The sequence below is a fragment of the Asterias amurensis genome, chromosome 8, assembly GCF_032118995.1.
Source record: "Asterias amurensis chromosome 8, ASM3211899v1".
Lineage (NCBI taxonomy): Eukaryota > Metazoa > Echinodermata > Asteroidea > Forcipulatida > Asteriidae > Asterias > Asterias amurensis.
Genome location: NC_092655.1, coordinates 9357984 through 9459014, shown reverse-complemented (window position 1 = coordinate 9459014; position 101031 = coordinate 9357984). Strand labels below are relative to the sequence as shown.

Here is a 101031-nt window from a genome sequence, read left to right as displayed (position 1 = left end):
CAAAACGCAAACAGCTGTTTCCAGTAAATCTAGAAGATTTATATAGATCTGATTTTCAAAATGAGTGTGTAAATTTCTCTGTTTTGAGCACATGGAGGCTTGATGTTTCACCCCTCAAAACGCAGAAAAAGCACAGAGCCCACTGAACGCGTGTGTACCGGTGTGGCGGTCTCAGAGCTCCGGCGTACTCAGAGCTCCAGATTACCAAATACGGTAGTATTACGTCATGCCGTGCCTGCGCACACCACCAAGCGAAAGTAGTCGATTCTAGCGCCGTGCCGGTGTGGCGGTTTCAGTCTTCCGCCGTGTTCAGTTTTCCGGGTGACGTAGTCGGTCATATCTGCACGTTGTTCGAACGGTTTTAGCTTTCCGGCGTGTTCAGTTTTCCGGGTGACCTCTCAGATACCGCCGCGAGTACCCTGGCGAGTAATGTAGTTTTCTCAGCAGTGACCCCACATTGTTTATATTACGATTCTTTTCTGTGTAGTCACATAATCTCTTGTCCTATCTTTACATGTATTCATGGGAACAACTTCAGGCAGGTCACACTCTGCTTGCATAAAAAACAACTCATACGATCCACGCGTTTGCCGCTAGTTGCACTCGACTCGTGGACGCCGCCATGACGGCTACCGGAGGGTAACGGATAACTCAATACGGCACTAAAAATGGACTACTTTCGCTTGCTGTGCGCAGGCATCGCATGACGTAATGCTACCGTGTTTGGTCATTCGGAAAACTGAACACAGCGGAAAGTTGAAACCGCCACACCTGCCGCCGAGTACACTCTCGTAGTAGACTTAGGGACAAGTCGTTTATTGTCCCACGCGGTGAGATAGCCGAGTTGCAGCGGTGCTCTCCGCGTGCGAACTGCTGGTTGCGCAACTACTGCGCTGCCCTACTCCAGGCAGCTCGTAGTGTAGTCGCGCAACCAGCAGTTCGCTGCAACTCGACTATCTCACCGCGTGGGATAATAAACGACTTGTCCACAAGTCTACTCTCGTAGCTGTCATTAGTCTGGTTCCCAGACCCAAAAATCTCCGACTAGGCTCTGTCGAATTTAGGGTCCTGTGTCACCCAAAATGACGTGACCAAAATGGAGGAATTTCTCCTTTTTCGAAGTTATCCGAAATGTTCCGAACGTGTTGTCGTCAACATTCGGACAGTATTGTTGATGTTTTTTTCAAACCCACCAATTACCAAAACTGTCCAGTGTCTTTAAGGGGGCTAATCTGTCAAAGAGTGTGAGGATGCGAGTGTGAAGCCTTTCACGGCGTGGTCAGGGAAATGTTTTGCATGAGTGTATGCTCTGTGGTCAGGGGCGTCAATCCGTCTTGAAAGGTGGGGGGGGGGACATAACATTTACGGCGTGGGGCAGGGTTTTTTTTTTGTCCGTAGATGCTCTCTGGTGCAATCTATGGAGTCTGAGGGGTGATGTTCCCCCCTCTCAGATTTAATGCCTATTTCAAGCTATGATGCACCTATTTTTGCTATCATGGTTGTTGTACCTAAAAAACAACTCACTGTATGGCTTCGTAATATCCATTTTGTTTCTGCATTATAATGCTCAGACGGCAGTTCATCCCTGGTGGGTATTAAAGATGGAGCCTGCTATAAAGCTGAACGCGAAGCCTTTTACGGCCTTGGGTCCGGGCCTAAGGGCTCGGGAAAATTTTGCATTCTAGATGCTCTGAGGTGCAATCTAAGGCCAATAAGAGGTATACAGAATGGCACAGAACATTGTAAAATGTGAGCAGCAGTAGAACCTTTTGAGTTAACAGCATCTTCAAGTTCGGATCTATGAACCAAGTTTTAGGGGGGAAATCTGTGAGAGACTGAGCACATGAGTGTGAAACCTTTACGGCATGGGTCCGGGCCCGCTTAAGGGCCCGGGAAAATTGTGCATCCTAGATGCTCTGTGGTGCAATATTTAGGCCAATAAGAGGCTTACAGAATGGAACAGAACATCTGTAAAATGTGAGCATTTTTGGGTTGACAGCATCTTCAAGTGCGTGTCTTTGAACCAAGTGTTAGGGGGAGGGAATACTGTCAAAGAGTGAGCACGTAAGTGCGAAACCTTACGGCATGGGTCCGGGCCGCTTAAGGGCCCGGGAAAATTTTGCATTCTAGATGTTCAGGTGTTGGTCTATGACACGAATTTTAGGGGACAAGTCTGCCAAAGAGTGAGCACGCACATGCGAAACCTTTACGGCATGGGTCCGGGCCCACTTAAGGGCCCGAGAAAATTTTGCATTTTTAGATGCTCTGTGGTGCAATCTTTAGGCCATTAAGCGGCCAAATGGCAAACGAAACAGAACAATGGGAATATTGTGTTCCAGTGCTCCACAGTTCCACAGTGCAAAACATGAGTTTCATGATAAAGGTGGTCAAAAGACACGGGGAACAGTTGATACTGTGTCCCCCACCCTTCGAAAATGGGATGGGGGTTCACGTTCCTTCCACTCTTTCAGGGGGGAGGTGCAAATCTGTCAACGATGGACCATGCGTGTGGGAAGCCTTTACGTCGTGAGGTGCGGGCCCGATTAAGGGCCCGGGGAAATTTTGCATTTTAGATGCTCTGTGATGCAATCTAGGGCCAATTTTGAGGGGGGACATTTGATATAGTGTCCCCCACCCTTCAAAAAATTGTGTCATCCTTTGCCAACAGGATTATAGCCCATATAGGGACACCGGGTTTCGTCTTACACAGGGCAAAACTTGGGCTTCATGATAAAGGTGGTCAAAAAGGTGGGGGGGGGGGGGGACATTTGATATTGTGTTCCCCACCCTCAAAAAGGTGGGGGGGGGGGGACATGTCCCCCTGTCCCACCCCTGATTGACGCCCATGTCTGTGGTGCAGTCTTAGGCCAATAAGAGGCATTACGAATGGAACAGAACACAAAGCCTTTAAATTGTGAGCAGTTGTAGAACCTTTTGGGTTAACAGCATCTTCAAGTGCGGGTCTATGACGCAGGTTTTAGGGAGCAAAATAAAAAAATGTGTCAAAGAGTGAGCATGCGAGTGATGTGAAGCCTAATTTACGGCGTAGGGTCCGGGCCCGGCCCGCGCGCTTTAAGGGCCCAGGTTGCATTCTAGATGCTCTGTGGTGCAATATCTTAGGCCCATAATAAAAGGCATAAAGACGGGAACAGAACATGAAGCCTTTAAAATGTAAGCAGCAGTAGAAGCTTTTTGGTTAAGGATCTATGACGCGAGTTTTAGGGAGTAAATCTGTCAAAGAGGGAGTGCGAGTGTGAAGCCTTTATATACGGGGTGGGGTCCGGGCCCGCGCGCTTAATTATAAAGCGCATGTAACCGTTTGTTATAGAATGCAAATGTTTAGAAAGATATTTTAAAAGTAGATATGATCCACGCAAGTATCACTCGAAATTGCGTGTTTTTTTTCCTTTTACCTCGTCGACAAACACGGTCGGCCATTTATTTATTTTGTGACTCCCATAAATGGCCGACCGTGTTAGTTCGCAAAGTAAAAGGAAAACCACGCAATTTCGAGGCAAATGTGTGTGGATCATTGTATTCTACTTTTAACACATCTTTCTAACCATATTATTCATTTTACAACAAACGTTTACAAACGCTTTTTAAAGACCAACTCGACCGATCCAAGGAAACGTGTTCCTTTAATGCCCATGGCGTGATACAGGGTTTGGTAGTTGGCTTCATGATAAAGGTGGTCAAAAAGATGGGGGGTACATTACTACATTTGATATCTTAAAGTTGGTGGGGGACATCTCCCCCCCCCCCCCCCCCCCACCACCACCGATTGACGCCCAAGCAAGGATGTAACGGTTCTCTCAGGGGGATAGCTAGCTGCCGCAGTTCGTGGTCGATAGCGCGGCGCGACGCGTCGGCGGGGTGATAGCTCGCCCGAGTACCGGTCACTTCGGCACCTTGCAAACTCGGCACCTGCAAACTCGGCACCTTGCAAACTCGGCACCCACAACCTCGGCACCTTGCAAACTCGGCACCCACAAACTCGGCACATGTACAAATACAAACTCGGCACTCAGTTGAAAAAGTTCGATTTTCACACTGTGTGGTGTTATATCAGTACCACCATCATAGTCCCATAAAAAGCTTGATTCTATTATAAAGTTATTAGTAAAAACATTGCAAATATTATTGGAATATGATTATCGTAAAAACAAACACACAAAAATTGCACTGGACGGAGTGTGCACACCACTAACGATCAGGCGTGTGCGTGCCGTCTGTATCACGCACAAAACGGAGCCCTCGGGAAATTATCCGGCCAGTGCCTTTCGGCAAATCACGCTCTGTTGTTAAGAAGCAAAAATCCAATGAAAATTATTAACCTAACTAAAACAATCCTAATTAAAATTGTTCAAGGCCAAAATCATAAGAAAATGGCACCGCACTTTCACCGACATGCAGCCTACGACTAAACCATGCACGGCACATGCGGGCCGGACGGTAAACTTCCGGGGGCCCAAACAAATGTTCTCGAAAGTTCGGAATTTTCATCACCCATAGAATTAGTGATTTAACACAGTTTACAAAGCTACTATTAAAACTACCAAACCATTGTTTATTGTGTAAGTATACGCACGTTACTTTACTGGTAACCACTTGACTCTCGAGGTGATATTAATTTTTCGCTTGGTGCCGAGTTTGTTAGTAAAAAAAAGGCCGGTGCCGAGTTTGTTTGGTACCGACATTCTTGGTGCCGAGTGGGTGCCGAGTGTGCAAGGTGCCGAGTTTGCAAGGTGCCGACTTTGCTGGTGCCGACTTTGCGAGGTGCCGAAGTGTCCGGTATTCGCTCGCCCTCTTGTGACAAATCCAGGAGACTCTTGAACCAAGACTAGTCAATTAATGGTTGTGTGCGCAATGCGCACACACGTGTGCCATCACAAAACATACAGTCAGTAGCGATATTTCTTCACTACTACTGCATGCAGCACTAGTTGAAAAGTGGCGTATCTTTCGGGAAAAGAAACACATCACACTTTTTTGTCGACAAAAGAGCAACATAATTATTATGAGTGGGTACATGGAGAACGTTGCTACATTAGATGGCCATTTAGATCGTGTCTGGCATGTTGCTTGGAATCCAAGTGGTTCACTTCTTGCTAGCTGTGGGGGTGATAAAACTGTCCGAATTTGGGGTAAAAAGCAACATGACCAAGAACATCACAGTGTCACTGGAGTTAGTGGTACTGGCACTGGTGGTAAGCAGAATTAATTATATACTAACACTAAAGTAAAAAATGGTCCCGATGTCTTTAAATTCAAGCCTGTATCTGTAACTTTGGTTATTTTAAGGATATAGGACTAGGTGCTTCTAGAAACTATAGTTAAGTTTCAGAAGTAGACCAGCCAGAGGACAGAACAGTGAGGCTCCTTCATGGACAGAAAAATCTTGCTAGGTAGGTAAGGTAGCACTGTTCCGTCCCAGCACCATTGGAGGATTTCTTGATAATCGTCCCAACTATAGTTGGTACTGGTCCATAGAGCTATATAAAAGAACTAGAGGGCGCACTGGCCATTGGCAGCAACGCTTTACCGCTGTGCGCACACGGAGCACCGTCGGGCATGGTGAGACCGGGCAAACAGCGCGGAAAGTACCCGGATGTTATAACGCTAGGTATACACAAAACGTAAACAAAACAAATTGACGGGCGAAGTTCCCGATCTGTGCGATTGATTCTGAACGGAAAATTAATAGTTTTTGACCAGGCTTTTACTGAAAGGATATTTACAATACCTTTGTGAAGAGGAATAGATAATCCACAGAACAGATTGAAGAGGTTGATCAGGGAAAGTCCAGTTACTGGCCTAAAAACAAGATGTTTTTTGTAAGTCGATGTCTCTAACCGCTCGGTAAACAGTATTCCATTGTCACGGTGATGCAGGACAGTTCTTATGAACAGCGGCAAGCCACTGATTTTCTTGACAAGTTGTGTGCCGTGATCGTCTTCCTCTGTCAGGTCTTGGAAATGCTCATCTACATTGTTTCGGCGTTTAGACTTTGTAGTGTCGTACCCATTTTGGAATTTTTAGGATCAAACTTGAAAGTTACAAACAGAAAACGTGTGGCAACAGGGTCACACGAGAGGGCTTAAGGATACGAAATCTAGGACTGAATGCATCCAATAACATTTTGCTCTACCACAATCCAAATGAACTTTGGCGACGAAAAAAATTTGGTTGTAGGGTTAGAAGAAAAAACTACATGTACGGGAATGTGATAACCACAACTCCATGTATACTTTTTGTTTAGGCCTACATGTAAAAGTCAAATTTTGTGAACTTTCTTGAAGAGACTTTCAATCTTACCCACCCGGTGGTAAACATGTACATCCTTTGGGCTTATCAATTAGCACCCTGACATTCGTTTGAAGGGACTTGATATTGCAAGAAAACGAAAGCATAACACAACAAACGCTATGGAATTTATATTTCCAATTATTTTATTAGGTTAAACAAAAAACCTTATTCAAACATAAACAAAATGTTATATGAAAGTTAATTAAAATAAAACTTGGTAAATCCAACAGAAAAAAACCTGTTCTTATATGTAAATCAACAACATGCAACACAAACTTTCCACTTTTTCAAATCTGAAGACTGGTCCCTGCATTCAACTAAAAATTTGAAATAATTCAATGTGTTTGCAGATAATATATTGTACAGATCTACATCAACCATTGAAAGCCTGACCCAAAGAAAAAAAAGAGTATTCCTGCCCCCCCCCCCAAAAAAAAAAAATAATAATAATTATGATAATAATGACAAACTACACACAATGTCATTTGTGCACAAATAGAGAATTTACAAGAACTTGCCATGTATCTAACATTCCACCAAGTTTCAAATTAATCGCATAATTTCTTCGGAAGATATACGTTTTCAAAAAATGCACCTTTAATGCCACGTCTTGTGACCTCTGGTAACGACATCACGTGACCTCTGGTGACGTCATCGATCTGAAACTTCACACATAATGACTGCCAGCAATCAACGTGTGTACATTTTGAGGTGATTACACAAAACTTCGCCACTGAGTTTTCAACCTGTCGCTAGAGTTGCACTTTGTGACGTCATTGATATTTGTTTTTGACTGCTCACCCTTGCCAGGCACTAACATCGTTGAAAGTCACTTCATAACTTTTGCCATTTTTAGATGAGAGGTCACGCACACGAAATAAAATGAAGACCTAATTTATCCCTACCCAATCCTGCAAACAAAAACCTACGGTCTCTTGTGGCTGATTTTATACAGATTTTCAAATATTTAAAATAAAACACCTTTAAGATGATGTCACAGGACAGGTGATGATGTCATAATGACATCCTTGTGGGAGATGTAAATACTGTCTAACAAAATCATACCCTGGGCACTATAGACATGTAGTGTGACGCGAACTGCTTGATTTCCTCAGAGAACATGTGACCATGTTTGTCTTTCTCCATTGACTTCAGCTCATTTTCAATCAGCGTGAAAGTATTCGGTCCGAAGTTCAGCTTCAACACCTTCAACTGTCCCTGGTTTATCATTTTTTGATCTTTGCATACATGTGCTCTTCTGCAACATTAACAGTTTTTAACGGAGGAGGTTGTGAGCCAGGATCAGCTGTCAGCATTTTTCTTTTAGGTGGAGGCCTCTTACTCACTTGCTTCTGTTGTTTATGTGGTGGGTAAGCTGGAAAGATGGAGGGTACAGCAGACTCATGATTCCATGTTGAATATTTTCTCGGTCATCTCTGGGATGATTACCTGTAAATGTAAACTTGGTTGTTTATAACATATTTTATAGGTTTTGAAAAAATATAGCAAATTCTTGCTTTCAATTGATTTATTTTTGTAAATCACAGTAGGTATGGCCAACAACACTTCTGTAGGGTCATTCCGAGTCAATTCAACCTTTGTAACATGACCGTCAAATCACGCTTTGTAACCTGATCAACATTCTGATGTGGATCTTGGACTCCCTAAAGAAACTCCAAGAACTTTTGACTAACCAGCATGACCTGCCGCATTCGAACATCCATATCTCCGAAAGCAAATCAGATATACATTTAAAGACACTGGACACTATAAAGACTAGTCTTCACACTTGGTGTATCTCAACGTATGCATAAAATAGCAACCTGTGAAAATTTGAGCTCAATCGGTCGACGAAGTTGCGAGATATTAATGAAAAGAAAAAAACACTCTTGTCGCACCCTGGTCACACAAAGTTGTGTGCTTAGACCTCAAATTCAAAATCTGAGGTCTCAAAATCAAATTCGTGGAATTGGTGGAAAATTACTTCTGTCTCGAAAACTACGTCACTTCAGGGGGAGCTGTTTCTCACAATGTTTTATACTATCAATTCTCCCCATTACTCGTAATCAAGAAAGGTTTTATGCTAATATATAATTTGAGTACTATTACCTATAGTGTACACTGCCTTTAAACATAATTTTAAAGCTCTTGAAATAGCCTTCATTTGTTAAAACAAAACCACAATTGTAACATGTGTTCTTTTTCATTGTAATATTTTAGTTTGGGGATAGTCAGATTCCAAAGCATGTTAAGTTGACAAGGAATGACCCTGTAAATTAAATAAGTACAAGTAAATACAAACCTCTCATGTAGTCATCCTTCTTGAAGTGCTCACTGCACAACCTGATTGCCGTCACCCACTTTAGTGAGTATAGCCTGCTTTCCAAGAGGAAATCTGAATTAAAAAGAAAATCCCATAATAAATTAACCATGTTTTAATGAAGGCATCTTATAATCCTGGGATAGATTGCATCTTACTGCAGGCATGAATTCCATAAACCCCTTTTGTGATTGGACATACAAATTTTGTGCTAAAAAACTAGTTGTCAATGATGAAATGGAATAATTTTACCCATTGTTGACGTCACATGTAATGTTGACGTCACGTGTATACCCACCTGGCAAGACCCAATATTACTTAACTTGGAAGTTGGAGACAACATTCACGAAAAGTAGCACCCAGTCAGATCCTGAGATTGCAGATAGGTTTTTGGTCTAGAAAACGCTATTCAATTAAATTTGACAAAATCCTTTTTCTTGTTTGATTTTATTTGTATGATGAGTATATGAACTCGGATAAATAAAAACGACCAACCAAGGCAGGATTTGTCAACATAATTTGTCTTTAGTCCTCCCCATATGCATGCATTGGCCATGATTTCCGTGCGAAGGATCTACAGTGTACATGTTTATCTGTTTCTGTAGCCTACAACATTGTTCAGCACTTCAGAATCGATTTGAATAGAACTTGCCACTGCTTGCCATCAACAGTTAAACTTAGCCCAAAACGTTAAGAATGTACCACATAGTTTATAACTCTAGTGAAAATATGTAATGTTTAACCATGGAGGAAGGACCCATCATCCGCGAACTTTCTCAACAAGAAAGTTACATATAGTCATGATAGGCCTAGTACATTTTCATTACGGCAATTCTGTCCAGTTTTCGGACACGGGAAAAAAAACGTTCATATGTTATTCTTATTAAAATAAATTAGTGTGAAAAGTACCTTGAAATACTCACTTATTAAATGAGAGAACACCTCCCATGACTCGACGGTTGGTGCAGTCATAAGCTGCACAACTTTCAGGCATTTTACTAACGATTTGTTAGACTGTGCGGAAAAAATGAGTGGCTTTCCTACGTTCAATCAATGGTTTACATGCACAACAGATACGGGCAAAACACACGCGATTGAATTTTATGCCCGGTTTCCAAATGTCGACACGACGTCCTTGTCGGCACAGCATACAGCCGAGTGCGCCCTCTAGGTCTTATTATATAGCTCTATGTACTGGTCCCAACTTGAGTGTTTAAGTTGGGGCGTCCCAACTGTAGTTGGGATTTGACGTAGAGCTCAACAGTACCGTGCGTGGATTACTGTACTGTCGGGACCAGACTGTGTAGACTTGATTTCAAGTCTGAGACTGCGGTTATTTCTCTGCATCAGCCACACAGAATTGACTGCTGTCCCAAACTGTCCAATGGGTTGACTGTCCCAACTTAGTGCAGTCTGTGGGATAGGCCCGGGTTGAGTGGTAGGGATGGTCTCCTCATAGAAGATGGGACAGTCGTTACTCTAGTTGGGACCCCCAGTCCCAACTGTAGTAATGACTGTCCCAACTTTAGTGGGGATAGACCAAATTTATTTTATAATATTTTATTTGGTAGAGATGGTCTCAACTATAGTTGGGACAGTCATTGGTACAGTTAGGACAGTCGTTACTCTAGTTGGGACCTCCAGTCCCAACTGTAGTAATGACAGTCCCAACTGTAGTGGGGATAGACCAAATTTATTTATCTGGTAGAGATTGTCTCAACTATAGTCCGGACAGTCATTGGTACAGTTAGGACAGTCGTTACTCTAGTTGGGACCCCCAGTCCCAACTGTAGTAATGACTGTCCCAACTGTAGTGGGATAGACCAAATTTATTTTATATTTTATTTGGTAGAGATGGTCTCAACTATAGTTGGGACAGTCATTGGCACAGATAGGACAGTCGTTACTGTAGTTGGGACCCCCAGTCCCAACTGTAGTAATGACTGTCCCAACTGTAGTGGGGATAGGCCAAATTTATTTTATAATATTTTAGCTGGTAGAGACTGTCTCAACTATAGTTGGAACTAAGCTTGGGCGATATCGATTTATTTTATTCACGATATATCGCTGACAATATATCGCGATATTCGATATAATCGCGATTAATGAAATTTGACATCAGTCTTCAAACTCCAAGTGAAAGTTGTAGAAGAGACAGTCATAGCTTAAGAGAGGTGTTCTAATGACCTATTCTTCTGGTTTTACTCCTATGGGGTGCAAGATGTCTCAGCTAGCAAATATAGTGCGATATTTTTTATTGCGATATATCGCGATTATCGCGATATATCGCGATATATCGATATTTCGATTAAAACCAAATCCATCCGATATCGAAATCGTTTCCAAATTAATATCGCGATATTCGATAATATCGTGATATCGCCCAAGCTTAGTTGGAACAGTCATTGGTACAGTTGGGACAGTCGTTACTCTAGTTGGGACCCCCAGTCCCAACTGTAGTAATTACTGTCCCAACTGTAGTGGGGATAGACCAAATTTATTTTATAATATTTTATTTGGTAGAGATGGTCTCAACTATAGTTGGGATAGTCAAATTACTTGACTTCGCTTGTTCAAGTTGTCTACACTGTAATTTTCAACATAAAACTATATTAAGAATTTCTTGAGAATAATTAGTTTACCCACTCAAACCCTTCTACTACGCACCGCCACGCTCCAGCCACAAAAGTACCATCCTTTAAACTACACTGCTAAACAATTACTGACTTGAATTCAAGACTAGCTCACACCATGAGGAGGCAGTCTACCATATTTTTGGACCATCCCCACACTGACCATCCCCACACAGCAGCAGAAAACAACCCTGGTACCCTGCAATGCGCTGGTACCCTGCATTACTGTCCCAACTATAGTTGAGACGCCCTAACTTTAACACTTAAGTTGGGACCAACTATAGTTGGGACGATTATCAAGTTGGGGCGGAACAGTTCGGTTCCAGCACCATTGGAGGATTTCTTCCTCCATGCTAATCAGGGGCGGATCCAGGGTACTTCTAGAAACTTTAAGGCTCCCTCATGGGGGAGCATAGTTTCTAGAAGTAAGGGGAGGGGCGTGATTTTTTTCCCCAGAATGAATGACCCCGCCATCCCCAGGCAGCAATTTTTTCTGTAATAGGCTTACTATGAAATTGCCAGTGTCGTAGTGCTTTCAATGGGAAAGTTGTTTCTTCTAAATCGGTTTAAAAAAACAGGAATCCTTAAAACGAATTGGAAAAAATTGCCGCCAGGCATGCGCAGGGCCAGATCATGGCTCTGCTTACCATACGTAAGCAAAGAACCTGGCGCTTGCGGAAGCAGTGAATTCAGCGCTACGTTAAGCATTATTCCACGAGTGAGCAGGGATTTTTGTTGCTGTATGCGCATGTAAGTACCCAATAAACCATTAGCCATGATTTAAAAAATAATAATAACTAGAAATTCAGAGTTTGTGAACAAACTCTAGGTGTTCGGTTTCCGGGAGTAAAAGCCTGCTGTAAAAAACAAATATTGCACCTTGCTTTGTTCTCAAGATTTGTAATAGATGATCCAAATTGCAAAAATTGTCAAAACAACATGATGACGTCATCATGACGTCATTTTGAGTTCAAGAAGTTAATGTTCTTAACTAACAATACACCAAGTTTCACCTCAGTCAAACTTTTGGTCATGTGTGTTCAGGTACATTATTCATCTACTCAACCGCTACTGTCGTTGTTTCTGAATCCACTCGAAACAGTCGGGGGCACCCTAAGTATCCGTTGCCGTCAGCGCGAACTTTCTCGGTAAAAAAATCCGCCATTACTCAATGGTATAATGTGAGCCCGAACGTGATTGGTCAGAATTTGCATCAAGCGTGCCAACTGACTAATCAGCTTTTACGTAACAAAACGCAAGGCACCTTTGGTTTGGCACGATTCCTTGCTCATGTCATGCAATCACGGGGGCTTGTTTTGACAACAAAGCGGTGCCCGACTATTATTCGTTAGTGTGGTGTTTGGCCGGGTTTTGCTTCAGTTATTATCTGATCTGTATCTTTACGTCTACGAAACCAAAACTAGCATAAACGCAACGGATAATTGCTATTCTGTGCCAAAATATGATGGCCTTCCAATCCAATCCTATGAATTGAGTTTTAAAAAGAAATCCTTCTTTGTATTAATTTATTATATTGATTAAAATAAAGTAAAAAAGTTTTTCAAAACTCATTTGTTGTTTTCTTGTAACCAATGAAATGTTCAATTCCTGACCCTGGCCTTCTCCCTATTTATTAACTGTGAAATCTCAACTAAAAGCTGGAAAGTTTGGTCAGCTTCAAACTAAATATATTCAATGTACAACACACAATAATAAACCAGATGACAAATCTTCTTTTAACTTCGTTAATTTTACAAAGCATTTATTTTAAAGTCCCTTTCAGCTGCTTACATACATGTAAAATAACAACGACAATATACATTTATTGCGTTTCTTCACACACAACAAGTTGAAAAAATTTGAGTGACCACTGCAAAATACAAATTAAAAATTACTGGGGAAAGTACCTTGGTATATTAAAATAAAATAAACAGAAATATCAGTTTTGTTCAGTTTACAAAAATATCTTGTGAGGGAGTCTCCTAGGTGACTAGTGAAATTTATTACTCGACTAGTCGGGCCTCGGAGTCGCAACTTTTACACTAGTTTTCGATACCCAAGATGCCTTTACGGCATATTGTTTGGCACAGGCGCAATGTATTAAAGTTAACGCTGAATGGATTGAAAGATTGTGTTATAACTGTGGTGAAAAACAATCAGATTGTGTTCCGTAAAGTAAATTAACACCCTTTTCAAAACCGCGGCTTCGGCATTGGATTCGGCTCCAGGCTCTGTCATGTCTGACACCCACCGAGGCATATGCGAAGCATGCGCAATTAGTAAAACAACCACGGGGCCAAGCTAGCCTGAGCCGAATCCAAATTCGAAGCCGTGGTCTCGCAAAGGGCCTTTGGCTGTTGTGAATGGTCACAAGCGATACAATAGCACTCTGCACTTATGACATCACTTTTGTTTAAAATACCCCGCTGTCAGACAAACATTCCACTAATTTAGCGATCACGCCAAACGTGCCATATGGCACTTGTATGTATAGTAGTAACGCAAGTAAACATAATGTGTGCATATGTTGTTAGTAAAATTTTGTACGTTTGTCTGAGATCCATGTACTAAACTTGGTTTTAGCATTTAGTGCGGAGTGCTATTGGTTCACAAGCAGGTACGTGTAGTTACGACTATGCGGTGGCACGAGTAGTTGAAAAATGTTAGTTGCAACTTGACTAATGTAGTCGTCCAGGCTTGAGTCTCCCCGTCACTTTAAACCGTAGAAGATTTTCAGAGAGCTGAGACTGTAAAAGGAATACAAAGAAAGCAAATAGAGTTAAAAACATGCTAAAGAAGACCAAAATGTTTCAGAAACACTTTACACAGAGCAGAAAACTGACATGTACTACAATAGTACCAATAAATTGCAATCCCCAGTGAAATATCTGTGTGAAATTAAAGGTAGACATGTTTGACCATTCCCTTTTTGATTAAGAATAAGAGTTAACCAAGACTGTCTTAAATCATTATGATTTAACTCAGTATGAACTAGCAAAAGGTATTGATCACCAGTCCTGATCAAATTGAAACTCAATCAATAATTATTGTTTTATTTATTTTCTCAACAACGTGTCAACAAATATTGAACATACTTTCAGGTAATTAAAAAAATATTATATTTTGAATTATTAGTAAAATACATGTAAAATAGAACTTAGATTCGAATCATAGAAATAGAAGACCTACTAGATCTTACTCTACACATTTCACAGAGTCTTAACAATACAGTACCACCACCAGCTGACCACCACAAAGAAAACCCATAACAATTCCATATTCCAATCCTGCATCAAACTACCATGTTTTGTTATTCTTTATGGAAATAATTTTTGATATTATCTTCTTCTTTTTTCATGAGAAAATTTTATTTCTTCATTATTTAATTTTGTTTGATTTTTTCACAACGATCGTCAACAAACATAAAAAGAGCGCTGTGTTGCGCCCGTGTACACAACACACGGCCTTTTTCTTACATGATGACGTCACGTAAGCTAAAACGAAGCGACACAAACAATGATTTTTGCACATTTTTGGCACTGAAAGAAATTATCAACGGCCAAACCTGCAGAAGTGTATGTGGTATCAAACGAAAGAACAATCCTTCGTCTATCAGAATATGGACTCGGTTTGTCTCAATCGTGCTCGAAACAGTCGGGGGCACTCTAAGTGTAAAGCTTATCAACAAAAAGTGTCAAACTTGAACCACATTTCAGACGAAGATTCACATGTATTTGGTCTCGAAAATCCGGTAAAAATGGGTTTGTTTTACGAGGAAAATGTTCAAGAAACTTACCACTCAATGCTTGACCCAACACTGCCCTCTTGCTTGGACCTGCAGCCAATTTTGCACATCGTCTCCGAGTTCTCGCGCTGTCACGCGAAATCTTGAAGGGTCCGAGTGCGCCGCGCGACTGCAAATGAAACCTGGAAAATATGCTAATTATCTCGCACTCTGAGCACGAACTGTACACCACGAACAAAAACTAGAAATTTAGAGTTTGTTTTAAAACAAACTCTAGGTGTTCGGTTTCCGGGAGTAAAAACCTGGTGTAAAAAAATATTCCACCTTGCTTTGTTCTCAAGATTTGTACTCAAGTTTCACCTCAGTCGAACATTGGTTTGGCATACACACAGCTTTGAAAAGTACACCTTTAAAGCAATACCACCTGACACATGATGACCTCATCAAGCTAAGACTGCACGGATACGTTGCCATTATGAAGGAGATTATGTATACCAATTTTGAAACAATTGTCATAAACTCTGACACAAACATCTAGTAAAGGGTTATTTTTAGATGTTTATAATCTGCCGCTAGAGGGCGCACTTAATTTTGGTGACGTCATCAGTAGTGTTTTTTTAAACCAGACCTTTGCCAGACTTGTTTGCTGTGATGGTAAAGCAAGAAAGGATGTATATTTCAACCTAAAAGCCCGTAAATAACGCCCTTTCAAATCATTTTTACAGTCATTTCCGGTTTGAAAAGGTCAAAAGGTCAAGAAAAATTTACCAACATGTCCATTTTTGTTAAGTACGTAAAGCCCTTTCATATGATGTAAATGTATAGATTGTCAAAATGGCTGATGTGGTTGAGGAAATATGAACAAACGAAAAATTTACGACTGTAGAATAGACTAACTAATCGAAAGGCAAATGTACCTGACATTATGTTGAAAACGCCTCGAATGCATACTAAAACGATCAACACGTGGCGTAGAGCGTGACTATGCTCCTCAATGCACCGCATACTTACACAGGGTGACCGCAATGCACCGCATAATTACACGTGGTGACAAAGTACAACATGTAATTGTAAAATCTTTACGCGTAATCCATGGGGGAATGTTGTAGTCCTTTATACATGAATTTTAGATTGTTCAACCTCGATTTTGAACCGGAAGACAAGATCAAAATGGGGTCATGTCTGCGAGGCGTTTACGGAGTTTTTAACGACCTTTCCGATGATGTGTCGATTGTAGGAATCCATCAGGTGGATCAAAAGTTATGATTTTTTGAAATAATAAACTTTGAATTTTCATAACTCAAGAATGGATGAAGTCATCATGACGTAACTACACATTTTTCTTCTCTTAATAAATATCTAACTATGTGCGAAGTTTCAAGTTTATACGAGTTTGGGAATTTTTTTTCTGTTAGCGGACAAGGGATGCTGAGAAGAAGAAGAAGAAGAAGAAGTGTGAAGAAAAAGAAGAAAAAAAACCTGAACAAAAATAAGAGGTGTTTCGGGCCGTTGCCCCGAACACCTAATAAGAGGTGTTCCGGGCTGTTGCCCCGAACACCTAATAAAGGATTGTAAACAGATGCAGAGAGAGAGATTATGAACATATTTTTTCATTGAGATGACCTACTGACTTCTGAATAAGGGAATCAATGTGTGGTGCAGAAGTTTTCAACTAGTGGTTTAAACCTGCCGAGGCGTGGTTCTTTATAATTTACCTCGACTTCGTCTCGGTAAAATGATCAAGAACCAGGCCTCGTTGGGATTAAACCACTAGTTGGAAACCTCTTCACCACACATTGATTCCCTTATTTAAAGTCAGGTTTACCAAAAGAAATTTTTTGAAAAAAATACAATCAAGGAGAAATTCACAGAAGCAAAAAATTAGCTTTCCCATCCGCGGCCGATCGATTTGTTTTAGTTGATATTTATTTTGCAACAGGCCTACATTATTTTCAGTGCACTGATCAATACAATTACCAATATGTTATAAAAATGTAAACTAACAGCCGTTGTTGCATTAGATCACGTGATCGTGTACAGATCGCCGGCCATTTTGATTTCGCTTTGGTGACAAATAGGCCTAATGTTAGTTTACAGTCAAATGAATGAGTGAACAATCGTGTGTGTTTGAATAAAGCCCCATAAATTGGTCCAATTCACTCCGTATCATTGGCCCCAGCACCTTTGATATTAACATTATTTCGCTTTTATTTGTCGGGTCCCCTTGACCACTTATCAATAGAGGTGCATGTCACATTCACACATGCATACATACATGTACAGGACTAGCGCCCTCTAGAGTCTAACCCCTCACTCATGTACCTTTCCCTGAACATGTATGCCAAGTGTTAACGTGAGTAAAACTACCAAAGTTCATGATACAAGCTGAGTCCCTCTGTCTAAATGCCAGCAGGAGGCATTACATGGTGGCAGCGGTAAACTGGAGACTTATGTGAGTAGCAAAACAAAGTCATGATATAAATGTGTGATTTTCTCGCCGTTTTCACTCACGTTAAATCAAAACGTTAAAAACAGAACTGAGAACTATAAATTATACTATACTGTGTAATACAACACATTATAATGGCGTTCAGCTCTGCAGTCTCAGCTCCCCAGATGGACTGGGAAGCGCCAGATGTTGTAGCAACGTTCTCCAGGTTAAAAAAAAAATGTGAACTCATGTTTTCCAGCGTACTAAAATCTGCAAATGATGAAGAGAGAGCAAGTTATCTCTTCCTATGGGTAGGAGAACAAGGTTTAGATAAATACAATAGCTGGACCTTTGAAGAAGAGGAAGACAGAAAAAAAGCCAGATAAGCTACTGTCCCGCTTCCAGCAACACTTGGAACCAAGGTCAAAAGAGCGAATCTACCGATACAAATTGCAAGACATGAGACAAAATGTCAATGAGGCAGCTGATGATTTTGTGACAAAGATGAAAGCCATAGCTGTCAAATGCAAATACAGAGACGACAAAAAAATGGAAGATCGTCTTGTTGACCAATTGATCTGGCAATGTCTGGGGTTCGTCACACAAAGACGTACAGAAACTGCTGATAGGAAGGGATGAGAAACTAACACTAAATGATGCCATCGATGTTGCTCAAAGCCATGAAGCAACTATCAATCAACTCAAGTCCCTACCAGAAACAAGCCGGCACGACTAAAAAGTCCATAAATGCATCACGCACAACCAGATCAAAACAGCCAGGAACAAACTGCCTACATGCTACAATTGCGGCCGAGTGCAGAAGCTACTAAAGAGCAACTGCCCCGCCTATGGCAGCACATGCCGAAACTGTGGGAAAGACAACCACTGGCAATCAGTATGCAGATGTAGGAAACCCCCAAAAGGCAAACCTCGCCACAAATCTCCACGCAGACGAGTGCATTACCTTAACGAGGATGAAATTGTTGATGAATACCTCACCATTGGCACCATAGAAGTCAGCAGTATTGGCTCGTCCGATGAGACGAGAGATGCAGTAAATGCAAAGTTACGCATAAACCAGAAAGGCAGAAAACCAATCATGCTCCGGTGCAAAGTAAACACTGGTGCACAGAGCAATCTTTTACCCGTCCATCTTTTCCGCATTATTTTTCCAGAGAAATTGGACAGTAACAGGAATCCAGAGCCCAGCACTCTGGAAACTATGTAGCAAGATGGCACTCGCTGCATACGGCGGATCCAAGATCAAGCAATTGGGCACAGTGAAAATTCCATGCATGTACAAAGACATGCCAAGCCCTTCACTTGATCACACTTCACTGTGCAGTGGAAACAACAACTGTGGTGGAGAATGGGCAGAAAAATAATCCTGTCCAACATCAACAGGAAAAGCTCATGACAGACACATGTAGCAATCAATGCGTCCACTTCGCTGACCCATTGGTGATGACATCGGAATCACCAACACTACGTTCTCCAAAATACATCCACAGAAAAACACCACTGCTCGAGAGGCCGAATATTTGGAGTAAATCTGACCTCAAAATGTATCCCGATTGCTTCGATGGCACTGTTGGCTGCTTTGAGAACTTTAAATACCACATCACTCTCGATCCGGAAGCTAGACAGGTTATACACCCACCACGTAGGGTCCCCTTGGAGATCAGAGATAAACTCATGGGAGAGTAAGATGAGACGGAATCCAAGACGATTATCATGAAAGTTTCCAAGCCAATAGACTGGGTTAACTCACTGGTGATACCAGGCCCGCGAGAGCGGGGGGTGCTGTGGGTGCTGCAGTACCCCTACCAAAAATGAAGGGGGTGCTGGAGTATGCCAAAGCACCCCTACTTTTCGAACGTTAATGGTTGTAACATAATAACTATTTTTAACTCGCCCCTAAAACCCCTGAGTGAAAAAAAGGGTAACAGTTTATAACAAATCAATTTTTAGCTCCCACTAGCCGGCGCAGCTACGCTAAAATCATGCAGCAAGGATAGGATAGAACTGCTTTTAAAAACACATTATATGTCTAATGCCATGCGTGAAGAGGGAGGGAGACGTCTAGCTGTGTGTATGTCGATCGCGATGTTGTGAAGTCTGTGCACTGCCGCCGGTTCTTAGTACGAATGGTAGACAACTCATACGAATGGTAGACAACTCGTCCATCGGACAAGTCGTCCGTTTGAACAACTCGATGGTTCCAACAGCTCGAACGTTCGGACAACTTGATGGTTCAGACAACTCGACTTTGAGACAACTCGACGGATGGCTAAGACAAGTCGACGGTTGAGCGGCCGACCTCCCTTAATGTCATATTTACACAAATTTTTCTGTATAGCCTAAATCCTGCTATTCTATAATTTTCATATTATTTATCTATTATATCACACGAAAGTGTGGTGTCCCAGTTAAGCCATACGTGGAAGAAACATCTGTTATGACTATTGTCCTGTGAGACTTGTGTATGACTCTTAGCCAGCTGCAGTTCTCTTCAACTTATTCAAGATAACAGGTTTAAAAAAACAATGTAAATTCTTTTAAAACATTAACTTCCAGGGCCCTTAAGCGGGCCCCGGACCCCACGCCGTTTTGGATTCGCATACCGCGAATCGATGGATTTGGAAAATCCAGCACCCCTTGGAAAAAAGTGCTCTCGCGGGCCTGGGTGATTAAAGCCAACGGCCGACTGCGCCTATGTCTAGATCCCAAGGACCTCAACCGGGCCATCAAAAGAGATCACTACCCTGTGCCTACTCTCGAAGAAATCATACTAAAGCTATCCGATGCCAAAATGTTTAGCAAGCTTGATGCCAGAAACCAGAAACGGCTATTGGAACGATGAGTTAGATGAACAATCTACGTATTTGACCACATTCAACACCCCTTTTGGCCGATACCAATTCTTGAGAATGCCTTTTGGTCTCAGGATGAGTCAGGATGTATTTCAACAAAAGATAGACGAAACCTATCGTGGCTGTGAAGGCACTGTGGGCATCGCTGACGATATCCAAGTATTCGGCAAAAGCGCAAGAGACCATGACTTTCACCTTCATGAAGCTATGGAAAGCACCAGACGTGCGGGGATCAAGTTGAATGCCGAAAAATGCATCATCAAAACGACTGAATGTAGTTTTTTTTCCATACTCACCCGATGGAGTTAGCCCAACCCAGATAAAGTAAAGGCGGTTGAAATGATGCAGCCCCCAGGTGACAGAAAACAACTGCGAACCTTCTCTGCATCACTGCGGACACTCCTTCGTGAGGATGTTGAGTACATCTGGTCTCCATCACACACAAAAGTGTTCAACTCCATCAAAGCTCTGATAGCATCAGACACCACTCTCGCTTACTACGACCAGAAGCAGCCTGTAATACTGCAAGTTGATGCATCAACCAGAGGACTAGGAGCAACCCTGGTACAAAAAGGTCGTCCGATAGCATTTGCATCAAAAGCTCTTACATCAGCAGAGACACGATATGCAAACATAGAGCGAGAATTACTAGCAGTCCTGTACGGATGTGAGAAGTTTCATACTTACCTGTACGGCAGACGATTCATTGTGGAAAGTGACCACCGCCCACTCCAGCATATCCACAAGAAAAACTTAATGCAATTGCAGGCCCCACCACGACTACAGTGCATGCTTCTGCGTCTACAGGCTTACGATATAGAACTACGCTACAAGCCTGGTAAAGAAATGGTCATTGCGGATGCACTCTCAACACTCCCCTGTGGAAAAGCATGAGATACCAGAGATGAAAGTCCGTATACACCATGTCGTGAGCGTGACACCAACAAAGTTGGAGCTGATACATGTAAGAAACAGCCACAGACATGACACTCCAGCTGCTGAAACAACAAGTCACAGACGGCTGGCCTGACAGCATCAAGAAAATCCAATGCTCCATCAGACCATACTGGTCAGTCGGAGATGACGTAGCCATAGAAGACGGCACAGTCCTTGGCCCAATTTCATAGAGCTTCTAAGCACGAAAATTTGCTTAGCATGAAATTTCTTTCTCGATAACAACAGGATTACCAACCAAATTTCCTTGTGATTTTCAGGATAAGCAAACAACAGCTGATTACTAGTAACAAGCAATATGCAACAAATAGAAATTTTGTTGGTAATCCTGTTTTTATCAAGAAAGAATTTTCATGCTAAGCAAATTTTTGTGCTTAGCAGCTCTATGAAATTGGGCCCTGGTTGGCAGTAGAATCGTGATTCCAAATTCTCTGCGACAGAACATTTTACAACAGAGCCACAGCGGTCACCAGGGTATCGACAAGTGCAAGCTTCGTGCACAATTTGTGTCTACTGGCCAGGTATATGCAAAGACATTGACAATATGGTGACAAATTGCCATGCATGCCAGAAATACCAGCGTTCTCAATAGCGTAAACCAATGATCAGTATGGAAGTCCCACCACTTCCAAGGCACACCCTGGGAGCAGACCTCTTCCACCACGACAAGGTCTGGTACCTGATCATCGCGAATTATTACTTCGAATTTCTGTTTTTCCGCAAACTTGAAACCTCACCGCAAGCACCATCACAAGAGTTTCACGTGTGCTTTTTGCCGAACAAGGCATCCCAGAGGTTATCGTATGTGACAATGGCACGCAGTTCACCTTTTCCCAATTCCGAGCCCTAGCACAGCAGTACGGATTTTGGATCCAAACTTCCTCACTGTTCTACCCCAGAGGTCATGGATTCATTGAAAGACATATCCAAACAGTGAAGAGAGTCCTCACCAAATGTCGAGAGTCGGGGGACGATCCCAACTTAGCCCTCCTAACTCTCCATGCAACTCCACTCAAGGCAAACCTTGCATCCCCTGCTGAGCTACTGAACAGAAGGAAATACAAGATGACACTACCTTCAGTACAGCACCCTCCACTAGATCGAGAAGATGTGCTAGATATACTGCAGGCAGACCAGTCTTCGCAAACGCAATACTACAACAGACGCTCTACCAGTACCCCTATCCAAGAATTTCTCAATGACCAACCCCTCTACATCCAAAATCCGATTAACAAAACATGGAGCCAAGGTTAGAGTTATGAGCAAATCAACTACTCCTCGATCCTACAATGTGGAAACGGAAAGTGGAAGTCAGCTCAGACGTTACAGGATTCATCTGTGACCAGCTCCTCTACCAAACCAACCCCTGTTCACAATGCTCCTTCACAACCCGAGAGCAAACCGCTTTCTAACCGCCCCTCAGGAACGCCGACAGTGACCCGATAGGCAGGCCAGTGAACAAGCCAAACAGATTTGATTTGTAACGACAAACCATCAGCTAGACGCAGTTCGAATCCTATGTTTTGGCAGCGGTATAAGAGATGTTAAATTTGCATCGGGGATAAAGAATATTAATTTTGGTTTTTACCCATACACCGATGTGTGTTAGCACTGTATACTCAGTACTTTCCCGAGTACTTTGACAGACAAACATGATACCAAGGAACACAAACAAAGACAAAGACAAGGGACAACATGGTCAGACGATAGGTGTAGGCCTACAAACAACACAAAGGCGAGTCACCATTAAATGAACTTGTACTATTAAAGTCATGAAATATAAGGTTATAAGGAATATGCATTTGAGTAGTAGTTATTGTAGTTTTTTTTCTTGAAAGGTAGAGTGATTGCCGATTAAATTGTACATAAATTTGCCTAATTTCAATGATGATAAAAATCAGAGAGCAAAATAATGCAACAGTATGACCAAAAAAAACTACATCATGCTTTCGTGAAGTAAGACACCGATTACTACCAAAAGTGTACCAAAGTATCCCTATTTGAGAGACAAAACAGACACACAGGTATACACAAGCTGACAGCCGAGACCAAACAAAGCAAACGATTAAAAAGAATAACATTAGATTTTAATGGCATTACAGATAAGTATCTAGCAAGTAGTGTTTAAGTTTTCTTGAAAATGTACTGATTGTAGAAGGTTGCTTAAAATGTATGGGAAGACTATTCCAATATTCTACTCCTCGTTGCACAACGCTATTTTTATGAATTGAAGTTCTATTGTGATTGACATACAGATCCCCCTTCAATGCTTTACGAGTACCATAGGAATGTATCGATGAAGCTAAAGTAAACATTTCATTAAAGCTATTAGGTAACAGGCGGTATTTGTTCTTGAACATGAATTTACCCAAGTTCAGACGATACAGGTCATTAAATTTGAGCACTTTAAGTTCGGCAAATATAGGAGCTGAATGAGACAGAGAATTGGCTTTTGTAATACTTCTAACGGCTTTCTTTTGCAATAGTACAAGTTTGTTACATAGTGCCTTTCCGTGACCCCAGGATAATATTGCGTTATTTAAAGCCATTGGACCCTTTCGGTACAGAAAAAAAAAAAAAAGTTCACAGATTTACAAATAATTTACAGGGTTTACAGAAGGTAATGGTGAAAGACTTCTCTTGAAATATTAGTCCATGAAATGCTTTACTTTTTGAGAAAACGGTAAAACAATATAAATTCTCGTTAACGAGAATTACGGATTTGTTATAAACACATGTCATGACACGGCGAAACGCGCGATAACAGGAGTGGGTTTTCCCGTTATTTTCTCCCGACTCCGATGTCCGATTGAGCCTAAATTTCCACAGGATTGTTATTTTATATATAAGTTGTGATACACGAAGTGTGGGACTTGGACAATACTGTTTACTGAAAGTGTATAATGGCTTTAAATATGAAAGAATGAATGCATTGTATAAAGTTAACAAAATCTTTTGCGGTAGAAAATATTTCAATCTAATCATAATACCAACATTTTTTGAGATTTTGGTGGTTAAAACATGTGTTTTTTCCAGGACAAGCTCTCATCAATATTAATACCTAAGAATTTACAACTCTTTGTTTTGCTGAGAGCACTGCCATTTAAACAGAGGGGTACATGGCACACATATTTTCTTTGCCTGGCACAAACAATTATATAGTTTGTTTTAAGAACATTAATTGACAGTTTATTTGCTAGAAGCCAGTTACTTATTTTAACAAGCTCTACGTTAAGGTTTTGTATAGCTACGTCAACATTATGGTGATTATATAAAAGGCTTGTGTCATCTGCAAACATACAGAATGAGATCAAACTAGATGAATCACAAATATCATTTATATAGATAATGAACAATAGAGGACCTAATACGGAACCTTGAGGAACTCCACAAGAAATATATTTATCGGATGATTGTCTAGAATTATACGAAACAAATTGCTTTCTGTGTGTTTAGTAGCTCTTAAACCATTCCAGGGCCAACCCACGAACACCAATATTCTCTAATTTACTAAAAAGAATGTCATGGTTAACAGTGTCGAAAGCCTTGGACAGGTACAAGAAAACACCAATTGAAAATTGTTTATTATTGATGACGTCACCAGAGGTCACGTGACGTGGCCTTAAAGGTGCACTTTTTGAACTCTAATAACTCCCGAAGTAATAATGCAATCATGTTGAAACATAGTAGGTTGTTAGATATTGGCAAGTTCTTGTGAATTGTGAAATGATGTCATGATTAACGTCCGTCGATATCGTTTTTTTCCCATAACCGATATATCAAAAATTTAATATCGAGTACACTCGATACATCGAGTATTTCCCGCGCGCAAGATGAAGCCTAAAAACAGCACTTGGTATACTCATGGAGAGTAGAAATATATATACCGTAGACGGACAGTTCAATAGGGTTACATTTAAACCTGTTTTTGTCTGATCCCCCGAACTTGTTTGTAGTTCAAAATTTTCAAATTGCGTAGTCCCGCGCCCCGATTATTTCTGGTTTTACAACAAAGTATGATCGCCGCTACCGCTGGCTTGGCCAATTGGTGAACGCTCACCACAATTCTCGATTCGTGATTGGCCATGATTGGCCGTCTCAAAATGACACAGAGCCTTTGTGAGTCCGCCGACATTAAGGTGTCAGTTGCCGATGCATTGACGTAGAAGTGTGTAATCAAGTTGTCCGACGGGCGCGCGGGCGGGCGGCTTTGAGTTGAGATCTTTGGTACGATGTGGAAAAAAAAAAATTGGTGCGACAGGCCCGCTGTTCTATAGTTACTAAACGTTTTCAGAGTCTAATGCCCTCCAAAATAACGACAACTCATGGCAATATTGTTAGATACATAATAAATGTCCGCTGGTATGTAACACTACCTTTACGGTTGAAAATGGTTGAGATAATCATCGAAAAAAAATCACTTGAAAGTCCCGCAAAACACGGACCTACCACTCCGCGATCACAGTATACAACGCAAGCAGCATGCAGTCACATAGTCTCCAATAAAGTAGCATTCTATAATAAAGGCATGAAACATTGAATGCTAGAACGCCCTTTATAGTTCGAAATAACGCAGTGCATCACGCGATACCGCCTTGACAAAAGACTGCACATGTCTGTGCATGCTCGGGCAAACGGGTTTTCCCCCCGAATTGCAATAACCACACACGCTTAAACCGTACAACAGCATAGTCTTCGCTGGTACGCACGCAATAGCCGCCGACAGCGTGGTTTGCGAAGCATATAGTTCCTCGGAAATGTTAGCTTGTTTACGAAAACAACACAATGTGTAGGCTTTATTTGACCAAAATGACGCCATTACGAAACCTTGGATTGATAGAAAGATTATTTTACTGTATAACGTTAGATTGTTTTCTTCCTTGTTTTGTTATGTCTTGTTGATTCGGGGAAGTTTTTGCGGGGTATTTTTGCAAAGCAGCGGTGGTTTCTTTTGAGGTTTTACCGTGCGCTCGCCGCGGGGTCGTGAACTTCTGCGGCGGGCCAGCGGCTGATGGCGAAAACACAAAGAACAAGCAGTCATACTTGGTTGTAAAACGTATTTTATTTAATAGGGCAACTCAAAATGATGAAACTACATAACGACGACGGCTTTTCTAATACTGAAACACAGATTTCTTTTAAATAATCGGACACTCTTTTGGTATTTTCGATATCATTTAGGAACATCGAATTTTTCAAAACATCAAAATTTTCGATATATCGAAAGTCCAATATTACGATATGATTATAAAAGTGATATCGGCGATTTCGATGTCAAAAAAATATCGAGTTTTTGAGTATTTTCGATATATCGACAGACGTTAGTGTCCACGGTAAAAAAGAGAGGAATATTTTACTTATACTTTGTGGATGGTAGGGACTCGGGGTCCAAATAAACAACATTTACATTTCAAATCATAATACAACACGTTGCCATGGTAACAGTTCATTTGTGTTTAGGCCACTTTAGGCCGATTTTGGGGTATGAAAAATTTTTGTTTTAGTTAATATTTACAACTCCACCCCACCAAAAAACACAAATATTTCATAAACCTTTTACATCACTACAAATTATCATCCTTGGCTTTACTTGAGACAAAAAAATATTGCTATAAATTTCACCCTTGTGCTATTTTTAAAACGTGCAGTAGAGTATGTTTTTAGAACCTGCATTTTTACCATATTTTTTGCCCTCAAAATTTCATTTTTTCAGGGGTCTCAGAATATTTTCCTTTCGGTTTTGATCAGGGCCAAAATTTGTCTTTCCATTTCTGGTAAGAAAAACTTGGGCAAGTGTATCCTGATGTTAACAGTACTGTCTCAAAAACAGACTTTTTTCCCCAAACAGAAAAATGCATTTTGAAATGTTTTTTTCTTCATATTGAATTTCTAACATTAAAAAGTAGTAATTCTATCAATCTTGCAGCTTTTCCTAAGCACTAGTGGATTACCCAACATTGATCAGGAACTGTTGATGACCTTTATTTTGGAATTTGCCCGGCCCAGCCCCAATCATATTTCTTGACATTGTATAAAACAATGTTTTGTGAATAGCGCCTCTTTTTTTGAAAGTGTTCCCTTTCGGTTGTTATTGGTGTTTTCATGTCTTCTGGGTAGAAACACTGTGTTTATTGTATCTTGTTGTGACTGATCATGCCTTAAGTATAGTAATTTTTCCCAAAACAATGCATGCTTGTTAAAAATCTGGCACTGTTTCCATGCCCTTTGAGTAATGAATACAAAGTTTTTATTTAAACATAATGGTATCCAACCAAACCATAACCAATGCTTTGCCACTGAGAGTTTTTGATTTGGCTACTTTACCTATTGTACAGGTATGATTCCCATTGCAAGTAGAGTGCGATGAGCATTCTTTACAAGTTGTCTTTAATACAGGGCCTACTCTCCTTGGTCCCTGCCTGCTACCAAATGTAAAACTTTTCATAGAGATAGAGATCATAAACAATGTAGTTTCTGTGCTTGAGGCAGATGGTTTGGAGCATCCAATCATGTCCAACACAAATGTGGGAAATTAAAAAGCCTGCTTAAAAGTGTTGGAAAAGTTTGCCAAGATCTTATTAAAAACAATGATACTAACGATTTGCAAGATGAGCGTAAGAGATCATTTAAAAGGAACACGTTGCCTGGGATCGGTCAAGTTGGTCTTTGAAATGCGTTTGTTATAAAATGCGTGGTTAGAAAGATGTTTTTGAGTGATACTTGTGTGGATCATTATATTCTACTTTTAAAATATCTTTCTAATCATATGCATTTTGTAGTAAACGTTTACAAACGCTTTTCAAAGACCAACTCGATCGATCCAAGGCAACGTGTTCCTTTAATGAAACAACATTGAAAGAAGTTGTAAATACTTGCACCTGCTCAACATAAATAAGTAAGATGCATTTGCAGTGACAAAAGTTTATTCGTTTGATTATTTTTTCCATTCACTATCTTACTAATTCATAATTATTATTTATGTCTCTGAGAACGATCAACAAAAAACATTGTCAAACATTACCTGCTGAATTGTTTATCACGTTAAATAAACCAACTCTTTTATTGTTTGCAACAGTACAATTGAAAGGAACCCCACCATGGATGGGGGAACTGCTTACAGAAGGCCAAAGCAGGTGAATTGCCATTTAGATACTTTGGACACAGTACTTGCTCACTTTTAGAGCCTCTTTGTTCTGAAAATGTTTAGTTTGGTAGCAGGCAGGGGACCAAGAAGACTGTTATAAGGCCATGTATAGACAAGAATAGTAAAGAATGCTCATCGCACTACTTCTCTTCTTGCAATGTGAATCATACCTGTACAACTAGGTAAAGTAGTCATGACAAAACAAGAACTCTCAGTGGCAAAGCATGGTTATAAACTTTTTATTTGTTACTTAAAGAGCATGGAAACAGTGCCATATTTTTTAAACAAGCATGCTGGTTTTTGTTTTTTATCAATTCAAACTAAGGGGGATAACTTCAAAATGCATTTTTATTGTTTTTGGAAAAATTACCATGTTTGAGGCAGAAGTGTCACAACAGGATGACAGGATACAATAAACCAAAGTGTTTCTCCCCAGCAGACATGCAAACCATAATGATAGCCCAAGCACAACCAAAAGGGAAATATTCTGAAAACCAATAAAAAATTAAGACGGTACAAACTTTCTTGATGTGCAAGGGGAATTAAAAAATGTGACTTTCAAAAAAGAGGGGCTGTTCACAAAACTTTTTTTTTTTTTATGCAATGTCAAGAAATATGATTGGCCGGGGCCGGGGCCGGGGCGGGGCAAATTCTAAGATTTAGGTCATCAAAAAGTCCTGATCAATGTTTGGTAATGCACTAAGCCTACAGAGTGCTTATGAAAAGCTGCCAGATTGATGGAATTATTACTAACTTCTTAATGTTATAAATTCAAAATGAAACAAATATTTCAAAATGCATTTCTCTATGTTTTCGGGGATAAGGGTCTGTTTTTGAGACAGTTCTGTTACATCAGGATACAACTGCCCGAGTTTTTCTTACCAGAAATAAAAAGACAAATTTTGGCCCTGATCAAAACCGAAAGGAAAATATTCTGAGCCCCCTGAAAAAATGAAATTTTGAGGGCAAAAATATGGTAAAAATGTTGATTTTGCAAGTTCTAAAAACATACTCTAATGCACGTTCTTAAAATAGCACAAGGGTGAGACTTATAGCAATATTTTTTTGTCTCAAGTAAAGCGAAGGATGATAATTTGTAGTGATGTAAAAGGTTTTATGAAATGTTTTTGTTTTTTGGTGGGGTGGAGTTGTAAATATTAACTGAAAAAACAGTTTTTCAGACCCCAAAATCGGCCCAAAGTGGCCTAAACACAAATGAACTGTTACCATGGCAACGTGTTATATTATGATTTGAAATGTAAATGTTGTTTATTTGGACCCCAAGTCCCTACCATCCACAAAGTATAAGAAAAATATTCCTTTATTTGTTTTACCGTGGACACGTATGTCGATATTATGTGGAAAGACCCTTAAAAAGGAATTTTTCACGTTTTTGGGAAAAAAGTCTAGTTTTGAGGCAGTACTGTCACAACAGGATACAATTGCCCAAGTTTTTGACACTAGATATGGAAAGACCAATGTTGGCCCTCATCACAGCCGAAAGGAAAATTTTCTGAGACCCCTGGCAAGTTGACATTTTGGGGTCCAAAAATAGGGTAAAAATGTCGATTTTGCAAGTTTTAAAAACATACTGTAATGCATGATGCAAAAATAGCACAAGGTTGATATTTAATGCAATTTTTTTTTTTCTCAATGAAGGCCAAAGATGATACTTTGTAGTGATTTAAAAAGTTTTTTGAAATAATGTTGCATTTTGGTGGGGTTGAGTTGTAAATATGAGCTAAAAACCAGTTTTTCAGACCCCAAAATCGGCCTAAAATTGCCAAAAAACAAAATGAGCCGTAACCATGGCAACGGGCTATATATAGAATTGAAAATGCAATTTTGTTTACTTGCACCCCAAGGCCCTTCCACCCACAAAGTATAAAAAAAATTAATTTTTTGACCGTGAGCATGTATGTCAATTATTTACCTGAACTGACTCTTAAGAATGAGTCACTATACTTTTATTCCCATTTATAAATGCCCTTTTGCTAAAAATGTAAAAAAAAAATAAACTTATAGACACTTTGACAATTGAAATCTCAAGGTTTTTAAAAAGTATTTTTTGCAAAAACTTTGTGAAGAATCTGTTTGATGTGCATGGGTTGTGTGTATGCTTAGAAATAGAGTACGCGCTCGCGCTTAGAAATAGATTAAGAGTGCGCTCTTAGAAATAGATTACGCACTGTTACTAATAGCTATGAATTGCGCATTCCGCGTGATGATATTGGCGTACGCGGCGCCCGACACACGTAAGCCAGTCGGTTATAAACAGCTCCAGCTGGTCATTAAGAACCATTTAAATACTCCCACGTGACGCGCTCTCCACCAATAGGAGTAGCGAAACTGTCTGGAGTATTTATGAATAGTTCTTTCAATAAAAAATACATGTATGTAGTTGATTTTGCACCCCTCCCCCTGGAACTGTGCCTGCTAATAATCCATCCATTCATGTCCAGCACAGCTGTGGTTTATTTTGCACCCCTCCCCCTGGAACTGTGCCTGCTAATAATCCATCCATTCATCTCGAGCACAGCTGTGGTTTTTCCGAACGAACGTCAAAACCATAGTTTTGGGGTCCTCGACTCGTGCAGACAACATTGGTGACGACTTGACGCATGCGCAAAACCTCAGCAAGATGTAGTCACGTGTCAGTCGACTTTGTGGATGCAAAATCTAAAGCTGCATGTTGTCTGCAAGTTGTGTTGTATGATGGGACGTATGTCGTATAAGTGTAAACTTATTATTTATCGATATTATTCACATATAAATCATTATTATTCCACTATTTTACTTTTATATACACTATGTACATTTGAAAGAACGCTTTCGTTGCCCTATATAATGAAAGTTGTCCAATAATTATATCCAAATAACTGCATGTACGAAAAAACACATTTCCTTTAATGAAATTTGGCTGCGCTAACCATGATTAAGGGGGGAAATGGATTAAGGGAAGGATCCATAAAAAAAACAGGAAAATTATAGCCAATTAAAGTTTCTATTTAAAAAACCACTGGGCCCAATTTCATAGAGCTGTTAGGCACAAAAATTTGCTTAGCATTAAATTTCTTCCTTGATAAAAAAAAGATTACCAACCGCAGTTGCATATTGCTTGTTACTGGTATTCAGCTGTTGCTTGCCTTTCTTGAGCACGACGTGGATATTTTGTTGGTAGGCCTAATCCTCTTTTATCAAGGAAGAAATTTTTTGCCAAGCAAAATTTTTGTGCTTAGCAGCTCTATGAAATTTTGCCCCGGTGGCTATGAACCAAAGATCATGTCTGTAGTAGGGGCAGGCACTATGCTACGAACCCCAATAGGAGTACAATGTATGAGGAACAGGATTGGTCATTATGAAAGAATGGATTACTGGACCATAAAAGTGGCGTGTAATGATGCATTGTATGTATAACAATGCAGGGTTGGATTAGAGAGCAATTTGCATGATGCAACTAATGGACAAATAAAGAACAAAAAGATCAAAGGTAGCATGTTTTAAAATAGGTAGGGGGGGCTGTGGAGAAAACGGGTAACCACATACCACTGCAAATGGAGACAGTTTTTGTAACCAATATAGGCCTAATATAAAAACTTATTGACCGAAAAATTTCGTCCTTTTACACTTTATTTACAGAATAAATATACAACAAATAAATTCTTCAGCTGTAGTAAAATGGAGGGTAATGGTAAGTTATTTAACACCAGTGTTTATGTTTGGTACGAAGGGTTGGACTGTCTTGAGGCCATTTCATTTAGACCACAGCGCTTTTAGACAAACAATAGCAATGCAAATAATACAACAAATGAGCAATAAAGCAATAAACAGAAACTAAGGAAAAAGATGTTTTTGAAGTGCTTTCTTGAAAATAGGCAGTGAATTGTAGGTGCATATGACTCTTGTTCAATATTACTAAATAAGCTAGGGCTGTGGTTTTGTGTGGTGTGTTGAAGTTTTCTGTTGTCAAAAAATACCCACAGATTTCTAGAGTTTGTCCCTGCAGTCTGGCTGAAAAATTCGCGCAGTGGGGTAAGGACGTTTACTCTGTCTTCTTTTAAAATTGCCGTTTCAGACGTTGAATTATTGTAAAAAATTTTGTTTAAATATCAAGAATGTCCGACCGTAGGGCTCATAGAAAAGAGGACGACTTTGTGGCAAGCATGTCAGTGGGGCATTGTGGGTAGGACGGTGGAGGGCGCTTTTGTGTATAAAGTCTTAGCAATATTGCCTGGCAGCATAGGGAATATGCAAATTACTAATTCCACTCTACCGGTAAGTATTCGTCTGCAGACCCCATCCACACAACTGGGGGGGGGGGGTATTTTCGGCCAATAAGCTGAACACCTAGTAATACTAATAATAATAATAATAATAATAATATTAATGGGTACTTTTAAAGGGCCAAGTAAATATATACAAAGATTTGGTTTACTTTTTATGCCCCGACGGCGAAGCTAGCCAAAGGGGCATAGTGCTTGCCTTGTCCTTCCGTGTGTGCATGGGTCTGTATCAACATTCCAACCGGGGACCTTAACAAAACAGACAATGGGTGCACGGTTGCTATCACAATGGAAACCATTGTGGTCCCGGGTTGCTATCACAAAGAGTTGAACAAAGGAGGGTCCCGATTGCAGGTGTTTACACACTTTGGTGTGTGTGTGGGTGTGTTGTCAGTTTTGTGTGCGTAATCATTGTCCGAATGATAACTCAAGAAGGACTTGGTATATCAACTCCAAACTTGGTTTGTGGATTGATCTAGGGATTCCCCAGAAGCCTTTTTTTTTAACCCCCTTAGGTAAACATTAAGGTCATGATGGCTAAAAAACAAGAAATGTTGTCTGAGCAATAACCCAAGAAAGGACTGGGTCTACCAACTTCAAAATTGTGAATTGGTCTAGGCATCCCCATGAAGCCTTTTGTTTCTGGACTGCCTCATTCTTGTTTAATTTTTTTTTTAAAAGTCAACCTTGTACAATATTATGTTAAGATCCCACCCACTTTATGACTTTGCACTTAAAATTGTTTTAAGTTCATGCGAACTTGTTTATTTGATGGGATCTTATATAGGCGCACTGAGTTACTTGTATGAGGTGTTGTATTGCTAGAGCAGATCTGTCTTACCACTAGACCACCGAATTAGCCCGATGGCTACATGTACATGTAGGTACAGTGTACTTTGTACGTAGTTCGAGTTCCATGTGTTTGCAGTAGACCTGCAACGATTTATAAGATCTTAGTTTTGCATCAAGGATAAAGAAAATATATTGTTTACCCTTGCAGTGTGTTTAGCATTATATAGGCCTACTCGGTACTTTTCCAAGTTTTGTGAACAAATCCAAAGTAAATCACTAATTGGTTGGGATTCGAACTCGTTTGTAAATGTAGCCTGATGGCTTGAGGCAGTTCAAATCATACATGTACATGTAGGCCAATGGGTAAGCAGTGGCTCCAGGGCCCAATTTCATAGAGTTGCTTAAGGGCAATTCCACGGTTACTCACGTTACGTTTTTGATGTACTTTTGAGTTTCCTTATGCTGTAATTGCTTTACTGAAAAGGCTCATTAACTGTTATCCCAATGGTAGTTAGAGTATACCTAGACCTACTTAAGAACCAAAGATGACTTCCAGAAAATGTTGTTAAGTATGATTTAAAAGACACACAAAATCGGTTACTCACGTTACATTTCCTGACATGCATAAAAAATAAACGTGCTTTAATCAAAAAGTCTCCTCATACAAGCAATGTGTGGAAATTTCTTTTAACTTGTTAAAAGACCTTGCCATGAGGCACAAATAGTAGGAGTAAAACAAATCTCAAAGAATCTTTAATTTTCTAGGAATCCATGAAAAACATGGTTACTCACGTTACGGTTACTCACGTTACACAGCATAAAACACTGAAAGGGCAAGAACCAGCAAAGTTATCTTACCAAATTTTGACAGTCTTGTGTTAACAATAGAGCAGATAATTAGTTCTGCTAACAATAACAAGATCCCTACTTCTTAATTTGTTCTTTCTTTTACTTTTCTCACAAAATTGAACTTTCGAGCCTGCTATGCCAATGCGATTTGTTTTATTGAGCACTACAACAAATCAAAAAGTTCTTCTATAGGATTGGGTACACACATCATTGAAAATGTTGCAGTTAATAATAAATAAAGGTACTGTACATGGCAAACTGACAGCTTTACTGAAAACTTGAAGTGGCCTCTGAACTACAGGCGCATCCAGTTTCGCAACTAGCTTTTATTGAAAGTAGATCTAATTTTGTGGGATTGGCCACGTGTAGTACAATTTCCAGCCGGTCGCATCTTCTCGCAGATCCTTTTGCTTCTTACAGGAAGCATAGCACAGGAAGCAAAGCTTCATTTGCCCTTTTTCTCTCTTCATATTTCTACATTATGTGCCATGTGTCTTTCCTTGTCGGCAACATATCTCCCAGTTTCTTTCAGTTTAGCTTCAAAGCACCTATGTTTCTCAGCATTTTAGAGTGGCATTTCTCTGAAAACAATAGTAATAATAATATTTTGTTAAATATAAATTATTTAATTACGCAGTGGAAGTTCAGTTCAGCTAATAGTATTATGGAACAGTCATTACTGGCTGTCTTTAAGGTTTAATGTCTTGTAGCCTAGATGTACATCAGAGTGTGAAATGCAGACCCAAACAAACATACCGTATGTTCCTGTACATGTCCATGTATAATGTTACAATAATGAAAAATGGTAGGTCCTATGAATGACTTAAAAATTGCTCTATTTCTTATTGAGAAATGAACAAAACAATCTTACTAATAAAACCTACAGTATTTGTAAATAAAAACATTTAATACTCACAACTTCACAACTTCTGCCAGGTCGAAGTTTGACAACAGTTAGTATGCGCGTGATAATTCCCATGTATTGCTCTTCAAACGGTGTGCAATGCATCATGGGTAATATTATGTTGCTCTCATCAGTTTTTAAAAGGGGTTATTTGCATACCCTTTTGTAAATAAGGCATATTTGTGCACTCATACATAATACTAGAGCCAACAGTCTCCTTAACTTGTTTATCATGGTTACTCACGTTACATTTGTGGTTACTCACGTTACATAGTTACTCACGTTACACTTTTCATCACCTCACCCTGTAGCGGTGTTAGTGGATACATCATAAAGAACCCTATTTTTACATTTGAGATCACCAAAAGAATTATTAAAAATTATTAAGTGGCAAGTTTTAAAACTAAGAAAAACATTCACTAGGAAAAAAAGATCATATTTTGGTTACTCACGTTACACTACCCACAAGTGCTTTCAATATTCATTCATAAATTCCGCATGAAAATTGTGAAACAATTTTTTCTTTCAAATCTGAATATTAGTGCCAGGATGAACTATAGGAAATAAATAATAAACCAGATTATCACTTAAAAGTCAATAAAATGGACAAAAAAGCAAAAGTACCATCTTAACAGAACTTTTTAGTTCAGAACCATTTATCCACTTCAGAGGACATTTTCTTCAAGTGTATCGAAGACAATATGATAAAGTAAAGTTGTTTCATAAACTTTGAACTATATGCTACAATATTTTATGGATGATGGCTTATAATTATTGATTTGAAATTTTAGGCCAATGTCAACTTTCCATGGAATTGCCCTTAACGGTAAGCACATTTTTTTGCTTAACGTAGCAAAAATAATTGCTTAAACCATGGAGGATTGTACACCTATTTCACGAGCTTAAGCATGTAAACAAACTGCGTGCACAAGATTTTAGATCGCTTGCTTAAGCAAAAAAAAAAGAATAAGGTATGCCCCCTACTGACAAAATGGCATGCGATATAAATGCAGAGTGGCGATAAAAAAAAATCATTGCCTTCTCTGTCTTACATGTGCTATTTGTAATGATTCAAAGCACCCCTTGAAAGATTTACACACTAACTAGAGAGTAAATAAGAAGATAATACATATCGTACAACATTACTGAGGCATTTTAGAGACTCGTTTACTTCGCTACACCTACCATACAAACACACGTAAAATACACACCGCTGCGCGCCACACTAACAACGTATTGCAGTTATGTCACACTGTGCACTGTGTGAAGGAGCCAATTGAATAGGGCTGCTTAACGGTAAGCACATTTGTTTGCTCAACGTAGCAACAAAAACTGCTTAAGCGTAAACCTATTTCACGAGCGGTTGCTAGCTTAAGCACGTAAACAAACTGCGCGCGCAACATTTTAGATCGTTTGCTGCAGCAAAAATGCAAAAAGGAAGAAGGTGGTGACAACATGGCGGGCGAAATAAATGCGGAGTGGCGATAAAAAAAAAGTCATATCCTTCTGTGTCTGATATGTATTATGTGTAATGGTTCAAAGTGCCCCTCGAAAGGTTTACACACTAACCTGACAGTAAACAAGAAGATAATACATTATTTGAACATTTCTGAAGCATTTTAGACACTCGTTTGCTTCGCTACACCTACCATACAAACACATGTCAATACACACGTACACCGCTGCACCGGCACACCAACAACATTATGCAATGATGTTGCACTATGCGCTGTGTGAATAGGTTGCTTAGCAAAATAGAGGCTTTAAGGACCTTTTTTGTTTGCTTACCGCTTTAAGCAAAACACCTTGCTTTTAAAGCAAGGCCATGAAATGAAAAATGTGCTACATGTAGGTGCGCCCAATAAGCACAAAATCGACCGTTACGGCAGCTCTATGTGGAAATTGGGCCCTGCGCTTAAACAGAAATGGGACTTTAAGGACCCTTTTTGCTTGCTTGCTTGCCGCTATAAGCAAATAACATTGCTTAACCAAGGCTATGAAATGACAAATTTGCTAGGTGCGCCAATTAAGCACGAAATCGACCGTTAAGCAGCTCTATGAAATTGGGCTCAGGTCTTTGACAACCACTGTGTGTGCTACCAAAAAAAAACAATGTGTAAGGTACAGTGTATGTAAGGAGGGTTAATATAATAAAAGATCAATGGGTTTGTTGGTTGGTTCGATCTGGATTGGTCAGTCATGCATTTCTACTTATTAGCCTGTAACTGTACATGAGTACACTTCACCAACTGTTTTATTGTCCTATTCATTTGCAGAAGATGTAGGCACTAATTGGGTGTGCAAGGCAGTGCTTCAAGACGGTCATTCCCGTACAGTTCGACGAGTCAGCTGGTCTCCATGTGGCAATTTGCTAGCATCAGCAAGTTTTGATGGCACTACAAGTATATGGAACCGAAAGAATGGAGACTTTGAATGTGTAACTACATTGGAAGGACATGAAAATGAAGTGAAAAGTGTTACATGGGCTCCATCAGGATCATTACTTGCAACATGCAGCAGAGACAAGAGTGTGTGGATATGGGAAGGTGTGTATACATGATTGTTCTTGATGAACTGCAAGTTCATTTGTTATGCCCCGCAGCGAAGCCGAAGGGGCATACGGCATACTCTATAATAATAGATAATAATAAAACGGACATTTATATTGCGCAGTTACCTATATAAATATACTGTACTGTGCATTACAAGGTACACAAAAAATGCAGAGAAAAAATGAAAAAAACAAATACACAAACAGAGCAAGAATGAATTAAACGGGTGAAGTAAACAAATGGGTTTTTAACTTAGATTTAAATAAATCAAGTGAAGAAGACTGTCTAATGCAAGAAGACTATACAGTGTTTGCCTTGTCCTTCCGTGTGTGTGCGTGTGTGTGAGGTCATGTCTACTATTGATAACCGAGGACTTTAACAAAAGGGATCCGGGAAAAAGTCAAGAGCGGGGACAGTCCTCAGTAGATTTTGTGTACAATACCAATGTCCAAACAAATGGAGAACAAATAAAATTCCTCGGTCTACACCATAAAAATACCTGCGTGTGTGTGTGTGTGCACATCATCTTTTTTCAACCTATATCTCAAGAAGGACTTGGTGTATTAACTCCAAACTTTTGTTTGTGGATTGGTCATGGGATCCCTCAGAAGCTTATTGTTTTTGGAGGGGGGTATGTACGAGGACCCAAAAGATGGCCAAAATTAGTAAAGATTGAGAAGTGTCATGATATCAGCCAAATAACAATAAAAACACGATTTAAAATGTTTGTTATATGTATGTTACCATCCCACTTCCATTTCTGGCATCCCATTTTTGCTATCCTGCTTCAAATCTAAGATGGTGGCTATTGGTGGCCAATTTGGCCGCCAAAAGTGTTAAAAATACAAAAAAATGTGTATACCAGCCCAAAACTGTGATACACGCATTTAAGTGAAATGAATAGATACATTTTTGTTTAACCCTCTAAAACTTTATTTTGCTACCTTGCATCGAAATCCAGAAGGCCAACAAATGGCTGCCAAAAATGACCACTAAGATGGCTGCCAAAATTTGTCAAATTTTAAGACAAAAAGTCAAAACTTAAGAAATATATGCTCTTCCTGTATTGTGTATTGTGGTAAACAATGCATTAAGTACTATCAATAAGCAGTTTGCATGTCTTCCACTTTGATCCATCAATCATTACTTGGTGTCGTAGTTGTCAAGATCGCAACAGTCCAATTCAATCTCCCATCAATGTCAGATTCTTGAGCTTGGTCATGTTATGTCGTACAGCTGCATCTATAACCAGCTAGAATGGGTGATATTTTCCATTGGCCATGACAGTTGCAGGGCTGTTACACACTGTCAAATGGAAGCTTCTGAAACACATCCTGCGGCTCATTATAACTCTTAGACATATCTTCCAAGGAAGACTGATTTACACTCCTTAACAGACTAGGTCATCTAGACAATCTGGCAATCTACAACTAAGATCGTCAAATTGTAAAATCACCAGGGATTTTGTTTTTGCATTCTAAGTTGTACAATTTTGAACATCCACCGTCACACTGGACTTCATTGGGCCTGCCTTCAGTGCTGCAGCTGGTATGAAGCTGACAAGAAGCTAACAAATCTGATGAAATCCTACTGATACAACACATCACTCTCACTCCAATCCCCAGAACCAAAGAATGGGCTGTCAAACTGAACACACCTCCTCGGTTGTCAGCTTACCACATTTTAACAGTAAAGCACTACAGGATGATACCATCAACAAGTACCCGGTCGACTTCAAATTGTGCCAAAAGTGCACGAGCGATATTACTCACTTGTAACTTACTCTACTTCATCTAGACAGCTGGGGTCTATTGTGATATCCTATGTCCACGCATCGTAGCTAGGTTCCAGAGTATGTCAACCTTGTTTGGTGGACCAGTTCATCAATCAAAGATGTTTTTGGCGGCTTCTAGGTTTTGGGAGACCAGGTGCCGGTTGGATTCTGCATCTAGACAGCTGGGATCCGTTGTGCTGATCTCCCCTGTCCATGCTTTGTAGCTACAACCCCAGCCAAAATGCTTGGGCCACCTGTTCCCGGTTACAATAAACATTCCCTGTCCACTTCCCCCGACAATAAACATTCTCTCCCCATCCCTCTCCCCCCGTTTAATGTTGATGGGAACATAAAATACCATGCTATGAGTGCCAACATTGAAAGGGGGCAGTGGGGCCCAACGAGATGGCCGAAATTGTAGGATACAGGATGTCAACCTTGCTTGGTGGTACCAGTTGCTCAATCCAAGATGTCCTCGGGCAGCCTCTCTAGGTCTTGACAAACCAGGTGCCGGTGGGATTCTGCCTCTGCATTTTACGGCCGTGTTTAGTGCCTTCTTTGCTGAGATGTTGTCAATATTAGGCAGGCAATGTAGCAGAAAAGAGAGTTTACTTCTTAATTTCCCTACTGCATAGAATGGCGTCAGCCAGTAGTGCTTCTTCAAGATATCTTGCATTGCTTATAGTCTTACGAGAGCAACAACAGCGGGGAGTTTGTTGTGCTGCGAGTAGATTAGGCTCTATGAGCAATGGCTGCAAGAAGTGGCCATTCTCATGCTTCACCTACTACTTGTATATTGAGGCACTGGAGAGAATTGCTGTTGGCTTTTTCATTGAGAACTCCTTTCAGACACCAGGAGGTAGTGACGTTGGCCTTAATGATGAGTTCAGAATGACAAGAAACCTGCATCATTCCTCCTCTTCTGTATGGTTCTGACACATGGACACTCCTCCAGATTTACCAGAGAAGACTAGAACCCTTCCACCACCGTTGCCAAAGGACCATACTGGCCATCCATTGGTACGACCACAATACGAATGCAGAGGTTGCACAATAAACCAAGCTTGCCACCATTGACCTCGTAGTTCATTACCGGCCTTAATGACAACATCCCAACAAAGAAGGCACTAAGCATGGCCATAAAGTGCAGAGGAGTGTATTGAGCTGTCTTCTTTGGAAGACATATTGGAGAGTGAAGCTTCCATTTTACATTTTGTAACAGCCCTGCAACTGTCCTGGCCAATGGAAAGTATCACCCATTCTGGATCGTTATCAGCTGGGTATGACATAAAAGTGACCAAGCTCAAGAATCTGCAGTGATGAATTGAATTGGGCTGTTGCGGTCTTGATGGATCTAAGTGGAAGACATACAAACTGCTTACTGGTTATACTTGAAGCATTATTTACCACAATACACAATACGAGCAGAACATAAAACAAATCTTAAGTTTTGACTTTTTTCTTAAAATTTGACAAATTTTGGCAGCCATTTTAGAAGCCATTATGGTGGCCATTTGTTGGCTGTCTGGATTTTGGTGCAAGGTAGCAAAACAAAGTGTTAGATGGTTAAACAAAAATGTATCTATTCATTTCACTTAAATGGCTGTTCCACAATTTTGGGCTGATATACAACTTTTTGGTAAATTTTACCACTTTTGGCGGCCAAATTGGCCACCATTAGCCGCCATTTTAGATTTGAAGCACAATAGCAAAATTGGGATGCCAGAAATGGAAGTGGGATGGTAAAAAACATAACAAACATTGTTTTTATTCTGTTATTTGGCTGATATATTACATTTCTCAATCTTTACTAATTTTGGCAGCCAAAATGGCCGCCATTGGCTGCCATTGGCCGCCATTGGCCGCCATCTTGGATTTGAAGCATAATAGCAAAAATTTGATACCAGAAATGGAAGTGGGATGGTAAAAAACATACAGAAAACACTGTTAACATCCCAATTGTGATTAATGACCCTAAAAGGCACCCAAAAAACATTGGTGTGGTTAAGTTCTGGGGGTATGTATGGGGGGTCCCGTATATACCAGACTATTATGGCTAAAACAAACTTAAAAAGGACTTGAAACAAACTCAAAAAAGACTTGGCATATCAACTACAAACTTGGTTTGTGGATTAGTCATGGGATCCCCCAAAAGCCTTTTGTTTTTGGCCCCTCAGATAATAGTAGGCCAGCCAAAGTGTGAAATTACACTTTGGATGGCATAGTTTGTTAATGGCTGGCATCCATGCTAGATGTATGGATCATGGGCTCGGGAAGACGTTTAGGGTGGATGCCCAGCTTGATTTTGAATTGTAAGGTAATTTTGGGGTAAAAAGGTCAAAAAAAAGTTGTTTGAAACATATATATGCACCAATGAGCTGGGGAGTGCAAAAAATGCTGGTATACTAAAAATGTACACTTTTCAAGATAATCACACTTTTACGTTTTGCTTTTCTATACGTTTGTGTACAAGGTCAAAGTTTATCCGTTCATTACATACATTTGTCATATCAACATTAACGTAAAAATACATTTTATTGATAGATCAATCACTTGGGGTCAAATTTTGTGAAAATTTCAAAAATTGCCTTATTTGAAATTTTGACCTTAAAATGAGTCGTTAAGACCCCCACTTGAAGGTGGTATTTGAATTTATTTTTTTTCTCAAAAACTGCCTGGGTATATTTACCTTTCAAAAAAAGTTGTTTGAAACCAATATATGCACCAATGAGGAAGGGGAGTGCAAAAACATTTGGTGTACTCAAAATGTACCCTTTTCAAGATAATCACACTTTTACACTTTGTTTTGCTATACATTTGTGCACAAGGTCAAAGTTTATACGTTAATTACATAGGTTTGTAGTATCAACATAAAGTTAAAAATACATTTTATGGATAGATCTATCAAATGTGAATAAATTTGACACAAATTTTGAAAATATTGATTTTTGACCTTTTTTGACCTTTTTACCCCAAAATGACCTTAAAATTCAAAATCAAGCTGGGCATCCACCCTAATCGTCTTCCCGAGCCCATGATCCACACATCTAGCATGGATGCCAGCCATTAACAAACTATGCCGTGGTTATTTTTTCTACAGCACTTTTTAAAGTTTGGCTGGTCTACTATAAATATTAAGCTCAATATGGCTAAAACTAAAGAAATGTTGTCCGGGCAATAACTCGAAAAGGACTTGGTGTATTACTTCCAAACTTGGTTTGTGGAATATTTTAGGGATTCCCCAGAAGCCTTTTGTTTCGTGACCGGCAGGTAATATCGCTAAGAATTAAATAGCGCCCTCTATTGGCCGCCCCATAGCTCCCGGCGGCGCCTCACGTGATCTTCCTCTTTTCTCTTAGCGGCAGGAACTTAAGCCTAAGAAGGGTCGAGTTGGTAAGCAAGACGTTGTACCGGGTCTGATGCTTGCCACTGACCAAACCCAGAGTACCGGGCAGCCCATTGTGGCTAGCTGTCATTGCTCAATGGGTTCTGGCTGCTCGGACTCCCCTGGCACAGTGCAATACAGCACGGGTGACTAACCGGGTTCTCGGACCGCGCAGCGCCCGCCAACCAGATGGGTGTTGGGGCGCCGCGGGCCGGGGGAGGGCTAGGCGGGCTGTTGCCCCTGAGCGGGTCATGCTCTGACGGGCGCTCCACGGCATCGGTTTTCCGGTGTTCGGGGGTGCCCGTTCCTCAGCCATCTGACGTGTCTTTGGTTACTCAAGACAATACGTCACTCAGGGGCGGAAAGAATAAGAAGTCGCGGTGTGCGCGCCGCTCTTCCTCGAGTAGCTCGAGTTCGGATCAATCTACCCACGGCAAACGCCGTAAGGGGGAAGATTTGATGACAAGGGCTGATCTCTTCCAAGCATTTCAGTCCTTTACGGCTTCCCTGACTGGCCTCCCTGCCCCCGGCAGATGCCAGTCGGGTTTGGGCCGCCGATTGAGATTACTCAACCCCCCCAACCATCGGTCATTGGCCATAGTTGGTTGGGGGCGGTACCACACACGGTTAGCCGTGCTCCGGTCTCCCAGCCGGCGTTGAGCATCCACCCATCGTCGGCTTTTTCGACCTAGGGGGGGGCCTCATGTGCAGGGCCGGGACGCCGCTCCAACGAGTTCACACGGCTCCCGATCCCCGGTGTCGACCCACGCGTCTCGCTCCAGCGATTCGGCTGGGGAGGACGAGGTGGCACAGCTGCAACGGTTATCCATAACGGAGACAGAGTTGCGCTTGGTACAGCGGGATATGGTACTACAGCACCAGCCGCAAGTAATTCCAAGCCCCCGAGGGTAACCCGTGAGGGGCAACGAGTACGTGGCGGGGATCCCCGCAAAATACCCGCGGGGTTGAGGGGGCCCACGAGAAAATTAACGGGGACCACGCAAGAGATTTGCGGGGCCTCGCAAATGGCTCCCGCAACCCGCAAACGGCTTTGTGGGCTCCACGGGGGCCTTTGTTTGGCAATCACTGATGCATAAAGCTGTTGTGTTGAACAACAGCGAGTGCTGTATACCCATGAAACATAATGCTGCCATTCGTTTGGAGGTTTATTCCATGGAGTACACACCTCACTAAAAAAAATTCAACGGTATATTTCACTATTAAGACTAAATAAAATACCACACCTGTGTCTTGTGTCTTTATTTCCACTCTTACAAATCCATATTTTCTTTACAAAAATGACGTTTGGCACAGCACAGCACATGTTGAGACGATTTTCTCAGCACCTTCCCAGCTTTTCTTATTCTGGAGATTTACAGTTAATGTTGTCCTTGCAATTGTCCCCGCTACCCCGGGGGCTGGCGGAAGTGACTGTCAGGCTCGCGGCGGCCTCCCATCGTCAGACCCGTGGGGGGCCGCCTCCGCGACTTTGCAAGGGTCCTGGGCTCAGGTGACCTCCAACCGATGGGTGCTCAGTACAGTCGATCGCGGCTATGCGATCGACTTCACTAGTGCCCCTCCGTCGGAAATGTTGGTTCGGCCGATGTCGATCCCGACCAACCCGAAACAACGCCTTTCTCTTGAAGGGGAGATAACATCCCTCATCAAGAAAAGGGCGGTTCATGTTCCATCGGGCGAAATAGGGTTGGGGTTTATGTTGACTTTCTTCTTGGTCCCAAAGAAGGAGGCCGGCACTTGGCGTCCAATCCTAAACCTCAAGCCTCTGATAAGATTTATTCGCCCCAGCGGTTTCGGATGGATACTCTCAAAATTACATTAGAGTCCATCCGAACGCCAGCGTGGGCGGCAAGTCTGGACTTGAAGGACGCTTACCTTCACGTTCCTGTCTGCCTAGAGCACTTGAAACTCCTTTGGTTTCAATACAAAAATGTCCCATATGAATTCTCAGTGCTCCCGTTCGGCCTCTCCACCTCCCCTCGGGTCTTCACCCGATTAGTGAAGGTGGTAGGGGCGGCCCTGCGCAGGCGGGGCATGTCGGTGTTTACCTACCTCGACGACTGGTTGATCGTGGGTCAATCCTGGGCCTCCACGGAAGCGGCTCTCACGCTAACGTGGCGTCTGGTAGCCGAGCTGGGGTTTCTCCTAAACACCGAGAAATCCCAGTGCTCGACTTTTCTAGGGGCGTCACTCGACCTTCGGGCCAGTCTTTGTGAACCTCAATCAATGCGTTTCCCTCTTTTTGGCAACTTGGGGGGGCCCCGGCTCCGGCTTGGCTCCGGCTGTTGGGGCTAATGGCCAGCATGGTGGACGTCATAAACTTTTGTAGGCTTCGTATGAGGCCGATACAACTCCTTTCCTTTTACCGACCCAGTCGCAACACCATTAGTCATTTGGTGCCGACTTCGGCATGGCTGGACCCACACCTCCGGTGGTGGCTCGATGACGCAAACCTCTTGGGGTGTCAAGCTTTCCGCAAGCCTCGACTGTCATTGACTGTCACAACGGATGCGTCTCTGTCGGGCGGGGGGGCTACCCTGGGCCAACGCCAGGTGGCCGGGTGTTGGGGCCCCGAGCACGGCTCGGCCCACATCAATGTACTCGAGCTGCTAGCAGTGACCTACGCTCTCGAGTGTTTCCGGAGGGTGGTAGTTGGCCAGGCGGTGTTGGTTCAAGTGAAGTATGAGTGAAGTAGACTCCCCCCCACAGAAGTGTGGGCGGGGTCTACGAGGGAATACTTACCTGTAGAGCATCCCTCCCTCCCTCCCTCCGTCCCCACGGTTCTCAATGTCTCGGGGTTCCTTGATTGGTGCACGAGAAAAGAGGAAGATCACGTGAGGCCCCGCCGGGCGCTATGGGGCGGCCAATAGAGGGCGCTATTTAATTCTTAGCGATATGATCTGCTGGTATAGGGAAATATGCAAAAATAGTATTGTGCTCTACAGGTAAGTATTCCCTCGTAGACCCCGCCCACACCTCTGTGGGGGGGGGGGGATTTTGAGCCAAAAAGTTAAAGGAACATTACAGAATTGGTAAGAAAAAAAATCATCTAAGATCACAGATTTACATAAAACTGGTCTAATGGTGATGATAGTAGAAAATCAACCCTTGAAATAATTATGTCATATCTGATGAGAACTTAAAACTAATTTCTCGTTTAATAATAATAATATCAATGTATATTTGGTTTGCGGTAACACCATGTGCGTATCTACTTGCCAGGTAGAGTTTGTTCTTAAGAACTGTCTTGCTTTATTCTACTACCGCGGAGTAGATGTTCGGGGGTTCGGGAGACTTCTCATTTCTGAAAAGAACTGAGGAGCAAATTACGGTGGTTCTAGGAACAAAGGTGTCTCGAGGAGGCATTTAAACACAGCCAATGAAGCAGCTTCTCATAGACTTGTTGGTAGCGAGTTCCAAGCATGGTGCAGCAGTTGCGAAGGCTGTGACTCAAACAATTCACCTTGAGACAATTAATAATAATAATAATAATATATATGTATTCGGGCAAATGCATTAACAAGAACATGTACACATTCAAAATATTTAAGAAGACAAAGTAAAACAACTGTTGGGTGCCCAGGAGAGCATAAAAATTGAAAAAAATAATTATCGCCAAAAAGTCACCTGGAAATAGAATTTCTTTTTTCAAACATTAGAGTATATGTTTCTGAACAATAAAATAATTGTTTTGAGTAACTGTTTTTGACGATTTATATGTTTAAAAAAATAAATAAAGTTGTGTGGGGGGTGACTCCGCCTTCCCCTTTTGTGACGTCAATCGATCGAACATCGAACACACGTTCGTGCAAGTACATGCTAGTTGTGAGTTTGTACGTTTCGAAGAAGGTTTTTGTTCTTGCATTTTTCCGGCAATGTCGACCAGGTGTATTGCTGCTGGATGCAACAACTTAAGATGGGGTCAGTTTGCAAAGTGGTCCGGTCCGACGTCTTTTCCAGCGCTGTGCCGCAAACACTTTGAGAATCCGGAATACACTACACTTTTTGACATGAAGAGAAAAGTTCTTTTCTTAAACATGACTCCATCCCAACAACTTTTCCAGCTAGTGGGGAAGTTGAAGAAGGTACCTGAAAGACGTAACGAACCTAAAGGAGCATTTGCCTAACATGAAAAAATATTTACAAGTATTATTTCACTATCTTGTGTTGGCACTGCATGCAGTTCATCGCACCTCGATTGACGTCACTAACAAATTGCCCTGCTGTCGCCCAGCAGCCGTCAACTGCTGTTGTTGTGGCTGACGAGCTACAGCTACTGCGCCGCTATGAGCTGCTGGTACCCACCGATTGGTGCTCTGACTCGCTGCCTGCGCGCGGTCACCAGCCAACCACGGCGCATGCTCATAACCAGCCTGCTGTGACTGCCACCACAGCAAGATGGGGCGCTACGCCCAAAGCGCGAGCAAGCGTTGCACTTATGTAAAAATTTGCAGTGCGGAAAGTGGCACCCCTGTGGCTTATTGAACAAAAAACAAGTTTCGACAGGAGAGCGGTTACCCGTAGAATTAACCACGTTAACCTGGCCATTCCCACTCCTATAACTACCATGACTACCCCTATAGTAATTCGTATTATATCCCGAGATAGGCTGACAAGAACCAGGACCCATAAGGGCAGTGGCGGCAACCGTGACCCACAGCTCAACATCCACCTGCCCCCAACTACTAGTCGGGTCGGCAACTCGACGTAGCCTGAACTGCTCGTCATAAGCCACTAACCAAACCCTGAGAATTGCACAGATGCCAACCGGATGGTTTCGGCATACTTGAGCAGTTCTGCTGCCCTACCATTGTGTTTGGCCAGGTAAATTGCCATAAAAACATGAAAGGCAGACTGCCACTTATCAATGCTGTCTATCCGCCGATTATGCTGGGTTGCAGTTACTGTTACGGATCACCTACAGGGGATGCGACTTTTTGTTTCAGATATCAATATAAACCACAAGGGAAACTGACTGGGCAAATTTGTAAATGGAGGTCGTTGGTTCGAATCCCACTCTAGTCAATTCTTTGTTCAACCCCAAAATTCATTTACAAATTTACCCAGTGAGTTTCCCTTGTGGTTTATATTGATACATTTTTGAAGTGGCGGGTGTAGACAAAAGTTAAATACCCGCAGTAGGCCAAATGTGATAATGTGGTATTATTAGTCCAAGTTCAGCGAAACGAAGTAGGCTTAACAAATGTGCAGACGAAAACAATAAAAACAACGTAAAAGTTTAGACGAAGACGAAGCAAGAAAAGTTCAAGTGACGAAACACTGTTCAAAGAAAAAACCCGCCGACTTGACACGGTCTCCCTTTAGACAATGTTGGTCTCTCTCCTGCTAGTACTAGCCGTCCGCCGGCGTCCCATTCATTCAGCCACAAGCTATAAAGCAAAGTAGTGGCGTCTCGATCTCCAGAGGCCAAACACAAAGTCGCATCAATAAAACTCCCAAAATCAGCCAAGAAACTGGGCAAAAAGCCGAAATTATACAGCGACAGATGAAATGCAGAAAACAACGTCCTTCGATATTAAATTTTGCCGATTTGTTTGACAATTCTTTGGAAAAACTCAGAAATCGAGAGAACAAAAATTTTTGAACCAGTGTTTCAAACAAAAGCTATGAGTATGACACAAGTGATTACCATTAGTGTCCACTGCCTTTAAAGGCAGTGGACACTATTGGTAATTACTCAAAGTAATTATTCAGGCCTGGAATTACACGGCGGCCACGACGGCCATGGCCGTCGATGCCCTTCCAACTGGCCGTGATGCCCCTCGAAAAAATACCATTTTCACGGCCAAAACTGCCGTACTCTTTTTTCCCGTTGGCCGTCGTGCCCTTTTTTTACCCAAGCCCAAGATTTTATTATTGACACAAACATTTGTTTTCGGCCGACTACTTACCGCCGACAATATTAATCCAGGGAACTCTATAGCAGTCATGGTATTCAACGTTACAAGCGCAACTGAGATTCCACTCCCGAGTCATCGCACACGCTAGCGCTAACCTGCATCGCATATAATCCACACGCTCGTTTATCTGACGTCCCGATTTCACAAGGAACCAGTCTAACACAATCCATTGATCAACAGAGGGCGCTGTTGTTAAAATGCCCATATATGGTATCCTCCGTTTGTGAACGGGCGAAATAATTGTTGGTGAATGAAATGACTCTTGGAAATGTTTACGAAGGAATTTGCCAAAATAAAGACGCAAAAAGAGCGTTTGGAGGAAGATGTAAAAGATGAATTTGAGAACGATGCCCCCAAATGCAAGAAATTTAACTTTGGCCTTGGTGCCCTTCAAAATTTGCCTATATCCAAGGCCAAAGTGGCCTTGCCCTAAAAAAGTTGTAATTCCAGGCCTGATTATTAGCATAAAACCTTTCTTGATAACGAGTAATTTGGAGAGGTTGATGGTATAAAACATTGTAAGTAACGGCTCCCTCTGAAGTGCCATAGTTTTCGAGAAAGTAGTAATTTTCCCACAAATTTGATTTCGAGACCTCAGATTTAGAACTTGAGGTCTCGAAATCAACCATCTATACAGACACAACTTTGTGTGACAAGGGTGTTTTTTTCTTTAATTAATATCTCGCAAGTTCGATGACTGATTGAGCTCAAACTTTCACAGGTTTGTTATTTTATGCGTACATGTATGTTAAGATACACCAACTTTGAAGGCTAGTCTTTGACAATTACCAATAGTGTTCACTGCCTGTAAGTTTCAAGTCAGAACATTGTTGCAATCAGGAGTTATGACCATTTATGTTTCTCATTGTTTCAACTCATTCAACTGGAACCAGTGACAGAGAGTTTGATTTCTATTTCAACAAATTATTTTAAAACTTTAAGATTTTAATTTGAGCTTGTTTCTTTTAAATCCAGATGTCAATGTTTGAACCTGAAAAAAACAACTACATTTTTTTTTATTCCAAAAAACTTGAACATTTTTTTTATTAAAAAAACTTCAACAATGTTTGAAAACATAGCTGAATATTAATGAAAATTACTGGCAAATGTGTATAACAATCTCCCTTTGGCTTGTATATACAAAAAACAACTCAACTCAAAGACTTAAACTTAAACCAAAAACTTAAACATTTCCAAAAACATTAACCCAGACGGACATACGCCGGACCGAAATTGGTATTACATCGGCTCACACTGCTCTGCAGCTCGCCAAAAATTATAAGACGAGTTTCATTTCTTCTGTTAGAATAAAATATTTTTTTCTCTTTTTAAGCTGGTCTAATGAAATTAGACATAGAAATCTGACTGGCTTGACCAGCCAAGACGTTCTGCTGATACATTGTATGATCAAGCCTACATTTGTAAGAAAGTGTTTGTTATAACTTTATCCTCAACAGTTGATCATGAAGATGATGATTACCAGTGCGTTGGTGTTGTGAGCGTTCACACTCAGGATGTAAAGAATGTAAGTTGGCATCCACATAAAGAGGTAAGCATTGTGTCATAATGTTGTCTGACACATACATTTGTGTAACATGTGTGATGGTGTTAATACAGTATTTATTGAGGCCACACATAGCAACGTTCATTGGGTGCACATCTGTACTAACAACAAAATATTATTTGTTGGTGAAGAAAAAATAACTTTTACTAGTGAAACTAGTCAAAACATAAACAAAACTATGTAATTTGTCTGTGTTTTATAGAAAATTCATTTACCAGCCTGACGAACTCTTTCATGATAAAGAGAAAAAATATTGTTACATGCAGTTAGGTTAATTCTCATGGTGAGTACTGACTTTTGGCGCTACAGTATGGGAGTCAGAGTGTAGTGTCTTGTGCATACAGTAGGGATGAGAAATTTGTAACTGTAGCATCTTTTATTTCACCCTTAACTTTTATCAACACATGAGGGTGCTGCTTGTTTACAACTTTTTATGCTACGCCATCTTTTTGTCACAATCTATGGAGTGTGAGTGAACTATTACTATAAAGATCTTTTGGATCAAAGAACACCATCGTTCCAGATCGGCCATCCAGAATGAGCATTCAGCTGTACTGATAACAGTGAGTGTAACAATCAATTATACATGTGTATTCAGCCTACATTGGTGACCCAGACCTGATCGAAGCAGGGATTTTTGTGTATGTAAAACATCGATGCTCAGTGAGAGTACCATTCTTCTACGTCAGACACTATTGACGATATTGGGGCAATCATTTTTGTATCGTTAGTTCATTGTGTTCCATTGTCTTTTACTTCACTTCTTGACGCACAACTATGGCCGTAGCGAGGATACGCCAGTACTGGTGGAGGATATATCACACATTGGCGTCGTTACGATCAAACTTGCCCTGCAGATCCTATTGTCTGGTTCGCCCAGGCCGAGGCGAATTTTTGGTAGACACTGGTGCTGCCGTTGGTGTGTTTCCCCCTCGCTAGCAGAAAGGAAACATGTAAGCACTTTTTCATTGCAGGCTGCCAACGGCACAGGGATCCCTACCTGCAGATGCAGTCAGTGACTTTCAACATCAGACTGCGGCGAACTTGTCGATGGATTTTCTTTATGGCTGACACGCCTACTCTAATTCTCGGTGCAGATTTTTTACATCACTACAAATACCTTGTTGATGTGGCTAGGCATCGGTTCATCGATACCACAACTCATCTCTCCATCTCGGGGGTTGAGGCACCAGGCTTACCGGTTAGTCCAGTCTTACTCATCCCTACACAATCCACCAAGTATGACACACTCCTTGGTGAGTTTTCTCAAATAACGCAGCCACTGTATAAGAAAGCTCTAGTCACCCATGATGTTACTCACTGCATTGTCCCGACGGTGCAACCTGTTTTTGCACAGTCGCTCCCACGGTCGCCTCCCGACCGCCTGTTCATCGTAAAGGAAGAGTTCAACCAAATGATGGATTTGGGAATCATTCAACCCTCGGACAGTAATTGGTCCTCACCACTTCATCTAGTGCCAAAGAAGACACCTGGGGATTGGCGCCCCTGCGGGGATTATACATATAGAGCTCTTAACGGCATCACTGTACATAATGTACCTGACCGCTACCCAATAGCATCTCTTCATGATTTTGCTTCCAACCTCACCGGGTTTTTAGTAAGATGGACCTCGTATGCGCATATCATTAGATCCCAAAGAAACCTATGGATATTGACAAGTCTGGCATATAACAACACCTTTTGGGCTATATGTATTTGTCCGAATGTCTTTTGGACTGCAAAATTCTGCACAGACATTCGAGCGGTTTGTGGACCAAATAATCCTTGGTTTACCATTTGTCTATGCCTACATCAACGACATTCTCATTGGCAGTGAATCACCGGAGCAACATGAAGAACACAACCCAAGTAAAATGTGTGTTCGGTGTACCTGAGTTACCGTTCTTGGGACACCACTTCAACCATACTGGTATCAGCCCACTCTGAAAGAACGTCACTGTGATTCAGGACTACCCACAGCCTAACTCACTCAAGAAGTTAAGAGGTTTCCTTGGGCTTGTTAAATTCTGCAGGAGTTTCACCCCTGGGCTGTGCAGAAATTCTCTACCAGCTCAATGACCTCCTTGCTTCACAGGGAAAAAACGTCACGTCAGCCCATTGTTTGGACTCCAGAGTGTGACAAAGGCCTTCTCCATCATCATGACAGCCCTATCCAATGCCACGCTGTTAGTCCATCCAGATGTCAATGCCCCGCTCAGTATCATGGTGGATGCATCCGACCATGCTGTCGGGGGGTGTTTTACAACATTGCACTGCACTAGAGTGGCAACCGATCGCCTTCTTCTCGAAGAAACTTGTGCCAGCCGAGACACGACACAGTAAGTTTGGCTAGAACTGTTGCCGATATACCTCACTATTCGACATTACGGACATGCTTGAAGGACGACTGTTAATTGCATCTAAACAGACCACAAGCCACAAGTCTATGGCCCTGTACACTACATCTCGATACCTGATTGGTACGATGCCTACGAACAGAACTGTGGTCACGGAGCAGTCTGCACGCACTGTATGGCTGCTGTGCGGACGGTCCACTCGGATTACCCAGCGCAGTTAATCGCCACATGCAGTGCAACACAAGATAGTGATGCTTGGTGCAAGCTAAAAACATGCCCTCAAAGTTGAAATAATACATGATTATTTTCACATTAGGCAAATGTTCCTTCAGGTTCGTCACGTCTTTCAGGTATCTTTTTCGACTTCCCACTAGCTGGAAAAGTTGTTGGGATGGTGTCTTTTTGATGGAACTTTTTTCTTCATCTGTTCATGTCAAAAAGAGTAGTGTATTCCGGATTCTCAAAGTGTTTGCGGCACAGCGCTGGAAAAGACGTCGGACCGGACCACTTTGCAAACTGACCCCATCTTAAGTTGTTGCATCCAGCAGCAATACACCTGGTCAACATTGCCGGAAAAATGCAAGAACAAAAACCTTCTTTTTTTTAAACGTACAAACTCACGACTAGGACCCTTATGTACCTGCACGTACGTGTGTTCGATGTTTGATCGAGGCAAAGTCTGCCTCAATTAGTCACAAGGGGTAGGCGGAGTCACCCCCCAAACAAATTTATCTATTTTTTTTTAAGATATAAATTGTTACAAACAGTTACTCAATAAATTATTTTATTGTTCATAAACATATACTCTAATGTTTCAAGAAAACAATTTCTCCTTCCAGGTGACTTTAGGATGAAGTCTACGAACTTTATAGGCTCTTTGGCCATAAAAACCAAAAAACTTGTTACTCTTAAACACAAACTTAAATTTGTACAAATAGTAATTTCTATAAACCAATTCACTTTGTGACATCCAATAACATGTCTTGGTATTCGTGCCACTACAAAACCAGACATTGGTTGTTCCCCTGCTGATATGGTAAACATGTATGGCACTACTGTACGACTACCAGGTCAGTTTGTGGAGCCCATTGACAATGCCAACACCGTTGACCCCAGCAACTGCGTATAGTGACTTTAGCAACACATGTCACAACTTTCACTTGAAGTATGAGTATGTATGGACTCAAATAGAGATGCAGACTACGAATATTCTGGATTCTTCTGACAACACGAAGGCTGCTTTTATTATTCTCACATCAGCCACAAGCAAGAGTGGAGGTTAAACAACATATACATGTACCTCCGCCCATAAAGTAGACCCATATACATATTACAACATCCCTCCCCTTTTAAAAATTACAATTACAAACTTGACTGATGAGCAACGTGTAGGCAATGTGGAATTTACTGTAAAGATATGAACTTTGTGGGAAAACTGTTAATTGTAGTAGAGAGTATATTGTTCAACTGACAAAACTTTTCAACTTGCTAACTTTTCAACTGGCAAAACGTTTGTAACTCAGCAAAACAGTTGTAACACTAGACAATTCTCAAAACATTAATAAAAAAATGATTAAAGCAAACTTTCTCTACACTTCAACTTGAAATACTCAACTGATTAGCAATTTACGTAATCATAACAACTTTAACAACTTCACATTGGTAATAATCAATAAAATCAGAATTTTATATTCTAAACAGGAGAGGAGATAATTATGATTCAGTGGTTATATCTGTCTGGTCTTCTTATTATGCGACCTGATCGTGTTTTGTTTGTCATGTTCTGCTGTGTACAGTGTATCTGTTTGTTTGTTGTTTTCCACATTCTGACTGGTTTGAGCTTTCTGATCATGTTTCTTCTGTGTCTTTGTTTGTTCATTTGACTGTGTTTTGGTAGGTGTAACAGAAGGTAGATCATCGTAAAATCTGACATGTTTTGGTGTAACTATTTGAAGTGTCGGGAGCGGCATCTCTCTAAGATGTGATTGATTGCGTCGCAGTTTTGACTTCGTATGATCTTGGTTCCTTGAAGACATTTGTGATTTCTCCTGGAATCCAGGTGTTACTGGGGTTGTCAAGGATTCTCACTTTTTGACCAATGTAGAGTGGAGGAAGCTCCTTTCAAGTGTGTTTGGTATCATGATCGTTTTTCATCTTCAGACGTCTTGTCTCCAGCTGTTCTCTGATGTCTTCGGATTTCTGGATGTTGACGTGTGGTTGGTTAAGATCAAGATCATTGTGCTTCCTGGCTTGTATATTACGTCAAAGTTGTAACCTTGCACTTTGATAAGCAGACATTGCAGTCGGGTGGTGCACTTGCCAGTGGTTTCCTCCAAATCATCTCAAGCGGCTTGTGGTCAGTGTGGACGGTGAACTCCTTTCCAAAAAGGTAGCTGTGGAACCTCAGTATTCCGAATACTAGGGCCAGGGTCTCTCTTTCTATGTTGGAGTAGTTTTTCTGTGCAGGGGATAGACTTTTTGAGGCAAACGCAACCGGCTTGTTGTTTTGTAGCAGACATGCTCCTAGACCCTTCTGAGACACATCAACTTCAAGCACGGTGTGTATCTCAGGATTATAGTATTGCAGGCTTGCCTCTATAGTGATAGAATGTTTCAAGGCATCAAATTCTGCTTGATGGTCATCCTGCCAGATGAAGGGTACATTCTTCTTGAGGAGGGCTCTGATGTTATCTGCTTCGTCGGCCAAGCGTCGGTATTTTGTGGGGGCATCTCTTCAGGCTTTGGTTGAGGCGCTTTGGGTCTAGGCACACCCTTAGTGATCCATTTTGTTTCTCGCTAGTCGTCAGTGAACTGCACCAATCAGTATGATATGTGACCTTTCTGATTACCCCTTGCTGTTCCATCTGGTCCAGCTCAGCCTTTAGCTTCGGCTTCAGATGTACACTGCATTTTCTCGGCGCATCAATGCTTGGTTCAGCACCCTCTTTCAGAAGAATTTTGGCTTTGGCTTTGAAATTTCTGATGGTGTCAAACTGGTCAGGGTAGAGTCTCTTGAGGTCATCAACGGATGCAATTTGACTCGTGACGAGATATGGTGGTCATCTGTGCTCGTTCAATTTGTTGGTTTACTGTTTTGGGTTGGTCCAATCCTTGACGGGATGTTTCAGCTGAGTGGATGGTAACCACTTCGAGGTCACAGCACACTATGAAAACCTCCTCTGTTAAAATTACCCTTTTACCGTTGTTTCAATTTAATGGAGTTGGCTCCGTTGATTTAACCTCAGCTAAAATGCACGAAGTGCTCACCGTGGTTTCAACGGAGGCTTCAATCCCTTTGTCATGTGTAATGTATACCCATTGTTCAGACCAACAATAGCAGTTTTAGCAGGTCGTGGATTCAACGGAGTGCTCTAGAACTAACGGTCTCCAAACGGCTAAAGGGATTATGGTTTTATAGATTGTTAGTGAAAAGAACTTGCCGAGTGTTCTTTACGAGTTTAATAAGATTAACTGTGATTGACAGATTACTACACTCTGGCACGTTTGCAACAGCAATCAACATGGATCAACCAAGTACTTACGAATGTACGCAGGCCATCAACGACACGTTTATTAAAAATATAAAGAAAGTGCTTACTATTTTGGCCTTTCTGATTTCAGATTCATGTTAAGAAAGGTTTATTTATACTATCTGCCATGTTTGATTGTGGTAGGTGCTCAAAAACTGTCCCAGAATAGATTGTAGGAAAGTTGTGAAATTCCCATTTTCCATGCTCGGCGTCAATGGTCCAACAGTCTCCTCCGTATCCTTGGCCCCAGCACGTTTTGTATCACAATCTTTCGCTTTTTTGACAAATCTGCGACGATATGCAGCAGATCTAATGCTTCTGAAGTTGTAGATAGCCCTACGGCTGGATTTGTTAAAACCAACATCACACGTTTTGGGTTAAAATCAAGTGAGTTTTGAGTTTGAATTTCTCTGATTGATCGTTTTCGAATCGCGCCTGCCTTTACGCGATCTCATAATTATTCGGGTTCCTTCAATTGTAGCAATTGATCGCACCATTATTGTTAAGTGGGTAGGGGAACCCGACTCACAAATCGAATGATTTTTATAACGACACCTGGAGACGGAGTGGATTGGACCAACACGCAAGAGTGTTTGTCTGACCGTATTGCACAGTACCATCCTGGTCTCCAGTCAGCAGAGAGCGAGGCTTGCCAACTATGAACTACCAGGTTTATATTTTGGCCGTTACACTTAAGTATTTTTTGAAGATATAATGTTAAAATTAATTCTCAACCCGTTTAAAATTGTGATTTTCTTGACAAAACATCTTTTTTCTGGGCGATCTGAGCGTGCCCCGTTTAGCGTATTTTGCAGCACGTAGTTTGTAACACCATGGAGGAAGAAATAATTTTAATATTGTTTGCAGACCTAAACAAGTCTAGCCATAATATAATAGTAGGCCTATTAAGTTTTGATGTAGCGCTTTTTCATAATATGCTAGACACTCAAGCACACCCATACAAAACATAATGGGGTATGTCTCGCGTCGTCCAATGGGGCCTATCTAGTTATTATATAATATAGTCTCATTTACTTCTTCTCGCCTCATGCGCACCGCAACTATTTTCCACGCATTGTTGGGGCACGACAGTAAAAAAAGGGGAATAAATCATAACGAATTTCCCCAGGTTGAATATCGACTAATGCATTGGGGCGATTGCAAGCAAACATGGACATGACACCAAAAAATAAAAATTGTGTAACAACTTTCTTTCCACGTATAGGTTATAGCTAACATATGAAAGGAAACAGACATTAACTTTTTTTACACACTCTGTACCATTTTGTACAAATTCAGCTCATGTTTGCACAAGCTGTGAACAGACCCTAAAAAGTGAGCACATTAAGGTGATTTCTTCAAAGTTAAATATTGTCCCCCACAAAGGTTATTCCAGCAAAACTTTAATAGTTGTGATTAGCAGCAGGTACAACTATTTAAAATCCAGAATGAATTTTAATTTGTGTTTCTCATTTAAGCAATATGTGAGTGTACTTGTGGGAGCTTCAACAGGGCGTAATGCGACTAACCGAGAGATGAAGTTATTTCAATTGCACGAAAAATCCACTGACTATCTTCATGGCAATTCAAAATATGCTTCTACCCTTATTACCAAGTCTGAAATGAGTAAAGAAATCAACACTCTAGTTGGTGTATATTAATAGCGAGTCATCAAAAAGTGTAATGCGACTAACCGGTAATGCGACTAACCATGCAATGTAATGCGAGTAACCAAATCTTTTTTCAAGAGGAGGACGCTAAAAGGTCAGCAAAGCTGGATATCTACATGAATTAAGAGATCTGGGGCTCTGCAGATGCCACTCATGCCCTACCCACAATGTATTTTTCCATGCCGAAAACTATAACATGTGTTGTACATGTGCCACTCCAATCTAAACTGCGCCAATAAAGTATCTAAACACTTACAAATGGTCAGATTTATCGGAACCTGAAATAGTATAAACAAAAATAATTATTCATTTCTATTCACCGTTAACTTCTGCACATTTTGACACATCTTGTGTTGCGCTACGATGTTGTTGGGTGGATCTATGGGCACTTGAGTGGCTTAAGGTCGAATTTCAAAAGTTGCAAAAGCCCCTATTCACCCCAATTCCAGAAGGGAACTCGCACAAGCACCACACACAGACAAAATCAAAAGACACAAACTCGTTTCGTTTACTTGACCATGAAATTTATTGCCGTATCTTTAACTTTAAAACTGCTGATATCCTGTCCTCAGTTCTTAGTGTGTCCTCCATCACTGTCCTGAACGCCAAGGAGTCGTCTTCTCATACTCCCAATGAAAACTCTGATCTGTACCTGGTCAATCCCCTGCCATTTCCTGATCAGGATGCGTCGCAATCCCTCGAGAGTGGTGTCAGGCTTTATGGACTTGTTCACTTTCTTCTGCTGCAGAAGTCGCCCTCGGACGGCCACTCCTTGACAGGTCGTCCCCATTTCCCTGAGCTTGGTACACTGTAGCCATTTCATCATTTACTGACCGTCGCTGGTGACGTTGTAACCATGAGCTGCAGCTCGCATCGACGTACCGGCTTCTATCAAACCAACGATCTGTCCTCTTTCCTGTTTGGTCATTTGAGCCATCTTTCCTGTTATCTTGAACCACCTTTACCGATCTCACCTTTACCCTATCTCATCATAATCAGGGATTCTGGCTCTTAACCCATATTGTTGTATGCCTCCCATCTTTGACCCCTTTGCTTGGTTACTGACAATTATTGCTGATGTTCATCACAACCGATTTATCAAACAAGCGACCAAAAAAATCGTTTATAAAAGGTGGGCAAAAGAAACGCTGATCTTACTCGTCACAATACAACGATTTAGCTTGAATAGGGGCTTTTACAACTTTTGAAATTCGACCTTAAGCCACTCAAGTGTCCATAAATCCACTAAACAACATCGTAGCGCAACACAAGATGTGTCAAAATGTGCAGAAATTAACGGTGACTCGAAATGAATAGTTATTTTTTGGCATACTATTTCAGGTTCCGATATATCTGACAAAAATCGTTTATAAAAGGTGGGCAAAAGAAACGCTGATCTTACTCGTCACAATACAACGATTTAGCTTGAATAGGGGCTTTTACAACTTTTGAAATTCGACCTTAAGCCACTCAAGTGTCCATAAATCCACTAAACAACATCGTAGCGCAACACAAGATGTGTCAAAATGTGCAGAAATTAACGGTGACTCGAAATGAATAGTTATTTTTTGGCATACTATTTCAGGTTCCGATATATCTGACAATTTGCGAGTGTTTAGATACTTTATTGGCGCAGTTTAGTTTCATCATTAACATATGAAACAAAATAAAGAAAAGCAACATTTCTGAGAATTTTTAGTAGAAAAGTGAAGTAATGGAACTAATTTACTCCACAAATTGTGGACATATGTACATGTTGTACCATTGCCTAGGCTGAAAAAGCAGAATGATGTTAAAATACAAGGAATTCAAGGAGAGCACAGAAAAATCTCCCAAAAGAGCAAACAAAAGCAAAAAGCTGATGTCCTCTTGCCACCATTTTCCTCCAGAAAGAAGAAGCATGATAACTACAAAATGCTGCCTTACAAACCAGGGTAGTGATGCAAGGGTAGCAATGCATGGTCAGTGGTGTGTGGTGTAACATGCAGTGAAATGTATCCAGGTAAAGTCGAGGAGATGGGGTGATCAAGAAGGTTTTTTGTTTTGTTTTATACACTTTTTCGACACAAAACAAATTGTTTGTTGCATTGAGGAACCTGTGATAACCAACAAGGCCATTTTAAATTCACAGTCCACTTTTAAACAATAACCCAAACTTTGATTTTTCAGGGACATGGTTACATGTATGTTAGTCACTTTAAATCTGCGATTTTATTTTTGTTCAATTCCTACATACTCGGCAAGATATTTAACATTTTATGTTGAATGCACAACTCTGAAAATAAAGGTGGTCAGTAAAATGGGAAATAATAACATTTCCGAAAAATGTAAGTTTGCCTTTCTAAAAATACACATTTCAGCCTTGTTTCTATGATTTTTAAGAGAAAAGGCGTTATTATTTTAGTAAAAACAAGTGAAATTAATTTATTTTGTTTGTTGATAAGGAATAAACCCAATTTTGCCAAACAAGAACTCAGTTTGGGCTCCATTGGGCTTGGCTTAAGTGGCCGGACAAACTGTAATGCGACTAACCGTAATGCGACTAACCATGGTTTTGCCACGTAAACCTAAAAGTTCAAGTTGCTGACTGTTTATAAGTATCCTGTTGGACACTAATGTATTAGAGATGTGTGCTAAATGTAGTAAAACCTTTGCGAGTTTTTTAATTTGAGGAAACTTTTGAATTGAGACAAGTGTATTTTTTATCATTTCCTTTTTGTGTAATGCGACTAACCGCTTTTTACAAAGCTATAACATCCAGAGTACAACGCCCACAACATTTTTAATATTATCACTTCAAAGCCTTGGGTGTCAAGTACAAATCAGTCTATAAACTTAGTGGAAATAACATCTCACATAAAACTACTAGCACCAAGATCAAGAAATGACACTAAAAAGTGTAATGCGACTAACCATGGAACCGCCCATTGCCATATCGCGCACGTGTATACAACAGTCTGCAATCTGCAGTGATGCGACATCTAACTTCACACGGAAAATACATTATGGGTGCGTTCGTTTAGCTTCCCTGTGTCGACCCCGGTGTGTGGCATTTGCTTTTTTCCAGGACGAACGTGTGCAGATAATTACCCACGTTCGTCCTAGAAAAAAACCCGCCATATACCGGGGTCGACCCAGGGAGGCTAAACGAACGCACCCATTGAATCGTAAGACCATGTATTAAAAAGACGGCAGTGTGTACGTTCTCATTTTTCGTCCAGTAGGCCTACCATTTTTTTAACTGAACGTAAACGCAAGATTTTCCTCTAAGATATTTAAGAAGTAGATTTTAACCTGGAATTTATGAACGGACTGCAGTGCCAGCTTTATAAATCTGGTAAATTTGGTGAAAACAGCTCGGTGTTTTTTTTTGTTACTGTAGTTTTGTTTGCACTAATTTATTGTTGAGGAAGGGAGCTCCATTTTATACCCAAGACGTCACTCAGTGCCAAAGAGCTAATATAACGGTACATGTCTAGCAATAGCAACCTATAAAATCATAATCCCTTTAGCTGCTTTGGAGACCGTGGGCTGGGGTGCTCCGTTGAATCCACGACCTGCTATAACTGCAATTGTTGGTCTGAACAACGGGTATGACAAAAGAAACCTGTGCCGGGGAACGGCTCCGTTGAAACACAGATCGGCTCCGTTAAAACACCCAATGAGAAATTCAACGGAGAGGCAAGTCGTTAAATTAACGGAGGCGATTTGGCCTGAATTTTCCGGACGGTGAAACAACGGAGAAAGTGCAACTTTAACGGAGAAGGTTGTCATAGTGGCATATGGGAAGTCCAGCTAAGATTGGTCCAGATACATCTACGACGTAGAATCTATTCTTGCTCCATCGTGGAGTCTTGTATCGGCACATTAGATCAATACAACCAAGACATGGTATTTCTGTGTTGTTGTATGCTGTCAGCTTTACTTTGACTGGCGTAACAAAAGACTTCCATCGGTTGCCGTAGATTTGCTTGATGATCCGCAGTGGAAGTATGTTTTCACCAGCCCCAGCGTCAACTTTCATCCGCAATTTATGTGTGTCGTTGAGATTGGACAGATGATGTCAATCGTTGTGTACACCTCATTTTTATTGTTGTAGGTGACTGAATTCATGCAGAGGTTAGACATTGTGACTCCATGGAATACTGTCTCAACTTCCTCTTCCTCTTCTTCGGCGTAATCTGTTGAATGGATCGGCCTTTGCCCATCCGCTGTGTCATTATTAGGGTGCTGACGACCCTTAGATCTCCATTGCCGGGGCTCTTTGTTTTTCGTGGAGTTGCGTCTAGGCCTGTATCTGTTTGGGGATTCGTTGCGACGGCCATTGTTTTTTTCTCTCGACTTTCTGCAGCATTTGGCCCAGTGGCCCTTCGACCCGCAAGATTTGCATACATGCAAATCGGGGTGTCTTGGTATGCTGGGCATCGTTTCGGTTGGTGGGATAGTCCGCAGTTGCCACATGTTCTTTGGCCTCTGAGTGCGTTGAAGGATGCACTTGTGTCCATTGTCTGCAGGCACCTTCTCCCAGCTGTAATGGCCTCATATTTTCGGCCTTCCTGCAGCATGCCTTCTAAGCTGTATCCAACAGCCTTGTCGAGGAGGTCCTTCTGGAAGGAGTCTAAAGTAGTTGACGCGATACAAGCTCGGTGATTCGCTCAGTGCATTCTTCGGCGCTTAAGTTACACTCATGTGCTTTTGTTCTACACCTGTTGAAGAAATCATCGAGGGCTTCATCTTCCTGTTGGCGATATCGCATCAACTCCAGTCTGTGGATCCTGAAGTTGACCTGGATGTTTTTTTTTCTCGAAAAGATCACAAAGTTTGGCTGGGTCCAGTTGTTCTTCTGGGGTTAGGCTAGAGAAATTGATTTTCTTTAACCCCTCCCTGCCGACAGCAATCTGAATCTTGATGGCAGATTTTTGAGGATCTGTTATGCCCTTATCCATCAAGCATAACTTCATCCTCTGCCTGAAAATTTTAAACTCATCAGAAATATCACTAGCAGTCCAATTTACTTCTGGAAATTTAGCCATGGTAAACTTCAACAAAATGCAGTACAATTTGATAAAGATATGTTATATCATATGCAGTATTAATTGTGATAATATGTGACTTAGTTTTAAATTATAATACAACTAGACAATGCAATATATGTATTGTTAAACAGAGTTCAATACATGTTCAGTTCTGAGATCAGATTGTTGAGTTATAATGGTTTCAGCTTTTCCGTTCGGTTTGCGTGCGTCCAATGTGGGCGGTTATTTATTCTTGACGAGTGATGCGTTGTTGCTTTCCAAATTCCCAGGTCAGTCCACATACGCCTTGAACACCCAGCAGGGTGGATATGTGCGCATTACAAGTCTTATTATTATTATTATTATTATTATTATTATTATTATTATTATACGTGACGTTCTTTTAAGTTTCGGCTCTCTTTCCCATGGCGGAGTGTTACGGTCAAAGGTCAACTTGGAGAAAAACAGTCGTGGATTGTATATTTATAGTGCACAGTCATTAGATGAAAAGTAGTGCGGACAGGATTAAATATAAACCATTCGGCTCCTACACAAAATAATAATCGTGAAAATGATAATTATTTTTATGACAAAATGCATAGCATAATTTTCAAATTTATCTGTACAGTTAATATCCGCACTGTGTATACTATTTTGTCAGTTCCACTTTCCGAGGTTGGATGGCAAATTGACGAACTCTGGACGTGGTCCCTGGGTTGTCTCTGGGCAGCTTTCGGTCGGATGGTCGGGGGAAGGGGGTAGGCTTTCGCAGTCGTCGTAGTTTGGGTCGGCTCAAAGAATCACTGTTGCTCACAAGGGGGGAAATCTCAGTCCTTGTCAGCAATGTTGGGGGCTGTCGGGCTCCGGGAGGATGGATTCTGAGGCACTTTATCGGCAGTCCACACTTTGATTTTATTGGTGTGTGGTTCTTGAAGTTTTATCTCGGACTGACTGGCTGTGCTACTGCTACTCCGTTCCGTGGTGATACACAAACGCTAGCTTTTCGTTAGGATGCTATGTCGCAGAAAACTTTCGTCTGCATGGGATACATGGACTTTTGGTTTTTAATGTCCGAGGTTGCAGGGGCAATACTGTTCGATACGTGGGGGTTGTTAGGCTCACTGGCTCCACGGTTACCCCACTTGAATTTCTTCGGCTGTTGTTGGGTAGCTGCTGCCGCTTTCTTCTGTTTGATTTTCCTTCCAGCCCGGTTCTCTGCTCTGGTAATCTTGTTGTCATCATTCTCGTCATCCGCCAACTGATGTGCCTCATATTCGCTGACGGTTGCCCAACCGTAGGAACTGGAGTCGGCGAGGCGTATCAGCTTCTGCCGCTTGTCAATAGTTTCCAATGCCTTCTTTAAGCTGTCCTTTAACTCTTGTTGGGCCGCTTCGGTGCAGTCTTCTGCCTTCCCCAATGCAGCTTTTATCAGGTCTCTTACTTCCCTAGAAAAAAATAATTGAAGATGTACAATTGTAAGATTTTTTTTATTTTTTATTTTTTTTTAAATAAATAGTAGCTGTGAACACTTTGCCGAACCAACGTGAAGTGACCTTTTTAACGCCACACCCTTAACACAATGCCTCGCATTCCATAGTGTGCCCTCAGCCTTAATGCGTGCCCATGCACCGTGAAGAAAACCAATATGTTCTAATTCACACATGGTTGTTCAACCGAACATACTTGAATTTCTTCCCTATTAGGACACCATTAATAACATACATATACACCATACTTGGGTTTGTGTTGGTTTATTGTGGCACTGCGGCTGCCTGTCTAAAACCAGGCGCCCTCTGAAGGCACTTCTGAAAGCCCACTTGTTTCAGGAGGCCTACCATCAATGACTTTTTATTTCTTCTGTGCCTCAGCGCCTTTGTGCAAACTTTTCATTTAGGCGCTATACAAATTACGTTTGATTGATTGATTGATTGAGTAATCTTACCGGTGCTTTGAATTATTGAGCAATTATTGTTAAGCACAAAAAAAAAAATAGTAACATAATTTTGTAAAAACTTAGCTGTCACTTGCAAGTTGAACTCGAACTGCCTCTGATTGCCTTCTCAACGCCACTTTGTTGTCTTTGCGTCCTTAAGCTTCTGAGCCAGTGATGAAGTGGTCTTAGAATGTAGTTCCAAAACCTCTGCTTTTGTATTATTTAGCTTCTGCTCGAAAGCATGGGAAAACTCTGCTAGCATGGCCTTTATGTCATCCTTCGTGGCCGGGTGCTCATCAGATTTTAAATAGTAGCTGTGAACACTTTGCCGAACCAACGTGAAGTGACCTTTTTAATGCCACACCCTTAACACAATGCCTCGCATTCCATAGTGCGCCCTCAGCCTTAATGCGTGCCCATGCACCGTGAAAAAAACCAATATGTTCTAATTCACACATGGTTGTTCAACCGAACATATTTGAATTTGTTTTACGTCCTAAACTGAATCAAAATGAACATCTAACATCACTGTTAACATCACCTTTTAATAATAATTGCCATTGTGGCACATTAGCATATTGGACAATTGTGTAATGGTAAAAAGGTCCATCTCAATAAAATTTCTGTTTTGTGTCTTCGGAGTAGTGGAGAAGAAAATGTCAGTCCCAGCTCGATGTTTTCAGCCGTTGCGGGAAAATATTTTTTTTATCTCAAATACTTGAATGTTTAATGTCCCAACGGCAATAACAGACGGAGTTCCTGACATTCTAACCATTATAAAATAATGTTTTCCAATAATTGAAGTTAACAGTGATTAATTATTTAAACAGGCGGAGTTTGGACAATATTACCATTTAAACTTATTCCCAAAAACTCGGCAACTTTTCCATAAAACTTGTTTTCCCCAAACAACGGCAATTTTCCCCCAAAACTCGAATGTTACACAAGGGCAATTTATTAGACATCGGACGTCAGACATTCTTATATTAAACAAATTTTTTTTCCAATACTCGAATGTTACAAAACGGCAATCTATTATGCAGATGGAGTTTGGACAACCTTAACATTTAAACAAAAATGTTTTCCAATACTCGAACGTCAATTTATTCAACAGACAGAGTTTGGACAATCTTACCAAATAAACATTTTTCCCCAATACTCCAACTGATACACAACGGCAATTTATTTAACAGACGGGTCGGACATTCTTAATATTTAAACAATAATGTTTTACAATACTGGAACTTTACAAACCGGCAATTTACTAAACAGACGGAGTTTTGGCAATCTTGCCGTTTAAAACAAGTTTTTTTCCAGAAATAAAACGTCTCAAAATGGCACTTTATTAAACAGACCGGTCGGGACATTCTTACATTTAAACAATTTGTTTTCCAATACTCGATTGTTACAAAACGTCAATTTATTAAACAGAGACAGAGTTTGGACAATCTTACCATTTAAAAAAAAAAACTTTTTCAATACTCGAACGTCCGGGCATTCTTTTCCTATACTCGAAGTTACAAAACGGCAATTTACCAAACAAACGGAGTTTGGACAATCTTACCATTTAAACATTTTTCCCCCCAATAGGCCTACTCGAACGTTACACAACGGCAATTTGATACAGACGGGTTGGACATTTTTTACATTTCAGAAACGTTTTGTTTTCTCCAATACTCCCAACGTCTCAAAATGGCAATTTATTTAACAGACGGGGCGGAAACTCTTGATTGATTTCCAATACTCCCATGTCAAAATGGGAATTTAAGTTCAACAGGTGGGTCGGACATTCTTATCATTAATAAGTGAACACAAATATTGAACGGCAATTTATTAAACAGACGGAGTTTGGACAATCTTCGGCTACCATGAAAAAAAAAAGTTTTCCACTACTACAACGTCTCCAACGGCAATTTTGAAAGAAGATGGCGTTTCATTGGACGACAAAATCTGTCAGCCAGACTGCAGGGACAAACTCTAGAAATCTGTGGGTATTTTTTGACAACAGAACAACTTCAACACCACACAAAACCACATCCATGGGTTTATTTAATTTTGAAAGAGAGTCAGGCGTGGAATTTTGTTGATACACACAAGAAAAAAAAACGGAAAAACAAATCAAATAAATATTGTCAGACTCTGACTTTACAAGTTTCTAAATGAAGAGTTTTAGTCTTCTATTTCTTATCCCTTCCCATGGTTTACAACTTTGCAACGTCATTCCCCTAAGAGTTTAACTCCTCCATTATGAATGAAATTCATGACGACACCGACACCAATGGAAGCGGGCGGTCTGAATTTTTGGTTGCATTCTTTAATATCATGTCCGTCTGTCCAAGTGTTTTTTTGTTATATCCCTATCTGAGATCATCCCAGAAACAGCCTCGCGTGGCTTAATCTTTGTTCTGTGTGTAACAAGGGCTTATTGATCTGCTTCAGCAAACACGAAGACCTCGTCTCGAAAAGATGGTCCTAACGAGCCCCTTTTCACTCGCTCGCTACGAGGCGTGTGCACTCGATAGGGGTAATGACACCCTCGTTACAGCCCTCATTTCCCCTGCGTGCCTCGATGGCAATTATGGGGCTGTACTGTAAAATAATTCTACATGCTCGCTTTTGTGTGCCTTCAAATACTTGGCACTAATGTTGAGTAAAACCTCCTGACATCACAGGAACAGCGTACTCTGACAGGTCTTACAAAAGAGACGTGCCATGATAGGGCCGGAAACGGAAATGCTGTGATATTAATTGTGCGTAGAAAATACAGGTTACTAGTTGCACTCCCACTTTTATTTAGGGCACTTCCAATTTCTCAAATCCTGGCTAAGAACTTTGGACAGGACATTGAGGTGGATGACAGGACTCATACTTGAGAATGGGGTGCTGAAGTGTTACAAATAATGGTTTTTAAATGTGCACAAGCTGCTCCGTGAGAAACTGCACTCCATGGAACTAGACAATGTTGTGACACAGTTACTTGTGTAGCTGGTTTTTTTTAAGTGGCAAATTACTTTTGAGGCTATTTAATTTTCCAGATTTTGGCGTCTTGCAGTTATGACAACACCATAAAGTTATTCCAAGAGGATGATGATGATTGGAGCTGTATGTGTACCTTAAGTGGACATGAGTCTACAGTCTGGGGAATAACCTTTGACAAAACAGGAACCAGACTAGCATCATGTAGTGATGATAACACTGTGAAGATCTGGCAGGAATTCAACAATAAACAAGGTAGTATAAAATGAATTTGTTATTTTAATAGATAACTAAATCTATAAAAGTAGGTTCTGTTCTTTCAGCCTGCTTATAATTCTTTTCCAGCTATTCATCATCTAATGAATGTAGGGTCCCAGTGATCTGAAGGTGGTTTAGGGTTACAGAAAACTGCTCCATTAATCCATGAACTCCGTAATAAGTGAACAAGACCTGACACGTACATGTATGCAGTTAAATGGGTTTTTACGATTTCTAAAAAATATATACATGGTCATGATGGTAGGCCAACAATTTACATGCCTTATTAGAGACCACGTCAAAATAAGTTTAGGACAACCAGCGGATACATGTAAGTACTGTTCAAGACAAGGTTTTTACCCGCTGTCACCAGTTTCAACAATTATTATGTATATAAAATTAATGCAGTGGTGACCCCAAGTAAAACTAATTAATAGTTGACTGAAGAAAGGATGATGCATGAGACCATGTTGAACTTAGATAACTTATGTTTACAATCAAAATTATTTACAATTATGTACAACATTCAGTGGGTATATTGGAATTATCACTACTTACACCCACAGTCAATAGAATCACTTAATCAGTTGACTAAAGCAATCTTAAAACTAGAGATTGAGAGTTTGTGAACAAACTCAAGGTGTTCATTTCTGGGAGTAAAAGCCTGGATAAAAAAACAAATATTACACAACTCATAAGATTTGTAATAAATGATTCAAATTGCAAAAACTGTCAAAACAACATGATTACGTCATCTAGTAAAAGTGTATGTTTGGTGACGTAATCTGTAATGTTTGTTTTAAACCAGACCTTTGCCAGACTTGTGTGCTGTGATGGTAAAGCATCAAAGGATGTATATTTCAACCTAAAGGCAATAAACAACGCCCTTTCAAATCATTTCACAGTCACATCCGGTTTAAACAGGTCAAATGGTCAACGAAAGTTCACCAACATATCCATTTATGTAAAGTAAGTAACGCCCTTTCATATGATGTATAGATTGTCAAAATAGCTTATGTAGTTTAGGTTATATGAACTTAGGAAATATTGACGACTGTAGAAAAGACTGTTAGGGGCATGTATGTTTTAACCGCCTTGAACGAAGACTATTCTTCATGAAGCTTTTTCGCGCTCTATGGATGATCACTGGAGCGTGACTCTGCTGCACCGCTAATACACTACACGTTGTGTGTATGCCTACGTGCAATGTTTATGCACATACCAATGGGGATTTACGTTGTTCTTTAGACGTGAATTTTGAAATTTTCAACCTCTCTTTTGAGCCGGAAGACAACATCAAAATGGGGTCATTTCAATGACGATTCCGATGATGTTTCGATTGTAAGAATCCCTTATGTAGATCAAAAGTTATGATTTTTTGAATTAATAAACTTTGAATATTCATAACTCAAGAATTGATGACATCATCATGGCGTAACTCACACGGTTTCTTCTCCTAATAAATCGCTAACTATGTGTGAAGTTTCAAGTTCATACGAGTTTGGGAAAGGGGCTTTTGTTAGCGGACAAGGGACGGTCAGAAGAAGAAGAAGAAGTAAGAAGAACTAGAGATTGAGAGTTTGTGAACAAACTCAAGGTGTTCGGTTTCCGGGAGTAAAAGCCTGGATTCAAAAACAAATATTACACCTTGCTTTGTTCTCAAGATTTGTAATAAATGGTTCAAATTACAAAAACTGTCAAAACCACATGATTACGTCATCTAGTAAAAGTGTATGTTTGGTGACGTCATCGGTAATATTTGTTTTAAACCAGACCTTTGCCAGACTTGTATGGTGTGATGGTAAAGCATCAAAGGATGTTTATTTCGACCTAAAAGACAATAAACCACGCCCTTTCAAATCATTTCACAGTCACTTCCCGTTTAAACAGGTCAAAAGGTCAACGAAAGTTCACCAACATATCCATCTCTGTCAAGTACGTAAAGCCCTTTCATATGATGTACAGATTGTCAAAATAGCTTATGTAGTTTAGGAAATATGAACTTAGGAAATATTAACTGACGACTGAAGAAAAGACTGTAAGGGGCATGTATGTTTTAACCGCCTTGAACGAAGACTATTCTTCATGAAGCTTTTTCGCGCTCTATTGATAATATTTTTAAAAAGAAGTAAAAAAAAAAAAACGTGGATCAAAAATAATGATTTTTTGAAATAATAATTTGAATTTTTATTACTCAAGAATGGATGACGTCATCATGACCTAACTAACACATTATTCCACTCCTAATGCATATCTACCTATGTGCGAAGTTTCAAGTACATACGAGTGTGCTTTTGTTCGAGGACAAGGGACGAAGAGAAGAAGAAGATGAAAATCTGGATTGTTTTATTGATTTGTTTGTACTAAAGTTTTGTTTAATCCGGCAGTTTATTTTAGCAAGACCACTCCTAATTGCTTGGGCCTTATGCTTTAACCATTCTGTTTTCTTTGAATGTTTTGTATTGTAACATCCATGTCTGTGCATGGAGGTAGAAATAGATTAGGTTACGTAACGTCCTTTCCTACTAGAGAAAGTTTGAAAGGGCTTATGTTATTTCAGAGATTTTTTTTCTTCAAAATATTTAACTCAAAATAACTTGGATAGTTGTTTTAACAAATAATCAAAACAATTGATGATTATGCTAAGTTCAAGAAGTAATAGATATCGTAATACTGACGTGAATTCCGTGGGCCCAAAACGCCCTTCACCCGGGGGGGAGTGGTCGATCGATGTAACGTATCTATTCTTCTCGGTGTTTAACCAAAACATGACCAATGTTCGTCATTTTGTACTGTTGTTTTCTCACATAATTAAAAGTCCCATGAATCACTGAAGTAGGTGGCCATCTCAGCGAAACTTCGTCTTCAATTCCACATTGACCACTAAGCCATCAGAAGGGTAACATTTGAACAATTTGACGCTGAAGATTGAAATGACATCGTTTTCGCAGCGTTCTGCATAGCTATATAGCTCTATGCATATCACGCTATGGCACAGAATACAACAAACTTGGCAGCATGCCACCAAATAAATTTTGCCTAATACACTACACGTGTACGCCACAAGTGTTACGCACAACCAATGGGGAAATTTCGTAGTTCTTTATACAAGAAATTGTGAATTTTCAAACTCGATTTTGAACCAGAAGACGAGATCAAAATGGGATCACGTCTGCGAGGCATTTACGGAGTTTTTAACGAACTTTCCGATGATGTGTCGATTGTAACAACCCATCATGTAGATCAAAAGTTATGATTTTTTGAAATAATAAACTTTGAAAATTCGTAACTCAAGAATTGATGACGTCATCGTGACATAACTCAAACGGTTTCTTCTCCTTATACATATCTAACTATGTGTGAAGTTTCAACTTTATATGTGCTTGGGAAGTGCGATTTTTTTAGCGGACAATCGCCGCTAATAAGCAGAATGGATGATCACTGGAGCGTGCTCTGCTGCACCGCTAATACACTACACGTTGTGTGTATGCCTATGTGCAATGTTTATGCACATACCAATGGGGATTTACGTTGTTCTTTAGACGTGAATTTTGAAATTTTCAACCTCTCTTTTGAGCTGGAAGACAACATCAAAATGGGGTCATGTCTGTGGGGCGTTTACGGAGTTTTCAATGACGATTCAGATGATGTTTCGATTGTAAGAATCCCTCATGTAGATCAAAAGTTATGATTTTTTGAATTAATAAACTTTGAATATTCATAACTCAAGAATTGATGACGTCATCATGACGTAACTCACACGGTTTCTTCTCCTAATAAATCGCTAACTATGTGTGAAGTTTCAAGTTCATACGAATTTGGGAAAGGCGCTTTTGTTAGCGGACAAGGGACGCTGAGAAGAAGAAGAAGAATTTTAAAAAACCGAACAAAAATAAGAGGTGTTCGGGTTCAATACCCGAACACCTAAAAAGAAAAAACTAGATATAGTGTTTGTAGAAACAAACACTAGGTGTTCGGCTATTGTTGGGTCAGTGTTTGAATAAATGAAACAAGTATTGTTAATAGCTCGTCAAATTACAAAGAAATCAAAACCAAACAGTTTTCTCGATGTGTAATAATTTTATGGAAAAAGCATCAAAAAGTGTACATTTCAACCTAAAAGCCTTTAAATACTGCCTTTTCAAAGCATTTTACAGGCTCTTCCAGTTTAAAAAGGTCAAAAAGTCAAGAGAAGGTCACCAACATACCCATTTTTGTGGAATACGTGAGGCCTTTCATATGATGTATAGATTGTCAAAATAGCTTTTGTATTTGAGGAAACGTGAACTGATGAATAATGGCGACTGGAGAAGAGACTAACTAACCAGAAGGGAAGTGTTTGTTGAAAACGCCTTGAAAACAGACTAGGTACGTAAAGCCCTTTCATATGATGTATAGATTGTCAAAATAGCTTTTGTGGTTGAGGAAATGTGAACTGATGAGTAATGACGACTGGAGAAGAGACTAACTAACCGGAAGGGAAATGTTTGTTAAAAAGCCTTGAAAACAGACTACGTACGTAGAGCCCTTTCATTTCATGTACAGATTGTCAAAATAGCTTTTGTGGTTTAGGACATAGGAACTATGCATAATGACGACTGGAGAAGAGACTAACCGGAAGGGAAATGTTTGTTGAAAACACCTTGAAAACAGACTACATACGTAAAGCCCTTTTATATGATGTATAGATTGTCAAATTAGCTTTTGTGGTTGAGGATATAGGAGCTTAATGCATAATGACGACTGGAGAAGAGCCTAACTAACAGGAAGGGAAATGTATGTTGAAAACGCCTTGAAAACAGACTTAAATCGAGGCTATTTATAGGAGAAAAAAAAAATTAAATACAAAATAAATAGTACAAATTTTGGTCACCACGTGGTCTCCTATCGAAATACTGACTGGGCCCGATTTTGCTTAACCTCAGTGACCGGACGAGAACTGGTGTTATCAACGCAGTATAGTCGTAGATAAAACCAAGTAATTACTTTTGAAGAAAATTGACATTGTGTTGAGAACGCCTCGAACGCAGACTAAAACGATCAACACGTGGTGCAGAGCGTGGTTATGCTCCTCAATGCACCGCATACTTACACGTGGTGACCGCAATGCACCGCATGCTTACACGTGGTGACAAAGTACGTGTACATGTAATCGTAAAATCTTTACGCGCAATCAATGGGGAATTTTGTAGTTCTTTATACATGAATTTTGAAATTTTCAACCTCTCTTTTGAGCCGGAAGACAAAATCAAAATGGGGTCATGTCTGTGAGACGTTTACGGAGTTTTTAATGCCCTTTCCGATGATGTATTGATTGTAAAAATCCCTCATGTAGATCTAAAGTTATGATTTTTTGAAATAATAAACTTTGAATGAGTGTATCTCATCAACTGATGACGTCATCGTGACGTAACAACTTTGTATCATCTACTGGTTATCGTCTACCTGTGTGCAAAGTTTCAACTTAATGCAAGCTTCGCATCTATGCTTTTTCTTGCGGACAATCGACGAGAAGAAGAAGAAGAAAAACCAAAAAAAAAAACAAAAAAAAACCAAAAAAAAACGAACAAAATCAAAGAGTTGTTCGGGCTGTTGCCCGAACACCTAAAAACCGAACAAAAATTAGAGGTGTTCCGGGCTGTTGGCCCGAACACCTAATTAGATAACAAAATAAACACACCAGGACTGTATTATAGTTTAGAGAATAACACAATAAGTGTCAATGGTTTTATTTTTTGACATCATGAGTGCAACAGCTCAAAATGTTTTAGTTTTTACCTTCACACTACCTGTGTGTGGTATTCACTGACTATACAGTCAAGATAGAGTGGTACAAGTAATACACCATAGATAATACTCAAACGGCATCACAGTTGAAAGCAGTACTGGCCATTGAGTGATGGATTTTTTGGGGTGTGAAAATCAGCCCTGATGGTAACGAGACAATTGGAAAGCTAATTGGCTAGGTGTAGTTTGGGAACATCAACATTTTGAGATTAACAAAAATAAAAAATGGAAGAGTAGTACTGACTGTTTAATCAAAAACGAACACTTGATAAGCGTCCGATGGCATCATGCATTTAAATGCCTCAAAGCTCACACTGGTTCTGTACAGCATCCACGAGAACCTGTCTTTCTACCAATTCTACCAATTCTACAGCATTATTTTGCACATCAGTCCAGCTCTTTGATGGCAGTTCCCAGATTTTTGTAGGAGAGCAAGACGTGAAAAATAGCTGGCTATCTGTTGGGTAGTCAACCAGTCATCTCTGTGAAAGTGACTTTTCAATCGCCGCGACACAGTTTCTGGGTTTTCCTTTTTTCCTGTATTGGCGCCAATCATGAACTGAGCAAGCAAAAAGTCCTTCACTTGCTGTGAAAACCTCTTCCTTGCCTTGGAAATCTTGCGAGCCCAGCCAGGAAGGATTGCCTGGGCCATAGAGGCCGAAGCTGCTCCCGAACTGACAGTCTCAACACCTGTACTGGAACAAGAAGGGCCAGCTTGCATCTCGCCAATCTTTTCAGCCCACTGACGTGCAATCTTGTCAAGACGAGATTCCTTAAGGGGACGAAACATATGTCGTCCAGCTGCCAAATGATGTGTGAGGAGCTCATCGGTGGGGAAAGTTTTGACACAGTTTGATTCTGTACAGGAAAACTGAACATCATCCCTTTGTTGACGAATTGCTCCCGTCAAGACTTTGGGCTCAGTATAATGTCCAACAGTGTAAGTGGTGATCAGTGGTCCAGGTGGTTGCTTGACCAATTTTGCGTAGGGATGGAATTGGTTGCCAATGCTGTAAGCGAGCCAGGAGCGCACACCACCTTCCTCAAAGGAGAAATTGGTAAAGTTGGCGACACCTGGCCATTTCAGAGTTTCACCAGAAGTGGGCATGTCTCCAATCTTAAGAACAGATGCATAGCATCCTCTCACACCATTGTATGACTCTAAGGCAGTGTGCATGTCATCAGCAGTGAGTACGTGGTTGCCTTCATTGACGTACCGCTCGATATGGGCCTTCATCGGTGCTATCTTACGATCACATATGTCTTTACCTGCCTTAGCCCTGGCGGCCTTACACTTTCGTTTTGTACTACAGTGACGTCCTGGACATCAGGGTACATTTCTGGGGCGGAAAATTTTCACAGCTTCATAACTCAAATCTTACCTGCAAGAAAGCACCAATTTCAACAGATTCACATTCCATGGCAGCATATGTTTTTCTGCGGTGGGTTTTGATCGTCATATATTCTTCACAAATCCGTAATTTTCATGAAACAATGCAGCTCCCAACGTTAAGGAATTCCCATTTTAGTTCGTACTCTCACAGTCTGCCGTGTGTACGCAAGACGCACGACGCGCAAATTTTGAATTGTGTTGTTAACGCTGTGCAGTCAAGATACGGTGAGCAAGAATTCATGCGTCTAAGCTTGCATTATGCGTCTTGCACGCGAATGTATACGCGTACGCACGACAACAGACAACACTGTGAGAAAACGATCGAAACGGGAATTTTTTAACGTTGGAAGCTGCATTATTTCACAAAAATGACGGATTTGTGAGGAAAATATGAGGACCAAAACCCACCGCAGAAAAATGTATGCCGCCATGGAATGTGAATCTGTTGAAATTAGTGGCTTGTTGCTGGTAAGATTTAAGTTATGAAGCTGTGAAATTTTTCCGCCCCAGAAACGGGCCTCAATAGTTAGGACTCTGTTCCTGTGTACAGAGAAAGAGTCCTACATGTATATAGGGCTATACCTGCCTGTACCTGGGAGATATCATACCTTGAAATGATGATGTCCACTTTTTTAGCAAGGATAAGAGGTGCACAGTGGTAACATCATGTATTATCAGACCTAAGAGAGACTTCGGTGATGTTTGGACGCCTTCGTTTCAGCTCAAGCAACGAGGCTTCTAGTACTAACAGTACGCTCCACCAATTCTCGACACATGGCTGGATTAGATGGACGAAGCACAAAATCTGAAGATAACAAGAAAGACATGAATCTTATTTTAATGATGTAAGATTTGCATCAAGATAAAGTATTTCTAATTTTTGTTGTACCCCGTTAAATACATGTATACCGATGTGTGAAAAATAAATGCAGTCAAGTGGGTGGTTTTTGAACAATATGAGTCCCATGTGACACGCATGTGTTGTTGCTTTTTTCTTTTTCTTTTTCAACTCATAAAAAACACCAAGTATATGTGTTGCTTACCACACATCTGTTTAAGGGTAAAAATGAGTAAATCTCAAATATAAAAGTATCATTCCCTGCAAGTGATGAACCAAGGATAACACATGGTTATACAAAGTTATTATTCACAATTCATCATGAGTGCTTGAAAAGTTCTTATTGCTTCTTTCACACAGGTCTTTGTGTATTTTATTTGTTAAATCTGCTGATTCATTAAACAAATAAAATGAAAATGTGAATGACAAATTATGGCTTTTCAGTGATTTGTATCATGAGCAAACTTTTTACCTCAAATTCACTGCCAGATTTCATCACAGCAACCGTCACATGCCAGGATATCCCTTTCTTGCCACACCAGTCTTGTTGAGCTTCTCTAAATCGTCTCGGCAAATACTTCATTGCCCAATCCATAGTCAAAAGTGCTTGGGAAGAGGTAAGGTTTGAAAGAATATCCTCTTTGCACTTTTCCTGAGCCATTGTACGCACAAGATGATTTTTTAGACCAATGATACGGTCCTTGGCGGACTCAAAATCATAAGCTACTTCGTCCTTCTGTGATGGGTACCTGGAATAAAACATATATCATCACAATAAAATCAATGTCATGAATATGAACCATTGTGCACACAAATTGTACTCTCTAAGAATTGATGTTGGAGAGGTTCCATAACCCATTCTAAGAAACTTACTTGTACTTTGTGTTGACACTTGATATGGAGAACTCAACTTCATTTAGCAGAAGACGTAGGTCGTCACATATCTCACAGTGGACGTCATGAGGATGGTTGCAAGAATCTTTAGAACTCAGTGCATAAGTCCAACAGTGATCAGGACAGGAATTGTTTTCCTTAACATGGAGTTTGAGGTACTGGCGAACTGTTCGGAACCTAGTTTTGAGCTCATCTACCCACAAAGCTGAAAAGCCTGCAACAATCAAAAGCAAAGGTGAACAGTTACATTTTATATCCGAATAAATAGTGAGAATTAACTGTGATCCAGGGCTGTCTCAACTTAACTGCAATCAGCAGTACAATGTATTATAATAACCCTTTCAGACAATATGAAATATAAATGATACCAAGTCGACTGATGTTAATAGACCGGCAGCCCAGAGCACTTTGGTTAAAGGAACGAGGTACCTATATTTGAGTACATGAACATTTAGTGGATAACCTGACATAGTCAGATATGGATGTCTGCCGGGGACCCCCCGTTGCGTGTAGGACATGGACCCCCAACAAAGAGGCAAAATAATGGGCTGGATCAAACATTCTAAGTACCACATGAAACCAAGTGGAAATGGTCATCACCATGATACTAAGTAAAAAATATCAACCGCCAGACAAATTTTCTGCTGCATTAGGCCTGCCAGACACCCCTCCCCCAAATATTTAGTGTATAAACCTATGGATTGAAATTGACCAGTTGTCAAATTAGCTCAGATTTACATGAAACTTTGTCTAACTGTTCCACTATGGCTAAAATGAACACAAACCAAAAATTAAATCCATACTCCGTACCGTTTTCGAGATACAGCCTCTTAAAATATGCTAAATTAATCTCCCCCTTTTGGAGCTCCGCCCCCGGCCGACACCGCACGTCGTGGTGGTATTCTTTCAAAAATTAAGAGCCCGTAATTTAATAACGACCCCAGCTGTTTGGCTGAAAGGTGTATGCTATTTAAGATGTGGCCCTTGATTCATAATTTGGCTGCACTGGGCCTGCCAAACACCCCCACCCCGGGGTTAAACATCGGAGGAACGACCTAAAACCAAGTTGAAATTACCAATAGGCCTAATGCACTATTCTTAACACAAGACAATATCAGCCGCCAGACAAATGTTTTGCTGCATTGGGCGCGGCCCGACAGACACCTACCCCACATGAAACCAAGTTGAAATGATCAATAACACTATTCTTAATACCAGTATCAATCATCAGACGGAAGTTGCTGCATTGGGCCTGGCAGACACCTCCCCTCCCCCGGGGTTTCAGAGGAACCACCTGAAACCAACCAAGTTGAAATGACCAATGACAATGTTTTTAATACAGTTAGTATCAACTGCCAGACAAAAGTTTTGCTGCATTGGGCCCGGCAGACACCTCCCCTCCCCGGGTTAAACATCAGAGGAACCACCTGAAACCAAGTTGAAGCGACCAATAACAATATTCTTGATACAATTACAAGTATCAACTGCTAGACAAAAGTTTTGCTGCATTGGGCCCGGCAGACACCTCCCCTGCCCTGGGTTTCAGAGGAACCACCTGAAACCCAGTTGAAATGACCAATAACAATATTCTTAAACCCAGGGGGTGGGGTGTCTGGCGTGCCCAATGCAGCAATTTTTTGTCTGGCATGTGATACTTGTATTAAGAATAGTGTAAATTGTTCATTTTAACTTGATTTCAGGGGATTCCTCTGTTGTTTAACCCGGGAGAGGGGAGGTGTCTGCCAGGCCTCTTACAGCATAACTTTCGTCTGGCAGTTGAAGAACAGTGTTGTTGGTCATTTCAACTTGGTTCCAGGTGGTTCCTCTGTGTTTAACCCGGGGGGCATGGGGGGGGGGGGGGGGGGGCTGGTATCTGCCGGGCCCAATGCAGCAAAACTTGTGTCTACCTAGCGGCTGATCTGGTATAAAGAATAGTGTATTATAGGCATATTGGCCATTTCAACTTGGTTTTAGGTCTTTCATACTAAGTTTAACCCCGGGGTTGGGGAGGTGTCTGCCGGTCCCTATGCAGCAAAACTTTTGTCTGGCGGTTGGTACTGGTATTACGAATAGTGTTATTGGTCATTTCAACTTGGTTTCAGGTGGTTCCTCTGATGTTTAACCTGGGGGAGGGGAGGTGTCTGTCGGGCCCAATGCAGCAAAACTTTTGTCTGGCAGTTGAAACTGGTATTAAGAATATTGTTATTGGTTATTTCAACTTGGTTTCAGGTGGTTCCTTTGATGTTTAACCCGGGGAGGGATGGTGTCTGTCAGGCCGCGCCCAATGAAGCAAAACATTTTTTGTCTGGCCACATCTTAAATAGCATACACCTTTCAGCCAAACAGCTGGGGTCGTTATTAAATTACGGGCTCTTAACGTTTGAAAGAATACCACCACGACGCGCGGTGTCGACCGGGGGCGGAGCTCCAAAAGGGGGAGATTTTAGCATATTTTAAGAGGCTGTATCTCGGAAACAGTACGGAGTATGGATTTAATTTTTGGTTTGTGTTCATTTTAGCCATAGTGGAACAGTTAGACAAAGTTTCATGTACATGTAAATCTGAGCTAATTTGACAACTGGTCAATTTCAACCCATAGGTTTGTACACTAAATATTTGGGGGAGGGGGTGTCTGGCAGGCCTAATGCAGCAGAAAATTTGTCTGGCAGAATATTTTTTACTTAGTATCATGGTGATGACCATTTCCACTTGGTTTCATGTGGTACCTAGAATGTTTGATCCAGCCCATTATTTTGCCTCTTTGCTGGGGGTCCATGCGCTACACGCAGAGGGGGGTCCCTGGCAGACATCCATATCTGACTATGTCAGGTTATCCACTAAATGTTCCTGTACTCAAATATTGGTACCTCGTTCCTTTAACCAAAGTGCTCTGGGCTGCCGGTCTATAAGGGATGTAATCAATGTTCAACGTTCAAGTACATAAATTACCCAGAAAGGAATAAAAAAGGCTGATCAGATCTAACTTTATGCATACAGAATAACAGAAATGCAAAGGAAAGCATTGGGTTTGATTTATTTAATTAATTTTTTTTCTTACCTGTTCCGACTGGTATCAGTTCAGGGTACCCCATCGAACAAACACCTCACGACTAGTTGTTTTATTCGCACCATGATATGGTTTGCCTTTCCCTTCATGGAGTGGATGACATGGACATTATTTCCTTGTTGATGTCCAACTCAACCCTAACTTGTACCGATGTGCCGGGCATATCCTCTTATCACTGTTGTAAGCATCAACGTCGAATAACCCACATCGCAGGAGGATCAACTTCCACTCGACATTCACATCATGTGCAGCAACTTTCCACTTCTGCAAATGGCTCCGTATGTTTTTTGTGCATTGACGAAGATGCACGGTATTGCTCTCTCGCGGATAAGAGGGATATACACCACACTCGATGTCTTTGCAATACTCAAGATTATAAAAATCACACTGCAGCGATACAGCCGCCATATCCATGGCTGACATGTGGACATCGCTCGCGACTGGGGAGGGGGGGGGGTTGCAATGCAATGTGGGGCGCCCTCTTGCGGTACGTCGCGCTAACTGGTGGGCGGTTCTGGACGTTCCACTTCCATTATCACTTCCATTATCATCATCTTTGTTGATGTATTTGTTTAATGTTATAATAACATCCTATTCCAGACGTGAATTAAAGGCAAGCAATACTTTACTCAGGACTGTATGTAGGTTTGATACAGATACTTATGAACTTTTCCATCTTTGTTGACCCTTGGCAATCAAAATCAAGAAGAGCTGGCAATGTTTTTATTTTTTATTATTGTAGTTGGATATCTGAACTATATTTTCACCAAATTTGTTGACACTCAGCCCTGCACTAATTAAGTTATGGTTAACTGCGTAGATGGCTTATTTCCTTAGTAGAACTGTCAAGTGTTTTCCTAATGCCTAGATATCTAAAGTTAAAATTTTCACACATTTTTTTTATTATTTCATCGTGAAGAGGACGATGAGCTCTTTCTTATGATGTATAAGTCAACAAAAATTGATACAGTTTAATGGAATTAACGGGGCTCTAACAGTACGCCAGAAACACTACAAATAAACTCCCCGAAAGTGTCAATTTTGCGCTGAAACTAGTTGCAGTTGGTGCCCGTACTCGGCCACTGTAAGATTTTTGAGCGAGCTGCTCCACCAGGTGTTATGGTCCCAGGTGGGGATCAAATAGCCAAGATTTGAGTTTAAATCGCTGACCCCCCACCTTGTCGATTTTTCAAGATTTTGCATGGTCTTCTCGTAAACGAACACTTAAAAAGTTTGCGTCCGTATTTTCTGTGAGTATGATTGACACTCTTATCGAGATCCAATCATGTCTTATCTTAACCCCCCCCCCCCCACCACCAGTTTGTTATACATTTTGTTTCTCTCAAAAGACAAGCCGCTGGGTTGCGCGGTGTCTCTGTGGTTTTCTTTGGGTTCGGTGGTCCCCTGCCAGTTGAAATGACATTGGGAATTTAACAGCCAATTGGAAAGTTGTGTTTTACAATATGACCAGTCTTGATTTGTGTATAGATATCGCCTCCAATAATGACTTAGACTACTTTGTTGACGATAAAACTATTCTAGTGATGGTACCCAACCCTTCCTCTTCGGTACGGTAGATTAATATGGTAGACTAATACAATATTAATAATGTTATCAATATTATCAATATTATCAATATTAACAATTTTTTTAAGAGTCGGCTTTAAAAGTACCTGTTTCAACAGTCGATGTTTATTTTGAGCATAACAAAATGTACTTTTCACAAAGGAAATTATTTGACGCTTTAAATGTTGTTTGTCTTTTGTTACTGAAATCATAGACTAAAACTATCCAAAGATTGTTGCCAATTTGCTTCTGAAATTACTCTGGTGATCATACTAACTCTCCATCATCGGTACCATAGATAAACACATTAACACTTGACAAATTCATTTTTTGTTATTCAAAGTAACGCCTTAAAAGTTACTTGTGTTGTAATTAATCACGGGCAGTTATATATTTATGTTTTTTAGTTTTTTACTGTTTCCTTTGGTTTTGGGTGATTTTTTTATATATTTTTTTTTAAGAGGGAGGAAGGATTTACCCCACCCAACCCCAACACAAGGCTTGGGGGGGGGGGGGGGAGGGGGACGACGACGACTAGTTTCCATTATTGGATTATAGTTGCACATGTAAAACATTTTAAAACCGCACCGTACCGAGCCATTAGCCATTAGCCTTTAGCCATTAGCCACAAATTGTTTTACTCATTTCTCAGAAACTACAGCACCTCAGTAAGTAAGGTTTGAAGTGAAGCTTTCCACTATCATTATCTTCAAACCCTGTAAGTTTAATGTAAATCTATGGACATTTTGAAAAAGTACCCAAATCCTTTAAAGTCACCTGGAAATAGAATTTTTTTTCTTTCAAACATAGTATATGCTTACGAACAATAAAACAATTTTTTTAGTAATTGTTTGTCACGATTTATATGTTTAAAAAATATATAAAGTTGTTTGGGGGGCTGACTCCGCCTACCCCTTTTGTGACGTCAATCGAGGCAGACTTTGCCTGCAATGCGTATAGTAAACACACGTGCAAAGTACATGTACGTCCAAGTCGTGAGTTGGTACATTTCAAAAAGTGTTTTTCTGCATTCAGCAGCAATACACCTGGTCGGCATTGCCGGAAAAAAACCAAACAAAATTGTTTTGAAACGTACAAACTCACGACTTGGTCCGTACATGTACTTTGCAATTTTGTTTACTCTACGCATTACAGGCAAATTCTGCCTCGATATACGTCACGAACAGCGCCCTCTCGGGTCGGGGTCTACTCTTAAATTTGTAAATAACATAAGAACTGATTTTTTAAAACCTTAGTTAACTGTGTATTCACATTCCACTCATCAAAACACATATATTAGTGACAAAAGCTTTATTTTGAAAAAATACCACTTCCAGGTGACTTTAAGCTTACGAAGCTTGCGGAAAATGCACTTGGTGTCAGGGCAAGTGCCATAATGGATAAGGGGAAATACAGTCAAGGGGAAATATGTTTAATCATACCTATGGAGAGAACGTGTTATAAATCCTGTACAAAATTGATTATTAATTTACAGACCTGAAAGGAAAAAGTTATAACAAACCTGGGAATAAATGGGGTTAATAAGACCCTGTAAAAGAGCGGGTTAAACCTGCAAGAAATAAATTATGTACACACCTGAAAGAAAAAAAATGGATTAACACAAACCTGTTGAAAAAATGGGGGTTAACACAATCCTGTAAAAAGAACGTGGTTAAAAATAGGAACCTGTAAACACAGTAAATTATTTACAAACCTGTAAAGGAAAACTTATATATATGTATATAAATATGAAATTAAAACTAATTGCAAGAAGAACCAAAACGCACATTAAATGCTTGAATCGACACTGGTGACCAGGCAGTCCATTAGAACGTATTACAAGTAAAACTGGTACATATTGAACAAAATTATACATATATAAAAATACATTAAAATTACATGAAAAACCACAAGATTACAAACCACAATAAAACCACAAAAGCAATTACAAAAAGCTTGAAAGCTACGGAAGAAAGGCACTAAAAAGATTAAATACAAAAAACATTAATGCACAGCATAAGTATGGTACTCATCTGGAACAAATCAAACTATGGCAAACTACGAATTTATGGCAAACTACGAATGATGTAAGGAATGGTGGACATTTTGTATCTATCTGTTCGACACTTGGGCATGAGAAGACCAGACAGGGTACTAGACCTTAATTGTCTCCTAGAGATACTCTCTCGATATGGTGGTAGGAAGTCCCTGAATCTAGCTGAGTGAAGTAACTTCACACCAAACTTGTACACTAGGTCTTCACGCCTGGCTTTAAGGGATTGGATACCAAGTGTAGCTAGTGTTGAAGTGTACGTTTCTGAATACTCTCAATGGAATTCGCTTGTTGGACTGTAATTGAACTGTGCCGGACCTGGCAAGCATACTCCAAGATAGGCCTAATGTAACATGTGAATATAATAATCATATCTGAAATAAGCACATTGGATTTTTTGAGAATGCATAATGTATATGTCGTCTTCGACATTCAACTACTAATATATACATGTTCAAAGCTCAAAATGGTTTCCTATGTTGCCAAAAATTGTTGACACACTCTACCAAATACACTTACTGACTGGCCAAGACTTGAAGTGTATCTAAAGAGTCACACGAAAATATTCAACGTAGTATAATACCAACACTCTGTTTGATTTTTTGAAAAAACATTATTAATAGTGTCCCAACTGAGTAACTCTGTTTCCATCAACCTTCTGTACACTTGAACAGTATTCTGTGTTTACACACGTACCTTCAATCTTTCCCACAGCCGCCTCCCAACTTCAAGTTTCTATTCGTATGAAGTGTGATGAGCCTGTTGACACTTAGTTTGGCCAAGGAAATCTTATGATAGCCGATCAACTGGTTTACGAGCTCGCTTGGGTCTGGGGCTGAACTGAGGAACTTCTTCCAGAGTCTCAGTGACACGGACCAGGAAACCATAGTGTTGAATGATGTGTTCCCAGAGTATCTTCAATGCAAGACCCGTGACGCCATAATTCTGTTCCAGACGATTGAGCATGACATTGTGATCGATAGTGTCAAACGCTGCGGAATAGTCGAGGAGTATCAGAGTTGACTCCTCGCCGTTATCGGCGGCGAGAAGCAAGTTGATGTAGAATCGAAGAAGTGCAGTCTCTACACTCCTACCTTTGCGATAGGCCGATTGAAGTTTGGTAGTCAGAGAATGTGTGGCCATGTTACTCCGAACCTGTGCAGCCACTGCCCGTTCGATGGTTTTCGCTAAGAACTTCAAGTTAGCGATAGGCCTGTAATTGCTGAGGACGTCGGGGTCAGCAGACTTTCTTTTTTGATCAGGGGCGTAATATGAGCAGATTTAAGTGCATCAGGGAAAACACCCATTTGGAAACTCATGTTGATGATCTTGGTTATAGTTGGAGTGAGTTCATTTATACTGGATTTAAGCAGCCAAGTTGGTATTGGATCGGGTTTACAGGATTTGGGTTGCGACTCCATGACGAGTTTCTTGACGGAGAACTCAGACAAGGGATGAAACTGGTCTGGATCAGTAACAATGTTTACAGGTGAGCTGTCAAGTTCGTCTCTTAGAGCCTGGATCTTTGAGGCAAAAGAGTCAGCAAATTGACAACATAACTCTGCCGAGTTCGAACCGGAAGGCAAGATTTTCGATGAAGATGAGTTCATCCTATTCACCATTTGAAACAGCTGTTGTGAATCTCCAGTTTGGAAGACTTCCAGCGTCGCTCATGACGCCCTAGCTCCCGTTTAAAACTATGAACATCGTCGTTGAACCAGGGTGCATGAGGGCAAGCTGTTACAGTACACTGAAGTAACGGTGCATGGCGATCGAGAATGTCCTTCAGGGTCTGCTCATATTGCCCAACTAAACCCTCCAGGCTGGACGAGGGGGATGCAAACAGTTCTGCAAACATGTCATTACGGAAAGCTTCAATGTCAATGTCACAGAAATTACGCTTCTGGACATTCACTTTAACCGTGCCAGGTCGCCCAATATTTAACTGGCAGGTAACAGCGGCATGATCAGAGGGCAAGTATTGAGTAGTACAAACCGTGGATACAAAATTGGCAGTTAGTCTTTTGATAAGAAGGTCGAGAGTGTGCCGGGCACAATGTGTTGAACCAGATACTAATTGTTTCAGTCCGGCAGAGTCCAAACAAAAAATGATTAGGGTCACATGTAACATTTTCTAGCAAAGTGGAGAATTCTTGCATGAAGAGCAGATATGTGGATTTCTTGTCGAATGACCTTTGGGGTCTGTACACTACCAATAGCAATGTCTAATAATAGCAAAAAATTACTAGAAAATACAGAATACCAAGCATTAATAAAATACTCAACTGTTGAATGATGTCAGGCCTTACACTGAGCAAGTGATCCCCAAAAAATGATGCAATCAACCCAAAATAATATTTTCCCAACAGGCAATAAAAATTTACCACAAAGTCTAACACAAAAATAGCCTACTGTTGAGAGCAAGATAATTCAAGAGCAGAAGATGAATGCAAATATAAAACAAATTGCAATTCTCAGAAATACAATTATCAAAAATGCAACATCATAAATGCAATATCGAAAATGCAATACCGAAAATGCAATTATCGAAAATGCAGTTTTCAAAAATGCAATTCTCAAAAATGCAATCATCAAAAATGCAGTTTTCTCAAGTGCAATTCTCAAAAATGCAAGTATCAGAAATGCAAACCTCCTCAAAAAATGACGTTTCGAAAATGCAATATGAAAAATGCATTATAGAAACTGCAATTCTCAAAAATGCAACTCTCAAAAATGCAACTCTCAAAAAATCATTTAGCACACCAGAAATTGTATCAAAACACCCTCGTTAATTGATGTGACGTGAAGAGTTTGACTCAACTATCAAATTGACTTTAGCACATGTAGCAGAATTCTCAAAATTCAACCAAAACTTAAGCACTTGTTGAGCAGGTTTGCAAAGAAAATTCAAACACATCTGTGACTTTTATGCAATATGGCACAATTAAGTAATAGCACTGTTATTAACACAATGTTACCTTTTGAAAATGCCATAACAGTTTTAAGGATTGTTCTTCCCGTCGATCGACATGGTAGTTCTGTGCCGTGTGTGTGCACAGCAGTGCGTTGAAAACGATGTATGCACCACACACAATATATACTGTTCACTGTTCAGTTAAAAACAGGGACAAGTCGACCTGTCTTTACCCGATTTCTTTACGTTAAAATTGGCATCAATAGTTCACATAATTACCGCTCAGTTCTTCCAAGGCCACTCCTAGTCTTTTCTGGAGATTTCAGGGCTCACAAGATGAAAGTTAAGTAGAAAACACAGACGAAATGCAACAACAAAACCGAACGAAAACAGCGTGAGTCTTGAAACTGTAAACAAGGTTCGATCCCCCACTCAAGTTGAACGATATGGCGCCTCACAATGTTATATAATAACTTTCGATTTATATAGGGCCTAACACTTAAATCTCTAAGTGCTTTACATTAGTGCCCTGGTCATAGGGCCAATAACATCCCCTTTTTTAATGTTTCTCAGCTCCCTTGGGAGTATACAACCTGGGCAACAGTTTATATCGCTCCAAAGGCTTTTTCATTTACAATATCAACCTCTACCCTCGCAAGTACCCATTTATTCCCCTGGGTGAAGAGAAGCAATTATAGTAAAGTATCTTGCTCAAGGACACAAGTGTTACGACCGGGGTTCGAACCCACACTCCGGTGAAAACGCACCAGAACTTGAATTCGATGCTCTACAATGTTCAATCCGTCTAAGTGGTTCATCACGGAACCCGACTTCTCTTCGGGATAGTACGGTGTCTCTACGGAGCCAATCAGCGGTGTGGTGACGTCTCCGTTGAACATCGGGGGGCACGTCCAGAGCGTCCTTCGGCGGGTTGAATTGGTCCGGCAGGCAAGGCAGGGCCCGGGCCGGGGCTGACCATCGAGTTCGTCTTACAGGGGCTATTCTTTGGTTTCCTCAGTACCCAGATTCTCCACCAAATGTGACCAGGATGTTATTAGAGTCGATAAGAAGGGATACTGAGGAGAATAGCTTTGTCGTTAAAATAGGAAAATAGGAAATTAGGAGAGGAGAGAGTCCGTTATAATGTGGTGTTGTCTCTCGTGAACATGATTTGAAAGTGAGTCTTAATTTATACATTCTCGGACTCGTAATTATTTAATATAAAACATACAATTCTGACATTAATTATTAAAGAAAATCTTACAATGAAAATGAATAGTTGACTGTACAATAAAAGAACTACGGGTACGCACTATTGAATGTCGGCTTGAACAATTGCTTTCCTGCCAAAATAATGACAATGGCAGCAACAATGCTGCCACACCTTAAACCATAAATCCTTCCAAAAATACACAGTAATAGCAGCAAACCTTTAATAATAACTGCAACTTCTGTTAACTTTAAAAAAATATAACTAAATGAAACAAATATAATATAAAAACGGTGTGAATAAAAAGAGGAGAGAGTCCGTTATAATGTGGTGCTGTCTCTCGTGAACATGATTTGAAAGTGAGTGAAAAGTGAACGTGAAGCTTATGAGGGCGCAAATGTTAACAGGTTAATTTGTATAAATAAACGTTTCTAAGACGAGCTGAATTGGCGGAAGGATAAAAAGTAAGGTAAGTAATACGTTTAGAAATAAAAGAAAATAGTGCATTTTAAAGGAAAAGTAAGAAAACTCTGTGGGGTGTCTTTATAACCGTCACATATACAGTCTACGGGAAGCCTTAGAGACAATATCCTTAATGTGAATGTCCCTCTCAAGTTGTTCTGAACAGTAACACCCAGTAATTTCATGGATGTAACACAATCAAGCTCTACTGCATCTAGGGTATTTAAAGACAATGGAATGTCCATGTCCCGCTCTATGAAGCAAATTGACATGGTATGGCATTGTGAGGAATTTGGCTTAACGTCATTGTTCTTACACCAATCTGATAGTTCATCAAGGTGATTTTGCATGTTAGACTGTTCACCATGCTGAGCGACTTCACTGAGAGCAAACCAGGACAATTGGTGAATGTTTTGTCTAATGTTGAGGCACTGCGAGTTGGGAATGAGATCAGCTTTGTCATGCCCAAATCATCAACAAAGGGGTGCAGTTGAGGTTGTTAAAGTCTCCCATGATCATAATGATAGTCCGAGGCACGAATGTTATCAACAGTGTGACAAACGTGTTCGATGATCTTGTTCTGGTATGGTGAGCTCGGAGGGTAATAGATAGCTCCAACGTACAAGTTCATTGAAGAGCGTTTTGGCGTATTTCTCGTAATCTTGAATTTTAGCCACAAACATTCATAGCAACACCTTTGGTTGGCATGGTTGGTGAGTTCACAGGTTACAATATGCTTCTTGACGAAGATTGCTACACCACCGCCACGTTTTTCATGGCGAGATATGCTAAAAGTCTTAAAATCTGAGATGTTAAATGCAGACTCACTTGCTTCAGTGAACCAAGTTTCTGTGACGACAGCCAAGTCCACCTCATTCAAGTTCCTCTGCTTTGGAGAGGAGAATTCATGGTAGTAAAGGAGGTTCACTGTTCGTGGGCTTTGTTTCACAAATTTTACTCAAATCACGGCGTGAGGATCTATATTGGACATCGTTTTCTCTTTCAGTTCCAATTAAAATAACGGGAATTTTGCGATTGATGTGGCTCCCTCCACGACGTTGCTTTAAAAGTCCCTATTTGGAGATCGATGTATACATTGATTTGTCCATAGATAAGTTTGAAGGTTTGACGAAGTATTTCTGCCTTGTTATAACAAACTCTGCCGTTAACTTCCATTTTCAGTACTCACAAATTGTCAACACAGAATGGCTAAATCACAAGTGTCAAAAATACACGCCTCGGTGCATGCTCACATGTATCGGCAAGTAGAAGTTAAAAAAACCAGGATTTATTTCAGATTTTTTCTACTTTTTCAGCTTACCAAAGTCCATTTCTCCAGTCCAGAGAGAGTTGGGATGTTACCATACTTATAAAAAACATATACAGCAAAGGCATGACGACACACAAAGTGTAAAATCTTGATTAAAAAGACAAGAGCCAATATTAACAAGAGGTGGCAGCAGCTGAACAGCGCCCTTTAATGACATGTATGTATGCATTTCATATATGGTCTGCTGAAACTTCACTTCCCCTCAAAATTAATTTTGTTTAATGGCATTTCTTTTTCCTTTTTTTCTAACTCAGGTGATTCTTTTGTGAGCGATTTTCAATGGAAATGTGTTTGTACTTTGTCTGGTTATCACACAAGAACTATTTATGATGTTGACTGGTAAGTATTCCTTCCTAGAAAAAAGCAGACTTTAGGTCAACTGGTTGGTCAGCTATATGGGCAGCTAATTCTAGCAATGAAAAACCACCAAAACAAAATACAAGTCCCCCACAACAAAGGTTAAATAGGATGCGCAGCAAAGAGGGCAAAACTCACCAAAACTCGTTTTTTTTACACTAGCTGTATGGGTATTTTGTTGTGCAATATGATAAATGGATACTGCTTTTACATTATACTGAGTGAACCAATGACAGTTGGAAATTTTTAACATTTTGAAAACAAAGAACTTTGCTTTACAGTTTAGCACAATCAGGCAATGCCTGCTAAAAATGGCATGTTTTAAAGGCAGTGGACACTATTTGTAAATACTCAAAATAATTATCAGCATAAAACCTCACTTGGTTACGAGTAATAGGGAGAGGTTGATAGTATAAAACATTGTGAGAAACTGCTCCTCTGAAGTGACATATTTTTCAAGAAATAAGTAATTTTCCACGTATTTGATTTCAAGACCTCAGATTTAGAATTTGAGGTCGCGAAATCAAGCATCTGAAAGCACACAACTTCGTGTCACAGGGGTGTTTTTCCTTTCATAGGTTTGTTAGTTTATGCATATGTTGAGATACACCAAGTGAGAAGACTGGGCTTTGACAATTACCAATAGTGTCCAGTGGCTTTAATTCAATCTTAAAAACTCACCAACACACTAATTTAAAAAGTAATATATATGTTTTCTTAACTTTCTATTCACTCATTTTCAGAATAGTTATGGTAAAATTTGTATCGTTGATGACTTATTATTTCTATGTTCTCCAATGTACTTGGCTTCTCAACAAAGCATCAAGCTTGGTTTGGATTTGACCTGATGTGAAGCTTGATGTTCTTTGAGAATGATCTATTTTTGTTGACCATCCCAGGTGCAAGCAAAGTGGGATGCTAGCTACATGTTCAGGAGATGAAAGTATTCATATCTTTCAAGAAGGCAATAACGAGGAGTTCATTTCAACTTGTTGTACAAACTGTGCTCATGCTGGTGATGTCAATGCAGTCAGATGGAATCCAGATGGAAGTAACACATTAGCATCTGCTGGAGATGATAATGTTGTCAAGCTTTGGAAATACATCCCAAACTGATAAAAATGAGCAATGCAAAGTTATTTTAAAGGCACTGGACAAGTTACATTAGTTGTTTTTTCCCACTCAAACAATAAAAGACTTCAGCTGAAGCCTTTATTATGCATCTGAAAGCAGACAATATTGTGCAACAATGGTGTTTTTTCTGTCATAATTCTCTTGCAACTTTGATAACTAATTGAGCCTGAATTTTTACAAGTTTGTTATTTTATGCATATTAGATACAGAAGGTGAGAATACTGGTCTTTGACAATTACCAAACGTTTCCAATACCTGTAAAGTACTTCCAACCATTAGGAAATTGTCAAGTACAGTGTACTCTCTAAAACCTATGCTCTGTGTAAATTTATACATGTTTAAAGGTTCCCGTGTACAATTAAAATAATACAATTTTTTTTCATAAATACCTGTTCGCTATTCCTATTAGTGGAGAGTGCGTCTCGTGGGTGTGTATAAACCTTTGTTTATGACCGGTAAAAAGTGTTAATTCATGGGCGTACCACGCTACCTTGCACCTGTTCTTATAAGACAGTTTCTTCATTCCTATTGGTCGAGAGCAACGGCTGAAACAGTTGTGCCACATCATGCGATACGTGCTACGCGCACAGCATTCCCTTATAAGGAGTTGTTTACCCAAGGACGGTGGAGGGCTTTATCATTTCATAGCTGGAGGGGTGTTGTGTTGAAAGAAATCATTGAACAATTATAATTTTTGCATTTATTTTACTTTTTGACCAAAAAGTGATGATGTTTTTGACCCAAATGGTATTTATGAATGGGAATCAAAGTGCGTTGAATCGGTTTTCAACTAGTGGTTTGAACCTGCCGAGGCCTGGTTCTTTATAATTTACCTCGACTTCGTCTCTGTAAAATTATCAAGAACCAGGCCTTGTTGTGATTAAACTACTAGTTGAAAACCTCTTCAACACACATTGATTCCCTTAGTTAAGGTAGTATGAAGCCTACATGTTTTTAATTCCTGTTGAAATAATGTATAAGTAAGTATGCCTTACATATGCATGGTATTGGTAGACCGCCATCATTCTAACTAAATTCAATTCAATGCGATTCATCTTTGGTTGATTCCAAAAAAATGAAATATAAAAGGACATGTTGCCTTGGATCAGTGGAGTTGGTCCATGAAAAGGGTTTAAAACCATTTGCTATAAAATCTATATGATTAGAAAGATGTTTTAATAGTACATGTAGAATATAATTATTAAAAACTTGGCCCCACAAAATGACGTGCCGTGATAGTTCACAACGTAAGGAAAACCATGCAATTCGAGGCATATTTGTGCAGATTGTTACATTTTACTTTTTAAAGAAAAACATCTTTCTAACCATAGGCATTTTATAACAACTAGTTTCAAGTGTCTTTTATAGACCAACTCGCCTGATCCAAGGCAACGTGACCCTTCAAACACAGTTGTAGAGCTTTATACAATAATGGACGTCAATCATGGGGGGGGGGGCAAGGGGACCTGCCCCCATGCCCCCCTCACCCCCAAACAAAAAACTGCTCGAGTGTGGGGGACACAATATCAAATTTCCACAGTCTACCCGCAGGTCACCCAATTTCTTTTTCTTTTGTCTGTGAATATGCATATCGTTTTTTGTGGGTGATGTAATTAGTCAAAAGGGATAATTAGTCAAAAGGGCTTCTGGAATTCGGTCATTTTCGGCCTTTTCTGAAAAGTCTCAACCAAAACATAGTACCAGTAAATTGAAACGACCATACCTGTTGTTATAAATGTATGAAAAACTCAAATTTCAAAAAGAGAAAATTGTGTGTAAAAAATGGCTTCAAGAAAAAAGAAAACAAGTCACAAAAACAAGGCAAATTTTCCCATTATGAATGTCAGCAACAGTCCCCAATTAGTGTATGGATAGATTATTTCATATTCTTCCCGAAAATGTTAAAAGCAAGACCAGATTGTAGCTAGTCCAGATCCAAAACTCCCATTACGAAAAAATCAACTATTAGACAGCATAGTTTTCCTGCATGGTGCTTGGCTGACGATGACATCATCGACTGATATGGCAGCATGCTGTTTTTCGTGAGTATTGTGCACCAACCAATACCGACAGTTAACACTCCCCCACGTGACCGGGTTTTGACCAATACGAGACTTGAAACTTTCCTCCAGTCGTCCAAAACTTCCCGTTACATTAAACCTCATGGTTTTCCTGCCTGGTGATTGGCTGACGATGACATCATCCATTATTAAGACAGCTTGCTGTATGTCGTGGGTATGGTTCCCCGACCACCAAGCCAACGTTAGTCAATAACAAAAGAGCCTGTCTACTATATATGATGATAATAATAATAATAATATATGAGCTGAATGAGGGTCAGCTCATTCAGCTTATGGTAGACAGGCTCTTTTATTATTGACTAATGCTGGCTTAGTGGTCGGGGCACAATACTCACAAAAACAGCATGCTGCCATATCAGTCGATGATGTCATCGTCAGCCAATCACCGTGCAGGAAAACCATGCTGTCTAATAGTTGATTTTTTCGTAATGGGAGTTTTGGATTAATGGTGGAAATCGCTGTATCCTGACTGGACTAGCTACAATCCGTTCTCGCTTATAACATTTTCGGGACGAATATGAAATAGACTATCCATACATATTAATTGGGGACTGCTGCCGACATTCATGACGGGAAAATTTGCCGTGTTTTTGTGACTTGTTTTCTTCTTTTTTTTGAAGCCATTTTTTCGTACAAATTTCTCAATTCAAAATTTGAGTTGCACCGATTTTGTTCATACAAAACGACAGATATGCTCTTCATTTCAATGTACTGCTACATTATTTCTGTCAATACTTTTCAGATAAGGCCGAAAAGACTGAATTTCAGGAGCCCTTTGGACTAATTATATATTCAAACCGAGGTCACGCATGAAAAACCACACCAAACACTGCAGATAAAACCGGGCAAATAGGCTTATTAATGCATGGGTTGCGGGTAGATTGTCCAAGCCCCATGTTCCACCTACTTTACTGCACTGTGTGAGACCAAAATCCTGGGGTTTTTGAAGGGTGGGGAAACGGTACCAAATGTACCCCCCTCCCAGATTTGTTTTTGAACTTGTGTATGTTATAAAGGCATGTGCCATCTCCAGCCTTTTTTATTTCTTAACTGGTTATCACACATTGATGTGGACATCAGCACCGATTTATTTTCGCAATCATTAAAAACTATGACATTCAGGAAGATCAGAATAAAGGTTCTTCACTTACCCTTGTTATACTGTGTCAGGTTTTGTTATTGCTCAAGGTTTCCATACACTTCGACCTAAAGACTCTTTTCCCTCATTTTCCCCCAGTTTCGACATATTTATGAAAATGCTTGCATAAATGCACAGTAGATACTGCACTAAAGACAAAAATATCACACACAAAATATATTCCAAACGGACCAACTCTTCATTGTTATGAAACTCAACACTTTTTTCCTGTAGTGTAATAAATTAGATTAATGCTGACCACTGTGTTGCATATTCTTGAACTGATACTGTACTACGAATTTAAAAGTACTACCAAAGTCCAAAAATCTTAAGCTCAAATAGGGCTTTTTGTTCTGTTCCTCCATCATTTTTGCCTCTGATTGGCCTTAGATTGCACCACAGAGCATCTAGAATGTGAATTTCCCCTTAGCGGGCCCCAGACCCCTAGCCATATGCTTCAGGTTCTGCGCTCACAAGTGCTTCATCATTCACCTATTTTGCCCCCCCCCCCCCTCCTTAAAATGTTGGTCTGGATCTGCCCTTGGGAAGAGTAAACAGGGCACAAGTCACACAACAGGTATGCCTACCGCTGGCAGAATATGGCAGAAGTCTAAACCAAATCTGCAATGTGGCTATGTTGTTAAACGGTATTAAAGCCATTGGACACTTTCGGTAAATAGTAGTGTCCAAGGCCCACACTTTGTGTATCACAACTTCTATATAAAATGAGTAGGCTGTGGTGCATTTGCGATAGGTAGAACGATTGGTGACATGGAACCGGGTAGCTTGGAGTTACCTGGCATACCCCGCTCACAGGGCCTGCCCTCCTCTTCAGGTTTTACCCGTTGCTCGGGCGTCCCGGTCACTCAGATTTCCTCCGAGAGGGCCTCAGATTCGACCCGGGACCGATCTTCGCACAAGAGACAGAAGACCAAGAAAGACCGTCTTGCCCGACATTCAGAATTCTGCTCCACTGGGCCCGTTCATCCAGCCCGACAATTCCGGTCACGACTGGGTGCACTCGGGTCATGGGCTGTGGGGGGCTTGCAATGTGATGGGTTGAAGGATTGTTTACATGGAGCCGAGTGGGAGTCCCCCGGCAAACCCTGCTTAGAGGGCCCGCCCTCATCTTCGGGTTTACCCGTTACCCGTCACGCTCAACCTTTCTCATCAAGCTCTGGCATATTGTGTTTCAAAGACGACAGGTCGCGCCGCCGTCATTGTCGCTGTCGCCTCCGGACTCTTGAGGGCGCTGTTTCACTGACCTGCACAGAGCCGTCACATTTTGTCATCTATATTTAGTTATATTTTTCTAAAATATGATTAAGTGGATAAATAAATGAATGGGTGGATAGATAGATAACATGAGTGCATGTAAAAAAAAAAAATTAAATTTAATTCATTTAAAGGAACGTTACAGAATTGGTTAGAAAAAAAAATCGTGAAGATCACAGATTTACATAAAACTTCAACGATCTGATGATGATGATAGTAGAAAACATCCCTTGAAATATTTCTGTCTGAAATTTCTTATTTGATGAGAAATAAATAATCTAATTTCACGTTTGGAGTTTATCGCTCAGTGAGCGTTTTATTCATTTTTGTTAGGGTATCGATGCAATGCAAAATTTGTTATCGGTTTTTCACTATTCTCTCGTGACCCAGATGGTCGATCAATCTCAAACTTCTACAGGTTTGTCAGTTTATGTATACTAGCGGGAAACCAACTCTACGCGCCGGTCCTGCTAGATTTCCGCACTTTTTCAAACTCACAAAGCACTTAGATTGATCTTAACTTTGTATCAATCTTAATTGCTAAGCAAGGAGTGACGTCACAATACCAATTACCCTGTCCTTGGTTGTACTCGTTTCGGGTTTTTTTCCGTTCAGTTTATTTTTGTTCCTGTCCCGTATCATTTATTAGTCCCTTTTCTGTTTTCCTTTCCCATATTATTTCCCCAGGCCCATAATTTTGTTTTCGTCCTTTGCCTGATCATTATTTTATCGTCCTGTTTTTCCCGTTTTTTGTTATTTGTCAGTCGAATTAATTTTGTAATAACCAACCTTAAAAATAATTTGTCATGTGCAATGAATGTCCAAAACGCGTAAACTTTTAAGGCATGTTTTACTACCCAAAAAGTCGTGTGTTTGTGGAGGGGGGAGGGGTAACTAAAGAGGTGTAGATGTCGCGAGTTTTAAAATAAAAATTAATGTCCCCATGTGTAAACTTTTAATGTAAAGCGTGTTCTATTCAGTTTGCTTGAGGACGGATGCATGTGTCCTGAAAAAATGGAGCTGCGTGATAATAACAAGAATAACTAGAGATAGTGATTGTCAACAATCACAAAGCTGTTCCTGAATGTTTTGTAACTAAATTTTTTCTATGCTACAATAAAACATACGCATTATGACTTTATGACATGTGATTACCTGGTGTTGTATGTGATACTGAATCGAAAGCTTTAAAACAATAAATAAAGGTCAACATAGCGTAATGGTCATTATTTTGATTAAATTTAACCCAAGTTCAAAAATCGGTTGTGTAGTTCTTGAGATATGGTCCCACTTCCGGGCAACCGGAAGTGGGAAAATGTCAATACTGGGTCACAGTAACGCAAGCTCGATTTTGAGGAGTCTATAACTGAAAAAGTTTGAAAAATTGGTTGTGCAGTTCTTGAGATATGGTCCCACTTCTGGTTGACCCGGAAGTAAAGGTTAACATGGGGTCACGGTTTTCAAAGTTAACATTTAATGCCTAAGGAGTCTATAACTAAAAAAAGTTTGAAAATCGGTTGTGTAGTTCTTGAGAAATGGTCCTACTTCCGGTGGCCCGGAAGAAGTGGTCAAAATGAGGTCACAGTTTTTCCCCCAACAATTTTTAAGACCCTAAGGAGTTTATAACTAAAAAAAAATGTTTAATCGGTTGTATAACTCTTGGGATATGGTCCCACTTCCGGTTGACCCGGAAGTAGAGGTCAAATTGGGGTCACGATTACCCAATGCAAATCTCCTATGCCTAAGGAGTCTATTACTGAAAAATAAATTGAAATGGGCCGTATACTTCTTGAGATATATGAAGTATCACGTTGTACCCATGATGCCAAGATTTTAAATCAATCGTTAATTAAAAACGTACCTTGATTGCTTTATGGACTGAAACCACTCTTATTAGAATTAGTTCATTTTTCAACACAAATAATGAAAAATTGAAAACGAACAGACAAATTATTTTGAAGTTATTGTCAGTTATTGTGTTTTTGACTTGTAAATTGTTTCCACTTTTAGCTCAATATGTTTTGTACACAGAAAACAAAACGTGCAAACGTATTACGTCATGATGACGTGACTGAAATTGTTAGGCTGGAAGTCTTATCTACACTTCAAGACAAGTCCATAACCGAACAAAAATTTGGATTGGATGTTTAATTATTGAGATATGATGGGAACAATATTGCCTAATTAAATATTCACACGGCTGTCACATGAATAATTAATTAAAAATTTTAATCTAAATAAATTTTAAATTTAAGTTAGGCCATAATCTTTAATATGGTATATGTTTTGTCTCATTCTGATAATTTTAATTTGACATTTTAATAATTTGAAAAGTCAAGTGTTAAGTCAATATGGTTTTGAGGAAAGAAAGAAGAATAATAATAATAAAAAATATAAAAAATCCGCTCTAAAAACACACTTATTTAAATCCATCTAGTCTGTTCAGTTTCTGCTATTTCATCCCACTTTTAATTGTCTTTTTTTGTTATCATACACTTCTTGTTCAGTGTTAGAAACCTGGTATTAAGCGCTATAAAAATGCATGTTATTATTATTTTATTAAATAAAAGGCGCAGTCCCCTCGCCCCACCCCCCCCCTCGTTCCCTCTCCCCGTCCCACGTGCTCTAAAGCCTGCCTCCGTTCTCCATGATCCCGTCCCTTACGCCTATCTTAATATTTATGCATGAGGTACGTCACAATGCTAACTCAAAACGAGGCAATGGGCCCAGCCACTGCAAGTGATGGGGAACGTGCGCCCATAGCCTCATTTTGGGTAAGAATTATAACGTCATGCATAAGTATTATGGTTATTGTACCTAAAAAGCAACTCAATTATAGCTTCGTTATATCCATATTGTTTCTGTATTCTAATGCTCAGACGGCAATTCATCCCTATCATCACCAGACCCAAGACACCAGTTTTATGGGGCAAATCTGTCAGAATGGAACAGAACATCTGTAAAATGTGAGCAGCAGTACATGTAGAACCTTTTGGGTTGACAGTATCTTCAAGTGCAGATCTATGAACCAAGTTTTAGAGGGGAAAATCTGTCGAAGAGTGAGCTCACGAGTCCGAAACCTTTACGGCATGGGTCAGGGCCCGCTTAAGAGCCCGGGAAATTTTGCATTCTAGATGCTCTGTGGTGCAATCTTAGGCCAATAAGAGGCATACAGAACGGAACAGAACATCTGTAAAATGTGAGCAGCAGTAGAACCTTTTGGGTTGACAGCATCTTCAAGTGCAGATCTATGAACCAAGTTTTTGGGGGAAATACTGTCAAAGAGTGAGCACGTGAGTGTGAAACCTTTACGACATGGGTCCGGGCCCGCTTAAGGGCCCGAATTTTTTTGTATTTTTAGATGCTCTGTGGTGCAATCTTTAGGCCATTTAGCGGCCAAATGGCAAACGAAACAGAACAATGAGCTGTGTGAATATCGTCTTCCAGTGTTCCACAGTTTCACAGTGCAAAACTGATTTTCTTGATAAAGGTGGTCAAACGACACTGGGAACATTTGATACTGTGTCCCCCACCCTTCGAAATTGGGGTGGGGTGGGGTGGGGTACACGTCCCTTCCACTCTTTCAAGGGGGAGGTGCAAATCTGTCAACGATGGAGCATGCGTGTGAGAAGCCTTTACGGCTCGGGGTGCAGGCTCGACTAAGGGCCCGGGAAAATTTTGCATTTTAGATGCTCTGTGATGCAATCTAGGGCCAATTTTGAGGGGGGATACTGTGTCATCCTTTGCCCATAGGATTAATGCCCATATAAAGACACAGGGTTTCGTCTTACACAGTGCAAAACTTGGGCTTCATGATAAAGGTGGTCAAAAAGGCGGGGGACATTTGATATTGTGTCCCCCACCCTCCAAAAGGTGGGGGGGACATGTTCCCCAGTCCCCTCCCCCCTGATTGACGCCCATGTGTCCGAGGGCAAATTACTCTTTTTGAATTTGAAATGTTGGCATCTCTGCAGTCCCTTGTGAGTGTTCAAGGTGAGTAAATCACTTGACTCCTCATTCATTACCATATGAAGATAAGCCTGTCTCAAATCAAGCTTACTGAATCACTGACCTCCAGCAAGTGTCGCAAAAAACCTCAATCTTTGCAAGGGATATTTTCAGTCCGTAGATTAGCGTTTACAGTCACTTTAAAGTCTCTGCAGATGCGTACTCCGCCACTTTTCTTTGCGATGGAAACAATGGGTGTTGCCCATTCACTAGTCTCCACTGGTGTAATTATGTTCTCCTATTGAAGCTTAACAAGTTCTGCTTCAATTTTAGGCCTAAGTGCATACAGCACTTGTCTAGCCTTCAGGAAAACTAGTTGAGCATTCTCTTTAAGTATCAGGTTACCTTTGATACCTTTAAGTTCCCCAATTTCTTCTTTGAAGAGCTCATCATACTCCTTAAGTAAAGCTGTCAGCTTAGCTGTAGAGTCAGTATGATTTTCCACAGACAGTGACAAAATATTTGGCGAGTCCAACTTAACCTGTGTGAGCCAGTCGCGTCCTAATAGCGCTGGTCCTCCACAGTCGACAACGACAACGTATAACTCTCCACAGAATTGTTGTCCTTGGTAGGCAGTACTCACACGCAACAACCGAACTGGTGTTATTTTTGCACCAGTGTATATCTGAATTTCATGCGGGTTGGATGCAGTTCCAACTCAGAGAATTTGTGCAGATAATCTCCATTTGAGATGATTGATACTGCTCATCCAGTGTCCAGTTCTATGCGCAAGGGTGTACCATTAATGGATAGTGTCACCCGAATGGTACTATCTTTGTTCTGATCCAACTTGTTAATGGCCAGTCGCCCGACAAACATTGATGAAGCATCATCATCATTTTCTGTCATTTCCACTGATTTCATAGGTTTTGACTTTTGTTTCCCCTTCCCTTGCTTTGGAGGGCCACGTCTGGATTGCATCCTTGAAACGACACTGATTCGGGGAATGTCCCGCCCTTCCACAGCGAAAACATGCAGTGGAAGACATTGGTTTCTTTGACGCAAATTTATGAATGGTTTACTCTGGTTTAAATTGCTGTTGAAATTCAACTGCGTCTTTTGCTGCAGCTTCCATAGCTGTTGCAGTGTCAATGGCTTTCTTGAGTGTGAGCTTTGCCTCTGCAAGCAGACGTTTAGTGATGTTTCCGGCTCGCAGACCACACACAAGACGATCACGAAGTGCATTGTTAAGATAATCTCCAAATTCACAATATTCAGTCAACCGCCTCAATTCTGCAAGGTATGCAGTGACAGACTCGACTTCCCGCTGATCACGCTTGTGGAAGCGAAATCTTTCTGCAATGACAAGTGGTTTGGGGGCAAGGTGCTTCCCC

At 40.5% G+C, this 101031-nt stretch overlaps 1 protein-coding gene, 1 long non-coding RNA gene and 1 pseudogene across 2 annotated transcripts; 1 reads left to right on the top strand and 2 right to left on the bottom strand.

The window, feature by feature from the left end:
• The first annotated feature begins 4853 nt into the window (after positions 1-4853).
• Positions 4854-94432, top strand: LOC139940721 (probable cytosolic iron-sulfur protein assembly protein CIAO1 homolog). Its single transcript, XM_071937086.1, has 6 exons — positions 4854-5210; positions 37514-37783; positions 50345-50436; positions 67992-68187; positions 89959-90043; positions 90961-94432. Exons 1-6 carry the CDS (start codon positions 5021-5023, stop codon positions 91175-91177), a joined length of 1050 nt encoding a protein of 349 aa, XP_071793187.1. The 5' UTR covers positions 4854-5020; the 3' UTR covers positions 91178-94432.
• Positions 7408-9651, bottom strand: LOC139940821 (uncharacterized). Its single transcript, XR_011786501.1, has 3 exons — positions 9553-9651; positions 8612-8704; positions 7408-7758 (listed from the first exon to the last, which is right to left on the bottom strand). It is a non-coding gene; the product is annotated as an uncharacterized lncRNA (long non-coding RNA).
• On the bottom strand, positions 74022-80583 carry LOC139940788 (uncharacterized; annotated as a pseudogene).
• Positions 94433-101031: the final 6599 nt, after the last annotated feature.

Excerpts from the sequence above, each read along its gene's own strand:
- LOC139940721 (XM_071937086.1), top strand. The coding sequence starts at position 5,021 with ATGAGTGGGTACATGGAGAACGTTGCTACATTAGATGGCCATTTAGAT. Across the intron at positions 5,211-37,513 it reads TAGTGGTACTGGCACTGGTG|AAGATGTAGGCACTAATTGG; the intron begins GTAAGCAGAATT and ends ATTCATTTGCAG. Across the intron at positions 50,437-67,991 it reads GTTGGCATCCACATAAAGAG|ATTTTGGCGTCTTGCAGTTA; the intron begins GTAAGCATTGTG and ends TTAATTTTCCAG.